The 135933-nt window shown below is 47.7% G+C and overlaps 2 protein-coding genes across 6 annotated transcripts; both read right to left on the bottom strand.

The window, feature by feature from the left end:
• Window positions 1–39843: 39843 nt before the first annotated feature.
• On the bottom strand, window positions 39844–81360 carry SPSB1 (splA/ryanodine receptor domain and SOCS box containing 1). 3 transcript variants are annotated; one of them, XM_062593313.1, is made up of 4 exons: window positions 81262–81350; window positions 68040–68167; window positions 46625–47453; window positions 39844–42009 (listed from the first exon to the last, which is right to left on the bottom strand). In XM_062593313.1, the coding sequence occupies exons 3-4, from the start codon at window positions 47316–47318 to the stop codon at window positions 41882–41884; spliced, it is 822 nt and encodes a 273-aa protein (XP_062449297.1). In that variant the 5' UTR covers window positions 47319–47453; window positions 68040–68167; window positions 81262–81350; the 3' UTR covers window positions 39844–41881. The 3 variants fall into 3 exon arrangements, with proteins under 3 accessions (XP_062449297.1, XP_062449296.1, XP_062449295.1); XM_062593312.1 differs by lacking the exon at window positions 68040–68167 and having other exon boundaries at window positions 81262–81360; XM_062593311.1 differs by lacking the exons at window positions 68040–68167; window positions 81262–81350 and adding an exon at window positions 48966–49461.
• Window positions 81361–84897: 3537 nt separating this feature from the next.
• H6PD (hexose-6-phosphate dehydrogenase/glucose 1-dehydrogenase) lies at window positions 84898–103658 on the bottom strand. Of its 3 annotated transcripts, none has more exons than XR_009960548.1 (7): window positions 103573–103658; window positions 102147–102296; window positions 99718–100374; window positions 98023–98140; window positions 95693–95962; window positions 90476–95021; window positions 84898–84980 (listed from the first exon to the last, which is right to left on the bottom strand). XR_009960548.1 is itself a non-coding variant. In XM_062593339.1 (6 exons), exons 3-6 carry the CDS (start codon window positions 100342–100344, stop codon window positions 93664–93666), a joined length of 2373 nt encoding a protein of 790 aa, XP_062449323.1. In that variant the 5' UTR covers window positions 100345–100374; window positions 102147–102296; window positions 103573–103658; the 3' UTR covers window positions 90263–93663. The 3 variants fall into 3 exon arrangements, 1 of the variants encoding a protein (XP_062449323.1); XR_009960549.1 differs by having other exon boundaries at window positions 84953–85008; XM_062593339.1 differs by lacking the exon at window positions 84898–84980 and having other exon boundaries at window positions 90263–95021.
• Between the last annotated feature and the right edge of the window lie 32275 nt (window positions 103659–135933).

The raw sequence follows: 135933 nt of genomic DNA on the forward strand, positions 1-135933 counted from the left end.
GCAGGACAAATTATGGCAATGATCCCTGCAGTAGCTGACGCCTCCTTTGCATCTGATCAACTGGGCGAGAATTGTCCCCAGATTACTACATGGCCAGGGGAGGACAGGGAGGGTAGAGCTGCAAAACCTCTCAGCCCCTCTTATGCAGGAGCACGGGCACGGAAGATAAGGAAGAAGGGCTGCTACTTTCTCCACAGGCTGACTTCCGTTTGGAAGGGTGTCAAAAAGTCTGGAAGTAGTCTTCTGCTTTCTCTTCCAGACAAATCTGTGCTACAGAAAAGCAAGACGCAAGTCATGGCTGAGCCATACTTGTAGTACCTGGACTACTTCAATGCAGGACAGGATCGTAATCTGTGTGCTGTTGCTAGCACACCTACCCATACATCAAACCACAGTCACATTCTCTCTTATATGGCATCGGTGCAGCAGAGTTGCAGCCTACCCTAGTGCTTTCCATTTCTTTTGCTGATAATTTCAAGGAGGAATCCAAAAAGTAACTTGTCATTGACTCAAGTCTAGTAAAGCTCTTGGGTGCAAGTGACCCAGATTGCTGCTCAGATAGTGGAAGCAGGAGGCTGCGCTGCTTCCACAATGCTGCGGAAACAGCCTGTGCATAAAACTTTCCCCTGGAATGTGCTTCCTGGGGCCATGCGGAGTCTGGTGAGAGCCACAGACACCACAAAGAGGGGGCAGGTAGTAGCAGGTGGCCGACGTGACGATCCAGGAGGCCCCTTTCTGAAAGCGTCAGGGCAATGTGGTGCCTCTGCCTTGGTGCAGCGTGTCGGGAGTTCTGAGTGCAGCTTGAGCTTCAGCCAATTTGGCTTGCACAAGTAGCTTTTCACGGAGGATTTTATGGGGCTCCCTGGGACAATGGGCAGTGGCAGCCCCCTCTCCCCCGCCTCATCGCCCTGATGCTAAGCTATTTTACAATTATTATTTGAAGTCAATGTTTAGCTGTTGCCCAGGCAACAGCTCAAACATGCCTCACCTCATGGCCTCCCTGCAGCTTCGCATGGCTGCTGGAGAGCCGGGAAGCAGACTCAGTGCCAGGCACTGAGGAAATGAGCTCTGCAGCCTCCCCAGGACATCCCAGAATACTGGAGAGCTTGGAGGAGAAACATCCCCAGCCAGATTCCTGGGCAGGCACCTCATTCAGCACATAGGGCCTAGCGCAAAATTCACAGTGTGCACACTGCGACTGTGTGTGCACAGCCCCTCACACCCTTCAGGTCCTCCAAACGCACGCAAATCCATTAGGCGAGTTGTCCAACTCACAGCAGTCGCATTGGCAGCTGCAAGGCAGGCCCCACGACATATTCCCTAGAAAGTACATGTCCTCTGGCACGTGCTAGGAGTACTTACAGCCACATATAGATCCTGCAATATGTACTCTGTCCTCCTGAGCCACAGCCTGAACCGAGCTACGTGAACACAACACAGATGAGCTTTCAGGCCATACAGAAGGTTAAGGGGCTGGAACGAAGGCTGTGACAGGCACTCAGCAATCCTGCACTGCTAACGTAGGCAGCTCGCTCACTGAAGTCACCAGGAGCCACGTTTGCGTAAAGTGGATGGTATCAAATCTGGCGTCCCTGCTACAGCCTTCATATCAAATGTGCTCAGCTCCCAAGTCAAAACATAGCTCTTGCAGCGTCACGTGCTCAACCTGCTATCAAGAAATAAAATGAGCCCATCGGCATGTTGCTTGGTACATCCTGACTGAAATGGGGGACCTGCCCAAGGGGCAGAATGGGGCTTGTAGTGGTAGGGACTCACGTGCCTTTCTGGCTAGTGCACAGGGAAGCAAACAGCAAGTCAGGTTACGGGAGCAGCAAGCAGGAGGCTCTGAGTGATGTGCTTTTGGTGCTGCTGGTCGTTGCTGGGATGGGGGTCGGAGGTCAGGCCAAACAGGGAAATTATGGCCATTTTAGCAGTTTCAGTTGCTCTGTGCCCATAAATCTGTAGAGGGATCATTTTTTTGTTATCTCTGTGCCAGCTCTTTAGGTAGTGTCTGCAGACAGACATGCTTCCTGCCTGAGTACGTGGTTCCAGTTCAGTTAAATGTTGGCTGTGCACCCTCAGCATCTCAAAAAACTTGTTCTTTTTCCCTTTTCTCCTGCTTCTGCTTTCCCTAACCCCAAGTCAGTAAGTGAGGGAGGGATCAGTCTCTGAGCAACCCAGAACGTCCCTCTTCACCCTGCACACTCTCTGTGAGGTTAGCCCTATCACATCAGCCAGCTGATAGTCCGGATAGGCTGTGGATTTGCCACCTAGCCACACTGAGACCTGCATCTTTAAGTATGATAGCACTTTTGTAATACACAATGCCTGATGTGGGCCAGGTCTTACACCTTCTGACCACGAAAAGCTCCCATTAGCTATTTTGGAGTCTAAGTACACAGGAATCCAAGGTGAGGCCTTTTGTACTGAACGGATGTAAATCTCCCCCCACCAGATGTATTCACTGCTTGCACGCTCACTCCCAGTCAGGCACTGGCAAAGCAAACCTTGGGAACTCTTCAATAGTTTTAAATGCTGTGAGATGATGGTGGGGTTCCAAAATATATCTTTTTTTGAACTGTTATCCAATTCCTTTTACTATCCCTCTGCTGGAAGCCTTGTTATGAGGGAATGCTTAGCACCATGAATGGGAGCAGTTTTCAGATGTACTGAAGAGCTGAGTGATTTTTCCCAGTACATTTGCAACCAAGTTTGGATCAGATTTTTTCTTTGCTTTTTAAGGCTAACCTCAGAGTGGTCACCCAAGTTGCATGGTGCCCACCATGCCTACTGTGCATGGTGGGCACAATGCATGGAGCAAACTACCAATATCTGCTGCAATTTTCCATGCAAGGGGAGATTCCTTATGCATGTCTTGGTCTTTTCTTCCTGCTTAAAAGCAAGAGAAGCACTGAATCAGTATCTCTGGAATCCTTGCAGCTCAATACCACAAAATAAACCTGAGTTGTCAGAAAACTCAACTATGGAGCCAAAAATGATTGAAACTGCACAGTCTCCATGCATCGTAGGGACAGAATCTGCCCTTATTTTCTTTTGATGATGGCCAAATGACCATTCCTCATGCCTAAAGCAACATTGTCACCGCTCTGAGAGACAGGCAGTAGCAGCAGCACTGAGAATCAATCCTCTAGCATGGAAAGGTGCAATTTATTAGCATTGGTTGGATATTTCCTCATAAGCATCGCAGAAAGCAAAGCTGCGCCTGAGGTGGGAGACATTCAGCACGGCGCGTTCAAGGTCCGAGCGATGATTTGCAGCCGGCATCACCCCAACACATTCAGTGCCAGGGGACCGAGGGGAAGAGGAGCAGCCGGTACAGCTCGGCACGGTGCTGCCTGGCTGTGTGCACTAGAGGGCGATGCCCCCCTCCATTAGCAGGCTGAGGCCACGGGGAGCCGGCACGGGTCCCCCTGCCCAGGGCAGGATGCGGAGCCTGCTCGGGGGTGGGGGTCCTGGCCCTGCTCATCCCGAACTTGCCCGTTTAGTGTGCCTAGCTTGCAGCGGGACATTTGTATTTCAGCAGAGTCACCACTGGCTCTTCTTAATTCCTTTCTTTTTTTCTGTGTTTGGCCCTTTTCCCATTCAGCTTTGCCTTCTTGGGCTTCCTTAGTCAGAGCGGCCCGACCCACTTGGGGAAGGTTTCCTTCAGATCCATGCAGGAGCCCAGCTGGATGCGAATGGCAAGAAAGAAAAGGAGTGGCAGTGCTCCCCGTGGTGGGTACATGATTGCCCTGCCGTGCTAAGACTTGTGAAAGGTTACCTGCTTCCAAGCATGTTGGCTGAGATCTCTCAGGAACTGTCTGGCAGTTCTGCTCTTTTCTGCTGTTGGGAGCTCTGTCTGCCTACATGGCACACAGACGAGGTGCAGTGTGGGGCACCCGGGAGATGTTTGCCCCATGTGCTCCATTGCAGCCTGAGAGTGCTAGCCTTTTTTCAACAGCATGAAGAGTCGTTGGTGCCGTGCAGCTGGGAGAGCGCAATGAGCAAGCTGCCAGGAAGGATGCTGATGTAGTAGTTCAGCCCCGGTGCAGCAGAATGAACTGTGTGACCTCTCAAAGGCTTGTTCTGGGATGAAGTGATTCAGCATCCTCAGGCTGACACTTCCCCCTCACAGCTGCGTTTATGGGTGTCAGATGAGGGCTTTGGTCTAGTGAGATGTGCAGTGGCTCACTGCACTGCCTGCTTCTTTCCCTGTCTAAATCCTGTTCAAGTCCTGACACCATTTCTTGTTGATCAGATGGGCAGGAGTAAGGGGAGAGGCCATTCTGACAAACTGTAACACTGATTACAGATGATCAGGCCTCCCATCAGAAAGCTTCCAAGATGTGCAAGTATCTCTGGAGTGTCATCTGCCCCTCTCCCTCCCAACACTAGATACTGCGGAAAACAGTCTCTGCTGACACCTGCCCCTTCACGCTCCAGAAATGGCAGAAGACAAGATCCCTGGGCAGCAGTGCTCCCTGAGGCCATGCCAGCATGAAATGGGACTCACTGTGGGGAAATGGCATGTTCTTGCAGCATCGGAGAAACTTCTTATGCTGACACTCCTCCCATTGTGCCTAATGGAAGATGCTCCCTTGCTTTCAAACCCTTGCAAAGCCTACCTAAAAAGCTATGGCTCTCCATGGGAGGTGTCTGCTCCACACTTTTTCTAGGTGCTGTACAGTAGAAAATCAAAGGCCTATGTTCATAGCTAGAGAGAGACTGAGTAAGGCTAATCTCGTGGAACAGGAGAACAGTCTCCTTAAAAGCCAGCTAGGGAGAAAGGACATTTTCCTAGTGAAAATATTGAGGGATTCAGTTCTCTGACCTTTCTCTGACTTCCAGGATGAGCTAACATTTGGACAGTGTACTTTGTGCTTGGATAATCCATCTCTACCTAGAGGTGTCAGTGACATAGTGACATTTCTGTACGCAGGGCAGAGGACTGTAGGACTCAACAAATGTTTGCCCAATGCATGAGATTCTCAGGAGAGAGTGCTCTGTTTGTGCAAGCTATTATTAAAACCAATTATTCCTGCAAAAGTTTCTTTCCAGGATGGAAGGTTGAGGTGTCTCATGACATGCAAGACATAAAGGACACAGGCATATTTATTGCCACATAAGTCAAATCTTACTCTTCTCCTTCTGCTCCCCCAACATCACCTGCAAAACCGGTTCTCCCCACCTAAAGGTAGTAACTTAAAACCCTTTGTAGCAAGAGGAAGAAAGGACAGGAAAGAACAGTCATGTCCAGTTCTTGCTGTGACACTCCTTCCCCTGAAGGGCTAAACCTGAGGAGGACTTGAGGATATGGAGACTTCCTTCACCCTGTTAGCTTTGACTGATCCTGTCACTCTGCCTGGCTCTCTCAGCCACCCTATCTCACAGGGTCTCCGTGTTCCTAGAAATTTGGGAAATAAACAGCAACCAGACATGATGGATCCAAGCTGTAATAACATAGCAGAGAGCAGCTGTCCAGTGAGATGTATAAGGAGTTAAAAACACTAGCAGATTCCTGCATTAAGGCCAGTCTAGAATCAAAATCATGTTGTAAGACTGCTCTAAGGGTGCAGTTTCCATAAGGAAGCCAGAGAACTTGAAAGTTCAGACCCCTAGGCAAATAATAATGCACTGCACTTCCATCTCGTTTCAGTCCAAGAGCTAAGAGGTTCACAGATATTAACCCTCCGCTGAATCAATCTTAGCTGTAATTCACAGATGGGGGAAAAGGCTATAGAGAGACCGTGACCTGTTGTGACCTGTCTATGGGTAAACCTCTAGACCGAGCTTTCTCCCTTTTCAGAAATATGTTAGCTCTGGTTTGTTGGCACTGTGACTCTTCCCTCTGCCAATCTTAATGAGGAAGTATGGACTCATGGCTGAGGCTTGGGACCTGGAGATCTAAGTTCTGCTAGTTATTGGACAGTATCATCATCCCCCTGTATAAAAGAGGAGGGTTCAAATCTTTCCTCCAGCCAAAGGATTGACAAAGCAAATGGAGATCTTCAAAGGAAACAAAAAGACTCTCACATTGTCCAGAGCTAAAATCTCACCTATTTAAAATGGTAACAAACTGTTGTGGATCAATGGCAGAGAATGGAGCCAGCATCTAGAACAAATCTTTTGTCCTTCTTCTGTCTCCTTTCGATGGCATTGTCAGTTCAGGACAAAGGCACTCAAACCTTGCTTGAGAGTGTATTGTGTCTATGTGGCATAAAATTGAATTAATTGCAAGGAGCTGATGAGATGGTATCTTTGGTCATGCCTTACTCCCTTACAGCCTGAGCAGCCTGCAGGCTCCCTGTGTTCATGTTCTCCTGCATGCAAGACTTGATATAAATGCTGGCTTCTGTTACTAGCATGAATTTGTCAGTTCTTAGCCTTGTGAGAGCTGTTCCACTCCACCCACTGGACAGTGTCAAGCTGACAGTGGCGTGTCTGTGTGGATATTGTCTGCTGAGTGTGGGCATTTTTGCTGTTGTGACTGAATGGAGATTTGCCTAAATCTCAGGCAACAGCAGAACCAGCTAAATGCTTCTCACTCTTTTCATCTCTTATAGCAACAAATCAAATCAAATTTATCCTTGAAGTAAAATCTACTGCAGTTCAAAGTCACCGAGATAGTAACCACAGTTTGTGAGATGTGGTCAGTTTGTTGTCTTGCTAGAGCTCAGGTATGGGATTAGGCAAGTATATTAACTCCCATTTGTCTCCTTTTCTCACAGCTCTCACTCCCACTGATTGGGTGGCTCCTTCTTTTCTCCAGTAAGTTATGGTGTCAGCCCTTGGGGCTGTGGGACCCTACATTGAGCACCCTGACATATAAATAACTTTGCGTCTCACTGTGTTTGAATGCTGTTTATACCCCACTGCCTGCCACGTCATGTGCCAGGGTTATAAATACACTGCTGCGTCTAGACTGTATCTAAACTTGGCATTGGGTACCCAAGTTCATGAAAGGAGCAGTTTCACCAATTAGCACAAACAAAGGGGGGTGCCCCAATGTGTTTGATCAGGGGTCCAGAGGCAGCTTGGCAGGAGATTCCTCCCCTCCTGCCATGCCAGAGGAGTACTGGCCCTGCTTTCTGAAGGGGCCTTGGAAACTCTCTTCCTCCCCCGCTCCAAAGCTACTGGGCACTCAGCCCAAAGGAAATACCTGACCTTATCCTTTCCTGATGTGCTTCAATGCAGCATTGAGTGCAAGAAGCCCAAAACATCACAGACTCACCTTCTCAAGCCTGGACAGATCTAAGCTGAGGCTAGGCTTGGGCTGGCAAGGCAGACTCTGAGGTCCGGGGGGAATGCTGCAAGGCTGAGCTGGAAAGAAAGAACAAACAGGCATTAGCTGCTTGTTAAAGCCATGCTGATATAACTGCAGTGGGAAACTCTTCTAGTAAAGACAGGGTCACAAGCAAAGCCAATGTACTTCCCCATACAACACATGAGCGATAACATATATTTTGGCTAAGGGCAGTGAACCACTTAAGGCCGGATTGCCTGTACCTATGTAAGGGAAGCTGCACGAACTCCTTCCCATTTCGGGGTTTTGTTTGGAGGCTAAGAGCACTCTTGGCGTATTGCTGGGCCGTTATATGACTGATGAATGACAGAACAGAGGATCACATCCCATAGCAGGGCACTGGCTGTAAATATGTTCTGTGCCAACATTGGCCAGACCCATGTGAAAACTCACTGGACCGTTAGGAAGTAGCATGCTAAAGGGTGGTTGGCTTCATAGCCTGTCTCACTGCTATGCAACGTAGCTCCTCTCTAACTCACACAGGCCAAAGTTTTCCCTGATGGAACAGCAGAACTGAATCAGAACAGACTTGCTTGCTGGATTGTGGAGCTGGAATATCTCGGCATGGTTAAATCTTTTGTGATAGGACATACAGACTACCAGAGAAATTTCTCTTAGATTATATTCAAATACAGAAAAGGATGCAGAGAAAAGAAGGGAAGGGAAGGGAAGGGAAGGGAAGGGAAGGGAAGGGAAGGGAAGGGAAATGAAAGGGAAAGGGAAAGGGAAAGGGAAAGGGAAAGGGAAAGGGAAAGGGAAGAAAGAACGGGAGGCAAGGAGGAAGGGAGGAAGGAAGATTTTTTCATTTGCTTATTATAGAGCAGATGTTTAAAATGAATACATCCATAAATGCACAGCAGACCTGTGGTTTCAACTATTTTTGATTTATGGATGTCCAAAAATTTTTCCAGGGGAGGTTCTGTTGCCTGACAGGTGAATGTAATTCTCCTGTTTTTTTTTTTTTTTTTTTTCTTAGCTAACTTTGGCAGATGCCTCACTAGTAGTCAATGGGTTTATGGATTTCAGGCTAAAAATATTAGTGTAGGCCTACAAATTCATGAGTTTTGATGACACTTGAAGTACTGTCTACTTAAGTAAATTAAAACCCCAACTACAGCTCCTTACCTCATCTGTGTCTATGAAACCAGTGAATCAGTCTGTGAGGTATATTTGAGGTATATCTGTCACCTAGATGTTTAATGGGTCTGTGTTTGTATAATACTGCTGTCACCAGGTGGGAGGGAGAATGAACCTGTTGTGTTCAATGTGTCGAGCTTCCAGCACTGTGAACTTCTGAGCAGATGCAAACTCTGAGATAGCCTCAGACAAGCTGCAGCCCACCTATGCTTACACAGATTCATATAAGTGAAGGCCAGAAAGTACTGTTGCCTTTATCTAATTGGACTGTCTGCACAGCACAGACCATTGCCTTTCTGACTTCCAGCACATCAGCCAAGGTGCTGAGACTTTGCAAAACAGAAGAGAGAAACGTGAGGGAAGGAGGCGGGGGAGAGGGGAATGATAAAGGAGACCAACCTTTCTCATGCCCTCACCTTCCTGCCCTTCCCTTTTTGTGTCCTTCTCAAGCAGCTGCAGGGCATTACTTGGTTTGTGCTGGGCTGAGAGGATGCTGCCAGGTCAGCAGGATATATTGTCCATTTAGACACAGGAGTATTATTTAGTCTAGAGACTCTCAAAGGAAATATCCATTTGCACGTGAAAAATCTCTGGAATTTCGTTTGCTCTCTCCAGTGTCCCGGTATCTCTGCAACCTCTAAAATGCTGTTGCTGCTTTATCCATCCTCTGCTGATTCTAGACTTCACCAGCAGCCCTATGTTCAGCTCAGCCCACATGGGTGTTTTGCCTGCATCAGGCAGGATGGTAAACAGCAGGTTGAAAGCCTTTCCCATGTCCCAGATGCATCGTCCCCAGGCGTGCACAGAGAGCAAAGATGTTTGCCTAAGGTCACATACTACATTTGTGAAGGAGCAAGGGACTGAATCCAGGTTTCCCAAGTTGTAGAAAAAAGGTAAGAAGGGGCAGATAGGGGAAAGATTCCAGCAAGAAAGACACACTTACTCATTGAAATGTCTCTAAATGTCAGTTTGCTAATATAGCTAGCCCATGTTTTTCCTTCTTTTTTTTAAGAGAACCAAAAAAAGTCCAGATATTTTGTTCAGAATATCTGATTTTCAAATTGTCACCCTCAAAAATTCCATGTTACAATCTCACTCCTCACCCCTGCCCCTCACTCAGGTTTTCACTGACAGGGTGGAGTTTATCGGCATCCAGAAATACAAGGCTGTAGGGCTACATGGATCAGGGCAAATGAAAAATCATGGTAGGTTTTTTTTTTTTTTTTTTTTTTTTTTTTTTTCCCCTGTTTCATGGTTTTCCTTCCTCACAGCAGTGGGGAGGGCTAGTAAGTTATGTGCATGTTGTACTCGACCGATAGAGGCTCTGGGGGGAGCAGGCAGTCTCGCTAGCAAAGTGACTTCCCTCTGGACCAGCCTGCAGCTTTGACTTCTCTCTTGACAGGGCAAGGAAGTCAGGCAGCAGAGGGTTAAAGAACAGTGGCATAAAGGATGTGATGGCAAAGCTGCAGCAGCCTCCCTCCAGGTGTCCATTACACACACTTTCCAGCCAGACAGTTGGCTCAGGTCTTTCCCTTTCCCCATGACTTGGGCATCCATCGTCCCCAGTTTTCCCTGGAAACCCCGAGTAATGGACATCTGCTTCTACGTTGCTTCCACTTTGCCATCAATACCAGATGAACAGCTCAGTGTAAGGGCAACCTGAGACGTCTGACAGCACTGAAGTGCTTTCTGACCAGTAAACTGGGTGTGCTTATAAGCAGGGAAAGCTGAGAATACCTGTGCTCTTTAATAAATGCTAGCCACAGCTGTGTGAACACTTTTCAGGCCTCCTGAACACCTTCAGGCTTGGACAGAGTGGGAGGCATAATACAGGAATCAAGGGAAGAGAGAGACTCCATGATGCTCCTGAACACTAAGTCAGCCTTCAAAGACTTCTTCCCCTCCCAAGCAGGAAGCCAAGTGGAAAGACACCTTAAAAGACACCTTAATATAACCTGGAAAGCAGGATATGTGGCACAATTTGATTTTGGGGTGATGCAGAATTCAGGAGCAATTAACTGAGGGAGCAAGTTTCACTCCCACTTGAAAGTGAGTGATTGTAGGGGGACTCTTCCTGGAAGGAGCAGCAGCATCCAGTTTATCCCTGTGCATGAGCAGCTGGTAAGGAGAGCTTTGCAGGTGAAGCTGTTTGAAATACACAAGTGATCCTACTGGATCTGCATCTGCCTGCTGGCCCCTCTGCAGAATCAGTGCAGCCACCTGAAGATACGCAGCACTCGTGTCAGTGAGACAGAAAGGAGGACAGAAGAAGCCGAACTAACTGATGGGATCCAGTGGAGATGACAGTTTAAGAGCTAATGATCTAGTAGCAACAATTGTTTATAGCAAGAATGGGCAAAACGAAGACTCGCAGTTTGACGCGCAGTTACGGTACAGTATCAGTGTTCCCTGCCTGGGTAACAGAGGCTGCCCTGTGCAGCCAGCTGCAGCACATCTGATACCCGAGCCTTGTTTCTCACTCTGTAGGTCACTCACTCCTTGATTTCTGAAGAGGGAACTGGATGGAGTGCACCAGGTCACTAAACTCCGGCTCCTTCCCGCACAGCCCTTTCCTGTGCAGGAGCAAGAGACCTGGGGAACTTAAGCATTACATGTGGGAATGAGAAGAAGAAATGACAGGCACCCAGGACAAGCCAGGGACACCAGCATCCACCAAGGCCATGGCTTGTGCTTGCTGCTCCCAATTGCCAGCACTCCTTCTTGGTGAGCAGATCAGGCACCAATCAAAACCTGAAACTGTGAGGACTGAGGAGATTCCTCCCCACTGCTTCTTCCCACTCCCGTAGCAGCAGGACAGCAACTGGCTTCAAAGCTTTAAAGAGGATAGGACTGACAAAAGCACCCAGCTCCTTTGTCTGGGGGATGGCTGGGGGACAGTCCTAGCAGCTGCGGCAAGACTTCAGTGCCAAGGTCAGCTAGATTTCACAGAGCTCTGTGGTAACCTATATAGCCTCCATTCAGCTGTCTCTGCAGCTGTGCTTAGGTTTCCCTCATCCCTGTCCAGGAAAATCAATGACACATCCAGCTCCCTGCGGGCTGTGTTAAGTCCTTTCACCACATGCTGTGATGCCCCTACCTGGGAACAGTCATGAGCAGCCCTCCCTGCAGGACCAAGCCCCACTGGCACCGATCCCTCAGCTCAGGTGACAGGCCCTGTCTGCCTTAAGAAAGCCAGAAGAGGTGGCCAAGGCTTGCCTGAGAGCATCACAGCCAGAACCTGGTTGCATCCACTCGTGCTTTCCCTTCTTGCCTTCCCGAACGCTCTGCCACTTCCCCAGCCTTGCTGCTGGAGATCCACAGCATTGTAGTCCCTGTCTTGTTATTAAGATTTATCTTTTAATGAGCCTACTGAGATCATTGTAGTGACGCACTTGTCCAGTGATGTCATCACCCTCACCACAGCTTCCAAGGCATTTTTGAGTCATTCTCTTGCCACACAAGCAGAGCTATTTGGCTTAATAATAAAAATACCTTCCCTTCCCAGAACAGCAGAGACTCAAGGGCTGGGAGGGAACCAGCTCACATGCACTCCACTGGTCCTGGCAGTGAGAGCCTGGTGGGTTTGCAGCCATCTCTTACCCACTCTGGCTTAGCAAAGTTAGGCTAGGATCTTTCCTTTGATTTCCTTCCTGTAGTTTTAACCTGCTCTTCCCCACCCTTAGCCTGCTGATTAGGCCGAGTGCTATTCCCATCTGAAAAGAAGTCTGTGCTATGCTTTGGAGAGAGAAGACACCTCCCCATACTTATCCCTTCCAGTTTCTTTGGTACCTGAGCCTCACCGATGCTGCCTTCTTCCCTTTGGCCTCTAAACTGCTATCATCTGTCACCTCACTGGGGGATCCCAGCCTGTCTCCTTGTCCTTACATCCCTGCTGCCTTCTCCTCACCTATTAATCACTGCCAGCTTTGGTCGAGTTGGAATGGAGCCCAAATTAATAAGCGCAGCAGCACTTAGTAGTTTGAATCCTGCTTTGTGCCCCATGTTGGCTGTGCCTGCCACACTTTGCCAGGAGGGAGCAACTGACTTGGAGACTAGAGAGATTTCTCCTTTCCCTCCTGTTCCTTCTAGCCCATTTCTTGTATTTTTTTCTCCATCTGACAGCTGCTCTATTTTTCTCTCTCCAAGACTGCTTCATTTCTCCCATTCTCTCTCTGCTTGTTTTTCCAGCTCCACTCCCTCTCTGCTTCACTTTCATGTTCGAATTGCAGGGGATTTCATCCCATCTTCTCTCCCTCTGCTGTGGTCTCATTCCATTGCCCGCAGTGGGGCCCGTCTCCAGCCCTTTTTCTTTCTTCCTCCAAAACTAAGCCTGGTAAATCACAATCCAACTTTCCAAACAGTGTGTCAGAGAAAGAGACTTGAAGCCAGTGAAGTCCATTCATCCCTAGCTTCGCCTGCCACCCTCAGTCGTGAGCAAGAGGAGCCTCCGGTACCCTGCGATGATTCAGAACACCCGCCGGCCCGAGCAGCTCCCCAAAGCAAGGCACAGATGGTTAAAGCAGCTGCGGGATGCTGCAGCACCGGATGGCACTGTGGCTGCTCCGTGTGCTATGCGCTCTGTGATCAGCTCCTCCGCCACGACTCCAGCTGAGCTGATAGAATCACATCATTCATGAAGTAAATAGCGAAGGACCAAACCCAGCCTCTAGTTATTCCTTGCTTGCTGGAAATAAGCAATGTTGCAAGCTGCCAACTGGATTTTGGCTGACTCAGCGCCTTTGCATCTGCTCAGAACCAACCAACCAGAGCACACATTTAGCTTTTTCCATGCAATCTAACCAGTCACTTAATTTAAGGAGATTAGTTTCTTAACATGCCCATTTAATTAATAGTGGAGTACAGAAATAAAAGTGACAAAAGCCACAGTTCAGGCTTCAAACTTTTCCTGACTCAAAATGTAACAAATTCGAAGCTATACTGAGTGCTGTGATTCTCATTGCATTTCACACCACACGGCCTTTGAGCCAACAGCGTGATTATGAGATACTCTTCACCTCTGCATGCTGCAGTCCTTGACAGCCAGGTCAGGCAAGACTCTTCATTCACTGTTGCCATCAGTGTATTTATCACATACACACACAGATCAACAGCTCCAAATCTCTGTAAGTCAAGAAACAGCTAGTCCTTTTCAGAGGACCATTGGGAACATCAGTGTGTTAAATTGCAATCCTTGTCCTGGTCATTATTGAGAAGATTGCTCTTAATCACTACCTCTGAAGCTACACTGTAACCTCCACTGGCTCTCAAAACCTCTGTAGCCACAACCTTTTTCTATGCTCTCTCATAAAACCTCACTAATGCAAGGGATTCTTGACCTCTATTCATTTAAAGAGTTAATAGCAAAATAGCCCCTATACAGATACAGAGCAGCCTTCAGGTTCTGTATTACACTTGTTTCTCAACCAGGGGCTTCCAGCACATTGTATTATCTACACAGATCTCAAGGCACCTCAGAAGGGTAACTCGTGAGTAAGGTGTAGCTCAGAAATAAGGAGGAAACATGATGTTTGCAGTATGCAAGACTGTCATGTAATGCACCATAATCATAGCAGTGTGAAAGATAGCTAGGTAATTCGTAGGATTGGAAGGAAAGAAATCATCCAAATGAAGTAGGTCCAACAGACCTTCTACTGTTAAGGATTCCTGAGAAATTCATGTATGCATACAAAAAAGACCTAAAATTTTCCTAGGAACTTTACATCAATGCTAGATATATTTCAAATTTTCAGTGCTAAAGGTTATCTGATGCCACAGATAAGCAAATGGTAAAGTAGACTATAAAGCCTGGATATCTTTCTACACTGTGGGCAATCCATCTATTTAGCCAGCTTTTGGGAACTGCACCCCATATATGGTCACGACACACAACAGAGCAGAAACATCCCAGTGAGACATTTGCTGGCTACCTTTTCCTCTCATATTCTGCTTCCAGCTTAAGTAGGGAGCACCTCTCAAAAGGGGTGGTGTCATGGACCTCTGTCCTTTGGTAAAGATCCATGACAAATCGTATTTAACTCCTTTGATCTGCACAGTACGTGGGAAGCACAAGGGTCTTTTTGATTCTGAATATGCGTATTCCGCTGGACCATGGCCTTACACAGAGGGGAAAGGAAAGTTGAGTTCTTGGCAATTCACTTACTCCTTTTGCAAAAACATCACTTCTGACTTGGTTTCTCCCTTTGCGTGGTGTGTAGACACTGACTGTGGCCTTGTGATAAGGGAATTGTTGAGAATTATAAATAGTTATCAGACTGGGGTCACTAAGTCTGTGTGTTACTCACTGCAAATGTGTCAGCCAAAGTTCTTCCATCAGGAAACTGCATTTCCTACCCCTGGTCTGTCTCAGTCTCTCCTCTCTTCCTAGACGTGTATGCACCACAGGGTATTAACACCTCTCTCTCTCCAAGTTCTTTTCCTCTCCATTTCCCATTCCCTTTCTTTTCTCCAGCTTTGCAGGGAAAGAGATGCACAGACACTCACAGTGGTGACACCTCTCATCAGGACCCTCTCCTGTCCTTCCGCGGTGGTTGGGAAGGTGCATTCTGGCTGAAAATAGGGAGGTTACAGCTTGCTGCCCTGATGACGATAAGTAGGTTAATAAGGCGCAGTTGTTAGCAAAGAAGCTACAGTCGGGTCATACTAGTGAGTTACACCGGAGAGAAATGAACACGGGATGGAAAGGCAAAACACTGAGCTGCTCTGGACAAACTCTGCAAGTCTGACAAACAGACATACCAGAGATTTTAGTGAGCAAAGGGCGATATTGCATGTGTGTCAAGTAGCCCCTTTGTCACAGCCTATGAGAACCTCAGATGGAAAACCAAAGATGAGATAAGGCCACTTTTAGGTAACAGAGAGAAAGCTGGAAGGGTAACAGTGCTGCTCCCAAGGACATAGCTGAGATTACAGAGAAACTAGCGTTACGCAATTGTACTTCAGGGAGACCCAGGGGCAGGTGAAAGGGATGTCAGGGCTCTTTTTTCCCTCTGAAGTATCTGTCCTAGCCATTCCCAGAAGTTACTAAACAGAAGATTAGAAGAGTTCCTAATATAGCAAATTATGTGATCTTGAGGCTATTTTTTTTAATTTTGACTCACTCATTTGTACACTTCTAATGGTAAAGGTCTTTTCTCTGTGGAAACTCTTCTACCAGAACTTAAGCTGACTCAAGAGAACATTTATTTTGGGAGACTGCTTTTTAAAAAGAAAACAGAAAAATCAAACTCTTAGCACTTTTCACGTTTATTCATGTCTTGAGTAAACTGCTTCCTGTGCAGACAGGGTAACATAAAAACTAGGCAACACCCAAACCCAGAAGTGCTGTGTCCCTGTGAAGAGAACTCTGGGCTGCAATTCAAGAGACTGTGGCTCTATTCCTAACTCTACACTGGCCTTTTGACTGCCTTTCAATGAGTCAATTCATTGACCTGTGCCTCAGTCTCCCTACTATTGAATAAGCAATGATCCTGACACCCGTGGGGGTCTGCCTGCTCCTGAACACTGCTAAGGAAGTGGTAAATATCGCTGCTAGTGAGCCAGCCTAAATCAGCTTTAATATGATCTCTATTCCTAATGTGTTTACGAGACTTTGTTCTTTCTAAAAGAGCCCGTACTTCAAACACTTCTTAGAATAAAAGGCAAAAATATATACAAATAAGTAAACAAACCACAACTCCACCAGCCTGGAAGCAGGAAAAAAAAAAAAAAAGAAAAAGAAAAAAAAAAAACGAGAGAGAGAAATCTGACAAAGACACTTATTTGGCTAGATGACATCCTGCCTGCGCAAATTCCTAATTGCCCAAGAAGTATCTTGTGAAGGGAGCTGTTACTATGTCAGGGTGTGTTTGATTTAGGGAGCAGGGGAATGGAAACTGTACACATTAACTCCACCAGCCTGAGGGGAAGGTGATGGGCTTTGTAAAGATGGTGCCAACAAGGTCATGTCGTGAGTCAGCCCCCCTTTTCGTGGTGACGGTTTTACGAAGGCAGAGCAGCCGCTGGGCTGACCCTCGTGTCTGTCTCCTCTGGCACCTTGAGGTGTGTGGTTTCAAATCCTGTCTGCCTCCCTGTCCTACTGAACAGCAATGATTGCCAAGAGACAGAGGAAAGAAAGAAAACAAGCTAAACCCAAATCACTTTAAGGAAGTCAAAGGCCAGCTGTTCCTTGCGTCCTGGCCGCTGCTGCCACAGTTGCCATAGCCTGTGGTTGTGGTTATTCTGTCTAGAGCTCATATGTGAGAGACTGAAACTGTTTACTGGAAACTCCCCCAGCTCTGCGGCTGATCATCTGCAGCAACACCTGACAGCTGATGGCCTGGCCAAACCCAGGTCTGTCTCAAAATGGGAGGTTTTGCTTCTGCTGAGCTCAGGTTTTTGAGGATGCTAAATTTGGGGAAAGTGTTGCCTGGCCGTTCTTGGACCTGTACAGGTAGAAAAACATTTCCCTCATCCATTTACTTCCTTTGTGTCCATCCCTAAGTGCTGTCCTCCATTTCCCTTTCTGTGAGCCAGGAGCTCTTTGGATCTTCTGTGGATATTAAAGCCACTTGGTGCTGATAGTTTTGCTGAAACCACTGGCCGGTTCCTGACCGGCACAGCACCGGTGGGTGAGCTCCTCTGCCGAGCATCAGCCCTCGCAGGAGATGCACGGCTCCACGCTGCCAGCTGTACTGTGAAGAAGGGGGCAACACAATCCCGGTGTGAATACAGTTCCACTGAGCAGCCCGCTATCACGTGTAGGAACAAACACTGCATTAATAAAGCCCTACAAGACAGGCCGCAGTCAGTTTTGATGCCAAATTTGCTCTAAAAGTTCATGAAAACAGACAACCCTCCCCCTTCTAAATCTAAGACACCTAAGCACTATAAAAAATAAGCTGTTCTTTGGACCTGTTTTATTTAAAATATGGAGGAAAACAATTTCTGCCTTTCTACATGAAGAAAGTAAAGCAGTTGCTGTATCAAATCTGAGGTTGTGACACTGCAACTTATTCTGTATGTGCTGTGTCGTGAGCTGTGCTAGCATGAGAGCTTTCTCTAACAGCGGGGACAAGAGGGCACGTGCAGATTATCACTGAAAACACGTAAGACTGGATATAAACTCTCTTGCAGGGATGAAAACAGGGTAGCTTCGTAATGGACTGTAACACTGTCCTAAGCTTTATGCAGGAGTAAAGGTTGACCCTGTAATCAAAACCATCCATTTCCTGTAGGAAAACACTGAGAGAAATATCTGCTATGGTTACAGTTAATTCAGTCAGCCATTTTCTGCTTGTGAATTACGGCTCCTAAGTTAACAGCCAGTCTCAAAGAGGAATATCAAGTATTTTTGTTGTCATTCCTTTCCACTTTCTCAATACTGATTTGGGCTTGATATTGCTTAACTAAGGTAAAACTCTTCCTTGACATCAATGGGAGTTTGGCCTGGAAACTCTGTTGGATGGAGTCATTTCAAAGCTGCTATTTAAGGACAGCAGGGAGAAGAATCAAATCCAGTATTTTTCCAGCAAGTAAAGGTGATGGAAGAAGGGAAGAAAAATTCCACTTGTTAAGCACCATTTACCGCTCTTACTAATCCTGCTAAGGAAGCATGGACTAAGCAACGTCAATAAAGAGGCTTTAAGTAGAAAGACCCACACAACACTTTCATTCCTGCTATCGTGTTTAGAAAATTAAGACCAGTTTGAACAGTAGCAAATGATGAGCCAATGCCAGGCAATGATATGTCTGGTGAGATCAGGAGGAAACATTTCTCACTGGCAAGCAGAGAGAGAACACCACTGATTACAGGATTTTTATAATGGCTGCACAGAGGCTCAGCAGGCTTAGGGAAGCTGTCCGGGTCCTGGGCTACGGGGTGAAATCAAAGCCTAACAGCCCAGAGAGCCGCTCTTCTGATCTGAGCGCTCCCTCCCTAGCTCGTTCAGAGCAGAGGGAAGATTTATGTGCCTGACCTGCAGGATGCCATGAAATCAGAAAAAGGCAGTGCAAGTCTCTATCTGCATCTGTGGCCATTAACGAGCACATTCTTCCCTGACAGTAAGTTACGGAAAACTCTCCCACACAGTCCAGGAGGTGCCAGGAACGGACAGCAGTGCTATTTGCTAGTATGCGTTCTGGATGCCAACACTGCGTAATAGCTGCGGATATAATGTGTCTGGCAGCTCTGCCACCTGGCCAGCCCTGCACTGTTTGCTAGAGAATACGAGCACAGGAGATGGTAACAGCAAGCCTCACATTGCTCCCTTTGGCTCTTTACTCTGAGGAACTGGATGGACTTAAATACATTATATAACAGAAAGAAAGGTGCCTCTGCCTTTGTGGGTGGCCAGTGGATTTCACACAGGAGCGACGCCCTTGCTCCCTCCAAAATGAAATATTCCTGGCAGGAGAGAAATTGAAATCACTCCCTGCTCCCTCCCCAGTGCTATCTGTACTGTCTTGTTTTAGTACACACAAAAGCTCCAACTCCCTTTTGCGATTAAGGTGAAAGAAGGAACTATGTTTCAGTGAAAGATAATACAAGTGCTTACACTTTGCTATAGCATGCACAGAGAAAGAAGTATCTCCTTAAACAGCTGGGAAACTTTCTGCTGGTGCTATGTCCAGTGCCAGGGAGTACTTCAGAAACTAGGAGGATGTACAGAGTCAGGAGTAACATGTTAGTGCATGTTTAGTGTTATACGAGATCAGATTTCTTCACGCTGCTTCTCTGTAACTGGCTGCATACGAACACAAAAAATAAATGCAATTGCGTCTATTATGGAAAAGAAATTGTAAGCAGGCAGAGCACAGAAAGCAAAACAGACCAGCTGCATGGGATATTTCGGCCATGACAGAATAAGTGGAGAGTACAAGATGGGCCAGCGTCTACACACAATGCTAACCGCTGCTCACAGTCTCTCCGAGGCTGGAGCACAGCAAGCAACCCAGAACAGCCTGGAGAGGCCAGGCAGGTCTGCAGTGAAGGGGAACTGGAGACGGGTGCTAGCAATTCCCCTAAAATACTAACATAGCTCTGATACAGCAGTTCTGGACCAATATGTAGAAAAGTGCATTTTTTTTCTTCTTGATATATATAGAGGGCAGCAATAATGGTCTTAGTGACAATTTATACAATGCGTGCAGAGTATCAAAGCAGTATTTCTCTGCGTAGATCAGGGCCTCAGGGAGCTCATGACCACTCTTACCCTTCCTTACCCAGGGCATGGTCTCTCTGTCTTTTATTTAATTGCGGTGTAATTACGATTAGTTACAGCCCATTTCTTGCCTCGCCACAAAGCCATGTGGGCAGCACCAGTCGCGCAACGCTGTCTGCCTCGGCTCTCTGAAGCAGAGCCAGGACAGGACGGACGAACCGCTGAACCGTCTGGCCCCTCTCCGACAGGAAGCCGCTCTGCTTGCAGCGCAGACGGAGGCCTTCGAGGTGGCTGGAGGAGGATGTCATCCTCTTCACATGTGGGTGGAAAAAGGAGGGGGGCAGAGGAGGATTGCAGTGGGGGGGACCTGCGCAGGGAGGAAGAGTGTAAAGCAGGAAAGAGAGGCAAGGAAGAACAAAAACAAGGGGGCAGGGTAGGAAGAAAAGTGAATCCAGCCGTTAGTATAAATCACTTCAGAAATGCTAAAACCAACCAGCCTGAGGGACTGGATCAACTCCACCTGTGGTATCAATCCATTGCTGTCAGCAGACGGACATACCATGCAGCTGGATTTGCTCACTTTAATGGGGCAAACTCTGTTCCCTTCTGAGAAATGCCTCCATCTGGGACGCTACAGGCTTCTTGCAGACCGTCGACTTGGGCCAGGCGGCTTGGACACTTTTGTGTCATTCTCTCCAGTGTGCGTGGCTAAGCTTGTTGCTTATGTTCAGTGTGTGCTCAAGTCCCCACCAAATACGATTTGCTCTTGCACTGCAACTTATGCCCTTCTCTTGCACCCGAGGATGGGTGAACATAAGAGATTACTGAAATCTGTGGCATCCATTACACTAATTCCCTTCAGTGCTTCAAAGGGGACCAATGGTAAGAAATAAGTAGCTGTAATAAGTAGCATCTTCTGCTCTCTCTTTTTGCTGATTGTCAGTAGCCATGCACAGCAAATGGCAACAGAGAGCCTCTCTCATGAAACAAGGTGCTTTTCCCCCAGAAAAATAAAGAAACACAGGAGCGTTATGGCTAGTTGCAGTTACACACAGTACTTGTGGCACTTAATTGAAGGGGGAACAAACCAGCCTGAGCCATGGCTGCTGTCCCTCTGCTAGTCTGCTCCACAGCAACACACACGTCCAACGGCAGAGACAGAACCCCACCTAAAGGAGCAAGGATCTCGGCTACCTGCCCAAACACAGAAAACCTTAACAAAGCTGGCCTAGAAGAACAAGTTCATGGTTCCTAGAATAACTTCTAGTACAAACCCTAGCTTATCTCCAGTGGCACACTGCTTCCAGGGCGGAGGAAGGAAGAAAAGGCTGATGGATCTCTGCTCACTATGAACTTAGCCAGCTGGGCTTCTACAAGAGCCCAGAGCTGGATGAGTTTCCTTAGATGGACCAGTTGTGTTCTGACATTTCCAGTATCACCTCTGCTCTTGCAAGATTCTTTTGCATGAATCTTGAAACCAGCTGTTATAGGACTCCCAGGACAACGTATCTCCACCGAGGCTACCACACATTCTGCTTGCTTCCAACAGCCTTGACACATACCTCTTGCTGTGGCCATATGTGATATCTCACACCCGCCTGTCTCTGCAACACTAAGGAAATGATTTGCTAATTAAACATGACATTTTCAACCTATGAAGTCTGCTTAACCAGCATGAACTATTCTACTTTCAAGTGATTTTGGCTGCAATTTTGCAATAATTAGGGGGATTTTCCATACCAGCCCCTCTCTTTTTAAGCAAAGGTGATTTATCTGCCTCTGATGTTTTATTTAGATGGCATTTGGCCACCAGCTATGTACAGGTCTCATATATATGTCTAGTGGGCTTCCACTGGCAGATAGCAGGGAGCAAGCGTAGGGATTTGAACTCTGCTGATTCTCCCCATCACTCAGCTAATTTCCGTGGTGGTGTATGCATACCAAAAAGAGACAGTTGTAGTTATGCGATCACGAGGAAGGAGCCAGCCACTTGGGCTGAGCGACTTGTGATCTGACTTGTTTCCCACAGAGCGAACTGTCTGTGCAGGGAGAAGATCTCCTATTAGACCTTTCCTCTTGAAGGGACAAGCAAATCCTGGCTGAATTCCATGCCACTAGCCAGCAAAGTGTAATCCAGAAGCTAAGGAACCCCTGAATGCAAATCCAAGGTACAAGCATCATTACTTGTCACTGCTGTGTAGAAATCAGCTTGGAGTAGAGTTGAAAACCTTCACATTTATGACATGCATCGATTAAAATGTTTTTACTTGTTCAAAACCATCTAAGGAGCTGAGGCTACAGACAGGTCTCCTCACCTTCACACCTGGGAAAATTTTGTATTCAGGACTGAAACAGGCATCAATTTATGTACAGAGAAAGATTTATATGTTGTAGCTTGGCCTTGAGTTTACTGATGCAGGAGCATAGCTGGCAATTAGTCATCACCACGATCACTCGAATAAATCCTCCTCACCCCTGCCTGAATGTGCATATTATGAACAGTAACCCCGCTATGAATAAAAGCTTGGTGCTGGCATTGGCAGGACAGAAACAAGCTCTCAGAGGATTCTGATAAGAACTTGTGCAAATCCCAGTCTGGGCCGGATTAGACTGAACTGAGCCAGATGGTTTCATCTCAGAACAAACTTTCTTTCCATGAGCAGCCTGTTTCCACTTAAAGCCAGGCAGGACAACGCAGAGTTTCCCCATCTGAAGGGCAGGAAGGAGAGAAGTTGATTTGCCTTTTCTTCCTGCTCCAGGATTTATAAAAACATAAAGAATGCCACACTGAGTCAGACCTATGTTTTTCTAGCAATTATCTTTCTTTGACAGTGGTCTGTAACAGATGTTTAAGGAAATAATCTAAGGAAGACAATAAGCACTCTGCGGTCCTACTCCTGATTTACTTTCTTACTTCCCATCAACAGATGGGTTAGAGACTGCCAGATGTCAGACTTGTGATAGAGTACCCACCACCTTTCCACTGTTCTGATTCTCTACTGTGTGAATTAGCCTAAAAGCCAACTCCATACTCTATCCAAATTAAGCAACAAAAATTTCCTTGTGTTCACAGAGACCCAGAGTGACAGATAGGCATACCTGTACTAGCAGGGGAGCTAACTGAAGCCCTGTTTCTTGTAGATGCATGCCTTGCGGTTGGATTCTCTCATACGTAATAAGGTGCATCTTTTCTTATGTTGGAAAATCTGAATTCTTCAGTCTCTGATGAGAACTGAACTCACAAGACGGCCTTTTCCAATAGAAACTATCACAAAGAGCATCTCTGTCCTTGACCTACTGCCCATTTCCATGAAATCTTGCAGGAACTTAATGACTTGGGAACCTCTTGCTCTCTGTTAGACTCATTTGCAGTGGGCCAATAGTTGTCCGGGCAGATACAGTCAAAGAATCTGAATTTAGAATAAAAAAATAACGTGGTGAATACTATGAAAATGGCCCTCTCTGCAGCCAACACAATTCATCACTACTCTTCCAGGTCATACATGGTCTTTTGAGGGACGCTTACATTTCGTACCTGATTCTATCAGTTCTTCATTCATAGCCATGATTTGTGTTCTGCATCTCTGTCTGGAGCAAGTACCGTATCTCAACATCTCATCTTTAATCATTACTTTAATTCCTGGCCCATGCCTTAGGCTTTCTGCTCCCTTTTGCCATGACTTATGATTTCAGTCTTGCACAGGACTGTGGGTCACAGCTGATAAAACAGTCTGAAAGCATTGCATGAAAACACTGCAATGGCGTTTTTTCAGCTAGGATTTTTCCTCCTCTGTCTTATAGAACAGAGAAGAAATTGGGAATAATCTGTGTTGTGAAGCGCTATGAATTCAGGGGAATGGCAGGGAAGCTTCTTCTCACAAGTCTCTCGAATCTTTCAATATGTATTTTGGATTATGACCCGGAGGGCTCCGAAGCTCATGGAAATGCTCACAATTCTTCCATTAGACTTTGGATTGAACTTCAGGTGAGCCAAAAACATCTGAGAAGACTGAGCTTGTGGCATTTCCACAGTCAGGGAGGACAATTCAGAACTGCCCGTACACAGAACATCCTTAACAGTCCTGATGCTAAATGCAAGATCAACTGTCCATGTTTAGTTCTGCTGCACAGATCTAACATGCATAGAGTAAGAGAGAAAAGACAGTTTAGGGAGAGTGATGTGAAACATGATTCTAACAGAGGGTTCTTGTGATGATCTGATGCAGATTTTAGCTTGTCTCTCTGTCTGTGGAAGCAACAGTTACAAACTCATTTCCAACAAAAAGAAACAGCCTTCTTGTTCAATGAACACCTCTGGGAGTGCGGTATCGCAGAGGGCATTGAAGGGTGGTATTTCTACAGTGACAACTTTCAAAGTCCCCAGACTGAGTGACAGGAAGAATTGCAGTCACAGTGTAAAAATGGAGGGCAGGGGGGCAGGAACAGAATAAATCTGAGCATGTTAAAGCACCAGGCAGGGAGTCAACCCTGGTCCGGCGGAACTGAGACACGGCGTGTGCCCAGGCCAGCCTTTCAGCTTCTCCATGCCTCGGTTTGCCCAGCTGTCAAACGGAGATGACAGCCTTTCCCTCCTACGCAGGGGCATGGCAAGGCTGAACTTGTTAATGTTTGCCAAGCTGCTTAGAAAACCTCTTACGGAAGTTGCTGCACAGCATGAACACAAAGACTTTTTTTTTTTTTTGGAGACACTGAAAAGATGAGCAAATGAAAGAGTAACCAACATAGTTCCCTGCCTCTTTAGAAATGCCTGGTGAAATCCTCGCCAGCAAAGGGGAAGAGTTTGCAGCGGAGATGAGAAGCAGACTGGTGCCAAGTCCAGTGCATGAGTTCTGGCGGAAGGAGGACGAAAGCATCCATCCTCTCTCAGGCTTGCCTGAGAGCAAAAAAACAGAAAAAAAAAGGGGGAAAAAAGGATGGAGGGAAAGAGAGAGAGAAGAAGAGAGCGGGAGAGAAAGAGAGAGGGAGGGAGAAGCAATCCAGCGTGGTTGGAATAACTGCTCACTGTAGCCTGTCCAACAACAGCCCTGGCGGATCATAAAACAACCTCTCACATCCATGTGGTTTTTGCTGCTAGGAGACAAGGTACAAAACACACAACCTCACGCCGGGCTCTGTAAAACCTTATATCCCCCCTCAGACCTGGAGTTCAGCTGAAGAATTTGCATCACCTAATTAGAACCAAACTGAGTTTTGCAAAAAAAATAGAGTAAAATAATAAAAAAAAAGAGAATACCCCCTTTCCCTTCTTTGTCCCCTTTTTGTGATTGCAGTTACCATAAGGTTTTGGAAACTACCTTCCCAGGAGAGCGTCCGGGCAGAAGCTTTGCGGGCGGCTTAGCGGGGCCGAAGGCGACAGCGGCTTCCTCTCGCGGGCGCCCGGAGACCGGAGCGCCCCGTTCTCCGGCCCCGGGGGACGCGGGCTCCCGGGCGGCTCCCGGGGAGCGCGGCGAGCCCCGCTCCCCTCCCTTCCCACCTCTGCTGGCCACGGCGGGCCCCGGGCGAGGGGGCGCCGGTGCCCTCGCAAGCGACCTTGCTGCGCCGCGCAGCATCCTCGCCCGGGGCTCTTCTTACCCGCCGTGGTCCGCGGGCCCCGTCCCGCCCGCCCCGTCCGTCCCAGCCCGCCGCCAAAGGCGCTCGGCCGCGGGCTCTGGGCCCGGCAGGCCCAGGCGGGCCGAGAGCCAGCCCGTGGCTGGGCCCTGGGGGCGGTGGGGCCGGCGCTGTGGGGCAGGCCGCTGCGGGACGGCGGGGCTGGTGCTGTGGGGCTGGTGCTGTGTGGCAGGCTGTGTGGGCCAGGCCACTCTGGGGCAGGCCGCTGTGGGGCAGCTCCCTGTGAGGCAGGCCGTGTGGGCCAGGCCGCTGTGAGGCGGGGCGCTGTGGGGCAGGCTGTGTGGGGCAGGCCATGTGGGGCAGGCTGTGTGGGGAAGGTTGTGTGGGGCAGGCCGTGTGGGGCAGGCCACTGTGGGGCAGCTCCCTGTGAGGCAGACCGTGTGGGCCAGGCCGCTGTGAGGCGGGGCACTGTGGGGCAGGCTGTGTGGGGCAGGCCATGTGGGGCAGGCTGTGTGGGGAAGGTTGTGTGGGGCAGGCCGTGTGGGGCAGGCCGCTGTGGGGCAGCTCCCTGTGAGGCAGACCGTGTGGGCCAGGCTGCTGTGAGGCGGGGCGCTGTGGGGCAGGCTGTGTGGGGCAGGCCATGTGGGGCAGGCCGTGTGGGGAAGGTTGTGTGGGGCAGGCCGTGTGGGCCAGGCCGCTGTGGGGCAGCTCCCTGTGAGGCAGGCCGTGTGGGCCAGGCTGCTGTGGGGCAGGCTGCTGTGGGGCAGGCCGTGTGGGGCAGGCCGTGTGGGGCAGCTCCCTGTGAGGCAGACCGTGTGGGCCAGGCCGCTGTGAGGCGGGGCGCTGTGGGGCAGGCCGCTGTGGGGCAGGCTGTGTGGGGCAGGCCGTGTGGGGCAGGCTGCTGTGGGGCAGGCCGCTGTGAGGCAGACCGTGTGGGCCAGGCTGCTGTGGGGCAGGCCGTGTGGGGCAGGCTGTGTGGGCCAGGCCGTGTGGGCCAGGCTGCTGTGAGGCAGACCGTGTGGGCCAGGCTGCTGTGGGGCAGGCCGTGTGGGGCAGGCCGCTGTGAGGCAGACCGTGTGGGCCAGGCTGCTGTGGGGCAGGCCGTGTGGGGCAGGCCGTGTGGGGCCAGCGGGTGCCTCCCCGCAGCCGCCCCCGGCTCCGTGCCCGGCGCGGGGCTGGCAGCGCGCGGGCCCCAGGGCAGCGGGCTCGTGGGGCTCCGCCGCTCGTGGGGCTCCGCCGCTCGTGGGGCTCCGCCGCTCGTGGGGCTCCGCCGCCGCCGCCGCCCGCTCCGAGGCGTCGCGCTGAGGCGGGAGGGCGCCGCGGGCGCGGCGGAGGAGGAGTCGCGGCGGCGCGGTCCTGGAGGCAGGCCTCTGGCGCTCCGCGGCGTGGACCGGCGTCACGTCGATGCGGCAGCGGCTGCTCTGCCCGTAGGACTCATGCGACGGAGCGCTGTTCCTGGGCTGGCAGCCAGCACAGTGAGGCTTGTGTGATACCCACGTAAAGCGTTGAAATCCCGCAGTAGTGACAGCCCAGCCTTGCTTGCTCTTGGGACCCAGAATGGCACGCTGGAACAGCGTGTCCGCAAGCTGGCTTACGGTGGACACCACGATAGTGAGCGCAGTGTCAGACCCTCCTCAGATCTTGCGCGGCCAGTCTGTGTGACCAGCAGAGCCTGAAGCCAGCTGTTGGCTTGCATCCCCCCGCCACGCTTTATTCCTTCTGCAGAGCAGTCTGGGTATGGGACATGCTGTGACTGTGGGTTCGAGTTATATTTTGATGACAGATGCTGTGAGCAACATTCATTCCTAGTGGGTGTATCATGGCTAAAGCTTCCGGAGAAAGCAGCCAGTGGAACAGCAACAGGTCCCTGACAGGGAGGGCCGTATCCGCTGCAGCCTGTACGCTCAAGAGGATGCAGCTGTATCCTCCCCACCAAGCTTGTACTTGCATTTTTCTTCATCAGATCTTAAGCAAGCGCTGCACCTCCTTGCCTTGCGACACCAGCGATAACTGACCGCCTAAGCATGCCTGCCTGCAGAAAGTGCTCAGGTTGGGGAGGAAAGGGAATTAAATGCATCCACCCTCACGCAGCCACTGTACCTGCCAAAAGCCTTCGGTTGCCTGCAAGAGGAGGCTGGTGGAGCACAGCTTTTAAGAGGGGAGTTAATATAACCTGGCCTCTGCAATTCCACCCTGACAGTCTTTCAACACCCAAAGAGACATCAGCTAGGACCTAGCCTCGAGGCGTTGACGTCAGGGGGACCTGGTGGACACTGTGTGCGTCACTGCGCCGAATGAGAGGAAAGAGTCATCTCAGGGAGGGAGGGCAGGCAGAAAACAAGGACCCTAAGGATCACTTGCTCAGAGGATGAGAGGGAAAAGAGGTCAGTTCCTGACAAGCAGCTCAAAAACAAACCCATTGTTCTTAGCGAGACTCCGTCGTCCCTCTTTCACCAGCTGTTACCTGGAAAATCCATCTGCCCTTTCCCCCTGCCTCCCCCATTCCTCTGCCCTGGCTGCTAGGGGAATGGGGAAATTCCTGAGACAGTTGTAATGGCACCAGCTTCCTGGCCAGTCTCGCCTCACCTTCCTAGAGGAAAACCAGCAGAGCTCATCTGATGCCTGGAGAGGGATGCATACCCTCGACACAACAGGAGAACTCAGTGGGAGAAGTGTGCACCAGGCAGCCCTGAGACAGACTCTCTTTTCGGCAGAAGCATCGCATCCCATGGTAGGACACTTATATTTCATTACTCCTGCACCTAGAGAAATTTGCCTTGTGGGGTCACCAGTTGGCCACTACCCTGGTCACACCAGCACACCACCTCCTAGAAACCGTAACAGCCCCTTCCTAACCTCCATACTTTTTCTACTCCCTGCCAGCACCTTCTGGAAAGGTAAGAGGGGCAGACAATTTCCTATCAGGACAGAAGCAAACACCCTCCTCAGCTTCCAGGCTTTTCTTTCTAAGTGGGAAGAGAAGTTAAAATCTTTTTCCTGGCCCCAACACCAGCAACTCTAGTGAAAAAAAAATGCATTCTAAGTCCTAGATTTTGTATCCTAATAAAGACCACAGCAAAACAGTGCTAAGAGCTGTGCTCTATCATGTGCACCACTGCCCTCACATCACAGCACCACTTCCCTATGTGGTGCCAGAGCAGGCTCAATGAGTACACATGAAATATATAAGGCTTTTCCTTAGAATGGTTGTTTAAAAAACTCCTTGAGACTGTAGCCCTGAAGAAAGGACTCTAAACAGGCCAATGGTGAATGCCATACAGAATGCAAACTTTATGCTCCTCAAAATGCTGTCTTGGGAAAATAGCACAGAGAAGGGAACTTCTTGTCATGGCTGATTTATGGTTGCTTTGGCTCACAGCAAGCCTGGAACACCCCAGGCCTTGGAGAACCTGTGGAAATGAAATGGTGGGAAAGATGTAGGTTCTCTTGAAAAGTCAACTAAAAACAGAGAGCAGGCTTTGTATACATGGTGTGCACACGGTGTGAAAAGACACTGTTTCTGCTGAGTTTTGGCATTGTGTCTACTACTGCTGGCCAGAAAGGCTGGTGGGGAGCAGGAATTTGGGGATTTCTTAAAAATGACAGTATTGGAAAAGAATGTTGAAATGTTGAATATTTCCCACAAAATGAGAGTTCTAAATTTCTTTTTGGTCAGGAAACATCAAACTGCATCATTTTGCTTCTTTTGAAAAGATATTAATGTTTAACACAATTATATGAGCACAACTCTTCAAATATAAACAAAAGAGAACATAAAAATTTTAACCTTTTTTCCTCTATAGTACATAATTGTCCATTTATTCATCAGGAGAAGAGCAATTCACTGAAATTTTGTTAACCTTTGTGATTTTCCTTCTTTTTGTTCCTGGCCTTTAGTCTCCCTTCAGGGAAATTAGCTTTGAACTAGTGGTAAGGAAAGACAGACTTAACTCAGGTGTTCTTCAAGGAGGTTACCTATGTGAATGCTTAAATCAGAGCAGGTACTGAAACCGGAGCACATAAGCACACGCTTAAGCATGTCTCTGAATTGAAGCCAAAGGAAGCCAAACACTGAGATCATTGAATCGATGCAAGCTTTGCCACTGACATCAATGGGATTTAGCATAAGCCCATTCCTAATTACAATTGTCCTTAAAATTGTAAGGCAAGACCTCATCTTACTGATATTTAGGCACATGTCATATGCCTTTGTTTGTGTGAGTAGTCAGGCCCTTTACTATAGCCTTGCTCATCTGTTTTTTATGAAATACAGCTACTATCTCAGATCTGAAGAGAATGTGTTCTATGCACAAGTATCTTGTCTGCTTCAGAGCGCTGCAGTTTCCAAGCGGATGCCACTCTGGCTCCTGGCCTGGTCTCCCTTCAGCCCTGTCTTCCAGAGGCAAGCAATAAATTCCATTCCTTCCACACAGAGTAGCAAAGGCCGTATGAGTCATCACTGGGTGTGAGGACAGAGAGAGATGTTCCTTTAAAATGGTTTCTGCCTGACTATTCCTTCTTTAAGAGGCCTTCTGGGAAAATCTATTCAGGTCTTGGAACAAAAAGTGGTGTCCTAAGGCCCTGACACTCTGCATAATGCTCTCGGCTGTGAAAGTCTAAAAAGACCCCTCTTCAGGTGATTTAAGCTATCGTACTCCTCCCCAGGGATATCTTCTCCAGCACACCCATTTTCTACACTGCAAAAACTATAGTTAGGCTGTTCATTCCATGGGCTCAGTTGTCTGGCAGTCACTGTGTGGATCCGGTTGGAGATTTGGCTGCTCCTGCCTCAGTCAATAAGACTTTGGTGCAAATAGCAAGATCATTCTCAGTGGACACAACTATTACTGTCTCAAAAAGGAATATTCTTACAGATAATGCAAGATATTCCCAGGAAATTTTGGGGCAGAAGCAGTTGTTACTGACAGGCAAGAAGTGATTGCTGTGTGTTCATATTAGAATAGAAAATTCAAAGATTTTGGAGAAGCAAAAAATATCAAGCAGTTATTTTCATTGTGTATATAATACCTACTTGCAAAGTGCATTTATCTGAGAGGTGAAAAGTTATTTTAAACACCCATTACCCACAAGCCTGTTGACAATGATAAGAAGGGTATAGAAATATGTAGAATTCACAACTAATTGTACTTTTTAATGGTAATTTCATTTTCCTTCTCTTCCATCTCTACCCCCTTCACACAAAATAAAGGTAGTTTCTTAGTGCACAGAGTCTAGCACAAGGAGGTGCCACAGAAGATACTGAATCATGGAAAAGAAAGTTGCAGCTTCAGTTGTGTTTTTCATTGTCTTACTCATACAAACACAAGCAAAGCTTTCCTGTTTGGGCAAATGGAAAGGGAATCAGTAGTGTGCACTTCTCTACTGCAACCTCAGGACTTGGCAGGTGTTAGATGCTTCTGCAGCTGGGCTGGTACGTGTGTATCAAGACTGCTGCAAGGAGATCTTTCTGCAGCATAAGCAGTGTCCAAGATTGTTGATGAGAAATAGGTGGCAGAATCAGGTGGGCAGCTATAAGAGAGGGGTTCTGTGTGGCACTCAAACTGAGATCTGTGAGGTATCTTGGGTGGTCTCTACTGAGCCAGGCATATAATTTCTAGAAAGCAGAGCCAAATAAAAAGAAGACAGGACCTTAATGCACTGACATAGACATCACTTCTCACTCATAGGCTCATGCATATCTCCCTAACTTGAAATGAAGAACATAAATCAACTCTGCTGCCAAACAGCTAGAGAATATCATTTTTATTGGTGAACAGCTGAGAGTACATGTACATATGTTTGTAAGCGATTTAAGTCATACACATATGCGTCTCCTTGCAAGAAATCTGTTTGCTATATGAAACCTGAAGAATTGCACCTTGACTGTCCAATAATCAGGACTTGTATACTCCTAGTTTCTTATTACTTTTTCTTCTTAAGTGCTGTGGTTCTTAATGTGCAGGCAGCCCTCGAGTGGGAGCTGTTACTGTAGAGGATTGCTCTGTGATAATATTTATGTAACGTTCTTCTAGGGGCTCAGCTCTCGCCAGCTCTATATCTTTGTTCTAGGCAGCCCTCCTGTTGACTGTTAGCACTGAACTCTCACATCAGATGTCTTGAGAACATGTTTTTTGGGAAGTTGGCTATGATCCCTTCTTAGAAGCACAAGAGCCATGGCTGTACCAAAACCCTGCCTGATCCCACTGGAAAACGTTTACCAAGGCTTCATAGCAGGCTCAAAAAAGTGGGACTCATGGGGACAGCTTCAAATGTCTGTCTTTAACTAAAAGTAGAAAACATACAATTAAAGGGTAAAAAAAAGAATTTACTTTGCAACAAGATACTGACAACAGTGGCCTGTGGCAGCATGTGCAGTATAGGCCAACAGGTTATCAGACAAACCTACAAGTGTTTCTCAATCCTTTACAGTCTTCTCCTTTCACTCCTGCCTTTTTTGCTTATGCAATGCAGCATTAAAAAAGTAGGTGGAACACTTAAAAGTCAGCTGGAAATGTGCATGTCTACATCACTCTGTGACAGGCTAAGTGCGGCCTGCAGAAAAGCCATGGACAGGCATCCTAGGAGCATGTGAAAGAATGTTATTAACAGGTGCAGCAACACGGCAGGAATAAGTGATCTGTTTCTTCAGTCTACAGTGCACTTTGGCATCAGTTCAGCTATTAGGAAAATAGCAGTGCATGCTTAAGCAAGTGAGTATCACTTCCTCAAGTCACATAAGAAAAGTAAATTTAACAAGACAGCCCTGGATGTCAGAGAGATCATGTCTACAAAGGGAGAACAGTCCAGAATTCCTTGGTCCTGTTTCCTTTCTGTGTCACAGACTGTTGAGAGTCTAATTTAGTCTTTTGATTTGTTCTCTTTCATAGTTTTCCTGCTCCAAAACAGACAAATCTTATTAACAATTTATGAGGCTGGACAGTAGATCTAGAGAATAATTCTTTACTGATTGCAACCTGCTTGAAAAACTCAGTGAAAGATGCTGCTGATAATATTGCTCAATAGTGTGAATAAGGGGAGCAAGATGCAAGCCAGGTGCATGGAAAAGGTTGACAAAAGGGGAGAAATGCAGCATTTCCCTTGGCATTCTGAACTACGTGTCCACATTTTATAAAGGCTGTTAATCCCCACAATTAATCAATGCAGGTCTTAACATGTCGCTGGCTAAGGCCCCATGTTCTCCCTTGGGTCCACCCAAAGCTCAGGAGTTACGGGCTGTGGAGAACGCTGCACAGTGACTCTGCACAACCATAATGAAGAACAGAAGCTGCTTTCCTCTTACTACGGGAAGAGCCATTTGAAAGACCTGTAGAAGCATGAGAGGCTTACAAACATTTCCATCACGCCTCTGTAAAACCTAGGAGCTGTGCTATGTAATCTGGTTCATTATCTGGAAACTATTAATATCAAGAGATACAAAGCACTTTTAAGACATGCAACACCCCTGGGCATGGCCCCAGACAGCTCCAGTCCTCTCCAAGAGATGGCAAAGGAGGTGAGAACCGTGCTGCGTCTGCCTTCACACAGCAAGCCTCTCTTGCCACTTGACAAGGGAAGGAAGAAAAAAAATCCAAAGTCTCAAGACTATCTTTATTTATGGTCATGTCCGTGGGCCGCTCTTTGTCTAGACAGCTGGTATTAGTATCTGAAGCTGTCCTGGAATTTGAAATATCATTTATTTACAGGGGAAATAAAAGCCCTGAGATTAAACAGTTCATAAAAATAATTTGGAAACTGACACAGGGTCCAAAGAGACCAAAGGTAACAAGGTCTAGAGCAGGCATCTTTGTTTGTCTTGGCTATGGAGAAGTTTTCTCAGAAAACAAAACAAAACAACTGCCATCTCCCAGGAACCTCCCCCAGCCCCCTCTGAAAAACAACTTGGCTTCAGGAAAGCGTCTCCTTTTGCTTCCTTTTCTCCCCACCTTTACTTGGCTGTCTAAAAATGCACCCACAAGGTAGCTGCTGAAAAAACTAGTCACTCAACTGAAAAGGAGGATTAGGCAGGGACAGCTTTTACCCTTCCAAGAAAAGGCCAGGATTTGGGAGCTGCTTTGTTTTCATGCAAGAGACTTGGGATGTCACACCTGCAGCAAAATGTCATGTTGTTATCTCTAACAATCATTTTGCTTCTGCTTACAGCAGAAAATAAAAGCAGAGAAAATGGATAGCAGGAGCCCTTGATCTGTCCTTTTGCTACCATTGAGGCTCTGCCAGGCAATGATGTTCAGTGCCTGCCACACTTAGAATATTTCTGTTGCAGGACCACCTCATCTGTCCGACCTTCACACTGCACTCATTTTTTTTGCTGCCAGTTCACAAAATTTAGGAGGTTTCCAGATATGGAGCTAAGCTGGGAAAGAGCAAACAAACTTTTGGGCTCTGTCTGCTCCCTGCCTTGAACAAGCAGTGCATCATTACCCAGGGGAGTGTATAAACAGAGTCTGATGGAGTCACCTTGTGATTTTGTACAGCAGCTGCCTGGCAATACCAGGCAGGCCATGAATTGACTTGAGTTGGCAGGGGCAAGAGTTGGTCTAAGGATGATTGGCAGAAGTTCTGAGCAGTTCAAAAGTGTATTGGCCCAGAGATCTATGAGGGGAGAAACAGCCCTTGTTGCTGTGGTCCTGAAGCTGAGAACAAATGGTAAGACTTTTTATTTTGCTTCACTAGTGTCTGCTGTGGATTTTTCTCATACAGCCATTTTGACAGCCCCTAAATGTGGATGTAGAACATGGGGCATATTTAATAAAACTACCAATTGCTAACTGTAGCCTTGTTTTAAGACATAGTCCAAGGGAATCTGCCATTTTAATCTAATACAGGCAGTAAAGAAAGAAACACAAGGTCAGTGTGGAATAGGACCAGGGCATAAATCAAAGTACAACAAAAATGTCACTCTATTCAGCTGCCAGGTTCTTGGAAAACCAACCTCTCCAAATATATTTGACAGTCTGGAAGGAAAGATGGGTTTGGGGAGTGCATCTGAAGCAAACTCTGTTTGATTTCCAGATGAACAGCCTTGTGCAAGTCATCTCAGCTCCCTGAGTTAAAGGAGGAGTAGTCTAATTTTATGCCTGAGGTGTAATTTCATAAATCAGGGAGCTGAGATGACTTGCACAAGTCCTACTTTGTTTAGAAGCAGAGACTATCTTCTGTAGTGGAAAGAACAACTAGCACACAACTAACACCAGACTAGATATTACACAGTAATGATCTGCTTGCTTTGCTTTGCAAACTTTCTGCAATCTTCGAAGAATTTGCCGTATTACCAGAGGGGCTGTGAACTGCATCCTTTGCAACCACTTTCTGTGGAGAACTGTTGACTGTTGGCTACCGTTGGAAGACTCAATTTGCTGGACTATGGTTCTGACCCAAGACGGCCAAACTTGTCATAGTATGGAAACACTGCTAATGAGATCAGGGTCCGAAGAGATAAATTCCAAAGCACAAAGAGAAAAGGATGTTTTCTTTTCCGCTGGACAAAACACAACTTTTCTGGCAGGCACAAGTAGGACAGTCTGTCCACTTTGGCAATACCCTGCGTGCCTGGATGTACACAAGTGTGTTTTTACATGCAACCCGGTTTGATTACACAATATTCCTCCAAGAGAACTTGGCAAAAAAGGTATCTGAGAGGCTTTACAAACTGAGAGCAGTCTGCAGCGCGCTACATCTCTCACTCTGCATCTTACACCATTTGGAGCTGCTGACCATCAGGAAAACAACCAAACAAACCCACTGTAACTGTCGCTCAGTTACCCCATGAGCAGTTTCAGGTGCCCCAAGGTTGCAGGTTTAGCTTCAGTTGTCAGCTTGTATCCACCAACCTTCATAAAAAAGCAGAGGCTATGATCAAAGCACTGAACCAGCCGCTAGGCCAAATCCTTTCCTCTTCAATTTCCCACGGTTGATCCTGAAACTTGCCAAATGCGTCTGGTAATAGATTAATATGTCAAAAGCCTTTTCCTAATTTATTTTATTATATTCCTACTTTATTGCATTTGCTGTTCCTCAAGAAACATATGCATCTTGTGCTTGTGAAAATGTACTTGGGATCAGTTCTAATACTAGGCAACCCTAAAGAGGAAAATAAGTTTATTCTAGTGAAGGCCAGATATGGTCTTGATTACAAAGTTTGAAACACAGTTAACAAATACAGACGTAAAACCTAGAAAATATAAATCTAAAGTGTATGTGACACAAGTTTCTTGCTCTAAAGTTAGGCATCCTCTGAGGCATTTCTTGCCTGTGGACTTGCAGGTCCATCTCAAGAGTGCCCTAACTCCAGAATGCTGCCACTTAGCATGGGTTCTTACCCAGGAATGCCCGTCTCCCATTCAGACCTTGGGATTATTTCTGTTTTTCTGACTATTTTTAATGCAAACAAAAATTTCAAATTATGTATCAAAATCCACCTTCTTTCCCTTCTAATAAGAAAGATTTTATTGCACAGCATTGCACTTTGGAATAGATGGTTGGCATCTGTGAGAACATTAAAAACTTCTATGTTTGTCTGAGAAGGATGCATCACAAGGACTCACAGTACTCATTCTTCTACCTTTTCCATTACCAAATCAATTAATAACTTAATTTCCAGCATTCTGCAAACCTCATTTTCACCGCTGTAATTTCCTATTGTGCAGTCATTCAAATAGTCTTTTCATTAATTAGCATTTCACAGAGACCAAATATGATACGTTAATACATCTTGCTGTTTTAAGAGATTACTGTGTCAGAGTGTTGTTATCAAAGCATAGCCAATAACTTCTCAAATCCTGAAATTTATGCACTATCTAGATCAGTTGAAAATGAAGAATGTCAAATCTCAGCCTTAGGGATCAAATTTCCCCACTTGTCTGTTTGAGTTCATGTCTTCCCTTGGGTTTCCATATAGCTCATTAAACAAAAGAAAACAAAAAAGGCCTCTATAGAAAGAAAAAGTTTGACATGATTAACTAGCTCTGCTGGAAATGTGTGCAACCCACCCAGGTGTCTAGACAGTTTGAAAAATACAGATTATATTCAGGAGTAACAGCTGTTACTCCTCAACTCTCCCTTTCTTGAACCTCAAATTAAGTAGGAACAGACCATATCAATATTAGGTGGTCCTCTTCCAAAGGAAGCATCCAGCCTGTTACAGGAAATTAAGTTACTGATTCAGTAGGTGGCACTTTACCTTCCAGATCAATGAACCACTTGCCTAGCACATGAAAAAGTCTTGTACTCTCAAAGGTGCTTGCTCTGGAAAAAGCTGGAGAACAAAGAGTTCAGCAGGTCAGCTGTGGGGAGCCCTCTGCGTTTTTTTGTAAAGGAAAAGGAAAAAAAGGGCAACACCTGTGTCCTGGCCAGATGCCAGTTTAGGCAGGTGTTTCGTGCCTGCCTGTGTGCCCTTTGTAATAATAAATTGGAGAGTGTGTTTGCTTATGCAGGTTTCAGACAGTAAAATTCTGCTAGGTCCTGCTAAATAATAGTTAATGGCTTAGCAAAAGGTTCCGAGAGGGAACATGGAAAGATTCCTGTAGGCATTTTGGAGTCCCTCCGGACAGACAAGGTATTCTCTTGACGGCTATCCAGAAGCAGTATCTATTTCTGGGCCATTGCACAGCGAGGCTTCCCCGGGGCACGAGCTGTTGGCCTCATCTAATCTGCAGCTAATCAGAGAGGCTACGGAAGCCATGAGCGATGGCCATTTACTGTAAAGTTTTTAAATGAGGGCTCAATCCACACAATGCTGTTTGTGCAAGCCCCAGCTGCTTTTACATGAGACTGTAAACCACCTTAACTTCTCTAGACTACAGCAACATGTGAGCAGAGGAATGCGGCTGGTCTGTGCTAGTCCCAGAAAAGGTCCCAGATGAGGCCAGCAGACTGCACAGCAGACATGCAATACCAAACCTTTGCATAAAGTGTTTGGGCTTGTATCTCCCCCATGCTACATGTGTATGCAACCGGGGGGAAGCGGCAGGAAACGAGTGTGGAGATGCCGTAGGAACAGAATGCACAAGGGCAGCTTGAACGGCTGATGGGAAGAGCATTACTAAGCAGTAAGCAAGTTGTAAAACATAAGTCAGACAAAACATCTGGCAGCTGCTTCAAATAGTTTTCTGTCTGAAGGGCAGACAAGCCTGCAATGGTCTCAAATCAAAACATGCGCAAGGACAGGATCAGTGCTCCAGTGTGTTTTGTACAAGCATAAGATGAGTTTTGCTCCCTTCAATATTGTTTTTTGTGCCAAGGAAAGTTAGGTTTGGGTTAGGCTTTTAATTTTAATAAGCTTAACTAAATAAATCACTAAGTATATCCCTTTCCAGTCAAATGCAGCTTCATCTTTGGCATAAGATCAACATTAGCTCTGCATAGGAAGTATATAGGAGAGAAGAGAGAGGACATAATAGGAAATGTTTTTCATGATTGTCTTAAGAACAGATTCACTTACTCAGTAGAAAAAACACAACTGCCAAAATAGGTTCTTAGAAGCATGATGTAAATCCTAGTTTGCACATCTCAGGCAGTAGGAAAGGGTAGATTGTCTTATGCTGGTACCAAGTCCAAACTTGAGAGATCTGGACTGATATCTAGGTGCTGTTAGGCAAGTTACTTGCCTCAGACAAATCATTTTATTAGCAAATTGCCTCAGTTCTGCAGCTAAAGGAGAGGGTTGGGAACAGTGCCTTTTGCCCCCAGGTTTTTCTGCCTTACTGACATTGCCATTGCTTTGGCCAAAATCCACAGTAGGAACATTCATTGGCCCAAGTATGCTGCACAGAAATATAACTTGCACACAAAACAGTCTTTTCTTTCAAAAGGAATTGTGGCAAGACTACTAAGTATTATGACTTATTTTCTTATCACCTATCAAAGGCCTTCAGTGAAAACTTCCCTCTTACAAATTTTTTTAGACTCAAATTACCAAATTGTCAACTATCAGGAAGGAACAAAAGCCACCCCCACTGCCTGTCCAGAGCATCAGGGTACCTGAATCTCTGCAGAATTGCCACCTCACTTTTGTATCCCTAGCAAGGCAAAGCAGCCAAACTATCAAGGCCAGAAACCTCCTATAAAATGTAGAGGAGTAGTTCCACATGCACTAACATTAGTTGGCAACAGCAGGGAGAGATGCTGGCCAGCGTAAGAGGGTTGGATTTCAAGGAGACCCTGATACAAGTAGGACTTGTGATTTTTAAAGCTACTCAGAGAAGGGAGCAGGTCTGCCTGCTACATGCCAGTGCCTGAACACAGGCAATAGCAGGGGAAGCACAGAGCCACTGATTCATTAGGACTTGCTAATCTGTGATATCATTTGTTGATTCCACCAGGTCCAGTCCTCATCTCATGACTTCCTCCGTCGTCACCATGGCACTGTACATAAACACTGCAAACTCCCAGACCCAAGCAGGTCATTAATTTCAAATATTCCATGCAGCTGGAACACAAGCCTGTTTGGGTGTCTGGAGCTGAGCATGAACTAACTTCTCAGTCTTTTGCTCCCGCCCCACCTTGTGGGCCCTCCCCAGGCCCAGCCTGCTGCTCTCCCAGCACCCCTGGCTCCAGCTACACTCCCAGCTCAGAGGTAACCTTTCTCTGGCAGTTAAGGGGAAGCTAAATCTGCCTACATACAGGCAGGAAAAAAAGTTTTCTCTACCTGCAGCAAAACAAAACACTGCTGTTAAACATGCTGGCTGTTTAGCTTAGCATTCACAAACAGCTGTCCTCAAAGGAGGTAAAGTCCTTTAAAATTTGAAAATCCTTGCCCTGATGGAGATAAAGGCAAGAAACCACTCAAACAGGAACAAAATCCAACCCCCACAGCCAACTGTCCTCACCCAGCACATAGGCAGCTTATAATCATACTTCTGAGCTTGAGTTGAGCCTCACATTGTAGTGTTTGAACTGATGAAATCATTTGCTTTTCACACCCAAGTTGGGAGCTGCAGGGAAGGCAGAAAAACAAGCAAGGAGAGGAAGAGTTAGAGACTTCACCGTAACTGGAGAGTACAAACCCATCTCACCTTTAGTCAGTTTGGAGAGGCTTAACCTAGCTGCTGCTACAGTTTGATAGCATCTCTGTATTACAGAGGTTGGAGGTGGAAGAGACAAAAGGCACTATCATCAAGCACAAAGCAATTTTTACTCTGCAACTAGTATCCCCCATAGCACCTGATAGCTCAAGGATGAATCTTCTTGTGGAAAATAGGTCTCAAAGCCTATGTTTAGTGGCTTGTGTTATGCAGTAAGTTCAGCTAGCTAATCAAGGCCCTGACCACAGCTTAAAAGTGCCATAGCAAACCTGAATATTTTAAGAAATAGGAGTTTGCATAGCAATAAGGTGCTTGTAAGTGACATTGAAGAAAGAAAGCCAAACCTGCCATATCATCCCAGGTTTCATTTGGTTATGTCCAGAGGTGCCATTTCTAGCCACCAGTGGCAGATGTGCAAGACCTCAGGTTCCCACACCCCACCGCTTGTAGTGAAAGCTACTGCTCACCCTCCTCCTGTATCTAGCTCTTAAAGGTCAGCTTTGAATTGTTACTCTTAACTCAGGACAAAGTTAACCCTCTTTGCTTAACCTGTTTGGGATGGGTTCTCTGGAGTAAGCCTAGCACACAGGTAGTAAGGAGGTCTGATCATGTCATGCATATAAAAAACAGCACCAAGTAATATTTATTAAAGTTTATTAGGTTACTGAATGTTATCTACAGCCATAAAATAGAAAGTGAGAATTTAAAACTGTACAAAGCAACACACTAGGGAAGTGAGAGGAGATGGAGACAAGAAAGCGCAAAGAGCATTAGAAGTGGGAAGAACACAGATACTTCCCTGGAGTTAACGGAAGACACTGGTTCAAGTTGAAGGCAACCAAGTAGGGTTCCATATACACTGAATTTTCTTGTGCAACTTGTGTCCCACCCTGTAACAGAAACTAGTACAAACCTCTATGTTAAAAAAAATTATACAAGATTAAAAAAGGGGGCACAACAGACCCCACCCAGTCTTGGCACCAATTCTGTGCTTTAAAAAATATACTATGCAAGTAGTTTATTTTTTAAAAAAGGTACCCTACAGCAGCTGTTTAAAACATGGTTCTTATACATACACCACAGATATATATATATATTAACATTTTCAACAACTAAACTCATTTGTACCTACACAAAACTGAAGGAATAACTCAAGAGCAAAAAAAAAAAAAAAAAAAAAAAAAAAAAAAGAAAAAAAGAAAAAAAAAAGAAAAACCACACAAACATTTTTCAAGACAAAGAAATGTGCAAAATAACCCCAGAAAGGCAGCATAGTAGCCTGTGGAGACATCAAGAGAGCTCTGAGCCTCTCTACTTGGCTGTTGAGGCAAGAATCTTTATTTGGGATGTGCTGATTTTGCCAGAATTGCTTGTCCTGTCTTTTATTGCAGTTCCTCCCTCCCAGCCCTGGAGGGGCTCCCTTTCTTTCTTCCTGTGCCTGAAGGTCATCCCACAGGGCTCTGTTAAAACCTCACAAGTTACATTATTCTGCAGCAATCACCAGCTCTTCTGGATTTCCAGTTTGCTGATGGCAATTCTGCAGTCGCAATGCTACCTTCCTTTGTCTGGGACATCTTCCCACCTCCAAGCAAGGAACAGGGAGAACTATTCCTGCTGCATAGCTACGAGGAGATTAGGCTGATGGTCTATGACAGGACAAAGCCTGGCTCTGAGGACTTTAAGCAGCTTATTGAAGAGAAAACTCTGGCAGGGACATTAGAGGAACACCTCAGTATGTGTTTCTAAAGCCCTAACAAGGACAGGCTATACAGAAAGCAGACTTAAGAAGGCAGGGCGCCTATAGCTGGTGCAGCGTGTCTCAGAACTCAACCACTCTGGCTTATATTGCAGGAGAAGTTTGTCCTTTCCCTGTCCTCACACTGACAAGGAACCCCCTGACTCCAGACTAAAACCAGCAGTTTAGCAGGAAGAGGGCAGGTGAAGATATGGGGTGCCTGCTCAGAGTCACACCCAGTAAGACAAGGCAGGACAAACAGCAGGAGAACTGGGAAAGTGATAGTGGCAGAAACAATAAAGCAAGATTCACTGTCTATTAAATAACCTCAAAACACAGTGAGAAGTCCTAGCAAAGACAGACAGACAGACATCAGCTACACAACCACCTTCTCTAAGTTAAGTGTCCTGGTGGAAAGATTCTCAGTTTTGGTGTTTCAGGTTTTTGTTGGTTTTACTTTATTTTTTGGTTTTAACATCCCACTGATAATTCCTCTTGGTATTCCAGGCTCTTCCCAACTCTGCTGGCCACCCTGTGCCTTTCCGTTCTTAGCACCTGGTCTTAAGACAGACCTCCACTCCTACTGCTTTCCCATCCCCTAAGCTATGCTCTCCTTTTTGGCTGGCGCAGAAGAATAATTCACTTATAGGCTCTACAGCCCAAAGGATCCAGTACAGCCTTTATCTGGAGAAGCAGGGAAGCACAGAAGTTCTGTAAAGGTTCCTTTCGTAGGCGTGCTTGAGAAGCAACTTCCAAAGAACAAAATACTCATTTTAGTTGTGAAACAAGGATTACTTGAGAATTTGCTTTAGCACAGACAGGGGTACTTTGGCCAAGGAGTTCCAACAGTAGCCACGACATGAGGGTAGCAAACCCGTTGCCCAGTGGGTCAGCTCCAGATTGCTTGTCTTGGTTCCAGCTCTGTCCTTGAACATGAAGGTCATTGGTAGAGCAGATAACTCTTGAGGGAAGCTGGCAGTGGCAATGTAGAGATCTCATTTAGTCTTTCCTTGCCCAGTGCAAGCCTCACAGCTCGCCGACACAAGTCCATCAGAGGCAGTGGTTCAGCTGGAAGAAAAACATCCAAAACATTAGCATCCCAACCCATGAGCTATACATTCACTTGCTAGCTCTAAAAATCCCCAGAAAAAATATAAGCAAGAAAAGTGAATGCTGGGCCTGTTTGCAAGACCCAAGCCATTCAGCACTCACTCAATCAGCAACATTAGCATGTCAAATACACAGCCCAAGAATGACTTTCTGTAGAAGGTATTTAGAGCTACATGTGTGTGAAGGGAAATGTAACACAATTACTTAAGGAAGTTCTCTCTGCAGTACCATCCAAGTTTGGGAACATATGTAGCTTGTGCCTCTCATGGCAGTATCTAAACACTTTAAGAGGCCCACTAAAAATAAAAGACTACAGTAAAGTTAGATAGCACTGTGTGATCTAGGTACACAGGAAGGACCATAATTTGTGTTTCTTCCCTAGTACTGTAACAGCTGTCAGCTCCTTCATTCCTACTACATGATTCCCATGAGATGAGTAAAGCCATCTGTTAAACTTCATGTCACTACACTTGAACATAGTGTGACAGCTTCCATCAGAGGATTTCCCTCTGCATCACACACACAGCCTCCCCCCCCACCCCCCCGGAAAAATACAAGCTTTGGGCATTTCTGCATCTTGTACTTTAAACAGTAAACAGGATAACACTAATTTTTAAGCATGGCATATTGATGCTAAGGAGTCATTCACAACATAAAGGGGACTCTAAGGCCAAAGCTAGAGTGAACACAGAACTGCACAGAAGGAGGATTATTTTCTTGCAGCTTCTGTTACTAAGGCTGCCCAAGCTCACCCACGCACAGCACGCTGCTCAAGGCTGAAGGGTCCTGCTCACCAACGACACAGCTAAAGCAAAGGCATCTCAAATCAAGGACAAACTTCTAAAAGCCTGAGTGCTCACCACGCACCATTAAAGTTTCCTTTAGAAACATCTCAGGCCAGAGACACCTAAAAACGTCCACAGGAATGGAAAAGCTTGGCTAGGAAGCTGCAGTTTCAGGAACTTTGATAGATGCCAACTGCTCTAACTTCCACTACTCCAAGCCATATTAATTTACTTTGTACAGCTGTTTAAAACAGCTGAGACAGTAAAAAGCTTAATTCTCCTGAAAATGACCGTGTTACTGAATTTCTTACCAGTATTCATTCCATCAATAAGATGGATAAAAATCCGTTCCTTCCAGGTTCATATAGTACAGTTAACACTGAAAAGCTAGACAGAAGTGTTCTCTGTAGCCTCTGATCAGGCCACATCCTGATTCTACTTTGGAAAATAAAAGTATCCAGATTGCTTCATGTAGAGAAATTTCCAGTGAAAAGCAGAGACCTAGTTTTTATCCAATTTTTGAAAAAAAAAAGTGAGAAGGAGAATCTGCTAACTGCAGAGGGACTTGGTAGTGAAGTCCAGAATCACACTCTCGAATTGGTCCCCTCAAGTTAGCAGCCGAAGAGCTAAACTGATGCCCTGTTCCCCCCCCCCCCCGTCCCGTTACAGATCACAAACTATTAGCTGCTGCAGAGGAAGCTGCAGTACAGTGCCTTTCCAGCAGTTCTCCCAGTTGTTCAACTATTAATTATTCAAGATGTTACACCTCTTTCTGCACATCCCTTCAGCAGTGATAGCTGGGTGGATGAAACTCAGCAACTGCTGCATCCCCAGCGCCGCTCCCATTAGTCACATCTGCTGTGTCATGAAGTGAAAACAGCCTCACAGCTGCTCAGGGCCTTCATGCAGAACATAGCTGCATCCAGCCCAACGCACTGCAGGTCTTGCCTGCTAATGACCTACTCCAAGATCCACGCTGCCTCTTCTGCACGGACAGGTCTCTGTACAGCAGCATTGCACGTCTCAGCTCTAGCTGCAGTACTGCCAGAGGAACCTTTCTTTGGCAGCACTCCTTTGGGACTTTCCAGCGTAGCTTATTCTCAAGCTGCTGGGGCACAAATATGCTAGACTCTAGGTCTGTCCTACCTCCTCCTGCTCCACAGAGAGATTGTTTGGACACGAATATTTTCCTGAAGCACACAGTCCTTGCCTAGCCAACACCCAGGACAAGAGGCCCTGACCCTCAGGGCCTACAGGCGTTAGCATAACAAACACATACCAGTTTAATGGTCTTAAAACAGAAAGGATCTTCTTCCTAAAGAGCTTAAGAAGAACTTCATCCTTATCTAGTTTGCATTGATAACCCAGTCTGACAAAAGATAGACCAAGAAAGCAAGCATGTGTCTGACCTCCTTTCATTCACCAGCACTACACAATCACTGGACACAGTGCTGCTATTGAACGCTCAGAAGTGCTTAGAGCCAGACACCTTCTTTCCCTCTGTGCCAAAATAGCATCCTGTCATTCCTGGCCTTGTGCCCAAGATTTGCTCCTATGCTGAGAACACATTACAACCAAGTCCAATACAGGAGGTGGCTGTTTCCTTGCTAAGTGCAGTTCTGTACTGACAAATCCACAGACTTGCTGGCTCTGAGGGGAGCTGCAGATTTTGGCTTTGATGCCTGCAAAGCCTGGTTACTGCAGCTCCTGTCATTCCTTAAACTACTGCGTGGTAGAATGAACAGGGCTTCTTCCTGCTGGTATGCGAAAGCGTTTTGCCAAGGGCTCTCAATTCAAGACTCCTATTCTCCAGGGTTGTTCTGCTATTCCTGCTCTGAGCTCATCTGCTAAAAACTGACAGGAACAGGGCTGGCTGCAGGAAAAAAAAAGAATAAAGTAATTCGTGGGAGGCAGACACCTATGCTGAGCACTAAGACATGGTGTCTTAACTTGATATCCACTTAAGTGCTTAACCACTGTAGACACTGGAAGGACCTTTTCACCTAATCACTCTGGTCTTGCAAACAGAAAATAGTAGCAAAAACCAACTGAACACCACACCTACTTGAGACAGTACTAAACTCAAAAATCCCTCTAGAGCCAAATCTTCCTTGGAAGAGATCGGTTATGCTGTGGTTCATGATGGAAACAGCAGTCATGATAGAACATCTCAGTAGATAAACATAAGGACTTAAGTCAGTTGCTTCATATAGAATTTACAGCCATTAGATACTCCATGGCAGAGCATATCTAAGACTTGTGTCCCATCACCCTAGTTTTTAAACCAGTTTAGATACTGAGTTTCTTGGCTCTTCAGTTTGAGTATTTTCAAACAAAAACAGCAAAATAGCTCATATATTATTCTTCATGTCTGAGAGGTCAAACTACAAAAGATTAAACAGCGTGGACTTCCACTTGGATCCAGCTTGGTCCAAGCTTTACCAATGCCCTGCGAATGCCCTATTACAAGGGGATGTTTACTCTTACTTCAGTAAAACCAAACAGGACTTATCTAACTTAAAATAACTTCCTTCTGAAGTGTCATCAGAAGAGTATGCCTATAACTCCTAGGTAAGGGGAACTAGGAGTTTAACAAAGGTGTTTAAGCAGCATGAGATTTTTTTTTTTTTTTTTCCTTTCTTCCCTTCATTTTCCTTTGGTTTGTGGATTTACCTCTTTTCCCCTTAATAAGGCTTCTGGGGTTATTCTATGAGAGTTTTTAAAAAGAAAAGTTTGTCACAGCTGAAGTTTGGTGCCTAGTGCCAGCTTTTTCATACCTCATGTCACCAGTGCCAGGAGTTTGCCATTGCTGGCCCAGCATTAGAATAAAACCATTCCGCTCACAAATAAAGGAATCCTTTGGGCAGACACTGCTCTAGAGTGCAGGGGAAATACACTACCCTTCTCATATCAACCTTGCCAAATTTATTTCAGTAACATAAATCCCAGTTTTAAGCCACTTCCTTCACCTCCTCTTCCACCCCACCCATACAACTGAGTCAATCTGGCCCAGTGGGAATCTCTGGCTATGAGAGATAACACTTCTCTATGCATTTGGAGAGCCAAACCTATTACTAGGCTTAGCAAGGAACTGACATCCCTCTTAGAAGACCTGGCACAAACTGTGCTGGCTACAATATTCAACCCCCCCCCCCTTTTTTTTTTTTTTTTTAAAAAAAAAGAAAAACACAACACCACCACGCAGCATCTCCGGCCCTGAAAGAAGCAAGAGTGAGGTACTTTCCCATTTGATCAGACAGGGACAGAGATCTTCCTATTCCTGCCTGCAGAGGATTTTAGAAGTTCCTTCCTGAGGCATCTAAGGAAGGCGACTGTGCTTCAGAGACTGTTCCCTGTAGAGAGGCACTGGGATTACACTGCAAACAATGCAACTGTCCAAGGGATACCCCTGCTGAGAGTTTCGTAGCAATACAGAAACAAAAGCTTGTCAGGTCTCCAGACAGAGAGCCAGCAAACAGCCAATAACACCTTCCCCTGTCATACTATCTTCCCATGCTCTGCTTGCTCCCTGCAGTGCCATGGTAACAGCACATGTGTTCCCAGACAGACAGGCTCCTTTTGAATTGCCCATTAAGGATTCAGAGATGCAGCAAACCACCACAAGTCTGACAGGAAAACCTCACCCTCTAAAAGTCCTCCACGGGGGGGTGGTAAGCCTGCACATAAGAAGCCCACAGAACTGTGCTGTTTGAAAAAGAAATATATATATATATATACACACACATATATACACACACACACACACATATATAGGGAGTTATACTCACGGTCAAGTCCATTCAAGTAGCGCATCCGTATTTCACAGTGTCCCCACACTGCGCTTACCACTGGATATAGCTTTTTCCCTTTAAGTCCCCGAAACGCAACACCCATGTATTGCCCATCTACAATGAAGCTCAGTGTTCCATCGTCCATGTCCAGAACGACCAGGAAGGAGTCTGGCACAATGAAAGTCTCATCTGGTTCTAGGAAGGCAGGGTAGGTTTTACTTGGCTGGTTCTTCCCATCGTGGTACAGTCGGTTGCGCCCAAGATCCCACCCCCAAGATTCATGATTATTTCCTACAAGTGTGGTGTAACCTACAGAATGCAGAGGGGCATCTGCTGTTGCCACCCCTACCACGGCATGGGTGCCTCGCTGTCTCATTGCCCATGTGATCTGCCACACATGCAATCCTCGTGTGTATCCCACTTTGCCTCTGATGGCGTCTGTGCTCTGAGCCACCGGATGCCGGTGAAATATGAGTTTGTCATCCTCTTTCACGAAGACATTCAGCGAGCGGTCATCGTTGTTCCATGAATGCAATAGCTGGACTTCATACGATACTGGAGGCATGTCCAGCAGTAAGTCCAAACGTGTGGGTTTGCTGTAGTCAAGTCCCTGGAGCTCCTGTTTCAGTGGCCTGTATACAGGGTCCCTCATATCCACAGTCTTTATCCCACCTGTGACCTTCTGACCCATTGTGTGTTTGGGTTTTGCCTATTTAAAGGCTCCCCAGGCAAGCTCATCAATTTGCCCTGCTGCTCCTGCTGTCATTCAGCTCTGCAGAAAAGGTTGCTAGGAGACCTTGTCAAGATGTGCACTGGTCAGTATTGCCTAAGTGACAGAAAGAAAAACAAGAGAGAGAGAGAGTTAAACATTAGCACGAACAGCCTTGTAAGCAACATTTACACCACACTTACTGTTTAGCCTGCCAACTCACCCCTCCTGTCCATGAAGAAGAGTAATGCATGCCACCTATGTAGTATACCCCACACAGAAGAGATAGTACTATAGTACTTAAAATACCATCTATTTGACCCACATGCTACATTTCTGATGTCCTCTTCAGAAGAGCACTTGAATTTCTGCTCCTTTGCTTAAGGAGGGTGTGGACTCAGAGCCATCAGAGCTTGTCTTCCCTTTGCAGTGAATGCACTGCTCCTTGTTACGGCATCAGTAAGCCTTAGGAGAGTGCATCTTTAATCAGGCTGCCTCCAGCCACCCTTAGTCACCTACGTGTTGTCGAGGCTGGAGGAAACCCTTCCCTTAAGTTCTCTGCTTAGAAGATTTGGAGCCTGATACACAGTAATGCTAAAGCCTTGCATTCTTCCTGACAGTCTTCGGTACATAGGAACACTGAAAACAATGTCTTTTATAATCTTGCCTGGTCTCCCAGCTCTAGTTCATCTCCACAAGGTCAGGCTGAGCAAGACATCCCAGTGAAGCCCCTGGCTGCTTGTTGGTATGCGCTGTTCCAGCTCCTTCCACCCATATTGGAGCCCTTTCCAGCTGGATATACCAGAGCCATCTCTGCAGCTACCCACAAAGGAGTGAAAACACACAAGGTATATAACACTTAAAGAAAAGAAATCCTGGAACAACTTCAATCAATTTTCTTCTGCTGTAGAGATGTTTAAATTATCCTTTTGAAGGATGCAATACAGTTGTAAGAGCAGCTTTCCCTATAGGGAATGGAAAACAGGCTTCATTTCAGGAGGGAAACATTTGTGTTCCAGCTCAAGAGGAGGATCACAGGCTGACAGCTAGAACAGGCACTACAAAAGCCTAGTACCAACATTTTCCCAGAGGCCAAAACAGCTTATTCAACCAAACAGTAACACACAAGTTCACCACCTGATATTCTCCTAGCTGGTGCTCCAGCAAGTGCTTCCTTTGCAGTGCTCAGAGATCTCTCGTGCAGAGACTAGATGAAGATGGCCAAATTCCAGGCTTGCTTTTTATCTGATAGACTCATGGAACGGTAAGGTTAGAAGGGACCTCTGGAGATCTAGTTCAACCCTCAGCGTAGCCCATATGGGGACTGAACCCACGACCTTGGCATTAGCGGCACCACGCTCTAACCAACTGAGCTAAACCTGCCCCCCTAAAATAGCTGCAAATACAAGCTTCTAGAATGCAAGCATCCCCTAGAGTAAACATTACATATTGCAAATACACACAGAGGGATTGCCTGGTGTTGTCATCCATTCATAAAATAGTTTTTTAATCCCTCAACATTTAAACAGCTCAAAAAAAGCATTCAAAACAATCACCCAATAGGAGTGATCAAACAAAGTAGGAGCCAGAAAACAAAAGGAATATTTCTCCATCTGGAGAGTTACAAACCTTCCATGGATCAGGTGGCAAAGCAGCTAGCAGTCACTGATACAGGTCTGTGGAAATAATTCCCTTCAACCCCACTCCAGCTTTGCAAAGTACTTCAGAGACTTGACTGCAAATTGAAAGCAGTAGACAAAAATCGACTGTGCCCAGTCTTAAGGGGCCTTCTTTGCAGCAGCCCTCAGCAGTGCTGGTCCCATTACTCACTAGTTTAGAGAGCAGTTAAAAAGCCTCCTGCACAGCTCACCTCGAGTGAGCGGCATCAGTTGGGGCAGCTCCTCTTCTCTAAGAGAGGAAAAAAATCCCAGCTTGAGATGCAGAGCTGAGGGGGAGGAGCAAGGTTCTTCTCAGTTTAGCAGTTTTCCTTCCAAATCTCAGAGAAATCTTTTAAAAAAAGTTTAAGCCAGTTTGCCTAAAGAGACTGGCTCACTTTGCGTACCTTTCCCCCCAGGACAGCATCCACCCAAACAGCTCTGCTCTCACTCAGCAACACAAACAACCCTCTGTGCGACAGCCGCCAAACTGGGGGCAGCTATTAGGAGAATTAAAAGTGGGAGGGGAGGGAACTAGCTTTCTAAGAAAAAAAGTGTTATTTTAACATTTCCTGGAGTGAGGCAATCACTCAGGGCTCCTGCCAGCTACAGTCACAACACTTACTCACAACCAGGACCTCATCTGGCATGGAAAATAGAGCATGAATCAGATCTGGTTTAAAAATAAGGTTACCGGACATAAGCAGCAAAGCTTCAGCTAGGAGGTGAGAGGGAAAGATCATGTATGTTCTGGGTTAGGGATCAACTCACCAGCTTCCTTGCAGCTTTTGACTAGTAGTCCAGGGACCCTGTTGAAACAGGGAGCTCAAATCAAGAAACCCCCCCACAAAACTACTTTTTTCCTTTCTTTCCCTGCTTTTTTGTCAAGTGTGAGGAGGAAAATAATCCTTGAGGTTCTTTTAAAAGGCACATCACTAAGCTGCAATATAGCTATTTCAAATAGCAGCAGTATAGCTATTCAGTGATATCAGATAAATGGCACTGAGGGACAGAAAGTGGTTCATTAAATGACTCACACTTAGGTCAGGTCCAATCATATTAACAGTTGATAAGATGAAATAACGGAGAAACCCTGCAGGACCCTCCAATAAGGGCCATCCACAACATCAAAATAAGTCCTCAATAATGCAGCCAGCTGAGAGCTCAGAATGAGCAAGTAATTGCAAAACAAATGTTTTTCTGGTGACAACACAGTCAGACACCAGCACCTCTTCAGGATGTCCTCATTCATCCCCTAGGGTTGTTCTTTCCAGTTCACTCCAGAGATGATACTAATACTTCTGTAAACTTCTAAGCATGAAAATTGCAGGGGTCTGTTTTGCCTTCCAACACTGGAACTGGACATTAAGGGAGAACATCACCACCCACAGCATAAGTGGGGGTTATTTAGCTGTTCTGCCCCACAGCTCAGAGGGCAGAAAACACCTAGTACAGGTGCTTGGGCCCAAGCATTTCCATGACACATTCGCACTCTCAGGACAGTTTCCCTTGCTCTCTGAGAGACTAAGTAACAGCAGCATCTCAAATCAAAGAGCCAGAAGAAAAAGCAAGCTGACACTGACATGAACTGAGCTGCTGGTGCACAGGTTCACACACACTGTTGAAGTTGTCTCCTACAGACACTATCACAGCATAGCAACAAGTTTTATAAACCCAAATAGGAAGTTGCTTGATCACCTTTTTCAGCTCTGCACGTACACTACATGCAACTATTCACAGGTTTAACAGCAGTTCCTCGCCATCCTTCCCACTGTCTCGTCTTTAAGCCTTTGTGCTTGTGTCTACTCAGGTGCTCAGTTTTGACACCTTAAGGCTGATACCAACTTGGTTTCAGTGCAAGTCTCCCAGCTCAGGCTGGGAGAAAGACCATCAGGCTACTGACATCAGAACATCTGAATCACACATCCTTCTGCAGAGAGCACCAGATGAACTGCCTGGCATCCCCAAGGCCAGTGGCACATGGACAGAGGCTGTCAACAAGGCACTGGCTACAGTGCACTTGGAAGTCTATAAGCAAGTTCAGCTGTTGGAACATCAATTAGGATAAAGGAACAAAACATTGGCAGAAAGAGGAGAGGCAGAGATTTCCTGAGAGCAGTACAGTACATGTGAGAACACTGCATAGGAAGCAATAACCAAAACAAAGCAGGCTGCCAGACTGCAGGAGTATTGGTGCAGATTGTTTTGAAGCACAGAATGCTTGAGAAGAGTGCGCAGTTCTGTACTCTAGTTAGAAAAAACATTCCTTTTTCATTATGACTTTGCCTCCTGTCAACATAAGCTTCATCGTATTTCTCAAGGCTGTTGCACCAAAGAATCAAATCAGCAAAAAACAAGAGGTGCTTCTAAAGCACATTTGTCAGGATGCTGTCTGCCTCCTCTGAAAAGGAAAGAACCTTTCCTGAAGACAAAGATTACTCATCCCATGCCTCAATTAACGACTTTTCCCAGGCAGACTATTAACTCTAGATGAAGCGTTACAGTGAAGATAAGAAGTGAAAGAGAGGGGGAAGGCAAGAAGAATGGAGCAAATGAGCTGATTCGACAGAGAGCAGGTTAGGTACTGTGCACTATCCACCAAGACTAAAGTGCAGCTTGGCTCCTTATTAGGGCAAGGCAGTGATTCCTGCTCAGAGCAGGCTCCAGTGTTCTTGGCACTAGCCTGGTCTAGAAGTGCAGAGTGGCACCTTGCCAAACAGTCTGGGGGCACAGTTAATGCCCCCAGATTTGGAAAAGTTTCTTCATGCACAGGACTATACAAGTGCTTTCCTTCAGCAGGACAGATGCAGAGAGGCTTAGCTCTAAAGTTAAAGGATTAATGCTCTGGGAAGTTTGATATGAGATGCAGACAGCCATAAAAAGAAATACACTAGGGAATCAGCTACTCAAAGCTTTTGAATGGTTAGAGGTTTAAGTACATTTACCAACAGTTCAGGCTTGCTGGAATGCTGCTCTCCTTTTTAAACATAAGGCCATCTCCATTATGCTCTGTTTTGCTCCCATGCTATTTGCAGTTTTATTGTTAACGTTCCAGACTTAAGAACTTTGGAACAAAATTAGGATAGTCTGTCTTAGAGCAAAATGCTTACTGCTTTTTCAGTGAGAATTAGATTTCCCCCCTTCAGTTCAGCTGTTCAGAGCAAGCAGGCAATTTGCCATGCTAGAAAGACAAGCCAGGTTTCAAAACAACTGCCTGCTAGAAATAGATCAAGGCAGGAGATAACAAAGACATTTCAATGGAAGGTGTCAAAGTCCCTGCTGCTGAATGGGGAGAACACAGCTTTTACAAAGCTTTGCAAAGAAAGGAATGTATACGGAAGTCAGAGCAGAGTTGAGGTGTCCAACCCCTCTTCTATTTAAGCATTGACATGAACCAGGCAAGCTAAGTGCCTACCACAGAACTCCTGAAACTGAGGTAGCCATCCTGATTTAAGTCCTCTAGTTCTTGTCCCACATTTTCCAAAGGTTGGTTGCTTTTCTCCTCTCCAAACTACAGTTCCTCCTCTCATTCCACTCCAGACCTACAGTCTCTTCCTTAAGAGCTTTAATAGCTTTGCCTGTAGTTTTAGTCGTGTCAAAGTGCTGGGTGACAGAGAGCAGAGCCATACTGAGTGCTCAGGGCCACCTGTACCCCTTCTGTCTTCAGGGACTGCTAGAACACAACCAACAACCCAGCTAGGCTGATGCCACACAGATGGCAGTCTGGACTACCCACACCAGGATATTTTGTGTCTCAATATGAATGAAAAACAGTTAGAACTTGATTTCAGTTATTTCATTAGGGTCCCCTATACCTGGGGGGCAACACCTTGCACAAAGCCTGTCAACATTAATCTAAACAATACGCCTTAGAGACTCCTCATAGCTAGATTCAGAGAAAATCATCCACGTACAGGACAAGGCTGCTCTTTTGCTCCAAGCCTGTTCACCTCATTCCTGCACACATCAGCATTCAAATCCATTCAGCTCATCTGAATACACACTAAAAATGCTACTATCAGTACAGTGAACTTAAGCCAAAGAACTCACCCGAGGTGCCCTCCTTGTTCTGTCTGAAGCCAAAGGCTTCTCCTGTATCAGCCTTATCACACTGTGGGAGGTTATTTCAGGTAGCTACATCTTAAAGTGACACAGGAATTTTAAAAGGCTGCAGTGTAGATTTTCAGCTCCATTTGGGAACTACTTCTGTTGACACTTCCACAGAAACAGCAGTCCTTGAAGTCCCAGACCAACATCTCCCCACAAGGCAAAGTCCTGGCACTAGCTGCTTGGAGGGACTTTGCATCTCTGCTGGTTCCATTAACCCTACCCCTCCCGCCCCAAAGCAAAAACCCCAAATCCTGTGCTGCCATAAAGCTGCCGAAGGCTCAGTTTAGACTGGATGGTGCAAAGTCCCAGAACCCATAGGGCAACTATCCAGCTGCGGCATTCGGCGTTCTAGGAACAGCCTCTCCAAAGCGAGGGGAAGTAAAAAGGTTTTACAGGAACATGCCTGCAGTTATTTAAGCACCTGTGAGTCACTCGCTCAGCCACTCAAAACATCTGTTTTCATGAGGTGAGGTATGGCAAACCATTCTTCAGTTACAAACTTTGCCAGAAGGAGAGAGCAGAAGCACATCTAGACAGTTAGGAAAAGTTTTGTTAACTTTTAAGTTTGAAAAACTCCACATCTTCTCATAGGTCTTTCCCTTGCACTGCAGCTCAATGCCTATAGGACATCTTATCTGGAACATCAATGCACGATGGCCCCAAACACAAGAAAATCCTAGAATTCCTTGATTCCTGATTCAATTTTACTTTAAGTCTATTTGTTCTAGTAAGTTTACTCTGGCTCCTTTTCTCCCCATAATATTTATGAAGAATACTTCTACAGGGAAGAGGCTAGACCTTTAGAGCACCTACCAAACTCTGGGTGCTCTACAGACAATGAATCAGAGCCCTACCCTGAAGATCTCCAGCCTAGAAAATACCTCCTGAGAAGGAGAGAAAATGTTCTGCACACGGTCATTTACTTGCTTCCTGCTTTGGAAAGCAGGAATACAAGCTACCAAACAGCTCCTGTAGAGGAGGCGGAAAAAATTCTGCAGATTTGCCCAAGTTTCCACTCGGCATTATTTTAGTAGAAAAACATTAAGTAAACTTGGCCTATTTTCTTGCACTGCACATTCATCACATAAGCCAGTAAAGAAACTCAACTGTCAGGAGCTGCATTAGTGCTGATTTGCTGACTAACCTGCTGGCAGCAGCTCACCTGAGGTCACCTTTCCATCCCCTCACAAGATTTTTACATGCTAGTTGTGCACAAACTGTCCACAAAGACCCTTCACACAGAACTATCCCCCTTTAACAGGGGACTAGAAGTTACTTCAACATCTAAGCTTTTCTTGGTGGTGTTGATTAAGACCAAATCCCTTGACCATATGCCCCAAATGACCAGCACTACATGTTTTCCTTAGCATTAATCCTTAATATAAAAAAATTCATTCCCTCACTTCTGCTGTGTGCTTCTACCTACTGCACAAGCTGATCACAGGAAATCTAGGACACCTCAACCAGTCCTGAAGCAACCACTCCACTGGCATTCAGGCTTCTGTTCCACAACTAAAGATTTAATAAAACTTTGTGGGAAAAAAGTAAAGCTCACCTATGCAACTGAAGAAATCTTCCAGAGCTGTGTTAGCACAGACTACTGAGCAGCTACAGACCAGACAACAGGAACAACTGCACTGACAACATGGTTAGAGGTAGTTTCAGAGTGTTGCAATTTTGCTAGATCAGGGCTGGGCAAGCAACTCTCATTGCACAGCACTGGTTTTCGCAGCACTGGCAGCCTCTTACTTATTTTGCTCTTTAAAAAAAGATAAGGTTGCCACAGGGGCAACTTCCCCAGCCCCACCTACCCAAGAGCAGCAGCAGTTTGGCTCAGCCGGTTTAGCTGTTGGTGACAGGGCTGCAAGGCCTTTGCAAAAAGTGAAACTGCAGAAAGTCACTGCCGGATCATGAGAGGGGAAGGGCATGAAAGAAGCATTAAGAAAGATGGCACATGTCCTGCAAACACATCAAAAAAGAAAATCCTCCACCAGAATAAAAGGCTACTGAAATAACTCTGTTCAAGATATGCCTTGGATGGGGAAAAATTAGACCCTTAACATTTGGCAGTGGTTATCTTAACTGTACTGCTGTGGCTAACAAGCCACCATGCAAAGCCTCATTCATCCACCGAGCTGCAGGTTCGCTGTCTCTGACACCAAGAGCTCTGCTCTCTTCTACATTAGGGAGCTAGCATAGGAATGCCCACCCCGAGACATGCCAGAAGAGACTCCCATCCAAGGAAGCCAACAGCACGTCATTGTACAACACTGCTAGGACCTGTGGCCATAAAGGACCTGCCTGTACCAATACAGCAATCCAGTGTTCCCCTCCTTGGGAGGATTCGGATAGTTTCTGCAGAAAAGTTTAAGTTTTTTTTTTTCCTGTTTTTTTTTCCTCCTCCTTCTCCAGTGTTGTGATGTAGCATAAGGTCAGTGTGTACTCTTACACTCAGAATGGCTGGTCCTCCAGTAAAGCACTGAAATTATCCTGAGCAGCACATCTAAATAAGTTAACACCTGGAACTGCAAGAACCACCCGTTATCCTCTGCTAAGCAGCCACCCACAAGCAACTAACTTAAGCAAGTTTCCACTGTTCACCTACCTAGGCAGTTCCTGATAACTGCAATGCTGTGTAACCTAGCAGAAAAGGCTACAGAGCAACAGAGGAGACGCTCACTTTGCAAAGCAGTTGTACTGAAGGAAGGAAGCCAGACAGGAGTTCCCCAGTTCCTGCCAGATATGTTCTCTGCTGTTAAAGGCTAGATACAAATTGCAATTTGGGTCACAGAGAAGCTTGAGATACTTCTTTAAACAAAAAGAAGTGAACTTGAGCTGTTCTTTCTCACAGAAGGAGTTTAGTGGATGCTTCAGAAAGGTCATTAGACCCTTCCCAGCTCTGTTTAAGGTAGCTCCTAGGACATAGAGCTCCTACCACATAATGCCAGGTGCAAGTTAAGGACCACGTACAGGCACAGTGTTTCATCAAGGCTCTTTAAAAGAGCTTCTCAGAGGCAGATTCCAGCCATTTGCCTGCTCCATCAATGCCATCTTTGTGTGCATCAAGTCTTAACAACTTTAACAACTGTTTTGTCCATTTAAGTTCTCCTTTCTACTCAAACCCTGTACTTAAAGCTACAGACTCTTGCCTAATATGCCTTCAGAATCACAACAAGCTCTGTAGTCTTTCACAGCCTCTCCCACTTGTGACTAACACGTACTTGCAGGTACAGCAGCAGCACGCCATACTGACATAATGGCTCTGTGCCCTGGCACAGTCCGTGACCTGATCCATCCCACATGTCCGAGCACACTCTGCAGTGCACGTTTCACTGCCATGCCTGCTTCATAACTAAGATGTTCGTCATCTTCCCTTCCATAGAGGATAAATAGTAGTGAAGTATCTCATCAGGCCCTCTGTTCCCCTGCCTCCCCCTGAAGAAGCAGGGAAGAACCTGAGTGCTGGTTATCTCCAAGCACGAAGAGGCTAGGATTAGCTCTGAGGCTCGCTCAGCCACTGCAAGCCGTTACGTTCTTGGCACGACCACACTGTTAGACCAACTTTCTATGGTTAGTCTACTCTGAACAGCATTCTAGAGCGATTCCTTTGTATCTTTTCTGAAGTTACTTGAAGGATGCTTTCTTTTCAGTATTGCAGCAGCAGTATGAGGCAACATAAGTTAAACAAACTTAAGTTCTGCTGCTGGCTTTAGGTCTACTGCATTGTCAGCAACATATAGTTTCTCCTTTGCTCCTACTCTCATGTTGTGTCCATATCCCCTCTGCTCTTATTCATAGCCTGGGCCCTTTACAGAGCAAACACTGCTTAAATCAGGATAATGAGACTCTGTCCAGAAGTAGTTCATTTATTGATAGTGTAATATATAGATGGTAAAAGGAGTCAATTTGTTCTGATCCCACAGCATACTGCTTATACAACAGAGCAGAACTTAACTCCCAACCTACTTCCTTAAGATTGCAGGACACTACCATGAGGGCATGTAAGTGCCTACACTGCAGGGTAAGCAGCATTATATAGCATAAGAGTAACTAAGTTGACTGTGGCTTCTCTTAGGCCTCCTGACCAAGCATGCACAGTGAGTAGTAGCAGAGTGAACGTGCCAGAAAACCAGCTACGAAAGCTCTTCCTTCATAAAGCAGGATGGAGTCCTGAGAATTTACCAACCCACACTGAACTGACAATGCTGCATCTTAGCCAAGTGCTGAGAAATTTAACCAGAGTCCCTTCCCATGTCCCCCATCTGCAGCTGCAGCAGTGACCTTTCTTACACCTCTCCCCTTTGCTCTACTCTAACATCCTGCTGGTCCAGAATACTTGTTTGTAGCCAACTGGTGAAGTGCTATTTTCCAAAAGCAGCTTCAAACTATGGTTTCTAGCAACTATTTACAGGCAACACAAACCTAGAGAGCTGATTTTGATGAGCTCAGGTTTCAGCATCTGAATCATGCTTGGTGCCACAAGCCAGCCTGCCACACACTGAGGACAGTCAGCTTAGCTAGCAGTTCAGCCATCTGCCTGTGGCTCTCAAGCTAGAACGCATACAGATGGTTTGCAGACGTTCCAGGTTTTTAATGCAGAGGTTATGGGCAGGCTATCATGGGGACATGCTGCTGACGATGTTCAGATGTGGCAAGCTGAGCTATAGCTCCACACTCCAGATAGACTCTTTTGGAGGAAACAGCAAAAAACTGTGGTTTGGCAGTTATGTCTGAGCTGAGACAGCACCTGTACATAGTGTTATATGAGCAGGAAGATCCACACAGCTTCCCCCTTTCCTGAGGAAAGCATGGGGAGACAAAGCAGCAAGGGCACAAAGCAATGCAGCCACTGCAGAGGGAGAGCCTGGAGGAAAAATAATGGGTCAGTACAATAATTAAGCTCTTATATATAGCCCTATTCCTGCTCCAATTGCTTTGCACACAGTTATCAGCATAGCCATCCTGCAGCGCAAGCTGTTTACAGCTGATTCACTAGTTTGAGCAGCTTGTTTGAGGCTGTAGTGGAGCATGTTATAGCTAGAGAACTGGCACAGCAGGTTCTTTGCACACTGAAGCACGCGGATACCCATTTAGAGAAGGCAGAAGTGCTAGATCAAATGTCTTCCAGGTCAGAAGAGACAGGCTTCTTGCACATCAGGGTCTTATGTCATTAGTAACATTTAGCAAAGCTGTTTTTAGCTCGTGGCACCACTTTCAGGCTAGGCCCAGAAAAGTGATTTTATTCTCATTATGCCTGGTCAAAAACCCATTTTTTTCTCTGGGGATGGAGTTTCCTTTTACTGAAATTAAGGTAGATTGGCAGAACTACATGCAAAAATTCTCCCAGGTTGCTTCAGCGCAGTCTTTACTTTAAGAACCCACCAGTGTCAGTCTTGGGAGAGTTTATTCCAAGGAGAACAGCTAGGCTAATGTAGAGATAAACAGCAACAGTCACTAGCTTTTACAATTCGTTTTTTTGCATGCTCTTAGGAGATGGCTCAGAGATCTGCTTGCAGAGTAAAGTGCTACGGGAAATAAATCACAGGCAGCAGGAAGAAAGGTTACACATGACCCTTTCTTTAAACCCTATCCAGAAGATCACCCTTCTTATACCCTTGTACCTGCCTACAGGCTTTCAGATGTCTTTTTCCTTATGCTATTGAGACTTTGCATGTAAACAACCACTACTTCCAGAAGAATCCTCGTATCTCAGTAAGGCTGAACTCTCTGCTTGACATATTGCAAGAAATCTCCAGTTCCATAAACAAGCTGTATCTGAAAGACTAGTTTGGGGGACTAAACTACCAGGCACGCTGTGTTTAACATCTTAAAACTTTCCTGTTCTTTAGCAGCTGCTCTGTGCCCCTCTATTGACAATTATTTAGACAGCCCATCTTCTTCTGTGCCTTAGAATTTAAAGAGCAAAAGCTATTATGGAGGATAAGTAAAGGATGGCCTGAGCAGTGTCAAGGAAGTTAGCAGGAATGAGACAAGGGACTGAAAAGGCACCTGCTGGTACAAGTTTAAGCCACAACATAATTCTGCTTTAGCATCCTGTTCAAAGCATTTCAAATGCACTCTAACTAGAGCTGGAGCTTCTACTGAAAGTTTTTCTGGAACTGGAAAGAAGAGGAGGAACAGGAACATATGTCCCTTTTCTAGTTACTGGCTAGGCTAGAGGATCATCATCAAGCTGGGCCTCATACCAGTCCAACACTGCAGTAGAGCTGCTCCATTGGTTATTCTCTCCTCCAGCCCTTGCCATCCTACTCCCTTGCCCTGCTGTACCAGCACAAACAGCAATGCACTCATACTGAAGACTGAATGGGGAAAGTAATCCAGAAAGATTCTGTTCAGCCAGATCCATTCCCCAAACTGATTCACTGCCCAGTCCTGCAGACTGTTGACCCAGCTCACTAAACAGACAGAAGCAAGCAGCAGTTATTTTGGCTGGCAATACCCTCAAGAAGTGATTTAACAGAGTGGTGGTAGTTCAGCATGGGTGCTTGAATGCCCTATAAAGTCTGGCTAATTTGCTGTGTTTCCCTCATGTTTTTCTCTCCTTTCCCCAAGCACTGGAGCTGTAACATCTCAAGACAGGCTGCATTTAGAAAGGCATTTCCTCCACTTCTGAGCAACCATATGTTTTAAATAGCAGATGTTTACATTCACAGCTATTTGCATTAAAGAAATCCACATAAACCCTAATAAGCCACCCTGCACATGCAAAAGTGCTCCTTGCTTTTTGCAATTTCCCCACTTAGAGTCTACACAGCCCTCTGTCCTGCCTTCATGTCCTTCTATCTGAGAATCACCTGCACTTGTAACCTTAGTCTGATAACCAATAGATGGAGAAGGGAGCAGTAAGCAGATAAAATGAAATTTAACTGTTCCTACCTCTATCCAGAGTTTCCATTTCTGTATCAAAAGCTCTTTTCTGGCAAGACTTTGAGATTAGTGAACAGAACAAGCCATCAGGACAAAGGTTTCAGTACCAATATGCACCTTTTTCCCTTTGAGACAAGGAACCATTGGCTTAATGCTAGCAGCAGCTATGTTAGGAGAAGGAATCCTTGACAGAGTTCTCGGTCACCTTACCAAAACTTCCCAACTGCCTCTTCTCCAGGTGAAAGCATGGTTAAAGCAAAGATGCTTTCTAATACCTATATTAGTACTGCTTTACACAGTTGCATCGTCTGCTATCATCTCCTAGTTCAGGGGAGGTCAGCTTCCCATGTAGCTATCCTTTGCCCAGAAGATTATTAAAAGGCCCATCTCACACACTGTGTTTGAAGGTATGGGGGAAGCAATATGGTTCCTAGGTTGCCTGGGCTTGTCAGTTATAGGCTTAAGAGTAAAGCCATGGTCTCTCCCAACTACTGGAAGTGCTGATAAAGAAATCTTTCTGCCAAGATAGCTGCCTTGCTGCTTTCAGTGGGCAGAACAAGGCATTGCACAACACCTCCATAAAGAGCCAGTCAAGAGTTGAAGGAAGTTGCACAAGTACTTAATACCTGTGAAAGAACAGGACCTGAGCCCTTGTGGTAGGCGAGTCACACGGGTTCCAGTCCTGAAAAGCAGCATTTTCTCAGATAGACATCTTAAAAATGTAAGATACATAGCAGGCTATGAGAACTTCAGTCCCTGCTCCTAGAAACAATAAAGTTTACTCCATCAGAATCCATGCAGAATCCAGCAGGATTCCTTTCCCTTGGAAAAGCCATTTCCAGGTTGAGCTATTTCATTATTGTTCCACAGCTACAGCCTCCTCCTTCCTCTTTTCTTCTCAAGATGTCACAAGCGTTGCTAATAGAAAAGTAAAAATCCCCACAACAGAGCAGCTGCCAAGCACTAGATTACTCAGCCTGTTGCCCTCAAATAGGTTTATTGTGTCTGAAGCTTCAGTACATGCATCTACATCAAATACATCCATGTCAGAGGGGAAGTTGTGCAAATGTCTGGTAGTGCTTATCAGGACTGTGGAAACAGCACAGCTGAAACCTGGGCCATACATTAGAGACTAATTCTCAGTCTACAACAATAGTGTCTCTCAATTCCCTGAGGAGGGTGTTGGATTCCTGCTGCAGCACAACCTATTGGAGAGGAAGATCTTCTGTGTAAGAGGCGAGAGCAGCACATGCAGCTACAGCAAGATCAGGACCTTCTGAGCAGGCACTAAGTTTGTTCCATTCCCACTTCATTGTCACACAGCCTGGGGAGCTTTAGTCTGCCACTTCCTCAGATTTGAGCTTCCTCCATTTGAGAGAGGGGTGAAGTGCTATTAGCCTACTATATAGATAGAAGAAAATGCTCTAACATGAGTAGAAAAGCTAACATGCATTGTGAATTTCTCATACTGTGGCATCACAAGGAGAAATTAGGGAGAGGTAAAGACAAATGACAGCACCACAGAGGCAGCCTCAAGACTGCCTGCCACTGAAGGTTATCAAACTCCAAGGCCAAGCACACTTGATACCCAGCAGAACAGTATTCAGTTTCTGTTCACAGAAAGCTGCTTTGGCCCTAAAAGTAAGGGAAGCAAAAGCTACCTTTTCCTTCTCCAGTTTTACAGTTCCTTTACCTAGCTCCCTCAGCAGTTCAGCTGGCATTCTCCTCCTTGCATTCAGTCCTACTCTATGCCACCCACCTTCATCACCTCCATCCTCCCTTTTTCAGCCTGCACTCAGTCACTGGAGTGAATGCTACCGCATTCCCACTAAATTCAGGAAGATAGGATGTGGACAAACTCCCATTCCAGCCTACACATGCATGCCACTAACTTTCAGGGAAGAAATAACCAAGACTAAGGAGCTAATGGGTTTCCTGACTGAGGATTTTAGAAGTCTTTGCCATCTATCAAATCCAATAAACAGAAACCATGACAATGAAAACATGAGACATAGGGAAATTCATTCTGACCTCCCCAAATACCTTTTAAAGGACTCAATTCCGTACCTTTGAATTTGGAAAACAGAGGGAAGCTGGACATTCATTGCCTAAAACTTATCACAGTGAACAGCAAAAAACTTTCTGCTGCTCCCAGAGAAAGGATCCCTCAATTTAATGCATCTTACCAAATTCTTTCAGCATCCCAGGGTGAACAAACAGCTGGTGAAAGGTCCTGTATTGCCCAGCCCACAGCACTGCATTAAGTTTTCAGAGGAGTTAAAGACAGGATTGTGCCAAACACTGCTACTTGCTATGAAGAAATAAACCCTTGCATGGTAACTACAAAACACCTCCTGATATTATAGAGGGATGGGCTCAGAGGGAAAAGATAAAGCAAGCTTGTGTGGCTGCTTTGAGAGCCTAGAAACACTGGCATCCTTTCAAGGTCAGCCTGCTCTGAAGGGAAGGATGTCACTGTCAAAGCAAAAAGACTTGCCACTAAGTGTTCAGTAACATGGCAGGATCGGGAACAAAGCTCTTTTTCAGCTCACCTTTAAAAGAGACTGGACAAATCTCCTTTTAATACAAATTTTTATCCAAGTAGTAGAAGTTTTGATGTAGTGATGTCACATGATGCTTTGACTTAAGTAGTTCATCTGCTCAGTGTTTCAGGTTATATTTATAGGACAGAAATTTGTTATGAGAGGTTCTTAGACAAACTTCCTCCTGTGAAATAAGCACTCAAAAATCCCAGACTACCGTCCACCTATGCAGGAGGTTGTCTGTCTCTTGTCTAACAGTGTACCCACTTCCAGAAGTTACCTCTAATCTGATAATGGAACAGGAAGATGCCTACACACAAATTTATTTCATAAAACAGAATAATTTAGGCTGGAAGGGACCTCAGGTCTCTAGTTCAATCTCCTCCTCACAGCAGGGTCAGACCAGGTTACTCAGGACGTTATCCAGTTTGCTCTTGAAAAATCTTCAAGGATAGAGACTGTTCAACGTCTGGACAATTTGTCCCAAAGCTTCACTGTTCTCATAGTAAGAAAGCTTTTCCATATATTTAGGGTTACATGTACTACTCCCTGATCAAATCCTTCTAGTTTCCTATCAGCCAGTATCAAGTTGATCTTAGCGTTATCCCTCAAGTCAAATAAAGCTCAAAGAAGTGAACACAGTTCAATCTCTTGTACTCGCTGTTAGTGCCTTTTTAACTGAAGACTAAGTTACTTAAAGCAATTTAAGCAGAAATTAAAAAGAAAACTCACAGGTCTTCGTCTTACCTTGCTACATGGAAAAAAAAAAGAAAAGAAAAGAAAATCTGCAGTGTTTGCCAAGATCTCTTCACCCTGACCTTAAGCGTTGACAAACAAAAATGAAGTTACCTCCTGATGCATATAGGCCTGATGGGTCTTTCAAAGCTTCTTAAGCTATAAATTCAAGTCTTTCCTGTCCTGAGGTCTGTGGAGACTGAGACTGTCACTACTGAAGACAAAAGCCTCACAAGGAGACAGTTGAGTCACTGAGGAAGTGATTTTTTTCCTATAGACTGTTTAGAAAACTGCTGTGCTCACTTGGCAGAGGGATGTTTTCAGAAGTCACTCCTGCACATCTACAGCAAGAGTTCACCACACAATTATCACAGGTTCTTTAATCAAGTTTAGACTGTTCAACTTGAAATCATACTCTTCGGTTCCTCCAGCACCTACCTATATGCAAAAAGGCTTCCAGGCCTCCTTTAGTGATGGACAGTTTCAGTAGGACCGGGCAGAGTTGAAGCAACATTGTTATTTTCAAATAATACCTTTTGCAATTCACCTCCAAAAGCGTCTGGCATCCGTCCCTTTGCTTTCACAAGAAAGGATTTCCCCCAGCCCCTCCTCTCGAGTCACATCTCAAACCCGTAACCTCTGCAACAGATGTACCTGCACTGCATTAGATAACACATTCGTGTGGTCTTGTAACAACGATGGCAGCAACACCTTTCTCCTCCTGTCCCCTGACCTCTGGCCAGACTGGCAGTGGCGTAGGTCTAGGAATTCCCCTTCACTCTCCAAAAATCACTCGCTACATGAGTGGTGCTGTGGCTCAGACTTAGGCACCAGTGGCCTTCCCTGTGAGAGCAGGCATACTTCAGCATCGCCCCTGGAAACAATCCTCTCAGGGCATGCAGCTTAGCCACATCACCCTTTAGGAAGGGCTCCACCTTACAGGAACAGAGCACATCTTTTTAAGTGGAAAAGATGAAAGCCAGAGGCTGGGTGTTCATACAGACTTCATGCTCAGTGCGAGTCTTTGAAGGCAGGAAGGCCAGGGAGGGGAGGGCGGACAGGGAAGGAGAACACTGTCTGGCTAGAGGCTCTGAATTGCATCACTACCACAATGAAGTGTCTGATGGCTTGTGTTCTTCTTGGCTCCTTCCCCTGCTGTGCTCCACCTTGAGTTACGTGGTTGACACTCATGATAGCACGAGCCATGCGCTGTAGTCTATAATCAGCTGGGAGAGAAACAAGTTGCAGGAACACTTTGCATCATGTCAGCTTCTGCCTCCTCTTCCCTACCCACAGGTCATCTCGAGGAGCCCAGCTTCAACTGTGCCCGCCACCCAGACAGAACAGTCATTCATGTTCCCAAGCAAGGAGGTGCTGCATATTAATTCAGAACAAACAGGGGTCAAGATCTTCCAAGCTTGCAGATTTATTTCAAAGAATGAATGCAGAATTACCTTCAAAACAGCAGTTTTTATTATTGAAGTTAATTAGGTACTTTGCTTTGAAATACAATTTCTCCTCTTGCATCAAAGGGCTGTTAATTTTAGTCTTGTAATAAAAAAAGCAGAAGAAATGAAAGCAGCATCTGCTTAGAAGAGATGAATGTAAGATAAAAGGTGTCTGTGACAGAAAGCTGGCAGAAGCCTTATGTTTTCTATTCAAGTTTGATCTGGGAACAACAACTCTTAAAACATAATAAAAGCTGTGGAAAAACCCTTCCCAAGTCCAACAACACAGCCAGAAGATGGAATTATTCCTCTCCAACCACTGCAACAGCCAGTCAAGGAGATGAGTCCAGACAGATCCAAACTTGCTATCTCCCTGTAATCAAGCACTTTGGCTTGCTCAAGTTCAGATATCCCCCCTTGCAGCTTTTGGTCCCCTCTTGCCTTTCAAGCCTCCAGAGGGAAAGCAGTTCCCTAGGAATCTCCCTCAGTAAAAAGGAAGCAGAGTCACACCATGGCAGAAAGCCTCCAAAATGTTTTGGCATAGATGGCTTGCAACCCAGCCAGAGAGGAAAAAAGCACTGGCATTTCTTGTCTGCCTAGAACGATCTGTTCTTTGCAGAGAGTCAAGTCAGGATCATCATGCATTTGTTATATAATACAGACTTTTAGACACTGTGCTCAAGTCCAATTCTGTAAGAGTAACACAGAGGCACTGAAATTTGTCATAAGAGTGCATCCAGAGGAGGTCATCTCTATTCTGCATCTTCATAAGCTTTAACTAGATTTATTACCCACTTCCTACAGCAGGCCAAAGAATGGCAGCTTCTTTACAGGAAGCAAAACATTATCAAGAGCAACCATGCTGTGGTGTACAATGAGCTTCCACTGAAAACAAACCAAGCACTTGTGCTCTGCAGTGCAACTCCTATGATCCAAACGGGGAGAGAGATATATAAGCATCTGGCATGTCTTCTCCTCAGTATTTCTGAGGATAGTCCCTCCAGGTGTTTTCATTATGCAGACTCAGACACTCTAGTTTTAGTCTGGGCCACCTTAATCTGCCATATGAGGTTTTGAGTGGAAGAGAAAGTTCGTTTCCTGTCCCTTCCCCCTCCTCCCCTTTTTAGTAGCAAAAAGCTTCATCTAGCAAAGCTTGGGGGCAAGCATCTAGAGGGGCCCAGATAGCTAGTATTCAAGTGAGCTGCTTATTCTTGTATATCTGTCCTAGCTATGAAGCATGACCACAAAACAGGACTTGCCTGAATGGAAATACTATGTGCATACATTCGCTACCTGAGTAGATTGACTCACCATGCACATACAAAAATCCTGAGTTGAAGTAAAAATGTATTGGAAGAATGGATTCCCGTCTTCCACTGATTAGCTTGACAGCTAACATGGAAAGCTATTTATAATCTTTAAGCTGTTTGAAACTATCAAGCAAAGGAAAACCAACATTATGCACTCAGCTTGAGCCAACTTATTGCCAGTCTCTAGAAACTGGATGTTCACCTCCTATTTCTGAAACAGCTGCCAAAAGCTATGCAACTCCTAAACAGCGGTTATGTGAGCAACAGCTCAAGAAAGCCAGATACACAACAAGTGCTGAGCCATTTGTCAGTATTTAGCAAACCATACCATCAGCATGCTTAGCAAGGTAACCCCTCTACATCCAGGATTATATGTAAGCAACAAGCCATCGCACAGCAGTTTACAATGAAGTGCTGAATTAAGAGGATATTCCTGGCAGACAGATTACACAAGAGACAGCTCACGCTGCCAGCTTTACTGGAACATACACAGCAGCTCCCTAACGCCCAGAGCATTCTGGGATGATGCCTCACAAGACTTCTGCCTTTTCATTAGCTAAGTTTAATGACATGGTTGGACTCTATATTTAAATGTAATTGACCTGGGACATACCATAATTAGGAAAAGACGGTACACAACTCAATGAAAGTTACAGCTGGGCACACAGTCTCAAAATTACATAGTATTTTGCTTTCAGCACTACCTGAAAGGTTCCTAAGAAATTGCCCAGACTGTTTCAGAGATAGGACAACCAAAAGCTTCAAGTAGGTTCTTTCATCACTCTGCACTGCAAAAGGCTCGACTTTGAGTCAAGAGGAGGATTAGAATAGCCTGCCACAACAACCCAGGTAAAACAGGTGTTCAAAGGTATTTAAGGAAGTACAGAAGAACTTTAGAAAGCCCTTCTAGTCTGGCTGCCTTGAGTTTTATCCCTATAAAAATGCAGCTAGACAAATCCAATCTGAGAAAGGACAGCAGAGCCAAAGTGAAATGAGCTAAAGCACGTTACACAAACTACAGCTGCACAAATACATGCATTGTCTTCAGAGGACATCTGTATTGTAGGGTGGCCAGATATTTCCAGTAAAATTGTTCTGGAGTAACTGAGTTGTGGTAATACAAGACTATAATACTTTTCACCCCAAACCATGACTAAGATGTACACCTACAAAAGCATTCAGTTCCATTGCTAGTGGTTAGTATCCAGAGTGGCTGCTTCCGGAGGCTGGGAGCAGACTTTGCCCTTTTGTTTTCATAGAATCATAGAATCAGTATGGTTGGCAGGGACCTCTGGAGATCATCTAGTCCAACCTCCCCGCTCAGCAGGGTCACCTAGAGCATGTTAGATGGGGTTGCATCCAGGCAGGCCTTGAAGATCTCCAGAGAAGGAGACTCCACAACCTCTCCGGGCAACCTGTGCCAGTGCTCCGTCACTCTCACAGGGAAGAAATTCCCCCTCACGTTCAGGCAGAATTTCCTGTGCTTCAGTTTCTGCCCATTGCCTCTTGTCCTGTCACACGGGACAACTGAAAAGAGTTTGTCCCCATCCCCTTGACACCCTCCCTTCTGGGCTACACTCAGAAGGGCATTCCTATGCAACAACTTCACTAGATCAAGCTCTGTACATCAACCAATATTTTAAGTGGTTTCCTCATCACCTCCTGTATGCCAATATTAAACTGCACCTAGATCATTTAGAGTGATGAACCAAACTTGTGTGATCTGTTCCAACATTACTAGCTTACATAATGGTAGTACCACTCCATGGCAAAAAAGGGGAGTATGAGGTAATACAGTTCACATCAGTTGCCTCACCATGCACAACTGGAGCAACTGGTTAGAACATAGTCGTGCTCTGAACCACGGAGTATATATAATGCTGAAGAAACAATATTTGCACAGGCTTTTTGACAACAAACAGCATTAATTGTCCCCTTTCTAGATAGCATCTGAAAGCACATACAGAAGTTTTTACTCTGAGCCATTTTAGACAGTGTAAACATCCAGACTCACTAGGTTTTTCTTGTATGAAGTAGTCCATCTTTGGCCCCACGTGCAATAAGTTTCTCTCAAAACATCCACTTCCAGATGGATCCACCTCATCTCAGTATCAACAGCAGCTACATCCAACAGGGGCGATGCTGGAACATGGAAAGGCTGCAGTTAGAAGTAGCCATGACAACTTCTACATCATTTTGGGAACGATACTAGAAGGTATCCTTCTAGCATAAAGGGAATGGAATCTTCTTCCTAGCAGGAGGCTACTACCCTTTATTTTAAAAGGCAGAGCAACATCCCAAAGATACCTCAGCTGAAGGTCAGTTTAATGTAGGGACACTTAGCTTTATGGAAAGTTTAGCCTGACAACAGTCCAATATTATAACTTTTAGAAAGAGAGCTCTACGAAAATGATTTAAATATGTTCTTTGCCTGAGAAGATTCTGCCCACCAGTAAGCTTAGTTTTAGTTATCAAAGCCATACCTACATCCCTGCTCTTCCTGCAATTTAGGTTCAAGCATCACTTTGGAGAGGACAAAATATCTCTGAAAACTTGAAGTAACTGAACATAATTTGGGGCTCTAACTCCGAAGTGCAGCAGAACTTGCTCACTCATTTTACAGGAGGTGCATACAGCCACAGGTGACAATGAAATCCAGCACAAAACTGACTGATCTGCCAAGAGTCTACTGCAAAGAAGGTAGCTACTAGCACATGATGTTCATAAGGAAAAGTTCCTTTAAACTCCAAGTAGCTTTTCCTTTATTTAAAGCAGCAGCAAAATCTCTCCCAGGGAAGGAAAGAGATGGCCACTCCTCAAAATCCAAAAGCCTTTCAGACTGTTTTGGGAGGATGCGAACAAGGTATTTATTCCTTCTGCTTCCACCTTTTAAGACCTTACCTTCCTGACCACTAGAGGCCTGAGTAAGCAGAGTTTGAAGAACACATGTTCACCTTCTCCTCCTTCCCCCTCCCTTCCCTTGGGCTTTTCAGCAGACTAAACTGTGGGTTTCCTCTCTGAAAGAGAGAAATTCCAGTACCTGTAGTTAAGCTGGCTGCTTTCTGCTTTGACTACTCCAGACATTACTGTCTGAGTCCCTTCCATTAAGGTTACCCATTCAAAAATGTCTCCAATGCGAGAGATAAGAAACAGAGCAAGAGTCAGCAATGGGGCAAGTTCATTAGATGTAAGCAAGCTTGAGTTGTCTTATCTGGGCATTAAACAGCTGCCAGAACTTTTAGAGTTCAAAGGCAAGACAAAAGCCCGTACAGTCAACCTATCCTCCCAACATACCATAGTCATCATGGGTCCTCATAAATCAACATGCCTTCTAAATAAGTGTTTAATATAAACATTTGTACAGTCACTTAATCCCTGGTGAACCAAGCTATTTGATGTGGGCCACAGAAAGCTCCCATGACATCAATGGAAAGTTTCCAATTAGGAAACCAAGTTTGAAGCAGGTTGAAAGAACTTAAAATATATAGAGAAAGGAGGAAACCTTATGGAAGCAATCAGAAGAGATCTGTTAAGATGCACTCCTTAACATGCTTAGGAATAAGCAGAAAACACAAGCTGTCTTGCATTTTCAGAATTTAGTAATTAAGAATTCTAAACACATAACCACAGTTATGTTAGCTGCTACATCATTTCAAGAGCTAAGATTCTGTCTTCTCTAATGCTGGTCAGCCTCAGCCACTTACAGCACATTCATTTGTCTTTTTTTGTTTTTTTTTTTAAAGCAGCCCTTGAAGTCTTCCTTCTCCTTTTGAAGAGGCTTGATGGCTCACACAGCTTTGCTGAGTTTTGTTATGTACAAGCAGCAACCTGCAAAGAATGGAGAATGCGTCTGCCACCCACCCACCCACCCCAACATCCCAAACATAGTATAGACTTATGCTGTCTAGGATATCTTGTGCTTAGAATACTAAATAAAACCACTATATCCAACAGGATTTTCCTCACTTAAAAACCTTACAGCAGACAAAATCTACCTTATTTCTACAGTCAATTCATTATACAATGAGTATATATAGGAATATATATATATATTCCTATACTCAATGAGATACTACAACCACTTAATACTGCTAATGTAACCAGTTGTAGATTAACTGTAAGCCACAGTATCAGGCCTGTTCAATCACGGGACTGCAAATTAAAGCCAGGACACCTGGAACGGCAGTTTTGCTTTCAGTGTAAATACTGATACGGACTTCTGCAAATTGTCAAATTTGTCAATTGCTAGTCTGTAGGCTGAGGTACTCTCACAAGGTCAGTCAGGTTGTCTAACATTAGATGGATTCCACTACTAATGACATAACATTCCAGTAGATAAAGACTTTTCCAGCACAACTATAGCTGGTGCTCAGGACTTAAGTTGGCCTAAACCAATCATTTCTCCGAAACCCAAAAGTCAAGGTTACACCTAGAGCTCTCCTTGTCAGAGCCAAGAAGATTAGAATAACCTGCCACAACCCAAACCCAACACTACATAATTCAGGCATTTAAATACACTTAAGGAAAGGCAAGGATGAGATGTGTCTCATCAGTACAATAATATACTGCCAAGTGAAGTACTAGAAAAACTTGGATCACTCAAGACATTTGAGGGGTGACCATTAACAGTAAAGAAGCAGTCACTTCTCCTAGATCCATGGCTGACGTACTGTTTTCATTTTGGCAATAATTTCATAATTATCCCACATGTACAATTTTTCAGCTCACTATCAAAAGACAATGCCCTACTGCATTGTCTTCTGCACCATCCACTGCATCTGCCATGTCCAGAAGTACAGCTCTAAACTGAAGCCACCCTACCACTGTTCCCTGCAGACAGAACCAAAGCATTGGTCCTACTGCACTAGGATATGAAGGAGCTGGCTACAAAGATGTTCATCCTGGTTAAGCACATCTAGGCACGTATTAATTGGATTGCCCAGTTTTTCTATCAGACTTGTAGGCAAAAAGGGTTACATTCAACAATCTGCAAAACCATTTTTCCCTGCTGCCAGCCTGCCACCTGCTGGGCCATTTGCTTTGTCCACTCAAAGCTAAGGAGAAGACTTTCATTTGATGTCCATTCAGCACCACAGCCCTGAGTTGGGCAGGATTTCAAGCACAAGCTTGTTCTGTGCATGGTATAAACATCTCCAAATAAGATTTAATATATGGAACACTGCATTAGCTCAAAACTTATCCCAGCAGTAAAAGTCAGATTTCTGCTGTATCTGTTTTGCATCTTGAAATGGAGATCCCAGGAAGCCAAGTGTTCTCTCAAGACCAGTCTTGAGTACTACTGTAGCCACTGAGAAGCAGTGTGTGCAGAAGTCTTGCATCAGAAAGTCTCTTCCCACATAAGACTTTAAGAGCCATTCAGTTCTTGTTTCTTCCCAGAAACAGTGAAACCATTAATTCATCTTCTCCATTTTACAGGAGCACTTATCCAGTAGAATACAGACCAGCTGAAGATAAGCCATATATCCTGCTCTTGAATGCTCCTTGATGCATACCAGAAGCCACACCATCCTTCAGGCACAAAGCCAAAACCTGTTTCTGCCTACTAAGTTTAGTCAAGGGACACTGCACATGTTCCAGCAATGTGCAGTCAATGGAAATTCCATTTACTCTCACCAGTAAAATGCTGCCACAAAAAGGCACATTCACAGCAGCAAGCTGAGCAGTTCCACCTAGAGCAATCTGGCCAGGAAGGGAATGCCAGGCACACTTGCATCCCTGCATCCAGGGACAAAGACTGAAGACACCCCATGCTGTTCATGTTTTCCCCAAAAAGTTCTTAGGAAAATCCCCCATCAAGTGGGTATGCAAGTATACCTAGCAGCAAAAACTATTCTTCTGGAGAGACTGAACTCACAGAAGAGGTACATTCACCAGAATTCCTTGCAGGTAAACATCTGGACATGTCTGCCATCCAGGAGTGACACAGCATAGTTGGCAAGTTTCCCCTACCAAAACAATACACTACTTCTCTGCTTCTCTGGCTATGGAGCAAGAAAGAATGTAGTTGCACAATCACAGCCTCCCTGCAGATGTGGGTTTTTGCTTGTTCCAAGCCAGCTCTGGTCAGGTGTCCCCCTCCCACTTAATGTTGACACACTAAATGTCTCTAGCAAATCCAGCTTAGGCTCCACACACTGGGCCAGTCCTGATTACTCAGCTATCAGGCCGCAGACTAGAGTATAATCCATGCCAAAAATTGAAGATTTGGGCCTGTGTGCAAATATGGCCTGCTCCTGCAACAACCTCACTGGAAGGCAACTTACTAAGGCTGCTCAGCATGCATCACAGCCAGAAGATGAGCAGTGCATCAGGAACACTGCTGTCTCACTGAGATACCAGAGTTAGCTAGATTGAGCATAGCGTGCAAGTCTTCCAGGACAGCTCAAACAGTTCCTTCAATATTTGTTTCTTGCAAACACTGTTAAGAAAGTTAGATCATTTAGTAGCTTGTCAGTTCCTGAATGCATCATCTCCAAGTCTGTAAGCTTTAAGGCAGGTAAAGAATCACAATATCCAAATTCCAGGATCAACCTCAATCACTGAAGTGGGCCCATATTAATAAAAAGACACACATTTCAATCTTTTTCTTCCCCATCCCAACATACAGCAAGTCAAATCCACAATTTGGAACATGTCGCCAAGCTAATTTGTTTCCACGCCTTAGATGTTCACCATCACCAGGTGCCCAAGCTAACAGCCACTTCACAACAGTGGAATTGCCCCTTTTTAACTTCTCTAAATGCAAGCAGCAACTAAACACTAGCAAGAGTGTGCCACATACCAAATCCTGCAACAATATCCTGCCAGAATCAGTCCCATGTGTGCAGCCCTCCTGCCCACTTCCTCTTAGGCTGCAACTAAGCTATGCAGGAAGATGTGGGAGATGCACATGCATGAATCAATACCAGAGCCAGGGCTACAAGGCTGAAACCACTTAACTGCTTGTCTGCTCCTTGTTGCAAGAGACACACAGCACTCAGAAAGCTGTGAGAGGAGAAAAGTAGTGTCCCATCTCACAAAAGATGAAACACAGATTAGGTTGATTAACCCCATTCCCCAGCTCCATTTTGTCCCAGCTGGAAGTACACAGCACACCATATGGTAAATCCCAGAACATCAGCCATGGGACATCAGCCAAAGAAACCACACACTCAAACCTTTAGCACAGAGCAGTGTTAGCAAACTACAGAACAACAACACAGCACATGTACAGTCTGCCACAGCTCTTGTCTATCCCAGAACAGAAATCTCAAGCAGCTAAAACCCCTGCCCACAGAAGTGAGCCATACCTTGACAAGCCAGATACCTTCTGGCATACATGCCTCAAGCCTCCTCTTACCCAAAGTGGTGTCAACAGGTTTCTCCCAAAACTGTTCAGAGGTTCCTAGGAACTAATGTCAATACTAATTCTTCCAGTTCAGCTTACCCCTTGACTGCTTCACAAGGGGTTATGTCTTATTTTACTTCACAAGTCATGACAAGTCATTTTTGAAGTTATTCACCTCTTCTGTATTAGAGTAAACCACAGCTCATCAGCATTAAGAAACATTTGGAAAAGATGATCAAATAATGGATTCTGAGTATGAGAGGAGCAGAGAAGCAACAATGGCTTCCTGTGTGCATTACCCATTTGGCCTTATTCAGGTCTAAGTATTGAGCATTTTGATCTTTATATGATTAAGTCACAGGCTTATCCAGGAACAGAGTAAGCACATAAATCCTAACATCTGCAGCCTCCTATAGAAGGTAACAATCTCATCAGAATCCTCACTTTTGAGTACTGGGACATCCACAGCTCCTTTCCCAGCCTCCCTTCTAGCTACCCTCAAACCCACTAAGCCCATCTCTAATCTCAGCCCTACAATTCCAGATGCCAGCCTCCTCAACACACTCCACACCTCATCTAAGAGGTCACCTAGATTCAAAATCAGAGCAAGTCACGCCATGATCAATTCTGAAATTCTCTCCTATTTCTTAAGCAGGGCTGATTTGTCTGATCCACAGACTCTACACTCTTACAACTTCAGCCAAACAAAAAAAGCCAATTCCTCTAACGAAGACATGCGTCTGCTTGCAGCCCTGCTCACGAGGCTATGCCACCACAGGACCATGGGATCCTGAAGGACCATATGGCACTGAATTAGGGTATCTAGGTAACAATTGCACTTTTGCAAACACTATGACCTCTTTCTGCAACTATAGACTTACAACTACTAGCTTTCTACAGCTACAACTATAATTGGAATCCAGGTATTTTTCACATCTCAACTTCTTGTTTGAACGGCCTTTTGGAAGTTGAGTTCTACATTAAGTAATCTACAGCAAATCTCCCAAAAGTTTAAACTAAGATTTTCTAAACATCTGAAACCAATGCAGCCTTCTCATGTAGGGAATGGTTTGCCCTTAGCCCTTGCTTTGCTTTTCTTGGCTGTTTACCATCTGTGGCTCACGTTCTTTAGAACTAAGTTGTTTCTGCAGTTTTTGTGCAACTGAGCGCCTTTGTACATTTATGGTGTCAAGGCCCCATCCGGGATCTCCTCAGGACAGATTCCTGACGTGATAACATACCAGCTATCCAAAGAAAGCAGTTTGAGACTAACATCTACACAGCTGCTCCAACTTAGAAGCTTCATCAAATTCCCCTCCCAGGCTAGAAGCAAAAGCCCATGTTTGGTAACTCCATATTCAGACAGTACCACCTTCTGCCCTAAAGCCTTCAGTCAGAAGTTGCTGCTCTCACTTTGAAATTAGGCAGATGTTTGTATGTTGTTTTAACAAAAAAAGTTTCTCCTCTCAGGGGAAGCTTTGCAGGTAAGAGCCTTACTGTTACACAGTAGCAGGGCTGCTGCAGTTTGTCTTCACATTTTCTAGCAGAGCAAAAACTAGTTGAGCCCTAAGGATACAAGAAAAGCAATGTTGGTGAACAAGACCCTAGGGTTAAGTGAAAAAGGTAAGGCAAGGGTAGGTGATTGCTCCTGCATTAAGCTCAGAGAGATATTCATCCAGTCATCTCTGCAGCTGGAGTTAAATCTTACTTAAGCACATCTCAGAAAGTCTTCTTGTTCTCAATTTGCAGTGAGCCAGAAATGAAGATGGCAAAGCCTGTCATACATGGCTTGAACTCCAGGAATCCTATAGCATGCTGAGTCCCAGCTCCCAGCTGCAGCACTTTCATAGTGTAGACAGGAAAGATATTTTCCCCAGACTGTCAGAAATCTGTACAAGTCTCTCCTACTCCAATCCAAACAGTGTTACTGTTTGCATCAGACACAGTGTAGAGTCAATTAAATAAAACCTAGTATTAGCATCTGCCCCTGCCAAAGGTGATCAGATAAGGGAGGAAAGTAAAGCTAATATTTCTCTTAAAAAAAAAAATGAAGTAAAGCATAAAATGATTGAAGCAAGGCCACACATCAAGTCAAGGATTAGCCTGCAGCTGTCGCTGGCTTGCAGTCCTGCACTCATCCCTCTAAACTACACTCCCTGGGGCACATACAACACAGCCAGATCTCTACAAGCACCAGCTGGCATAGAAAGCTCTGGATGTTAAAGCCTCCTCCTAGGCATAGCAGCATGTGACAAACAGAGCTGTCTCCAGCAGCCACGGGACAGCGCAAGCACACATCCCACTAGCCAGCACTTGCATTTCATCACCCCACTGATCAACTCCATTTCTAGAGCTCAAGTAGATCAGTTAACCTGCAAAGAAACTGTTCTTCAGTCCCTCTGTAGTCTTTTCAAATCCAAGGCACCTGCAAGGGAGCAAGCAGTACCCAGGCAGTTCAGTCGCTAGGATAGCTACTTTTGCTCAGTTTTGGCTCAGCAGCAGCAGGAAGTGATTCACAGCTCCTCTGCCTGTTCTGTTGGTACCCTTACTCTCCCTCTACCACGTGTGGGTGAGAGTAGACCTCAGTATAGCATCTAGCTCACACCAGATCCATCTTACTAGGAAAGTCTGCTGTATTTCCTTCCCTTAAGCACTGAGAAGGATGGTAGCTTATGCCAGCCCACAGCTACAGGAAAGAAAAAAAAAATCTGTTTCCTATGCTATCAACATCCAGAATTAATATTTAAATCACAGTCTCTGTATGAAAACACTCTTCAGTCACACACTGTTTCCATATGGGAAACTCTGAAGTATCAGCTACCCTTGAGCCTCTTCAGGCTCAATATCATACTCGCTCAGCCTGCTTCCTGAGTTCAGGCTCATAAGCAGGTTTGTTTCAAGATCACACTGTGGCCCTGTCTCAGGGATGGGGCAGAATTTTTTACTGACTAGCTAAGAAATCACTAGTCAGAAAGTTGATGGCTTTTAAACCCATCATAATTTTGTTTTGAAGCAAAGATGCATTTTGGTTGAAGTGAAGGAGCCTTCACATTTCAAGAAGGAAAAAAAAAGCATCAAGTTGGAGTGACTGCAAGGGAAGTGAAGCCTTGCTTAGGAAGGCATATAGGGAATCGTTAGCACTTCTACACTCGGTCATTTACTCCAGTCACTGAAAAGGAGCAAAATTTCACTGCCACCAAGAATATCAATTCCTCTAACCCATCCAGAGAAGAATTGCCAAAAAAAAAAAGTGTAACCAACACGGGTAGCACATGTATCAGCATTTCTGCAAAGCTGCAAGTTTATCATGGAATAGAACGGAACAGAACAGCTTTACTACCACTACAGACTAATGAAAGCAAACTGCAGACAGAGTAAGTTGTAGTATTCCAACAATTGACCAGAGTTCATGTTGTCTAACACCTCTGCAATATCCTCCTCCAGTAATTGTAGTGACCCAAGCCCAATAAACCCAGTGTGTAGTGCCAATACCTTGGAGACACCCAATGACTTGGCAAATGATGCCAATAAAACAATCTTGAAAACATTCTCTGATCTTAGACTTTAATAGGTCTTTGTTTTGTACCTTAGAAAGTAAAAATATTTAATAAAATAAAGTCCATGCTCAGTCCCATAACCCCTTGCTAGTAGGGCCTGAGGAAATGCTGCAGTATTTTATATGAAGAACAAGACCATGACCCTTGAGTAGCCTGCCCTCCAAACTCCTGGCCTTGCACAGAGTCAGTGAAAGAGGGAAGAGCTGACTGACATGTTCTTTCGCTCTCAAACTTTTTCCTCATGACATTTATACAAAGCTGTAGCAGAGATACATAAGCAGCAGCTAAGTGCTTCAACCTCTCCTTTGGTAGAAAGATCAGGGCAGATAAATTGTTCTTGACCTCTCAGCTATGAGGCAAGCAAAAACAGAAGCAAATGTACAAGAACGTCACATGAGTCCTCCCAGTGGTAATGCACCCAGCCAGACATCATTGTTTCCAGTTGCATGCTCACGTGCTTCAGACAACTTGGTTTGCATTTCTCCCTTCCACCTCTCCCCCCCAGATGCAAAACCATGTGCAAGACAAGATTGTCTCTCAGACACACTCATCGGTACAAGTTCTGCCTTCCTCTGCAGCTGGACTCAGGAGGAACATTTCCACCGTTTCCAGAAGCCTTGCTCAGTACATGCAGAGACCTGCAAGCAAGTGCAGATTCCAGACAACCATGTGGATTTTTCCTAGGCAGTAACACAGACATCTGCAGAAAGGAAACATTAGTCAGACTTTCATAAGAAAGTTTTATATTAACTCTGAACTAGCTCAACAGCCAGATCACCAACATCCTGTCTCTCTACAATTACTGTACTTACTGAACGAGGCAAAAAATATATTTAAAGTGGATAAACACAGCCAATGGATGGCTGATAATCCCCAATTAGCAAGAGGGAGTGCTACAATATTCATTTAAGTAAGCATGATCCAGGCCATACAAAGGCTGGAGTGCAGGAGGCTGTATTGCCATAGGGTACAGCCAAGATCACCCTCCAGTAAGGGGCTGCATCGAGCGCTCTGTTCTGTTCCCAACTCTCCACATGCTTCCCATGCATTTTAGGCTGTCGCTAAGTTTTGAATTTCAGCATCACAGGGGTAACAGGAATAACAGTTAAAAGGAAGAAACACCAAGCTCCAAGATAACACCTACTCTGAAACAGTATTTGCTGAAACCTATCTACACCCATCAGATAGATGAGCTGTATTAGTATTATAACTATTAGATGAGCTGTATCGAATACTAACAAGTTTCGCTCCTAACCTTCTGCAAGCAGAAATGTATGTTTGCAGTTCAATTCAGTAAGAAAATAGAATAAACCTTCACTGATGTCTTTCTCCTCAGCTATCCAATGTGAACCTGTTAACAATATTAGGAAGAAGTCACTTCTCAAATTCCACATCCCCTTTGTAAAGCAATAAGAGATTAAGAGAAGGGTAATGGAAAGGGGAAAAGCACTGCAGAGACTGGTAAGGCAAGCAGATGAAACGATAATCCAAGCTGATATATAAGGACAACCCTAATGTACCTTCCTACTCTTGGGTGCTGCCATAATACTAATCAGTGCTGTTGCCTCCCACCTGCTTTGACAGTTCTTCCCCAGAGCCACAGTGGACAGTCCACAAGACTTGAGAGGTTTGTGCATTTACTAAACAGAAGGTCAATACCTCCCAGCTCAAAAGTTACTAGAGCAAACCAGCAAACTCAGCTGCTAGAGTCCCCTTTTTACCTTTTTCCCCAGAAACAGGTTCTGCTTTCTTTGGCTGACCACAGCATTATGACAGGTTGAAGTTTTAAATCTCATTGCTGCAGGTCCCATCTAGCATTGGCAAAGCTTTATTCTGGAGTTGTTTTTTCTCCTCCCCAGGCAAACCTAAAGACTTCCTGTTCTGTTTTCAGCACTTGTATATTACATTTAACAACTGACTAATTCCACCTTGCCAGCATCCCTCCACGCACAAGATATATTTTGTTCAGTCTCCTGTAATACTCAGCTGAGTGGGCAGCCAACAGGACCCCTGGGTCTTCCCAGGACAGAACTGATAGATACCCTCTTCAGGCTTGACACCACTTCACTCAAAAATGGGATCTGCTGGACCAGAATTTCCTGGTCATTAATCCAGTGGGCCAAATTATTTTAGCCCAGTAGCTTCCAAAGCATTGCCCACAAGGAGTATTGGGGAGTTGAGTGTGAATCTACAGAAATTTTACTGCCCTCCCCTTTTGAGTTAAAAAAAAAAAAAAAAGTGACAGTGCTTTTGGAAATCAAAGTTAATACTAGCTTTTGTTTCTATATGTTTGCAGATGGGGGAACTTAGCTTTCAAGTACTAGTTCCCACTCTACCTCCTGTGGCACACATCCCGTCTTTGCCAAGGACGGCTGCATCCATCCTCCTCCAGCAGTTATTTATTGAAACAGTGGCAGATGTAGCAATCACTCACATGGAAGAGTGATTCAAGTAAAGATTTTTTTGTTGCTCAGAGTAGTGTAGTAACTGGAAGTGAGTCAACACCTTGAAATCAACCCCTTCTACACGACCACTAGCTAAGCACGCCAGTGACCACAGTTTGGTAACCTTGGTTCTCAGACACTTACTCACTTTTATCCTGTGGGCATTACACAGTTTTGCCTGGAAGCAGCTGGTACCTAACTTGACTTGTACCAGCAACTATCTGCTAAGTCATGTCACACACCACAGATGCAAGGAGCAGGGCTGCAAGTCTCACAATCAGCCACCTATTTCAACCTTTGAAAACACCAAGGTTAGGGAAACTTCTACCTGGCCCAAGCTTGTTAGTATAATCCATGCAGGTCTAGTAAGCTTCTTCTCCACTGCTATAACGCTACCATCACTCTACTAGTTGATACAAGTTCAAGCCTCCTTCTATGGGACATGAAGATAAGCTGTACTAATGGAGTATTCCTACACAGCCCAGCCGAGGTCATCTCATTGATGCTCCCTGCCAACAGCAGCTAATCCAGCCTCTCCTTGTGTTGACAAGCCCTCAGTGACTCGAGACTGAGTCAGTACATCTACGCTACAGCCCAAAACCATAAGCTCGGCTTGTGTTGGCATATCAGAGCTCGCCACTCTGAACTGTGTCCCAGTTGGCTCACTATCTACACGCTTTTAATTCAGGTGCCTTCATGAATTCTTAACTAGCCCTTCAGGGACAGATACTGCTTTCACTTTCACTAAGAAAGGAAACGTAAGGGGACAAGAGAGGAACAAGCAAAGCAGATCTACATCCAGGATCTAGCTGCTGTGACCTGACTCCACATAAACACAGCGCATCTCAGCTAGCTGGTTCCTGGAAGACCAAAACCGCATCTCAGAAGTATCCAACTTGAGTTTACAAACAAACCCCAGACACATTATAGCACACTTAAGTAACCTCTAGAGCAGGGAAGAGAGGCTGCAAACGCCTGTTCTGCAACAACGCAATGCCCCCCAGAGGAATATGCTGCTTCAGAAGTTCATCCCTTGTCCTCAGGAAAACTAAGAGGAGGAAGAAAAGGTCACAGGGAAAAGAATAAACTACAGCTTTGTACATCCGTCATCTCAAGTCTTTGGAGAGCCACGACAGGGCCAGAGGCAAGGCAAACTGGCAGGGCAAGGAGGAGGCAGGCACACCAGCAGCTGGTTGGAGGAGGAGGACTCCCCTCTGCAAGCCAGCGGGCACCTCAGAGCATGGCCACTCACTGTGTGCACAGCTGCGTGGCTCCATCACCTTCGCAGCAGCCTCCCACTCCCTCAACTGGGACAGCCACTCCAGTCCCATCCTATATCCACAACGCGTATACTGCCATCACTGGCAACTCTGCTGCCTGCTCCTGGAGATCTGGCATCCAGCCCACCCCCAGCAAGACAGAGCTGCACCCCGTGCTGAGCCTCCACAGCCCCCCCGCCGGGGCCTGGGGGTAAAGCCCGGCGTCGGCTGGGGATGAGGGAAGATCGGCTTCTGACGCGAACACGGTCACAAATTCATCCCGCATCGCTCTCAGGAGATAAGAGCCGGGCCGCTTCCTCCACGGGAGCAGCTGCCACCTTCCGGATCGCTTTACGAACTCCCCGCCGGCGCGCCGCGGGCGGCCGGGGCGGCTCGGCCTCCCCACGCGGGCACGGCCCGCGCCGCGGCGCTCGGGGCGGCAGCCGGACGGCTCTGCCCGCCGCCGCGGCCGCGCACGGCCCCTCCTGCGAGCAGCCTCCGCGCTCCCACGGCTCCCGCCGCACCCGCGCGGCCCTGCGGGGCGAGAACCGCGCCGGCCGCGCTCCCCCCCGCGCCGCCGCCGCCCGCCCCGGCCCGCCCCGGCCCGGCCCGGCCCGGCGGCTCTTACCGCTCCCAGGCTGCCGCCGCACCATGGCAGCGCCGCCCCGGCCCGGCCCGGCCCGGCCGACGCTGCTCCGGGGCCGCGCAGCGCAGCGAAGGCGGCGCCGGCCTCCGCCGCGGCGGGGAGGCTGGAGCGGCTCCTCCCGGCGGCTCCGCCCGGCGCCAGACGCGGCCAGCACGGCCCGGCTCGGCCCGTCACATGGCCCAAATAGCGCCCGGCCCGGCGCGGCCCGGCCCGGCGCGGCCCCGCCCCGGAGCCCGGCCCCGCCCCGCAGCCCGCCCCGCAGCCCGGCCCGGCCCGGCGCGGCCCGGCCCGGCCTCGGCCCCGCCCCGGAGCCCGGCCCCGCCCCGCAGCCCGCCCCGCCCCGCCCCGCAGCCCGGCCCGGCCCGGCCCGGCCCCGCCTCGGCCCCGCCCCCAGCCTGTCCCGGAGCCCCGCCCCCTCCCCAGCCCCGCCCCGCCCCGCCCGGCCCCGCCCCCAGCCTGTCCCGGAGCCCCGCCCCCTCCCCAGCCCGGTCCCGCCCAGCCCGGACCAGCCCCGCCCCCAGCCTGTCCCAGAGCCCCGCCCCGGGGCTCGGAGCCCCGCCCCCGCCCCGGAGCCCCGCCTCCTCCCCAGCCCGGCCCCGCCCAGCCCCCAGCCTGCCCCGGAGCCCCGCCCCGGGGCCCGGAGCCCCGCCCCCGCCCCGCCCCGGAGCCCCGCCTCCTCCGCAGCCCGGCCCCGCCCAGCCCGGCCCCGCCCCGCCCCCGCCCCGCCCCGGAGCCCCGCCCCTCTTGCGCCAAAAATCGCTGAAAATCGCGGCGGGTGCGCGCCGAGGCTCGCCGTGCCTGCGCGGCGGGGGCGGCGCGCGGTGTCGTCGCTTTCTGGTGGATCTGGCTTTCAGCGCCTTACGGGCTGGCCCGGCGGCGCAGTGTTGGCGACGCGGGCGCTCCGGGCAGCGCGTGTTTGCTTTTTCAGAACAGATTTAGTCTCACGAATAAATCGTGGCAGAAACAGTTGTGTCCGTTCCAGTCTTTCTCTTCAACAAGCAAGTTTAGGGACAAATGTGACCCGGCGATGTCTCTCTGAGATGAGTCACTCTCGGTATTCCCAGACAATAAGAACCTGCAGCCGTATTGCCTGCAGCTACGAACTGGTGGGTTGTCACAAGCTAAGCAAACCATTTTGCATGGGATACCTCCAAGGACCACCTCAGAGCTGCAGGAAGTGGTACGAATGATTCAGGAGGTGGCAGCCTGCCGTCCGAGTCAGTGCTGAAGCGATGCGCCTGCATGCCGCCAAACTTACTGTTTTGGGGGATTAAACGTTAACATTGGGCCTTTACGAGTTCTCATCATTAATGGTCCTGGGACATGTTTGAAAGAAGAGCTGAGCTCATTTGTGTTCCTTAATTTGTTCATCCCAAATTCCAGAGGACTTTGTTTCCATCTCCACTGCAGTCCCTTTTCACCACAAGGCTTTAACTCAAACAAGGTTCAACCATAAACACACAAGTGTATTCATTCTCCTTACCAACCTTTCAATCAGATAGCGTATTCAGCCATTTCCCTCCTCGCTATGCTCCTCTTAGGGGGAGATGGAGGTAAGCGGTGAGGAAAGCGATTGCTTGCATATGTGTGTGCAGGGCTCTGGGGATGCTGGTGGAAAGAGGTATGATTTTCCTCTGCTAAGAGCTGAACAGGCTTTTTCTTATGTTTTGTGAACCATTCATTAACACACAACGTAGTGATACCGTGTGCTTTCAAAGAAGAAGTCATGCATCTGCAGATGGGCTGGAGCCAGGCTGCAGGCTGTGTGCCGCCCCGGGGCCGTAGGTTCCCCACTGCTGGGTTACTTCTTGAGTGAGGTGGTCAGTCACAGCAGGACATCCAGTGATATGTCAGGGTCGGGCAGCGCACTGACCCCACTGAGCTGTCAGAACAAAGAAGCAGCTACATCTTCCCTAGGACTTCGTAATGCAAAGGCCAAGGTTTGGTGGCTTGACTGTTGTACACCCCACCCTTCCTCACCCATTTCTGGTCATACAACCAAAAAAGTCCTGCAAAAAGACTTCAGCCAAAGCAGGAGAATCCTACCATTGGACTCCATGGGACAGTGCATGCCTATAAAGTTGTTCCTATGTGCATTCATATCTTTCCAGAACTGACGAACAAATTCATTAAGTATCTTTGAAGTCCTTGGGAACAGATGCTCTGTGCCAGACATTGTGGTTCATTAAAAAAACACATTCACGTAACGTTAAAGTTATTGCTCTAGCCAACCAGAGACACCAAGGAGTTTACAGGCAAAGCACAAATGTCTTCTTTCACAGGCTGCATGACAGAAATGGGAGAGGTTTCATATTAAAAATAGATATATTTGGGAGGCTTTTTCAAAACTGCTGTGCTTTGACCTTGTCCTGCTCCAGTTTAAGTCAATAAGATTTTTCCCATTGATTTCAGCAGAAATCACTACAAAATACTCCCCCAGGTGTATTGTGAAAATCTCCCTCTTTAAGAGAGGGTCCATTGCTGTCCATTGCTTGGACAGTTGGCCAAAGCTGGTGGGTTCATGCTTACTTGGAGACCCTGTGAATAGTGCTCCGAGGGAGATGAGGAAGGATGCTGGCACTGCAAACTGGCTCCAGTGTTTTCTATCAGCACGCTTGCAGCCCGCCTGCAAATCCATCCTTGCCCATGGAGAATTTTCCTGTTTGATCCCCACTGTTAATGAGTCACTCGTGTCTTATGCCCATGCCAAAGATCTTGGAGGAAGGAACCACACAAGCGTTAACCAGAGAGAAGGCACGCTGAAGTGTTGTATCGGGAAACTCCAGAGCTGCCCAGAATTGGAGCTCTGTGGGCCAGGTTCTCATTTACACTGTATCACTCTACTACGTGTGTTAAAGCGCACCTACTTTAGAGGCTTTATTTCATTACTGCCAAGGTGGAGGCTGCTGTAATGTGTGAACCTGACTGCTGGGAGTGGGGCAAAGGCTAACGTGGCTTTGTAATCTGGAGAGGCAGAGGGGCCGCAACCGTTAATTAGTGGGCTGACAGCAGCTCTTGGTGCCTAGAGATGCAGATGGGGAAATTTCCTCTGGCTTTGAGACCTTTCCCTGCACATCTGCTGTGCCCCAGGAGGGATAACAGAGCAATAGCCAGAGCCAAGATCCTGCAGCAATCCCAAGCTTTTGCTTGTGGGGATTTTGAAAGCAGGTCTTCCTTGGCCCACCTTGCCACAGCTCCCCAGGGCGTATTAAAGGGTCAGCACAGCATGAGCACCTTCTGCAGCAGCAGAGGCATGTCATCACCGAGCCCGGGAAAGATGTTAACGAGGTCTGAGAACTGTACAGGAAACTCAGCAGGCTCCAGTCTGCCTGTGAATTCAGCTGCTCTGCTGACTCCACTGCAGTGATATTAGCTGCCTCCCTGCACTGGAGATATCAATTTCTTGAGGCCTGGATGGTGAAAGCAAGGTACAAAAAGATTAGTCCCCTGCCAAGGCAGCAGGAAAAGTAGAGAGCAAGGAGAAAAGGCATTAGATATGACATGATTCCTTCTGCCTGGAGTGTTGGCTTACCTGACCTTACTGCATTCAGGGTGGAGAGAAAGCAGCCTGCAGGAGCTAAACTTTAGTCCAGCTTCTTGTAGCAAATGAGGTGGGGGCGTTCGTGTTCAGCTAAACCCATACCAGAGTACTCATCACAAAAAGGATCCAAGTGTCAAGAAAGCTCTACGATCCATTTGTCCTGAAGGAAGAGATTAGGATCGGATGAGCTGGAAAAGTCACAAAGCGATTTCACTGCACCTCTTCCTCTCAGATAATGAGTTCTGTGTTTGAAATATCAAAAAGCAGCTTCATTGTTGCATGAAAAGCAAGACCCTACAATGCTTAAGGGCGAGCTTAATAAAGCTGCTTATTAAAATGTAGGCTCTTCTCATCCGAGAGTGGGAAGGCATGGACAGGGCTGGACCGATTCTGCTTTGTCCACTGACTTCGAGTGACCTCTGACAACTGCTTTGGTTGCTGTGAGATCAGAGTGTGGCTCTGCGCTCTGTGTGGAGCTTATTTAAATACCTTCAAAAACAAAATGTGGTGCACTGTGCACTCGCTTATCTGGCCAAGAACACATTACATCCCTTGTAAGTAAAGAAGTATTATTGTTTTCAATCTGAGAGATTAAATGCCTTGTCCAAGGTCACGTGCAAGGGACCTCTGCCAGGCTTTCCTGGGTCCCGGGCTGGCTCTGTAACACCCACTCGCCCGTCCCGGTTTGAGTACCTGGCCTCCCGCAGACTCCACAGTCAGCACTACCCTGGAGTGGGAACGCTGCAGTAGTTCATGCCCTTTTCCCAAGGGGACTGTTAAACTTAGGGGGCACAAACTGGGTTGCCACTCCACGTGAGACTGCAATTCCTCTCCTGTGAAAAGTCACCACGTCGCTTCCAGCTTGGTGTGCACCTTTGCTTTACCCTCTTCTGTACGTGACCTCCAGTTGTGGACACAAGTGCATGAGAACATACCCAGGGCAGCAGTGTTTTCTTCCATGATTAGCGCTCCCTGAATTCCCTTCTTGTCCATACTGAGGCACTCACATTAAATTGCGGGAATATAGCAGGTTTACCAGTACCATATGGTTGCAATGGGGGATCCTTTATTGATCCCCCCCCTGTAAATTGAAGCTAGAAGCTTGCCCACAGCTGCTGCGTCCACGCTGCTGAATCAGTGCCGAAGTGCAGCCTGTTAGCGCAAACGTCACGCGAGTCCTGCCAGGCATTGCAAAGCAGAGGCCGGTGTTTGAAAGCCATCCGCTCGCAAAAAGGCGTGAGACGTGACAGCGCCAGGAAGCGAGGGTGCTGCCGGTCCCCTCAGCGCCAGCGGGAGGAAGATCAGATACAGCACCTTGGGCCCTCGGGCGGAGGCCCCCCCCATGGCACTTGATTTCCCCCGGGCTCCTGGCAGCACCTGGCCATTGCAAGCTGCGGGTTTCTTTGTCTGAGGGTTATCTCACAGTCTTGCGCTTTATTGCACCCTAGTTCCAGGCGTGAAAGGATTTCCTGCCCTAATAGAAATCGCTCTTCTTCGCAGGGAGAAGGGCGAAATGGCAGGGGACAGGCATGGGGGGTGATGGCAGCAGGGAAGCTGGAGGAAGCCAGCCGCGACAAGTGCTGAAGCAGAACTTTTCAGCTTTGTGGTGGCTTCTTGCCAGATGAGATCACAGCTCCTGCAGAATCTTGTCTCACTTTATTTCCTCAATATCTGACTCGCCTGCTTCCTTAAGAAGCAAGAATTACTAATCTTCACTTGCCTGCTTTGAATTCCCTCTGCATTTCAAGCAGCAGTGCGAAGGGCAGCAGAGGGGGGAGGCTGACAAATGGCAGTGTTTACGGCTTGCAGATGGACTCTCTCTCGGCCTGTTTGGAAAACTAACTGGGGATGGGGTCTGGACTAAGAGAGGCTTTTCCAATTTTCACCCCTGTAAATTCATGCTAAGAATATGAAAAGAGGGGAGGGAGACTTGGGATGCCTCATTTTTTGCGCTCAGCCCTCAGCATCTTAGATTGGTTGGGAAATGTCTGGAAGGAGTTGAGCACCCTCCTCCTGCAGAACGGGTCCTTTCTGAATGCCTGAAGTTAAGCGTCTAAATTCTTCTTAAAGGCACAGACTCGCAGGCTGGTGCACACTTTATAGATGTGCTTTCTGCTTGAATTGTATTGCTCTTTTTAGCAGCAGGCTGGCAAACCGTATCAAAAAAAGGGGATCCTACTGCTTTGCATTTTGGGGGTCAATATAAAGATGGGCAGGCGGCAAACACGCAGCTTTCTACGCGCCAGAGAGAGCGCGAGCGCGAGCTAGGCGCTCGGCCCCAAGCACGTACGTGCGCACGCCGGCTCGGCCCGCGGGAACGCGGGGAGACTGCGCCGGATCGGGAACAAAGAGGGTCTGTGCGGCACGGCCGCGAAGCCAGGGCAGCCCGGGGCTGCGGAGCAGAGAGAGGGGCTGTCCAGACAGCAACCCCACGAGGCAGAAATCCTGCCAAGCCTGCTTAGAGGACACCCGGCTGGCCCTCCTCCGCTGGAGAATGGCTCGGTGGGCTGGAAAAGGGAGAAAAAAAGAAAAAAGGAGAGTGGGATGGTAGAGGAAAAGGAGGTATCCCCAAGGGGCCCGTTGCAGAAAGAGCAGTCTTCCTTTTTGGTTTGTCTCTTCCCATGAGTTCAGATCTCAACACAATCAACGCAGCACTTTATCCACTACAATGCAAATAAATGAGACTGTTGAATGAAATGAAACCCTTTCCCAGAAACAGAGTGGGATCTGAGCATTTTGCACAAAGCCTCGAGAGCGTATCATATTCGTCTGAGGCGCACAAGCTTGCTGGGTGTCTCCTGTCACTGCTTCTGTGCCTGCCCGCTGCAGTGCAGCGCGCCAGCTATCGAGAGCCGGCCTTAAAGAGCAGGGTCAAACAGGTCCGGAGCGCTCGGACACAGAAGATGCTCTACAGATCTCCAGCACCGTTTGGAGCATCCCTTACAACAGCAGCTGGCTGCCCAGCTACCGCCGAGGTGCACGCACTACAGACACGACTCCTTAGCCCTTAACCAAGCACAAGGCAGCAGCACTCCCCAAAGCCACAGCGACCGTTCTGGCTGAGACAGGTCTCAACAGCACGCTCCTCGTGCTTTGCGCACCGCGCGTCGCGAGCCCGTGCGGGAGGCCGGGTGCACGGGCTTCGCCGGGGCGCCAGGAGCCCGTGGCGGTGGGGGAGCAGAAGAACCGATGCCTGGCCTTAGCGATGGAGGACAGGAAGGGAGCCACGAAAGGAAAGCAGCCAGGGCAACACGGGACCGTGCTACAGCAGCTGTGGAGCGGCTCCCGGGCGAGCGGGCCGGTCGGTTAGCTGGCCCCGTCCACGGGACGCCGGCTCTCGTTTCTTTGCCGCCTGTGACTCAAGGAAGAGCAGCGAAGGGCTGGTTGCTGGACGGGGCTGGGAGCAGCAGCTCCCGCAGCGCGGCGAGGCAGCACCCTCTGCTGCTGGCACGCCCGCTTCCGAAGCGGCTCCTTTCCTCCAGACGCCCAAGCACCTCCAGAGAGAAACTTAGGAAGAGCATCCACAGCAATGCCTCGCTGCACGTCAAAACACTGCCGCGTGTCGGCGGCTTGTTTGCCAGACAAGCTGGTCGTGTCAAAACACTGCTGTTGAGGAGCTCCAAAGCCCAAAGCTCCAGCACACGCGCTGCCACGTGAGCCCACGAAATACGCCCGGGTAAGACGGAAAAGCAAAGCACAAAAGCAAGCGCCTGGAGCCTGTCAAGAATAGGGTCTACCCAAAAGAACCTGCTTGTCTCTGTGCGCAGGGCTCCTTCCAGCAACAGTGACGCTGCTCGAGCCAAACGCCGTTCGCCCAGGACCCGACTCTTCTGTGCGCAAGGAGATGCCTGCAGAGAGGAGCCCTGTTCGAGGAAAGACGAGGCGGTGTCTGCTCGGCGCGCCACCGGCACGTAGTTTCTGCGGGCAACTCCTGCCCGCGGAGGAGCCTGTCGAAGGAGAGCGGGCGCGTGCCGCCGCAGGGCGCAGCGCGGGGGCACGGGCCCGCCGGAGCCCGCGGCGGCGCCGGCAGGAGCGGCGGTGCCGCGCTGCTCCGGGACCACGCGCCAGCTCTCTGCTGGGACGAGCTGCGTCGGCTCACGGTACCCGCCGCCGTTTCGCAAGGCCGCTCGCTTCGGGTTGCTGCGGTTCCTAAACGTGCTGCTTGTCACTCTACCCCCTCCTCCTTTCTTGCCCCTTTTTAGCTAACAGCCACGTTTTTTAATCACCTATTTTGTGGACGGAAGGCAAGAAACCAAATCCTTAGGAAGGCAGGCAATGGGTGCAGAGGCACGAACCCCGCTACGGGCTGCCCTTAGCTCTGCCCGAAGGAGAAGCCCAGTGCAGCAACAAGGGATTTCTTTCGGGAAGCATTAAGACGCCCTGAAAGTTTTGCTGCCTCTCCCACTACTGTCTCTGCCCGCTGTGCAGGTGCGGGGAGGATTCCCTGCGACCGCCCGGAGTATCTCCCCTCAGCGACGTGCACTCATCAATGCCTCTCTGAAGTGGAATTCACACATCCGCAATCCCGATGGGGAAACAGTGTCCCAGTGCTGTGACGTGGCTGCCCAGCCCTCTTCAGAGGCTTGGTCCCTTAGCTAATTCGGCGTCACGCTCTAACACGCTGAGGGCATCATACGCACGCCCCAGCCACGTGCCCGGAGCTCGGGAGGAGGTTTGGGCGCGGAGACCCCCCGCACCGTCCGGAGCTGCGGAAATCCTGTGCTACGCCACCGCCCGCGGCTGCGATCGAGGACCGGGGCTGCGCCGCGCGGCGTTCGGGGCAACGAGCTTCTGCGAACCAGCGAGGCTGCAGCGAAGGAACACCCGGGTTAAATCCTCCGATACCCCCCTGGCCAGGAGAGCGGAGCGAGGCTTTACCTACCGCCCGGGGGGCAACGGGACGCGCTGCCACGCTCCTCCGCGCCTTCCCGCGGCCGCTGCAGCTTTGCCCCCCTTCCCTTCCCGGAGGGGCCCGCGCCGGCACAGCTCCTTCCGAGCTCGGCTGCACCACCTCCGCTCGCAGACCCTGAGCGGGCTGCGGTCTCACGGAGCAACTGTGGTGACATAGCTACGGAAACGTAACTGCAGGAGTGAACGTGGCTCAGAGGAGCCTTTCCTAAGGCACCACCGAACCTGGTGTTTCCAGGACACTGCGCAGTACTGGGAGGTCCCAGCCTGTCGTCTTCAAAGGGCTTTGGCTGTTCGAAAAGTCCTGCTCTTGTTGGGTGACGCACACAGAAAGGAGAGACAGCCATCAGTCAGAGCGAACACTTAGGGCTACGGACTTTGCACTATGGCAAATTCAAGACTGTCTTCTTCGTACAACCCAGGACTTTAAATTTAAGACACCGACAGGGGAAAAAACCAGAACAACCAACATTCTTTGAAAAAAAATCAAGAGATTGTTAGAAAAATATTTATTATTTATAAATATACTTCTCAATTCATCACAAAACATGAAAGGAATCACAAAAGTTTACTTACGGGAAAATAAGATCTTACAGCTTGATTTATAAAAGTTAGTGAGAAATGAATGACTTCCAGTGTTCGACTTCTGTAAACCATATAAATAACCACACCACTGATTCATAGGAATGCAATGAAGAATCTATTTGTCCTTTAAAAGTATTAGAATTGATACCAGTAATTACTTACGGGAGAAACTGAGTGTATGACGTTATTCCATGGCCTCGCTTTTGCTAAGAAAGGTTAATAGACAAGCTCTCAGCAAGGTGCTTTCACCTTCTATTAATAGCTTTTACAATATAAAAATAGCACTGCTTCCTTGGCCTACAGCCCAGTGGATTTCTACCATCCTTCTTCATCAGCTTTGTTGTAGTTACACCCTTCTCCCCATCTGCAATCTATCTTTTGAAAGTCACAAATTTTATATATTTAAAAATATTTTTCATTTGGCAAATGCTAAATATTAAAGTGTTTAAAAGGAAGTCTGTGGAAAAAAAATACAGTTCTTAAAAAACCCCTACCCCATACAGGTATGTTCGTTGAAGAAAACACATGTAAAAGCTTTTGCTGGATTTTTATAAAAAGTAGAATGAATTTTGGGGGTAACCCACTAGAGATCTCCCAAATGAACCCTATTTTCAGCTGAAAAGAACAGCTGGAAGAAGAAAACAACCATGCTCGTTTAAAAGTATAACCAAACCTCTCTAAAATCACTGCTTATTTCCAACAGAGCCAGCCAAGTATTAAAATGTCTGTGTGCAGAAGCAAGAAAATGCCAGTGCCACAGTCATTTGTAAAGTGGAAATAAATTTTGTCAATCATTATAGTATGTTTATTCTCATGTAAGTCTACTTTTCATTAAAAATTGTTCCCTCACACCAAATACAAAAGAACTGGAAAGTAGTTAACATGATTATTTTTGTATAAAGAAGAAAAACGATGTCTGAATTTATGGACATACCAGACCTAAAACATCTTTCTCCGCACAGCTGTTTCAGCCACTGTGGCGTATTTTGGAACCGGTGTTTGCTAGCACGTGTCTACAAGCCGGAGAGCTATTCCACAGAGCTGGTCCCAGTTAACTCCTCAGACTCCACCGCCATCATACTCGCCCGACAGGCAAGTTCTGCACCACGGAACGTGCAGCACTCCCCTTCTTCCTCATATTTTATGATATTATTTTCCCCTGTGGTTTATTTTCACTCTGGTATTTGTGCTGGTAGTTAAGCCTGACTGCAACTATAAAATAGCAAACTCTAGTTCACGAACACCCGAAACACTGGACAACCAGCCACCCCAGTCATCGCACAAGACCAGCTGAAGCGTGCGTTTCTCCTGTGCATCCGAGCTTTTGAAAAAGCTACCCTGCAGTAACCGCCCTGCTTCCCCATGCGAAAGCAAAGCGATGCGCAATTCATCTCAGCCTAGTCAAAAGCAGGAGGCAAAATGCAGCTTTTCCTGACCCGCTGCGGTGGCAGTGGCTGGGGGGAACCTGCCAAAAATCACAGCCACTCCCGAGAATTTGGCCTTTTCCTGCTGCACGTAGCCTCAGCAGACCCCGAACAGGGAAGGACTTGAGGCCAACCCCTATCTCCCAGCTGTCCAAAGCAGCTCCTCATCCCACAGACTTTCAGGCCTCCGGGGAGACACCAGACCCCCGAGCCCGAGTCCTGAGGATCCCACTTTCCGCCGGAGCCCGCTGGGCTGTGCAGGGCGCCTTGGACCAGCGCTGCTGAGACCTGCGCACCGCTGGCTGCTGCTGCGTGCGGCCGGGGCGCCATCCCGCGGGCCGCCCGCCCCTGCGCCGCATCCACCCCGGGCACCCGCACAGGGCCCCGTCTCTGTGAAACACGGCCGGCACGCGCAGGAAGCGAGCAGAAATCCCTCTGGAAGTAGGCTCCTCTGCTACGCAGAACCCTCTTCACCGGGAGCCAACACCACGTCCACGCTCCAGCTTCCTGCCGCAGACCTGGCCCTTCCCGGCGCCTTCCCGGGGACAGTCACTGTCTCTAGCCCCCACTACAGCCTCTCCGCATCTGCGCCGTCCGGATCTCCCCGCCAAGGGCAGCGCCGTGGCATGCTGCGATAAATTACCCTCTGGAGGAGGTCACAGAGCATTTGAGAGCATCACCGAAGCTCAGCGACACCCGATGCGTGACAGCGTTCTGGGAAACGCAAAAACTGGCAGGGCGAGAGCGGGGTTTCTCGGTAGGACTGGATGTCTCCAACCCTCCTTCATTTCAAAACCTCTTACGTTGTCCTAGCTACACCAAGATGCAACGCATCAGTGATGTGTGCCCCAGGGACATGTAGGGGAGAGAAAGCGCCCTCCCCTTACAGTGTCCTTGAGCTCAAATTCCACCACCACCATCCCCAAACACTATAACTACCTTAATATGTGCTCTGATGAGGTATACATGGATACATTGCAAAGCTGCAGAAATTTTATAAGCCAGTAAATGACACTGCAAGATTCGGTTCTGAGGGCAAAGAAAAAATGGTTCAGAGAAGGAGACAGGATCACAGTTAAGGAAAACACCATTCCTCTGTCAGCTAAACCCAGCAACTCCAAACACCGAGCTCCTCCTCCGCAGTCGCTGTGCTGAGGCACACGACGGCTCTGTGAACTGCCGTCCTGCTCACCCTGCTGCCATTACTCTAAAAGCCTAGAAAGCAATGTGGTTTCCCTGTGCACCCCCCACGGACCAGCTATCCACTTAAGGAAAGCAGCAAACTACTGCTGATAAATCTGTTCTCTGCCTCTGGGCAATTTATAAAGACTCAGGACTGCAGCGAGCTCACAAATCAGCGTCAAAATTTAGGGGCCGCATGCCGCAAAAGCGGGCGGGTGTCTGTGCTTCCAGGAGAGCACGGCCGCGGTCAGTGGCCGGCACGCACCAAGGTGGGTTGCTCAGACAAGACTACGGACCCCGGTGCGCAGCACTCTGATAGCCAGCGATATTGCTGTCTTCTAACCTGAGAATCTGGGAAAAAAAAAAAAAAAAAAAAAAAAAAGGTTGGCACTTAATTTAGCAAGTCTCCCATTGCTCCTGCGAGGTAGCTCAACGTGAGAACCACAAAGCCCTGACAAGGAAACTGAGGCACTTCAAGGTGAGGTAATTTGTCCAAAGTCACAGTCAGAGTCACTAGCAGAGCCAGAAACGCCGCACTGCGCTCTTGGCTCCCGTTTGGCTCTGAACACTGATCTGAGCCCCTTTCTGGGCTCGAAGGTCGGCGGTACCGCAGGCCCACATTGCCCAGGTTAAAGAGTCTGTCAGAGGCAGAGCTGCAGCTGGCTGCAGCGGAACAGGGATGGGGCAGGGAAATCCAAGCTCGGAGAGCCACGCAGACAAGGGAGCAGGGACACCAGGGAGACTTCACCCAAGCAGAGCTTCGTAATCCACATACCACACCAGCCGGCCAGAGCTGGGGCGGACACCCGAGATAGGCCATTTCCTTGGCTGGTGGCCCACTCTGCTGATCAGGCTGACGATGTCGTGCTTGCCCTTCCCCAAAACCAGGACAAACACCTTCCTGGCCTTGTTGATGAGGGGCAGGCTGAGGCTCATTCTCTGGTGAGGTTTGACAGGGCTTTCTGTTAGCACCACAGTCTGGGCCCCTTCCAAGCCGTTTTCAGAGTCGGGGAAGAGTGAAGCAGTGTGCCCGTCAGCGCCCATCCCCAGCAGCACCAGGTCAAAGCTGGCGTTGGCAACCAAGGCTGTGATCTCCTTGGCATACAGCTCTGTGCCTCCGTCCTCTTCCACACAGAGCCGCTGGTTCAGGTGCACGGGCATGGGGTGGACGTTGAAGTAGGGCACCCTGACGCTCTGGAGGAGGTGGTTGTGCAAGCTGAAGAAGTTGGACTCAGGATTGGTGAGCGGGACGCAGCGTTCATCCACCAGCCAGACGTGGGTGTGCCTCCACGGGAAGGCGTAATGGTGCCTTGCCAGCCGCTGGAACAGCACCACTGGGCTTGAGCCTCCCGAGAGGGCCAGGTGGAACTGCCCAGAATGTGCCACAGCTCCGCCGGCTGCCCTCTCAATGTCAGAAGCCAGCTGGGAAATCAGCTCCTCGGACCACGTTGAGACCAGGGGGCTCTGCCGAAATTTGGACTGGATTGTTTTGTAACCGCTCGGCGCTGGCTTGTCAGGGTGCAGTAATTCTACCGGCTCTGCCAGTGCAAATGCCAGTTCCCCTCCAACCATTTCAAAGTCTAAGAGGTGCTGGTTCTCCACACCACCGGGGTAGAGACGCGGTGGCTGGCGGGATATGCTGTCCAGCAGTGGGGTCCAGAACTCCCAGGATGCCAGCAGGTTCTCCGTGGTGATGAAGAAGTCCTTTCTGCCATGGTAAATGTTGGAGATGAGGACAGAATATGCATCTCTCTCTTTCACAGGGTAGTACACATAGTAATCAGACAGCGGTTGTCCAAAAATGTGCAGCTTTGGCTGAACCGCTGCTTCTCTCCAGCCGCTTTCCGGCATGACAGGCTTGAAAAGGTTCCGGCTCACAAGCACCGCAGGAGCGTTGAGTGCGCCATGCCCAATGTAGAAGACGATCTGCTTGGCTTTACACTGGCTGTAGCCTGCATCCCTCAGAGTCTCGCTCTGAGTACAGTAGGCCCGGTTCTTGAAGAGAACACGGACGTAACCCACCCGCTCATCTAGAGCCTTCCCAGAAGTGAGGAGGAAAGGGACCCCTTCCCAACGCAGGCTGTCGCTGTGAATCAGCACACCTGAAACGACACAGTGATCGCAGCTACAGAATAAAACCTGGAGCCTGAACAACGTGCAAACTTGAGGGGATCTAGATCGGCTACTTATCACTCTCTTGCCTTAGATCCCAGAAATCTTGGCATCCACAGGGTCTCTTGCTCCGCATTTGGCATTTTCATGGCCAACTAGACTAGCTGCTCTGCTCCCTCTCAAGTACCCTGCTGGATTAATCTCCTTTACTTTTGCAAGAAACCAGCTTCTGAGCATGAGTATCATTCAGTCAAAACCTCTGATGTTCAGAAAACACAGCATGGCCAGAGGTGAGCGTGCGGTCTGTCAGCCACAGAGAGCTCCCAAAGCTTTACCCTTCAGATGCAGAGAGCAACCAGTCTTTGTGAAAAGGCAAGGGAGTTTGCAGGCTACTCCTAAAAATAACGCACAGATCTTAGCAAGAATAATGTGACCTAGCCCTTACGCAGTGCTTCCAGTTGGTGGGATCATTAGTTAACTAACATGACAACATTGTGTTGCTACAGCTCCCGGTTACCATGCTGGTGGATGCCTGGAGACAACCCTGTGTCAGCAGTGAGGTTCAGAGTCACGGAGCTGGTGTCAGAACCAGGGACTCCCATCTCCCGCACTCCTCAGCTCTAGACTACTCCACTCTCCGTGGCCTGGACCAAACTCTCACCTGCAAAGGTTGGTGTTGTGGTGATGTAATCCTGTGCTTTCTGCAGCTCCTCTCGCACTTGGCTGGCGTAGGCCTGATACTGACCCACTACCGCACTGGTTTTCTCCAGGCCCCGCAGGGACTGGAAGGCCTGCAGCTTGCGTTGCAAAACCTCTTCAGTGCTGCTCAGGTTGGCTGGGAGCTCCATGGTCAGGTACATCAGGGCCTCGGTGAGGTGGTTCTGCAGCACGTCACGGATGACACCATACTGCTCATAGAAGCTGGTGCGGCCTGAGGACAAAGAGGAGGTGAGATACTGGTGAAGGCAGCCCTTTTCTCGCACCCCTCTCCTCTGCGTGTGAGATGTCTGTGCCAAGGAGAGTAAAGACAAGAACAAAGCAGTTCACCTCTCCTCCCCTCCTGGCTCAACAGTTAATTTGAGCCCATCAAACCTTTTCACCCTCTGCAGAGAGGATCCCCAAATGTCTCTGCTACTACAATAAAGGTTCCCAAGGGACTGCCCGTCCTTCACAGAGCAGGGCGTAGTCCTCCTCCTGGGCAATAACAGGGCCTGAAACCAGCAGGAGTCATCTTCTTGCCTGATACTGATTTGGAGTTCACACACGAGATGACAGTTTTGCTTCCTTTGGCTGCTTGTGCCTTCAGAAGCTTCACTCGGCCACTGGCATCAATATACAGCTCAAACCTCCCCTAACCAGCGTGGTGCAGGATCCCCGCGTAACCCCCACCCTGTGCTCCTGTGCCACAGGTCACAGCCCAGGACTGCAGACCGCAGGTCCCAGGCAGCCCGGGACTCCACCCAGGGCGCAGCTCTGTGCAAAAGTTTGACAGAGCAGAAAGAGCAGGGCGAGAGCAAGGGCCCAGCAGCCCTGTAGCTGCAAACCAGGCCTGCAGAACAGCCGGGAGCTGGGCCGGTTAGCACTGCTCTTCTCCATGCACTGCCTCTTCCCTCTCTGGCTTCCCCGAGTTCAGAAGGCTCTGCCTGAGCCACATTCTTGAAAGACAAAATTTCGTGCATAAAACCCTGCTTCTCTCTCCCTGCCTGACTTCTCACTTGGATGGGAAGAAAGGGAGAAGGGCAGTGTACTTATAAAGAAAGTGACTCAGACGCCTTTCCTTAGTCCACCAGCAGCAGGCTGCACACTGCAGACTACATCAAGACCATAGGCTTCCCCTATCGATTGATACATTTATCTCCCTCGCTCTAATCCAAAGGCACATTCATTAATGTAATCAATGCTGCAGACTTGCTGGGAGCCAAGCTGCCAGCTGAAGCTGCAAAGGAGAAAAAAGACATCAAATGAAAAATTACAGTTTTTCTGAGAGGGGAGGGTATAGGGCATAGCTGGGGCTACCCACGGAGAGTACTGCTCCCTAAGCTCCTTGCAGTGCTTTCTTCCCCTAGGAATGGGCCTGGCTGAGGTCTGGGCTGCCAAGCCAAGGATCGTGCAAAGCTTAATAAAGCTGCATTAATTAATATTGCGTTTGTGGTGGTTGGGGGGTGGGAGGGAAGAGGAAGGTAGAAGAGGAGGTAAAAGGAGTGCAATCCTTATGTTGCAGAACTGAGGGCGCCCGACAACCCAAGAACTGCTGTGGGTGGCAGTCCAGCTTTATGCTGAGCACTGCAGAGCAGCTGCTGCAGCATTGCAGGGAGGGATTGCAGCCGTGTCCTTCAGCAGGAGACCCACGCTAGCAGCTCGGGGTTTGGTTCTTTCTCTCTGCAAGGCTCTTACTACTGAGAGAGAGAAAGAGAGGGAAAGAGAGAGAAACACAAAGACAGACACACAGACTGACCTGGATACCTGGACTGAGACTCTAACCAGCCAATGTAAGCAGCATTCAGGTAAAAGATGAAAGAACATCTTCCAAAGAATAACACAAGTGTACACTCAGTGGAAGCTTTGCAGCTAACAAGACAGGAATACAAAAGCAACGGAATTGTAACGACAGCCAGACTAGTGCATCACTGAACTCAGGTGGGTTTAGATTGCATCAAGTCCAAATGCAATGGTCCTTACCAAGACTTGGGCTCTGTCCAAGGAAGCTAGGTGGAATGTCCTAGAGCTCTGCAGCAGAAAAAGGTGGGGCAACCTGCCCCCACTCCCAGCGGAATTGGGATGGGAATTTTTTCCTGTAAGCAGCAACACTACCTGAAAGCTGAGTCAGTTGCTAGCAGGAAGCATTAGACACTCCCTCCCTATTTCATCACTCACTGGGTCCTTTGTGTTTCTGCACCAGCACTGCCTCAAGGACCACTTTCATATAGTTAAGGTACCACCAGTTCTCCTTCTCACCTACTCAGCCTACCTCTGAAAACTTTCTTCACTAACCTTTAGCATCCACAGTCTCTTTCAAAACAATCTCCACTCTTTCCACATGATGCTGGTTCCAAATTGGATCCAGAAACTGCCGGTTCTGGTCTCGAAAGGGCAGGATATGGGCTATAGCCTGTGAAGGGAAAAATCAAAGATTCAACAAAAAGTCACCAGATTTCTACAGCATCTCCACCTCACTGCCCCCATCCAGCACTGGGATGTGTCCATCTCTGGAGTGCCAGCAGACATGCTGCACAGTGGAGAGCAGAGCAAGTGACAGGAGAGAAAACTAGCAAGAGAGCCTATGGTGAAGCCCAATAGGGTCTCCAACGCTCATGGAGAACAAACATTAAAGGTCTTGCTGAAGCATTTTGAGATTTCTTGTGCAAAAGGCTGAAATGCAAACCGCAAGGCACTCAGTTTATGTCCATCAGAAGACAAAGGGCTGAGTCAGACTGTGCTGGGACAAGCGTACAGTTCCAAAGCACAGAGAAATATCAAAACAGATGCTTACACCACTAAAGACATCCGCTGTTGCTGGGGGGAGAAAGAAAGAAGAAGAAGAAATCCCCCCCTTTTAGCAGAGATGCTCTCCTTGTAGCTGGACGTGCACCTTTCTGAGCAAAACTTGGACGTGGTGTCACGGCTGGAACAGGCTGCTTTCAAAATGTGATGTCACATTTGTCCAAAACAAGGGTGCCATGTCCTTGAATGTGTTCCCTCTGGGACACTGCAGATACACGTCCTAGGCTCTCTCTGCAGCAGCCAGTCCTCCATGCCCCGAGTGGAGAACATGGCAGGAGGAAACCCTCTCCTAAGCATCCTACAAAACTCAGCTCCATATCATACCAAAATTACCTCCCGTCAGCTCCACATCACACCAAAATTAAAAGCTGCTTCTAGAAGACATTGCTAACAGAGAGGTCTGTGTGGAATGAGATGGCAGGACTGTAAGGGAGAAAGGGGGTTGCTTATTCAGTGAAATCAAAGCCCTGACCTTGGCTAAAAGATCAGATGAATTCTGCATCTGTCCCTCATGCATGCGCACAGCTCTCCCCTACACCCTGGCTTCCCTCAGAGAGGGGACCTTCGTCACGCCAACGGGAGAAGGTCCTGCCTTGGTCTACACATTTCTTCCCCTCTGTAAGAGGACGGAGAGCAGCACACTGCAGGGCAGGAACGACAGCTTCACTGCAAGGTCATGCAGCCTCAGCTGGGACTAATGGTCCGGATACACACGACAGAAAAAGGAGGCTTGGAAGCACACTTGGAGCAGCTCTGCCTGGATTAAGGATGGGATGCAGACACTCTCAGAGACCAGAGGAGGCTGAAGGCTACAAACAGCCTGAGCAAATGATAAGGGAGTACAGAGTACTTCTTAAAGAGGAATTCACTTAGCCTTCAAACCCTGCAGCCAGGCAGGAACCATGCTTGTCTGCAGGCTGGGAAAACATGGGCAGGGAGCACCTTCACTCCCAAACCAGGGTTATTTAACCTGATTCCCATCTCTGGGCCAAGCTTATTCACTGTTTTAAGAAAATTCTCTCTTGGCTGCCAACACTTTCACATAGGAGAAAAGCCAACTGATTGGCTGCAGCTAACATATCTGGAGGTCCAACTCTCTCATTAGATGCAAAGCTGATGTCCAGCACTCTTCCAGCCACTAAGTCCTTCAGCCTGGCAGGGGACTGCACATTGCAAGGTGCTTACCTGCTTGCCAAGGTAGTGGTCTACCCGGTACATCTCTTCTTCCTTGAAGAAGCTCGTCAGCTCTGCAGCCAGCTGCTGGGCTGACTCCAGATTGTGACCAAAAGGTTTCTCCAGCACTATACGCAGCCATGCTCCCGGAGGTGGCCGGCAGCTGCTGTTGATGTGGCGGGCAATCTCTGTGTAGGCAAATGGTGGTACTGAGAAGTAGAAAATTCTTCCAGCCTCCTTCAGCCCCTCCTGGTGAAGAAGCATCTCAATCTCTCTGTTGAGCACAGTGTAGTTTTCAGCAGTCTTCAGCTGGTGGTATTGGCTCAGCTTCAGAAACTGGTCCTTGAGCACAGCACACCTGTTGGGAGACTCATCTTGGGGGCAGGACAGCTTCTTCAGCACATCGAACATCAGCCTCTGCCCTGGCTCCAGAGCTGTCAGGGCAGCCCCATGAAAAGTGAAGCTGTGGCCACTGCTCACTTGGTCCAGGTAAAGCTGGAACAGACCCTGCCACAAGTACTTCTTGGCCAAATCCCCTGTGGCTCCCAGCAAGACCACAGAGATGTGGCCCTGGGACACCTCAGCCGGTGATGGCAAGGCTCCCAGGAACAACACTGTACGCAGGACTGTTCCCAGCATCTTTGGACGGAGGAAATGGACCCAGGAACACTAGCAGAGAGAATTAAAAAGGAAAATCTATCAGTCCATGTTATAACACCACAAAATACAAAATAAGCTACCTGCTCTCCTATGGCAGCAGAGCCAAGAATTTCTGCTTGGATCCTCCCTCCTCCCTGCTATGATCTGAACAGTGGTAGCAATTGGAGCTCTTGAAAAGACTGCAGCCTCCTTGTGCAAACCAGAGTGTAAGACAGCATGTGTTTCTAAGGTCTTTCAGTAGCAGGAGCATTATTCCTGTGGCTAGGTTAATGAGGGGGCATCAACGCCTTTAGACTGTGAAACTGAAATCTGTTTTAATGCAAATTGCAGAGCTGCCTACAAACGAACATATGTACCTCTAAATTCAGGCTGCTGCTTTCAATAACCTCCTGCTTGGGACTTCGCTCCATGCTCTCTTGGCGTTGTTTCATGTCAATATTGTCACAACAGCTCAAAGATAAGCATTAGTAGTTCCGGTTTGCAGGATCTTCTTTAATGACTTAATTAATGACTTGCGTGCACCTCCAGTCCCATGAACGGAGCTGAACTGGACTCTGACAAGCTACTGGGAGCCAAATGGTCTGATAAAACAACACAGGGGAAGAGGACTTTTAGTCCTCAAAATCAAGCCTAGACATGAGCCGGCCTCAGTGCTGTCTCGCGAGGGTGGTGCATGCGGCTAGGAGACGATGTGGGTTTGTGCTCTACCCACCGCAACTTCCCATCACTACAGCGGGGATGGCAGCACCCGTTCCGGCCTTCGCCACTCCGCGGCCGTCCAGATCACTGCAGCCACTAACAGCCGGTCTCCCTCACCAAACCCCCCCCGCTTATTCCTTTTTATTCTTGTTTCTTAATCCAAAAGGAAGTTGTTTTTAAGAAAAATGACATACCTAGTTCTTAGTACTCAGAAACACAGCAATGATTTCAGACCTCAAATGAGAAAATCCAAAACAAGAAGTTAATAATTCCCTGTTACTGTTCTCAGTACAACAAGTATTACTTCAGAAGCTCTTACATCAGATATCTCATTCTCTTCGTTTTGTCTTCTGGAATTGCATTTAGTTGGAGCATAGCTATCACAGTACATTTAAGATAATTAACATCTTTAAAACCGCTTGGATCTATGATAGATTTAGACCTTTATCTGTATAGGAAAATATTCCCATAGACCATGGATGCAGGTCAATCATTTTTGGACAGCAAGAGGAAAAGGCTATATCGGGATATGGCTCCTTTATAGCGGGGCAACTGCAGCCGCCCGAGGCTTTGCACTGGCGTGATTACAGCACTGTAAAGTGGCAGTTTTCACCACACTTCAACTGAGAAATGGATCCTGGGTAACAGAAAGGTTGTAAGCATCCAAGTGTCCCTCTGCGGGCACAGGGAAGACAAAACGGTGTCTCCTCAGACTCACACATTCACTGTCAGGTAGAAAATGCATCATTGGCTCCATTGCTCCACAGTTACAGCTGCACATATGAGCCAGGAACAGAAGCAATCAGCTTCCTCCTGCCTGGACCTACTTAGGAGTCACTTTTCTAGCCTGGAACAAAAGACCTGGTCCTTGCTCCCCTTGAATGAGAGGGAGATGAACCAGAGATGCTGTCCTCGTTCTCATGGTTCTTCCCTTGGAAAGCTCCTAGAAAAATCACCACTCCATCACTAAACCAACACAGGATACAGATAACTAAACCAACAGAAGGAACTGAAAATCTCTCCCTACCCTCAGCTTGAGCTGATCCAATTAAATCTTGTGTTTCTCTCTCCAGCAGACTCACCTGAGTAATACAGGAGCTTTGCAGAGCCTGCAGTGGCAAAAGTAACTGGAAACTTGTCTTCTTCACAGCCTCTCCTGAGCGCAGAGCTCTCTTCTGTGACAAACGGACTGACCAGCAACCTCTCCAGTCAACAGTCAGGCAAACAAGAGGCTGAAAACAAGATAAGGCAGCTTGTCCCCTTTCTGGTAAACAGGAGGAAACACCAAAGCTGAACCTCCCATTTCCAGCAGAGAAAAAATGAGCATTCCTGTGCCAGCCACAGCCCAGCACGCCTCAGCTCTCGGCCCACTCGTGCTCCCAGTGCAAAGTCTTCTGGCTGCCGTTTGTGAGCAAGCTGGGTGAGAGCAGGGAACAGCAGTCATTTTTTCACTCGTGAAAAGAAGGAGAGAGGCATTAAAATCTTTGCTTCTAGGAAATGCAAAAACATAGGCATGTGCAGCAACTCCCTCTCCCAAAGCACCTTCCTGACAAACTCCTCTGCTTTGCTCAAGCACCCCAGGTCCATGCTGAAGGTCTGCAATAGAGACCACAGTTTGGTTTGGTTTTCCTTTCCCCACTATGGGAATATAATGCAGATAACAAAGTTACATAGTGAGGTAAAATAATATTTACATTTCCTTAAGCAATCTTTCTTCCAGGAACCCAAGGGTTTCAATGCACTGCCATCAGCACCTCGGGAGGCTGCAGCCACTGCCACGCTGTACAGAGATCTCCGCTGAGGAGCAGGTAGGGAAAGGGAAGCATATGGGTGGGTCTTTTTTTTTACATTTACCCAAGGAAGGGAATGAATTAGCCAAGTAATTTCCTGGCAGATTCAGCTACACAGTCATATGCATTTACAAGCCAATGGAAATCCAGTTTCACAACACTCACAAATTGCAAAATACCGTGCTACACTGCCCAAATTAAGCACACGAAGGACAGTGTTTACTGCTTTCAGATTATCAGCTGATTATTTCACTAATTATCAGATAATCAGCAGTATTCTCATAAAAAATAATAACATTTTAAAATCCTGCAACCAGACAGAGTAAAATTGCTCAGTCAGGCTTCAGGGAAAAGACTCCTGAGGCAGATCTGTACAAAACGTGAGAGCTTAACCCGGCAGCAAGCGTGCGCCAGGGCAATGCCCTGCGCAGCCGCGGGAGCTGCGCTTCGACCAGCGCTCGCTGCTCACCCCGCGAGTCCCCCCGCTACACGCAAAGCGGCGAGTGATGGGGCAGAGGGTTTTGTTAGCTTTGCATCCCTGCTGAACAGCAGCTAACGGACACACAGCCGAACGCAGCGCGGCCTGGGGCTCCTACACGGCCGTGCAGCTGAAGGGTTATCAGGAGACTCTGAGAATCAGGAAAAAACCATACGTAAGCTGCGTCTTCCCATCACAGGCACCAGAGCTGTGGCAATGGCATCTCTGCAGTGTTTGTACCTTGCTATTACAGCCAGCCTGCGCCAGCGGAGACCCAGATCACTCAGCATCCACCTTCCCCAGCCTCACTCTCCTCTGGCGGCTTCCTTGTGAATCCCTGAGCGTGGAAGAGGCAGACGGGATGTGACAAACGTCCCAGACTGTGCACAGAGGTAAAGAGCATCAGTGTAAGGTGAGCAAACGTGAGAAAAGTTTACCTGTGTAGATGTGTAAGAGGTAGCAGAAGATCGGGCTACAAATACAGAGAATGTTGGGAACACATGTTTGATCACCGTGGGAATCTCAGGAAAACATGTTTTGCACGAGAGGAAGACAGGTCTGGGTTTGGTTTGCAACGGACGCGCGCGGAGCTGTAGCTAAATGACCGTTCCCTTTGCATCTCAAGGCATCGCCAAGTCAAGCACCCCCAAAAACGCCACAGCCCCCTCCGTGCGAGCCCGCTGCCGACCAAGCTCCCTGCCGCTGGCGACGTTTGGGGCCGCAAAGCGCCCGCCGGCTTGCGCGCAGCCCGGGGCCGGAGGAGCCCGGCCTGGCACCGCCGGGCTCCTGCCGCCCTGGGGACACTGGGGCCCCCGGAGCAGGGCGCCGAGGCCAGCGCCTCGCGCAGGCCCTCCAGCTGCCCGGCCCCTTCCCCGGCCCGCGGCAGGGAGCCTGCTGCCAGCCAGGGCACGGCGCTGCCGGGCGATGCAAAGCGAGGCACTGCCAGGCAGCACAGGGCACGGCACGGCACGGCACGGCACGGCACGGCACTGCAAAGCAAGGCTCTGCAATGCAAGGCACGGCAAGCGAAGGCACTGCAATGCAATGCAAAGCAAGGCTCTGTAAGGCACTGCCAAGCAATGCAAGGCAGGACAGGAAAGGCACTGCAAAGACAGGCAGGCCAGGCAAGACAGGTAAGACAAGGCGAGGCAAGGTGCTGGAAAGCAATGCAAGGCAAACCAAGGCGCTGCAATGCTAGGCAGGCCAGGGCAGTGCAATGCAAGGCAAGAGAAGGCAGTGCAACGCAAGGCAGGCCAGGGCAGTGCAATGCAAGGCAAGAGAAGGCAGTGCAATGCAAGGCAGGCCAGGGCAGTGCAATGCAAGGCAAGAGAAGGCAGTGCAATGCAAGGCAGGCCAGGGCAGTGCAATGCAAGACAAGAGAAGGCAGTGCAATGCAAGGCAAGAGAAGGCAGTGCAATGCAAGGCAAGAGAAGGCAGTGCAATGCAAGGCAGGCCAGGGCAGTGCAATGCAAGGCAAGAGAAGGCAGTGCAATGCAAGGCAGGCCAGGGCAGTGCAATGCAAGGCAAGAGAAGGCAGTGCAATGCAAGGCAGGCCAGGGCAGTGCAATGCAAGGCAAGAGAAGGCAGTGCAATGCAAGGCAGGCCAGGGCAGTGCAATGCAAGGCAAGAGAAGGCAGTGCAATGCAAGGCAGGCCAGGGCAGTGCAATGCAAGGCAAGAGAAGGCAGTGCAATGCAAGGCACGCCAAGGCAGTGCAATGCAAGGCACGCCAAGGCAGCGCAATGCAAGGCAGGCCAGGGCAGTGCAATGCAAGGCACGCCAAGGCAGTGCAATGCAAGGCACGCCAAGGCAGTGCAATGCAAGGCAGGCCAAGGCAGCGCAATGCAAGGCAGGCCAGGGCAGTGCAATGCAAGGCACGCCAAGGCAGTGCAATGCAAGGCAGGCCAGGGCAGTGCAATGCAAGGCAGGCCAGGGCAGTGCAATGCAAGGCAGGCCAGGGCAGTGCAATGCAAGGCACGCCAAGGCAGTGCAATGCAAGGCACGCCAAGGCAGCGCAATGCAAGGCAGGCCAGGGCAGTGCAATGCAAGGCACGCCAAGGCAGTGCAATGCAAGGCACACCAAGGCAGTGCAATGCAAGGCAGGCCAAGGCAGCGCAATGCAAGGCAGGCCAGGGCAGTGCAATGCAAGGCACGCCAAGGCAGTGCAATGCAAGGCACGCCAAGGCAGCGCAATGCAAGGCAGGCCAGGGCAGTGCAATGCAAGGCACTGCAAGGCAAAGCACTGGCGCAGGCCGCCTTTTCCGGGCTGCGACACGCAGCGCGGCGGAGGTGGCGACCGAAGAGCCGCCGCCCGCTGCGGCGGGGCCGGGCCGGGCCGGGCCGGGCCGAGCCGGGCCCCGCCGCCCCCACTCACCTCCCTCCCACCGGCACCGCGAGCGGGCGGCGGCGGCGGCGGCGGCGGCAGCCGCGGCGGTGCGGGCGGGCCCGGCACGGCGCGGCGCGGCGCGGCCCCGCCCCGCGCAGCGCCCCGCCCACCACCGAGGACTCTGCGGTTGGCGTCGGCGCGCGCCAGGCAGCGGCGCGCGGGCGGGCGGGCGGCGGGGGGCGCTCGGCCGCAGGCGCCGCCTCGGGCGGTGCCCCCGCGCCTGGGGCTCAGCGCTGCCCCCGGGCAGCGGTCGCGGCTGCCGCCCGCGCCTCATCGAGCAGCCTGTAAGATTGACAGGAATGTTTTAACACTCCTTTGTTAAAAGCTGGAGTTCACAGACACCGCTGTCGGCCTCAGAAATGCTGCAGTTTTGCAAAGTGACTTGTATGGCGACAGCAAAGACCTGTAAAGCAAAGCTGCTCATGCAGCATCATGGTGCTACGGACACACGGTTAAACAGCTCTAGCTGTACCTCATCCACAGCATTACATTATATGGTGAGAACAAACCCTTAGCATTCCTATTGCCTTTTTCACTCAGAAGTCTCCGGTGACTTTACACAAGCAGACGGGTATCACCGTAACCACCTTACAGAGGGGGAAGCTGAGTCAGGGCGGCAGAGCTGGGGACAGACCCCACGTATCACGCTGCTCAGGCCAACAATCTAACAGTTACATGCAATACAAGACAAGCCTTTCATTATATTTATGATACAGCTTTGAACTGTATTTTCTGCGTGATTTCTTGCTGCTGTCACCCTCGGTACCAGTCTGTTCTGGAGGCTTTTCCATGAGCATACGTGCCCCATCTCATAAAGACCCTATATGATACTGCGACCGTGGCAGTGACACAGAGTCTTCGTGCCTGGGTTTGTCTGCAAGATACAGGTCCAAATCAGATACGGGGAGACTGCAGTGTACCCTGCTTCGCGTTACACATTGCCTTGTGATTCCTGCCATGCTACCGATGCAGCTTTGGGCTGGGTAGAGCCTGAACGCCGCTGACAGTGGCCCCTTTCTGAAAGCCAGCGGAGGGTGGATCACGAGCATAGCTCAAGTGATGAAATTTAACAAACTAAACTTGGTGAGGGGGTAAATAACTCATTTGAAAGAGCCAGCTGGACAAAATAATCCAGCTCCAGAGATCTCCCCCTACCACTGAGTGTGCTATTACTACACAGCGTGTTTAGCAAGCAGCTTCAGGGGAATCGGTGCTGTATCCCACACTACGCGTTTAACTCTTCAGGGACCCGATGACAAGCTCTGCTTAGTTCTCGGAAGTGTGTTCGCCTGGGTACAGGAGACTGCGAGAGGAGGTAAAGGGGAGCACGCTTTTACCGCCTTTTTGCCTGCTCTGCGGGAGAAGGGGTTTTGCTGCCCGCTTGAGCAGAAATCATTACAGCACATCTCTCGCGCCGCAGCGTTGCTGGCGCGCTGTACGAGAGGAGCAGCTGAGGCCCGGGTCGTACGAGCCTGCTGTTACCATAGGGAGAGCTGGAAGTCGGGAGCAGTGACAGTTGTTTAACATCTTCATTTGAGAGACCCTGTTTTCAGACAGTTACATGATGCCAAACTTTAAATATTGAGGCTGAAATTGTATGTGGGATGTCTGCTTTATGCAGTTATTTTTTAGAAGTCTTTGAAAAAAAATGGTGCAGCTATTTCTGAGCTGAAGGTCAACATAAAATAGGTTTTTTGACCACGTTAAAAATATCTCAACTGTTTCATTAAGGAGCTCTAACATCTGCATAATTTGGGGCAAGGCAGATTTTATCAGGATGACGCTTGGACCAGAATGTGCTTTGTTACTGCCTTTTTCAGGCTGTTACTCTGTGGCTTGCTCCTTTAAGGGAAATAGAGCCAGTGTGACAGATGAGACATGTGATGCCAATAAAGAAATAAAAGGTAGTTAGCAAGGGAAGGGCCATTAGCAAGGCAGATGTTCTACAAGCAAATAAAAGCTCTGTGGGAAGGAGAGCTGTTCTGGTCAATGTTTAAAAATGGTATGTTAGAGAAAGAAGCGTTAAGCTGAAGGTAGTGGCTTATTGCTTACAAGCCCCGAGCGAGGGCAGAGGTTTGGTACAGCAGGTGGAAGCGGCTCCGTGATGAGCGGCCGTCCCTTAGGAGTGGGGCAAGCGAGGGGCTCACCGGGTGAGCGTGGGGCGGGGGTGCCTGCTGGCACCATCGCAGCAGGACCTGTGGTGTGCAGAGGTGGAGCAGGTCTGAACTGGGGCTTTCTGCACTTCGTACGGGTAAAGTACGCAGCCGCCCTGTCGTGGTCAAGGTAGATGGTGTTCCCAAGGCCCAGGCTGCTCTGGTCTTCTGGCTGGACAGTTTGGCTCCTCAAGAGCTTAACGTCAAAGTTAAGCTGAGACGCCCCAAGGTGAGAGGGTGTTAGGGTAGTATTGCCTCCCCAAAGCGCCTCTCTGTTGCTTGCCTGTTTCCTTTTTTTAACTCCTTCCACAGCTTAAAAGCTGTGGAAATGGTGTCTAGTGAGTGCTTTACAGGTATGTGCCTCGAATGGGGCAGGAAAGTGTCTTAACAGCTGACTTGCTACGTAAGTTTAAGTAAATGGCATTATTGGCTAATTTCAGTTACCTGTCTGCTGCTATTGCTAAGCAGCAGTGGGAATAAAACATGACTTAAAGCCCTGCTGTGAAGTTCTGCCACAAGGACTAGAGAAGTGTTTGAAGCGCTTTGGCAGCAATGCAGCTCTGCTGCAGTAATGATGCAGCCCGTGTCCCTCCGCAGCCAGGATGCTCCGTGGGAGCACGGTGATGCGGGGAAAGGAATTGGGGGAGCGAGGGAGGAGAGAGAGTCTTCACCACATGCTTTAACTGAACCAAAAGAGAAGTAATCCATCAAATAAGCTGTGCCTTTCTGCCTTTTGCTCAAAGTGATGCTCTCATCAGCTTGGTCAGCAGATGAAAGATAAAGTACTGGCATCCTCCCCAGAAATTCCTGCACTGGAGCAAGCTGCATTCAGTCACTTCTTCCCTCCTGGGCTAAATGAGGACAGAAATGGAAGTCTTAAGTTATAGGCTAAACGTAATACGTTTCTTTGTTGTAGTGTAGGGAAATACCCTCCTCTTGTGCGTGAGGAAGAAAGGAAGCCGGGCAGCTTCACTAGGTGCCTTCAGTAGACGATTTTACCTGTAGCTGTGGAGGACCTGCTTGTGCCTTAGCTAACAGAGTAACTTGCATTTGTCTTATCTGAGTGAAAAACTCATAAAGCAACTGCTGATTCCAGCTGCTGTAGGAATCATATGTGAAGATGGGCCAAAATCTGTCTGCTAAAAATGGGCAAAAGAATTAGAGATGAAGCAGTTTCCTTGTTTCTGCCCTCAGGGTTACAGCAGATCACCTTTCCTTGTGCCTGCTTTAGTGTGGAGTCCTCCTGATGTGATCCAAAGTGATTCAGAGCCTCAGTGCTCCTGAGTCTGTATCATAACGTGTTAATACCCTGCAGAAGGAAGCAGAGGGAGGGCACTTGTGCTGCACACCGACTGGTTCTGGTCATTTGTGGAGTGCTTCAGAGTTCAAACCGGTTTGTGAGCCCTTCAAGGCTTAGCTGGTGTGCGGCAGTGCCTTGTCCGCTGAGCGATGCTGGCTTTCTCCAAATTCTCCGTGGCGGAGTGGGTGAGACCTGACTTCCAGGCTTGTGATGTAAAAGCTGGACAGGTGACAGGCTATTACAGAATACTCCAATCATCTAGGTACCCGGGTTCCCTTAAATGTATTTGACTGAGATTTAATAAAAAAGTTACTGTGTCATAGGTCAATAGTGATGTGGAATGGCACACTGAACTTCTGAGACCAATAATGGATAATATTGTGCTGGTAATCAGGCTCCTGATCAATTGGTATTTTCACCATAATTTTTTCAGATGCAAAAGCAAAGTGAAGAGCATATAAATAGCGTACTTGTTATGAGAAGGAACCTTCAAATACATTAAACCTTCCTAGTCTAGGTACATCTTAGCTCTTGCTTGGAGTTTAACATCTTCAGTCCCAGGTGTTAATCACTCTGGATGGTGCAGCACTGAATGTCTGTGTCCATTTTTAATATTGATTTATCATTGAGCGATGCAGGTTTAACTATTGCAGTAGAGTTTTTCATTCTGTCCGAGAAGTTTTGATAACTGTTCAGTCACAAGAAAACCGACTATCCACAACGCATTTCATGCTAATAGCAGAAGGCAGCATTGTCTGGCGGCATAACACTGCAGGGGAGCTGTGCTGCACCGCGCGCCAGGGCGCTGATCTGCCCAGGACTGCTGCGCGCCGGGGAGCTGAGCTGCATGAATACAGCTGAGGAAAGTCAATAGTTTTCTGAGCATGTGACAACTGGATGCAAAAGCAAAGTCTAAAAGATATCCCTCTGCCTTTAATTCCACATTAAGATCAAATGAAGATTGATAAAGGTTTTTAAATTTTTCTTGATCATGGAATGCTTTTCTTCCTACAACGAAATGTGCCAAAATGCAGAGCCCGTTAATAGTAATGATCTCTATTGCAGCAGCAAATTGGTGCAGAGTTTGGGATGACGCATGTTACTCGGCGCATTCCTTGGCATATTGCATAGGGGTTGTGTGCACTGGAGCTTTTTTCGTTGAAGTGGTGCTTTTTCTTGTCTTATCCACTACAGATTAACCATGTGTTTCTGGTTTGTACAGTGAGTGGCCTGCAAGTGCTGTAAATTATTTTTGTAACTCCATGTTTTCAGAGCCTTAGAAAAGATTGCTAAAGCTTCAGTAGAACATTTGACACCCTGGGCTCTCCCTTTTCCCTGCTGCTGCTCTCTGCCCTCTTTGAGACGTGACTGAAGGCCTGCAGAGGAAGCGGGGCTCCTCTACGTCGAGAGCGTCCTGCCTGTTAACGTCGGCTCTGCCGTGCAGTGGTAGCAGCAGTGCAATGCTGGTAGCAAGCTGCAGGTAACTAGGGATGCAAAACTGAACGCGTGGCCTTGTCTCTTCCCATGTTCACGTGTGATGTGGTGCTTGGAGGATTTGAGCACGTTAGCTCCTGCAGCAGATAAAACGGGTGGGACTGGAGCCTGTCCCCTGAATCCTAGGCTAGGCGTTTGCTGAGCGCGTGGCAGCGTCTCCTGGAGTGCCGGATCTCTCCATCCGCACGCAGTACATCTCGCCTAGCAAAGCACAGGTGTCCTGCGCATTCGGGCTGTGCAGCCAGGCGGCAGGTGCAAGTGCCCAAGTCAAAACCAATAACCAAATGGGAGAGCTGGGGAGATGCAGAGGGAGGGAACGGCGAACTGCTTTCCCAGCACTGCCAGGACCCTGTCGATGCAGATAATAAGCATATCTGAAAACTTAATGTAAAAGCTTTCAAGGGCGGTACCAAAAGACAATAATAAATTTAGTTTGACCCTGACATGCACTTGGCATTTTGCTATGGTGCATTGAAGTATGTGGATACAAAATTAGCATGTTTCAAAACTATCGCTCTGCAGCTGGTAGTTCCGAAGCTGGCTCGCCGTAGAGCTCTTGCGCGCGTACTGTGATGCTGCCTGGTTTGGTCGTGTTTCTGTTAGCCCCTGACGATATCCTGCAATATCCTCGAGCTTAAACTCTTTCCCCTTCTTCCATTTCACTTGGTGTGGGGGACTGGAATAACAGCACCAGAGATTGCAGCCTGGAGTTACTGGTCACTAACAAAGTGGCTCTTCTGGAGCCACGGCGCTGATTTGCACTTCCAAAAAACAAAAGGAAAATGGACTAGTCCATTTTCCATTTGACTTATTGACTCTCTCCCCCATGAAAGCAGTGGGCTTAACACACCCTGAAATGCAGGGGTCTGCTGCATGACTTCATTAGCTCTACCCTTCTAATGGCTTCATCTATAGAATATTTGAGGGAGAAGCTGTGTTCTCTCAAACCAGTAAGAGGCAGGAATGAATGTATGTTGGTCAAATGCTTTACTGGGCCTGAGCTGTTGTAAACAGCATAGCTTTGGTGGAGCTAGTGCTAGGTCTTGGGATCAGATGTTACACTGTCCTGCGTATTAGGAAGAAAAGTAGACCCATTAGATGTTTGTGCAATGTGGGTGCATTTTTTTGATTTAATATTTATACTTGCAACTTCTGCCTGAATTCTGATTTTTGGTTGAGATTGATGTCACCTATACCATGGAGATTTCTCTTGTGTGCCATCTCCTGTCTGTACCAGCTGAAGTGCATTCTCCCTGCATCTTTCCAGCTTTTGTTTGCCTGGGCAGGCAATGCTGACTTGTTAACAAGTTCTAGCCTGTCCCTCCACCCCCCCCCCCCAAATTTAGATCAGGTTTGGTGGGAGCAGAGTATGTTTGAGAGCCTTATGTAGATGTCTGATTTGCTTTGATTTTTCTTTTTTTTTTTTTTTTTCCTTTGCAAGAGCAGCATCAGCAGGTGAGGAAAACCCAGCAAGCAATCAAATGGCTCAGTCTTTACCTTGACAGGGAATAAGGATGCACAGAGTGAGCTCTTGCTTTTTAGACACACTCCTATAGGATCAGGGTTCTTGCAGTGTCAGGGATTTAAGACTTTTTAACTCCCCCCTCCCTTTTTTTCGTGCTTGTCTGAACAGCTCTGGGCTCCCCCGGCATCGCTTCAGTGCGAGGACCCGTCTGACACTACTTATGCCAGGTCCTGCCTCCCTCACAGGAGAAGCAGTCTGCAACTTTTGCTGCTCTAGACAACACTTCATCTCCGAGAAGGCAGCGCTCTGTGGAGTGGATCTGGGGTAAGAGGTAACTTTTGGGGGAGGGAGGATTTCCTAACCTGGTTTAATGGAAGCTCTCTTGCCTTTGCATGCTTTCAGGGAAGAGGCATTTTAAACAGAGGCTGTGGTCATTTCTCGTACAGGAATATGGGTTCTCTAGTATAATAAAAAGATTAAAAGAAGACAAACTTCTGGCGGGGGCTTGCTAATAGAACTTCATCCAGTTCATTTTCTTTCTGTCTTTTTAATCCTTCCTGGGACCAATATAAGGGAGGCTGAGTCAGAACTGCTCGAGTCTTTTTATAATCTGTTTAAAAACAACAACAACAACAAAAAAAAAGAACCAAAACCCTGAAATTACTTGTCCGGAGCTCAGATTTTTGTATTATCTCTGCTGATAGATCTTTCCAAGCAGGTGGTGGGTTTGTAATGCTTTTAGGCTGGTGCAGTTGTGCTGCAGTCCGAGCCCTGTGCTAAGCTGCAGAGCCTTTGCAGGAGCGCATCAGGATGCGCTGACTTGCTGCTGATGCAGTACTTCAGGAAAGGGAACTTCTTGCATCTCCCCTCCTCCCCCCCCCCACCCCTTGACACCTCTCAGGTGGTCTCCCCACTCTCACTCCCTGTCACCCCTCAAAGAAATTGGGGGTATGTAGCAGGATGCAGGAGGATGGAGGAGGAATTGGACACTGCAGCTTTAAGAGTGCAGTAGTGCCCGAGCTTTTCTCCTTCAAGTGATCTGCAAAGCAGCAGCGAGAGCCAGGGATTCCCCTTTCCCGCTGGTCCTGAGCCTGCCGGAGCTGACAGCTGGAATCAGGGCTTCTGCAACCCCGGCTGACCTGGCTGTTTTTAACTAAATGCTTAAAAATCGAATGTAAAGGCAGCTTCTGCAATGCCTGGGCTCAGACTGCAGCTTCAGCACCCTTCTCCCCGAAGAACGTGTCCTTGTGTGTTCATAGTTGCTGAACTGAGCTTAAAAGAAGTTTTTTCCATAAATCCAAGAAAAGTGGTCTCACGACCTCCAGGCATTGGTGCCTTCCTACAGCCTCCAAAAGTTGAATTTGTCTTGAGCAAATGTTAGCACAGCCTTTTCCTGCAGAAGTATAGCTCGTATTTTCTAGAGGAAACATGCAATCTGAACACAATTTGTTAATGGCGTGAGGACTGAATTTATATCCAAGTGACTTTTTTAACTCAAATTTTTGCTAGCAGCTTGCATTTTCCTAGTATAAAAAACTCTATATTAATTCAAATGCAGCTTCATTCCAGTTCCACAGATTTAGTAGCTCTATGAATGGGGCAAGGGGAAAAATGCAGTTTGAGCAATTACCGATTCTGTTGAAATAACAGTGAAGTCAGTTGTGCTGAAATCCTTGTGGATATGGATTTCACATTGTGTGTTCGTGTGGGGGAGGAAAGTACCCGGCAGTCAGTTGTTACAGCATGCACCAAGTTAGAGCCTCGCTGCTGCTGCGGAGTTGCTGCTGGATGACATTAGCAGTGTCTGAAATGACCAAATATTTGTCTTCCCTCTTTTTAGAGATGTCTCTTGACAGCAGTGAGGGTGTTCTTGTCCCCACTGAGGCCAGGGCAATTACTTGTGCCTGCGATTTTATTTGAGAGTAGTAGTGCATGTTTATCCTGATTGGATCTGTAATAATTACTATGCGTTTTATCTCATGCTTGCACAAAGACTAGGAAAAGTCAATCAGATCTGTAGGAAAGGTGCTAGTCTCCTCACAGCAGAGGGAAGTTGGGACTAAAGCTTGATCTCTCAAGGTCACTCAATGCAAGGTGATGGTGTAGGCAAGCCCCTTGGCACTCCCAAACGCAAAATCCTCCTTTAAAATTCAGTAAAACTTTGCAAGTCTTTTATCACAAAGAATTCTGTGGCTCCAAGCCTTGAAGACTCAAGGGGAGTCGTAGAGGACATGTAAGAACCAAACCTGAAACTTTGTGATGTAAATCAAAGGCTAAGGTAACTGAAAACCTCGAAGGGTTGTGATACAGAGACTTTTTGCAGCCAATTAAGTTACTTCTGTGTTCCTCGCATTATTGCATTAATGAGCAATGAGGCTTAATTTAATTTGTAAAGTACTTTAGTGCACAGATATGTAAGTACTTTCTGTGGCATTTGTGAGGAACCACTCTACTGGCAGAATGGGAACAAAATAGAGGTAACTGAGCTAACATCAGGCTCGATGTAAATCACTGTGAGATAACGAACATGACAGTGTATCAAAGTACGGACATTATGGAGGGCAACCAGCATAAGAGCACAGCAGTCTCTAACTTAAAACAAGCAAAAACCCCACCAAAACTGGACAGAAAAATGAGCTTCAGCAAAGGCAGCGCAAGTGGTGAAAGCATGGGAACTGCAGGGAATGCCCAGCTAAGAAGCAGCTAAATTCTCAGTAGTGCAGGTTTCTAGAAATAAGCACTAGGGCCTCTTGAAAGGGTTCCCTTGCTTCCTGGGAGCCCTGACGAGATGACTGCATGTCAGACACAGAAAAACAGGGATGATAATAGAGGACAGAAAAGGGCCACGTCCAACATCTGTGCATTTAAATAGGAATCCCTGACCTGAGCGTCACGCACTGGTCACCTCGTTCAGGTGGAGCACCGTGCGTTACATGGCAGTATACGCAAGTTAAGGGCAGTACTAAAAGCAGAGCTGAGCAACGTGAAGAAAAGTACGACGGACGAACGGCCGCCAGAGTCCGAGTCCTCGTGGAGGAGGGAAGGAGCACTTGATGCTGTACTAGCCTGACAGCTCTTGCTTTGCTCACCTGGGGAGGCATCTTCAGTATGCATCAAATCTTCGTCAGCTGGACTGCACCGCAGCCCTAGCACCACCTTCAACTTCTGAGCTATGCCCACAGCAGTCCAATGCAATAGATATCCAGTTAGCATGCGTTCAACATAGGCCGAGGTGCTGGAAAGTCTGGTGCCACCTGGAAATCTAGACTTTGTACCCAGTCGAAGTCTGTGTTTCAGCTGACTGCCTCCTTCAATGCCAGTCTGTCCTCTGGAGGGGAATGACTTTTTTCCTGGCTGCCGTATTGCAGAATGAGTTTTAGCTCTTTGGGCTGCCTGGGGTATTTGTCCCTGCTATAGTCTCTCTGTGAAAGAGTAAGGATTTTTCAGAAAGTACTAACTTCATGGATTATAAGGAGGATGTATTCCTAGTGCTGCCTCTTGGAGCTCGTGAGTTTGTGTAAAGATATATGCTAGACCAACTGCTGTTGGTTGTAGCCAGCACTGCTGCTAGATCCTCACGTGGCTCCGATTCAGCACTGCGTGTTTAGTGAGTGGTGTTTACAGTGGTTTGCTGTGGCTGCTGGCTTTCCGTTGTCTGTCTCCAGTGGCTGGTACAGAAGTGGTTAAGAAAGATTGGGTCAAATGACAGAAGCCTGTTTTATTTTTGGAGGAGAAGGTCATGGATTTTGTTCCTGGTGCCCCACTGCAAAAAGCCCCTCCCTTAAATATTTGGATATGTCTACAGTGTGGTCTTGTTTGCATATGTTTGTTTTGTTTGTTTATTTATTTATTTTTTACTCTTGCCCTTGATGCTGCTGCTGAGGCGACCTGGGGAGGTAGCTTGCTTCCAAGTTAATGTGCTGCTTCCCCACCCTCCCTAATTAAGGAGTGACATACACCTGGGCACCCTCTAGCACTGCAACGAACTTGCCTGTTGCAAATGGCTTTCTTGGAGAGGGGTGGCTTTCCAGTGCAGAAATAAACAGGCGATGTGAGGAAGGGCCTCTTGCCTTGTGCCAAAGGGGGGGACTTAAAAATTGCTGCTGCACCTCAAATTGGAGGGCTGTTGGTAATGCCAGCTCCTGTGAAGACTCGAAGTTTTGCTTGCCCTTCCTGAATGATGTGTCTAGCATTTAACGCTTTGGCCCGTTCTCCAACAGACCTGAAAGATCTGGGGTGGGACAAGGGAAGGAGGCAGTCTCACAAAATCGCTGCAGATTCCTCTGTTTGGCTCTTTCACTGCAGAATCCGGAGCGATCGGGAATGAGGGGAAACTGCTGGCTCTCACTTGTGCTGTTTCAGTTGTGCAATGTGATGCACCAATGTATTCAAAAAAAAAAATCTTTACCAGCTGCTGTAAATTGTTTTGGCCTACCCCCATCTGACATGTGAATGCAAGAATTCCCATGTGCCAAGAATCTTAATGGTTTTTCCTCTACTTCTATGCCTGGGCATAAATGTCCTTAAGATGTAATTTTTCTGGCTCAGCCCTTAGAATTTGTAACTGTGCTGGGAGAGCTGAGCTGCAGCGTTTGGCTGGGCTTGCCGTTCAGCTACCCATCTTGGGCTTTTCAGGCAGCCGGTCTTTTGAGAGGGGGAGTCCCCACTGCTGAGTGAGCAAGGACTGAGATTTGGCCGACCTAAATGGGTTCTAATTTGCATCAATATTCTGCAGAAAATAACTGCATAAATGTGTACAAACTGGGGGCAAAATTTACCTCATTTAAAAGCTTACTTGTGATGAATAAGTCCTCTGCTCTTGTGCTAAAGAACAAAATTAAGAGGATGTACTTAGCAAAGATGCTCTTCATTTGGTTTGGTAACTGGAGTTGTGTTGAATCCTCTTAAACCAAAATAAAGTCCCTGTCCCAGAAATCTCACAGACAAGAGCAAATCATCTCTAAGAAAACTGCGGAACTGGCCTTGGAGTGGATGTTGGTGAAAAGTTTTAGGTTTAAAATGTCAGTGAATTGTAGCTTAACATCCTTTGCCTTCTCACTCAGGAAAAGGGGGAGAGTCAGTTGATTAAATATGCCTTGATTAGAGGGGGGGGAAAAAAAAGGGGGGAGGGATTAAATAGAGAGCCATTCTCAACCTTGAAGGTCACTGTCGGACTGGAGAGAAGGGGGAGAAGTTGCTGGTTGTGTTCGCCCCTCGTGTGCTCTTTTGGCTCCTGCGGCGCTCCCAGGCTCAGAAGCGCCTCCCTGCACATGCCTTCTCCCGGGGGATACCCAAGTATACCTGCATGTAGTGAAGAACATGCTTTTCAATTTTTTAAAGATTAAAAAACCGCTGCTAAGCTAACACAGCAGCACTGTCAGTGGCAGAACATGCAATGTTAGCCTCTGTCTCTCTTGAGCAATTTGTGGAAGTGCTTGAGAGTACCTGCTTCACAGAGGAATATTTGAAGTGCCCCAGGCAAAGAGCAGCCTGAAACAAACCTCCTTGAACTGGAGGACAGGAGGAAACTGGTCACTGAGGCCTATCTCTGAATTAACCTGGGTTGTGAGCATGCATGCGAGTTAGAGCCCTGGGCTACAGTCCTGAGGAAGCAGAGCCTGGGCTGAATACAAGGGAAATATTTCTATCGCTGAGCTCTTGTCTGTAGAGCTAATGAAACTGCCTTGTCCTCAGCACAGAGGCAGAAACGCTCTGTGGAGAGGCTGTGGGAGTGAGGTTATGGCACACAAAACTCTGCAGGATCCTCATGTGAGCCTGGAGGAGAGCGAAGAAGCAGCAGCACAAATAAAACTTGCTGCTCGTTGGAGGCTCAGCTCTGCAGACAGGCTGGGCAGTCATTCAGTCTCCAGTTTCTAAGCATCAGCTAGTGTACCCTGGGTAGACAGAGAAAAGGTGAGCTGAAGAGGAGGAAATACTGTGTGGTTTGCTGGCAAGTCACCCTCTCTTTGATGCACTGCAGCAAAAGCCCTATCTGAAAATTCTTCAGCAAAGAAGGACATTGCGGGCGAGGGGGGGACGGGGCTGAAAGATGCTGCTGCCAGCGCTGTGACAGCCAACCCCTGTCTTCTGCTTCCTCCCCCCCGCCACCCCTCCCTCCAAATCATTTTGTGATTGAGTTGGCCAAGTCCATTGCCTAGTATCTGAGCAGAGCGCAGTGTCTTTCTCCTGGATGTCCTTCAACTGCAGCGAGGGCCGGTGCTGCCTGTCAGCATGTCCCTGGGGGCTTCACTGTAGCACTCCAGGTAATGAGTGTGGTGAGGAAGTGGCAAGGCTCCAGCAGGTGAACTGCACTGGGGTGACAAGCCACCGCTGCAGCATCTGTTCTACGATTGCCTAGCTGAGATGTTATAACGTTCTGGGGACTAAAGTGACTGATGTAGCACGATACGTAGCGGCGGTGTTGATGGAAAGGGACCGTAGACCAAAGGAACAGGCAACGGCTGATGCAGTGCAGGTGATCCTCGGATTCACGTTGCTGCAGCATGCACAAGGAACCTGGGCTGTGCCCTGAGAGGAGCACTAAGATAAAAGGCAACGCACGCATCCATTAGGGATTAGAGTTCTTCAACTGGTAATGACCTCTTCTGCCCCCAGCCATGCTGCTGTTGCAGAGAAAGGCAGAAACCTGCAGGCCGCACTGTCAGCTGTTCTGTACTGCCCGTCCTAGGAGACGTCACCCAAAGCAGCAGCTCAGCAGTGGGGGGGGCACTGACCTGTGGGGCTGCTGGCCACAGTCTGCCAAGGACTCGGGGGAAGCGTCTTTAAAGGGATGCGTTGCTGCTGCTGGACCCCTTGGCATCATAACCTGCTGCAGCGGAGCCGAACTTGTCATCCTTCCTCTGGAATGACTTGCAAGAGGGTGTGCAAAGGCCTCTCTCCTGTGACTGCGTCTCTAAATTAACCCACTGCCCTAGCTCCTTACACAGGAGTCATAATACTGAGGTAAAGAAGAGAGGACTTTTTAAGTTGCCTTAAATGCAATTTCCTGCAGTGCTAGTGAGCTGAAAATTCATGGGAGAAGTACAGTTTGCAGAAGACTTCAGGTCTGGAAAAAAATATGCCTGTAGTGGTAAATTGTTCCTGTTTTGACTATTCCTGTGCAACACACAAGTTGAACACAGCATGTGATGAATGTATTTCTATTGGAAGGTATCGTTCATGATACTAGTATTTAGCTGATGTTTATTTTCAAGCACTCTATTTTAAGAAACTGACTGATTTACATGCGATAAGAGTTTCATTCCCAGAAACATTCAACTTAGAGCCTGGTTACTGGCGGTGTCAGTGTATTTTGTCATATAAACAACTTGCATGGCATAATACCTGTAAACAACTCCTTGAACTGTGAACACTGAACTAGCATTTGTGTGCCGGTGCAGCTTGATTTGAAGCTGGGCACTTCCCCCCCCCAGGTTGCCCTACTACATCCTGAAGGGCTGCAGTAGCAGCCAGGAGGGATACGGAGACCGGTGCATGTGCAAGCTGCTTCCAGCACTTTGAATCGCTGAGTTCTGTTCGTAGCGACTGCTTTGTGCCCTGCCAGCTTGGTGGGTTGAAAGCTGCTTTTCACTAGGCAGGAGCGGGCAGGGGTTTGGCAAAGGATTGAGGAGGAAAAGCATTTCTTCCCATGGTGATCGTTTTAAGAGGAATCACGAGGTTGCAGAGGTGATAGAGGAAGCGCGGCTGGTTGAACCAAGCTGACGGTTTTCGCTGCTGTTAGCTGGTCCTGCTGATGCTGATCCCTGGCCGCAGGGGCAGGTGCTTGCTGCTGCTCTCTAACCAGCTGCGCGTGCAGGGCAACTGAACGTCGTCCCCTTTTTTTGCTGAAAACTCCATTGCTCCCACAGATGCGAAACGTACAACAGACCTGAAATACCTGCAGTCCCTTGAGTGCTTAAAAAAGGAAAGACGATGGCAGCAAAAGCTCTGCTGTTCCTAAAGTGAGCTGCGAAAGGCACCCGCTATTTCCACCTGTGAACCAGGAGGAGAAAATGCCGTGACCCTCTCCCTGCCGCCCCTGAAGGAGGCTAGTGCCTCTAGCTGTCCCTCCCGCCGGAGCCGCGGGACGTCTCCCCAGCGGTGCTCTGGGTGGTGGAGGGCAGGGTGCCCGGTTCCCGGGCCGGGGGTCCCCCCGCTCGGGCGGCTGGCTGCGTGTCTCCCGGCAGAGGGAGGCAGCAGCACGCCAAGTCGCGGTGATGCAGCCTTCAGCCGCTCTGTGCTCTTCCAGCCTCGGACTGTTTATTTAAAAAACAAAACAAAACGCACACCTCACCAAGGAAAGAAGCGTTTCTCTGGCTGCTTAACGATAAAGCCTTTGAACAGCAGGGATTTGCTACCTGTAATTGCTTCAGCTAATCCAAGCAGCAAGCTCTGTCCTTCACCTCAGGTACTATTCTTAGTTCAGTCCCCACTAAATGCTTGACAGAGCAAATGCTAAGGCTGGATCTGTGCCCTTGGAGAGATTAGTTGAACAAGTCTGAATTTGGAAGCATCTTCCCGCTCTTTAAAAGGCAAAATCATGCAAGGGATTGATGGACACCCTGCTTTTTCCCGTCTGCTGAGGGAGGTAAGTCAAGTATTGGTGCACATGGTGCTGGAAGTGCTGATGGATGAAGCTGGTGACCTGCAGTTAGCACTAATCCTAGGCAAGGGAGTGGACTGAATGACTTAGGTTTCTTGTGATTCTTTGCTGTTATAATCTTAGTACAAAAGTCTCTTTTGTCTTTTTGACTGTCGCTTTCACCTGGAGCTGGGTCTCCAGCTTGCTGGTGTGTTTGATCAATTGATGCACAGAATCCACGCGCTGTCCAAGGCTGGCTCCTGCGAGGGGTGCGACATTCGGGAGGAGCAATGGAGTCCTGGAAGAGATTAGAGACCGAAGAGCTCCTTCTCGGAGGGTTAACGCGACTGCCTTGGCCTCCTTTCCCTGACGCTATGGGGCAGGTCTTTGCACCACAGAACAAAGTAGAACGTGTCAAAGTGCCTCAGTTCCAGGCCTTTTTCTGGCTGCGAGCTTCAGTCAATCAACGGTACTGCAAATCCTTTCTAAAATGGGAGCTGCAAACCATGTCAGTGTGTCAAGGTGTACCTGCACCTGGCAGTTGTGACTGGATGCCGTCTGTGCAGCGTAGGGATCTGGTGTGCTTCCTTCATTCAGTGTCCAGCAGACTAGCAGGGACAGAAAGGATCTTAGTAAGAGACGAATCCTGAACCTGCAACTGGTACTTGCCTGAGCAAGTCCAGGGAGACTATCGAAGTGAGTAAGACACTTCAGCTTGAGCAGCTGGATGTTTCATCAGTTGCTGGAAACACACTCAAGTGCTTGGAACTTTGTCCCTTGCTCTGTGCCTGAATTAATATGGTTCCCTGAGCTAATCGCTCTGCTTCTGTTTCCATTTTCTGTAAAAAGGGAAAGGCTTGCAGGGTGCTGTAAGGCCTAATTACCTAGAAAACGATTTGGGAGAAAATATGCCAGGAGCCTTAGAGACCAGAAGCTTCTGGGACGTAACTCTCCTGGTGATGTTTAAGCAGGTTTTTGGCTATGAAATGAGGCAGCAAAGGAAACAAAAGGGACCTGAGTTGCTGCACACCGATGGGGGAGGCTAATTAGCACGTGGCATGCAGAAATGGTTTGTGTATCAGATGTATCTGTGAAATGGCCTTTTCTTAAAGTATTCCTCTCCTCATGATTCTCCCCTCATGAGCAAAACATGGTTTCACAAATCCACAGGAATGATTATTCCTGCCCCGGCCCCATCTTCTCTGGTTACTTGTTTCTTCACGTACAGCATCTCTGTTCAGCAATTGCAGTATCATAAACACAGCCAGACTGCTACCAGCAGCTTGGATCTCAGACACCCCCCTAACCACGGAGGGATTTGGGAAGACCTTCAGAATTTGGAAGGGATTCCTGTCTCGTATAATAACAAATACAACAACGAACGTCCTCAGTGTTGTATGTACAGTGTTTATGCCCACAGCTAACTGGCCACTGTGCTGTGCTTATAACAACTGCATCGTCTGCTCTGCACAAGTGGATAGCTGTTGTGGTCCTGTTCCGTTCATCTGTGCTTGCAGAGGAGACCTAAAAACAGGTTATCTGGGGAAAGCCTGAGCTCTGTTAGGAAACAGTTTTGCTCTTGAAGGATTTTGCCATCTAGTGTTCGAGCAGGTGTTCTCTGAGGAGAGAGAGGTCCCATATTAGTGACCTCTGACGACAGTTCTTCGCCTAACAGGGTTCCTGAATCTTTCTCCATACTGGTATTGTTCGGAGTGGGACTGGAATGGATGAGGGGTGACAGGGGCCTTAATGGAGGAACTGAGGGGTTTCTTTTCATGTAATCTGTTGATCCTCTTTCACCCCTGATAGGTGAAGTGGTACCTTGGCGTGTCATCATGTCTTGGCTCTAGGATGGAGGAGATCAAGGTGACACTCAGTGAAGACGGTAGGTAATTTCCCTGTACATATATACATTGTTTCACTCTCCTCTGGCATTAAAACCTGCAAATGCCTGGTATGCAACAGAAGTTGTTAACTCGTGCGTGTTGCTGGGATTAAGCCTAACTGTGAAGGTAAAATGTGAGTTAAAGCATATCCATATTCAATTTATAGTTCCCTAGAGTTTGAGGACAGGAGGAGTCTGAAGTATTTTGACCACTAAGCTGTGATAATAAATTCAGTTAATGTCATAACTTGCTGGTCTGAACCAGAATGCCAGAATGCCTCACCTTGATTTGAAAATGAAATAATCCACAATAGGTACTGAATTTCAGTCCATAATGCTTTGCTACCGTTAAAGTTTCTTTGCTTAGTCTAAGCTTAGATCTCTGGAGTCAACTTTCAGCCACGGGCTCTTCTCCTGTTTCCCTTTGCTGCTGTGAAGAGCAGAGCAGCAGTATCCAGCATTTCTCACTGGGAAGAACTTCCTGCCCAATGATTAGGTTATGTCTGAAGGCAGCTTAGTTTAGCATGTAGGGCATGGTCAGTGAGACCAGTTCATGTGCTTCCCTGACTGTCAGCAGAGCCCTAAACTCTCAGCAACGGATTAGGCTGAGCCGAAACTGCTGCACGAGCAGCTCTGCTGCTAGTTGCTGTTAGCGCTCCTGAGACCTTTCTTCAGGAGGCCCATCCTTAATCACCGTTGTGGGGACTGGGTTCACAACTCTGAATTTGTGACCGTTCTTGCAGGCTAAGGGCAGCAGTTACCCCTTGTGTGGCATGATGCCAGTCTTCCTTCAAAAAACTGTTCAGTGATGGTGCCGGCACACCTACAGGGAATCTGGGATTGCAAGCTTTCGAATATGTGCGTTTCAGCAAGGTCATTCAACACAATCTTCTCTCTCAACTGTGAAGTGTCTCAGTAATTGTCTGGGCAGTAACCAGAATTCCCTTGAACTGTGGTGGTAAGTACTCAACAGTGAGTAGGGTGAACAGTGAATAGGTCCAACCATTAAATCTGCTTTGGCTGTGTCAGACTGATGCTCGACTGTACTTGCCAAATCTCAAGCGTTTAGCTTCAAACCTTGGTTTTAAAGGGAGCTTCCAGGCTTGCCCTGACCTGTGGTGATACCATAAAACCAACCTGAAGGAATCCACGTGCAGACTAAATGTAAGCGGGGGGACTAGCACAGCCACGGATGCACACCTGGGGAGCTTCTGATCATGCTGCAGCCTGTGTGCTGGAAAGTGTCCTTAGGCAGGCAAGCAGCAGCACCGTGTGCTGCAAGACTGTTCATCTGCTCTGTGCTGAAGAAGGCTGGGGGTCCTAAACCACAAGGGGAATGAGGAAAAAAAAGTGGTTTGATATCAAATGACACCTGCATACAGGAGTATGAATTTATCCAAGCTGTCCCTGTGTAACCTGGTTCCTTCAGGCCGCCCCTCATCTTTGTAGATATTGTTCCCTTTTATGCCATGTTGGAGGACACCTTCATTTTTCTGTATCTTTTTCTTCTCTTCAGAGGCAGAACATGATCTAAGAAGAGGCCTGCAGCACTGAGGGAGAAAAGGGCAGTTATGGGAAGCAGTGGACATGGGAACAAATTCGTCTTCAGTGGAAACAGGTAGCAGATGTAGTTTAAAGGATTCTGTCTCACGTGGGTCTGTGTGGGTAGTGTACGGCTGAGTCACTGACTCTATTTCTCCTTCTCTGTAACAGGCTTTCTCAATTCTATGCCTAAGGACCACCTTGGTACACATCTTCATTTTGTTATTCCAAATGCTGGATGTCAAAATGCCTGTAGTAATTTTTGCCTGTGCCTTGTCCATTGTTGGCACGTGTTGACATGAATGTGTTTATAACTGTACAAGTCTAACCATTAAAATAGCAAAGATATCTCTGGAAAGAGGCTGTAGACTCATTTGATCTCTTAAGCAACATTAGAGATACTGCAGAGCCCGATGTGACCAATGCGCATGCACATTTCATGTATTGATGCTTTGAAAGGTGATCAGAACTCTTGACCATTGCTTTCTGTGTTTGGATGGAAAATAAATCAAAACCAGCCCTTATGAGACACCGACACTTACTGAGTGGGGGTGCTTGACATTTTCTGCAAGCTTAGTCATTTGTAGCGTTTTCCAAGTTGGGGATACAATCAGCTGCCGTTGCTGAATACCTCAGCAAGCTATCACTTGTTATTTCTCACATACACCAAGGAGGCTGTTAGCTTAGAGGCAGAGATGATAGATTTTTATCATGCCCTGGTCAACCACTGGAGAGTGAGGAAAGGAACAGTTAGAGTAATTAACTACTCGCCCTAGTCATGAGTTCCTCTTAACTTCAGATGTTTTTTCTCTACAGTCTTTCAGTCCAAGTCTTAGTCCTCATCTGAAGAGATGATAAATCCCCTTGGACTCTGCATGTATTTTGTGACTAATCTAGGGTGAGCAGACCCAAATGCAATGCACAGGGGTTTGTGAGAGACTTCTGTGTCTTAGGCTGCTTAAGGAAGATGCAAAAGCAATTGGACCTGCCGAATGTGAAAACGGAAGAGCCTTTTTGGCAAGGCTTGGCTGGGAAGAGGAAAGTGTACGGTGTTGAAGTTGTCAACGCATTTTTAAACAGAGTGGGATTGCTTTTATTTGCTTTTTCTCCTGTCCTCCCCTTCCCACCCCCTCGGCGTGTTGTGTGCTCGGCACAGCTGGCGGCCAGGAGGTCTGAGGACCCTGCTGTGCCTTGGTGAAAGGGAGGCAATAGCTGCCCCGCACCAGTCGGGCAGAAACCTCCTCTTCCTCATGCATTTTTCTCCTGTCTTTACTTTTACCAAGAGGCCTGTGCTGAATCTAAGGTGAAGTCATAAATATCCAAGTTGGAACCTATTTGCTAATCTTATTTCATAGAATCATAGAATTATTTCTCTCTCCCATTCCTTCTTTTCTTTTCTCTTCGGAAGGTGAACAATTCCCTCCCTTAACTTATTATCTTGATGGTATTTGTAGGCTCACAAAGAACCTGTCTTTGTCTTATCCATTTTTTTTTCCTGTATGGAATGTATATTCGTGGGTGTAGGTAAATTTCCTGGACACTGTAATTGCAGCTTCCACTCCCTTCTTGTACCTATTCTTGAATGGTGTATTTCATACTATAAGCTGAACCTTTAGTCCAGCTCTGTTTCTGATTTGATTTCTTCTCAGTTCTTTTTGATCAAGAAGAGATGGTTTGAGAGTAGTTTGAGTTCTTTGTGAAGTAGAAGAGCCCTGATGAATTGTGTGGGCAAATGCAGGATGGGTCGGTTCTGTTTCCTGTCACTGCTGGCCCTGCTCAACACCTCGCAGCCCCTTCCAAGCCCTTCCCAGCTTCACTTTGAAGTGGAAGATGCTTGGAGAAGGTGGTGAAAGGCTCGTGCCCTTGCACTGCAAGCTTAGGGAAAGCTGTGTACTGGGCTATTTTATATATATATATATATATATATATACACGTACATATATATATAAATATATATATATATATGTATATAATGTAGTATGCTGTAGTATTGGGTGGTCTGTATAGATCTCTTGCATTAAAAAGGAAAAAATCCTGCAAGTTTGGTGTTGTTTCTTGCAGGCTTTTTGTTGTATTATCACTGATGTACGCAGTGGGTCTATTGCCCAAGCAAGTAATAGCAAAGCTGCCCAGTAAGGCAGCAGGGCTGCTCTGGGCTTGTGCTGCGCTGAAAGCAGGATCTGGCCCTGCAGCTTTGTGAATAATGAGAAAAGTAAATGTGAACTCTCTGAGATGAAGGAGAGGGAGAATACCCGCGTTGCGTGTGAACGGGGAGGAGGCTGCCGTCCGTCTCTGACGGGCTCACCGGTAACTAGCTGGGTGCGCTGCGAGGGCTTCGCCGGAGAGCGGGTGAGGTGCCTCAGCCTCCCTCCGCATCCCCGGCGCTCGCAGGGCTGGCGGGGCCGAGCCCCCAGCACCGGGCGCGCAGGGGTTCGCGCGGAGGGCCTGCACCCGCGGGCTGCCGCGCTCCGTCTCGGGGCCAGCCGGCCTTTCCTAACGCCGGAGCCTCCGCCGGGACGGCGAAGCGGTGGGCTACGCTCCTCCGCCGGGCAGGAGCCCGCAGGCGCCCTGCCCTCCTCCCGCTGCTGAGCAGCCCCGGGCGAACGAGGCGTCGTTCAGCTGCGGTGCGAGTGTGCTGCGGCCCGAGTGCTCCCGCCGGGTGTCTTTTTTTCCGGCAGTTAGTGGTGCGGCGCGGGAGGAGAGGAGGCTCCGCGGTGCGGCGCGGCGCGGTGCGGTGCGGTGCGGTGCGCGGGGCCGCCGCGGACCCCCCGGCCGGGCCGCGCTGCCGCGCGTCGCGGGCCGCCCCGGGAGCGGGCGGTCTGGGGCTTGTCCGGGCTTGTTCAGGCCTGCGCCTGCCCTCGCCGCCGTGGGCGCGGAGCGGCGCGGAGCGGCGCGGAGCGGCGCGGCGCCCCGGCCCGCCCGAGCCCCCCGCCGCCGCCGCCGCCGGTAAGCGGGGCGGGTGCGTGCGCGCCCGCGGCTGTGCTGCCGGCGTCCCGGGGGCGGGCACGGCCGGGGGCGAAGCCCCGGGGCGGGGGGGGAGAGGGGGGCGCGGGGGAGCGTGTTACGGGACTGCCCCGCAGCCCGGCACGGCACGGCACGGCACGGCACGGCGGGGGGGGGGGGGGTCCGTGTGCGCGACCCCCCCCCGTGCCGTCCTTCCCCCCCGTGTCCAGCGCCGCGCCTACACGGGGCGCTCCGGGGGGCTCGGCGGGGGGAGCGGGGAGAGCCGCCCCGGGGGAGCGGGGGGAGCCGCGGCCGCGTCGCGGGGAGCCGGCGGCGCCCGGCGGGTGCCCGCGGCCCGGGCGTGCTGCGCTGCCGCCGCCGCCCCCGCCCCGCGCGCCCCACCTGGCAGTGCCTTGTTTATTTATTTATTTTTCTTTATTTTTTTGGAGGGGGGAGGAGGAGCTCCCTTTGCTGTTGCTCACCCGGACAGGAACGGAGGAGGACCGCAGGAGTCGTTCGCGGTGGGAGGTACACGAGCGCCGGCCCGCTAGAGCTAGCGGGAGGCGCAGTGTGCGCAGCAGCGCGGCGCGGGGCGCCGGGCGCCGGCCCCGGTCCTGCCCCGGGGCAGCCGGCACGGCGGGGGCGCCGGGTGATGCCCGGGTCTCCACCCTATCTGAAGACAGCCCCCTGCTTACCTTCTGCAGCAGCTTGTTTAAGCATTTTGCCGAACCGTGCTCCGCCCATCTTTTAGAAGAGCTACGAGAATGTTTCCTCACATTTTCTTTTTCTCTTGCTCACTTTGTTTGCCATCTCTGATACAAAATTTATTCATTTGTAAGGACCCCACACCTCTCACCATCTGTGCAGTCTGTTTTGATGTTTTATCTGCTGTATATGCCAGTGAGTTCGGGGGTTTCTGCTGCTGAGGGTGATTTTGGTTATTTATTATGGGCTTCATAATTTTTTTAGCAGTGGTGTGAGGTGCTCTTTTTTTTTTTTTTTTTTTTTTTTTTTTTTACTAAGACTAGAGAAAAGGGTTATTTTGTGAGAACTCTAAGTAAACACATAATACTTGATTATGTATACCTCTTTCTTCTAGCAACTGCTTTGCTTCTGCCATTGATGATACTGGTAAGCAGTAGCATTAGAATTAGAAATGAACCATGCCAGCAAGGAGCAGTTGTAGTTACACAGACTTTCACATTTGCAAACAGGCAGCTGCAGAGCTTGAGCCTTATAACCCTTTAACACTGACAGAGCCAGTGAGTATGTTGGTCAAAGATACTACAGCTCTCCTGTTCCTTGCAGAACTTGTAGTCTAGCAGTATAACGCGTACGTGTGTGGGTGGTGCTGGATCTAGGGCTTTGCTTCAGGCCCAACAAATCCAACAAAGCCGGGTGCACTGAAAACTATGTTGGTGTTGTACTCTGTGAAACAATTTACTCCATCCAAATTCCAAACGGGGACAGAGATGCAAAGGACTCTTAAGCAATATGAGGCACTTTCTTACTTCTCACTTATTGCGCTCTGTACCTGACCCAAGGTGCTTAGTACAGGCATCTCCAGCGGCCACCACGTATGTCATGTCATCTCACACTGTGCTTTGTCCCCAAGAAAGTCAATTGATCTATTTTAAGTGGCCTCTGAAAGATGAGGCACAAAAAAAGAGGAGTGAGTTACATTACTGAACAGGAACATGAGGCCAACTGAGTTTGGTGGTGTTATACTAGGGATGCTTGTTGCTTTGTCCTTTTGACTGCAGGTTTAAATTCTCTAAAACTAGTTTTGTGGGTTTGTGGGGCTTTTTAACATTCTTCTCACTTGGTCTCTGACGAAAACAGCTATGTAGACAGACAGAACTACGGATAAGCTTTAGGGAAGTTGTTTGATCAGGGTAAGAAAGGAGGAACTCATCTGAAAACAGTGAGTGTTTATTTGTGCTAGCTGACCAGTTACATTCTCTAATACTTTGCTCTGTTTCCAAGAGTTCTGTATTACTGAGTATGGATAAGCTCATAACATAGGTGAATTAACAGCAATTTTCATTATCAGTAGTGAGGGAAAAGAATGTTTCTCTGTCCTGACCTGTTGGCGTCTCAGTGACATACACAACTGTAGGACTCTAATCTGAGCATTTAGTGCTGTGTATTTATTGTTTGCATTTGAATGTGTTCTAGGAGCAGTGACCAGGCATCAAAACTATGTCCAGCCTGTCTGAAGCAGCCTTTCCCAGAAACAAGGTTCCTTAACACTGATGACAAGAGAAGGCTTTGGTAAGAAGAATTAGTTTAAACAAATCATATGTTACTGAAGACAGAATTTGATCTCCCTGCCCTGGGCCTTTCTTTAGGTACTCTCCCCTAGTCAGGAGAGTCTGCTGTGGTACCTCTTCACTAGGGAAACAACTAAGATGCACGGTACACGGTGAGCATCTCGGCGCAGAGGATGGCGATGACTTCAGCTGATAGAAGAGGCTCTCCTGAAGTTCTCTGGGCATAGTGGCGAGTGGCTGACTGAGCAGTTGTGCGTCTCTAAGGTAAACTTCCCTAATGCAGCTCAGACAAGGGGGAGAGCAGTGCGGGCAACAGATCTTGTTTTGACACTTTGCCTCTTGCTCAAAGGCAAGGATGTGCAAATAGGGGACTCTGCAAAGATCCCTCTTAAGTCCTGGTAAAGGAGGAGCCTGAGCTTAGCCAGCAAGGAAGGACAGAAGTGCTCTGGCAGTAAGATCTCTGCTGCGACTCAGGCTAGTGGTGTTCCCTCTGTCCCAGCAGGCAGAACTTGAGAGAGGGTGGTGTTGGGGGGGGGAATGTTCATGAACTTCCAGGGTTGGATAAATCTGCCTTTCCCAGGTCCACCTACTCTGTAAAACTAAATTTCTGGGACGGATGTGCTAGAGCAGACAAGCGGCTGCTCACTGATACTGACTTCAGGTTTGTGATCTATGGCTAATGCTTGCAGGCTGCTTGGTTAATGAGTCATGGGTGCTCAGGTGTGGCTTACAGTCCTCTGAAAACTGCAGTGCACCGGACTCTGCCCAGGCCTCTCCCTAAGTACTGAGTCAGCAGGACCCCGGATAGCCTGCTGTACTTAGCTTACACCAACTGCTGCACGATGGTGCCAATTAGGAGAAGGGCTAACCTTGCTTCCAGGAGATATGGCAGCGCTACAGCCTTAAATGGGACCATCTCCTTTGCAGTACTGTTTTGCACTGGTCACCACTGAAAAGTACCTTGTCCAGGGCATGTCTACACTACCGTAAATGACACTCATGTAGACATAGCTAGCTCAGCTGCTACTAGAGCTGTGAACTATTTGTGTAAGTGCCAAAATAGCAACTTAAAAATAAAAAAGAATTGTACGATGTGATACCTAGAGAAGAACTAGTGTGTGTGATATTTGGCAAATTAACCACATAGCAAATCTAATAGAGCATTTGGAACATTTCTGCTTATGTTATCTTTGGCTAATGAGATTCAGTCTGAGTGTGTTTTGTTGAAGTTAGGTAAGGTTTGGGGAGGGCACCGTGTAAAAGGAAGAGAAGAGAGAACAAGCAGTAAATTCAGTGTGTCTGATGCAAAGGTGCGTTCACTCTCTTGGTAACACAAGTACTAGGTGCTCTTCAGATCAGTATTTGAAGAGCTTGCAATCAAAGTTAAGATGTGGCTGTTGGACAACTCTAATCTCTGTTGTTTCTGAGAGTTTCTGTCCTTCTCAAAGTGCAGGAAGGTTTATGGAAAGAAGCTAAGAGTAGGTCTGGCTTCAGCCTGCAACATGGTCCTGGTGCTACAAAATTGCTGCTGCTTTTTCATTTCTGTCACCTCTACTGAACCTAAGATAACCTGTTACCCAAAGGGCTGTGTCCCCCTGAGCTGAGCGGCTAGCTGAGAATCCCCAGGGTCAGGAATGCAGCTCTCCGACAGGTAGAAATGCAGACCAATCTTGGACTGGGACTCTTATCTTTTTCACAGTTGGTCACTCTGTTTATCCACCTTGTGCAATTTTTGCCCGTCTTACTGTGTCTTACAGAAAAGAATCACCAGTATTGTCTCTTTTTCATTAGTTCTGCTTTTCATTTTAGGCAGCCTGTGACTCAAAGCAAAGGTATTGTCCTGTTTCCTTATTAGCTGTGAGATTGGCCTGCAGGAGTGGTAGCAGCACGTGAGGTGGAGCTGCAGCTATATCGGGGAAGCCGGAACTGTCTGAGTTTGCAGAGTCTGAGCTATGAGACAGGTGTCTGCACCTCCCTGGCGTTTGTACTCAGCCTGCTTGCAGTATATCAGTCCTAGCAGCAGAAAACTGAAGTCACTAGGGAGCTCAGATGGACTTGGGGTACCAATACCAGCTGGATCATCTTCTACCATGGGACCATAAAACTGGTAAATATCTTTCTTACCTGGGCTCCTGTCAATACATGTCTCATAAGTAAAATTTCTGTTATGTGATTAACTGAAAAAAGAAAAGCAAACAGGAGCTGTTGAGCAGTTTGTCTTGTACTTAGGGAATTAAGATGCCATAGGGAATTTGGAGATAAGATGAAGAAAGTGAAGGGAAAAATATGATACTCATACTGCTTAATAAGCTCTGCGAAGAGTCATAGCCCAGTACTGTTTCCTGGTTGACCTGATGGCAGATCCCAGGAGCTCAAGTAGAGGATGAGATGATTCAACACTGGTTTGTAAACTCTCAAAGAGACTAACCCAAAACTCAGGATCTGCATATTCTAGGACTCAAGTCAAAGTCAGAATTTACTTTATCAAATGCATTCTTATCTTAGAAAGGTAAACCTGGCTTCTTGTAAGTTAGGAAAGCTGACTATTTGGGGAACAAGATACTTCCTCTCCTACCTAAAGGTTCGTACAGGAAAGTAAACAGCTTCTTTGGGAGAGAAAGAGTCTCTGTTCTTACTCTGCAACCTCCACTTAGTGTTATAGCTTTAAAATGATTCTTCTATGAGATGCCAGCTCATCCTGTTAAGGATAATAGGCTCAATTTGACATTACTTCTGAGTCTGTGGGGTAGAAATGGATTAAGGTGGGTCAGAACACCCTGTATAAAAGAAATTGAGCATCTTGCTAGTTTTGAAGTTAGCCTTGCTTTGAGCAGGAGGTTGGACTAGCTGACACCCAGAAGTTTCTTCTGACTTAAATCTTTCTAAGTCTGAAAACCGTCATTTGATCTTTTTTATTTGGTAAGTTTTCTCCTACACATTTCCAAGATGAAACTAGACTCTTCAGCTTTTATTTTGCCTTAAAACAGGAAGTACATGAAGCCTACAGAGACAGAGGGTCTGTTTGCATCAAGTTTCCAGCAGTTGTTTAAATCTTTTCTTTTTTTTAATTAAATAAAGCAAACAAACAAAAAAACCCTTTGTCTAATTCTTCAGGCGCTACCGCAAGGCTAGTGCCTGGGGCGGTCACAGCTTGGAATTCCCTTGCTGGCTGCAGAAGGATGACACGACACGGGGAGTGAACTTGAAGCAAGCACGCTCCATTACATGAAGCTATGACAAAATGATTGCTGCCAATCTTACCTGACAGGACTTTTTACCTTTTTCAGAATGCAGCCTTTCCCTAGCAGGAGCATATTTCTGCCCTCCGCACCCACCAGCTTTTTGCCTTATAAAAGCGACTGCTTTACAGGCTAATTCCTTGTAGTGCTACATGATCTGCCAAGCAGCTTCTTTCTGTTGATCTGTCACCCATGTGGTAACATCAAGGCTAAGCACAAGCTTGTATCCAGCCACTTACCATGGTACAGAACTGGAGAGAATTAGTGTGATTTGTGCAGACTGGGTCGCCTCTCTCCAGGAAAAGCACCCACAAAGCCAACATGAAACAAAAAGGGTCTTCTACATCTATGGTTCATTCTACATCTATTCTGCTATCTTCTCTCCCTGAAGAGAAAACTGTCTTTTGGGGATGAACTCTGAGCCCTTAAGTGGCAAACTCAAATGTTTGTGACCCTATAAACTTTCACTGGCACCTCTAGCTTTTGAGTTGTGCTTGGGGATGCTGATATGCAACGTGCTCTCATTACTGTAGCTTTCAGCCACAGTTCCCTAAGGTAGAATGCTTTCCACAAACACACGGTCACAGTAAATTTGCCAGGTACTCGGACTAAAGAGAGGAGAAAAAGGTTGTCTGCTAGCCAAGCTGCTGAACCAGAAAAGTTGCTCAGTTGATTACAGCCAGCACCTTTGTACAGGTCTCTTCCAACTCCAGCTAAACTAGTCAGATTGCTTGGTTTTCCCCTTTAGACTTCCAAGTTTTTCCTGAGTCAGCCTGCTGTAGATACACAGCCTCTGATTGCCTGGAAACAAAAGAGCAAACTTGAGCTGGACAGTTTTCTTGGGTATTGCAATGCTTTTCCTGCAGGCACAGCAGGGAATAATCGCTTATATGGTCCCAAGTCTCTGCAGAAAAGGTGCTTTTTCTTCAATCCCTTAGCTTCTGTTGCATAGCTTTCAAAACTGATTTTCTAAAGCTTAAAGGATCCATGATTTACTGCTAGCTTGTTTGGGCTCCACATGGTGGAAGATTTCATCCACATCTGTGGAGGAGACATATGGATTTCCCATTTGTGGAAAAAAAATCAGCCATCCCAGATTCATGTCCCTAAAAACCTTGAGCTACATCTTACGTGTTCTTTCCAGGCGCATCTAGAGGAAGAGGTGGAGAAGGATGCTGCTACATAATTTCCTGTGATGTAGTTTCTTTTATACTTAATACCACAAAGGTCTTCAGTCCATATTAAGGAAAGATGATGTTTTTCTAAGATGACTCTGCAGTGATTTGGGAGAAAGAATTTATCTCCTCTGCTGCAGCCCAGTTATTAGTGTTAATGGAGAATAAACTCTTGCAGGTAGGGATGCTTTCTTCTGCTGTATCATTCTACTATGCCTAGCACAGCAGTACTCATTCAGTAGATACCTTGGACTGTATCTACTACAAAACAACTGCTTTGTCTGCACTAACTTAAATTGCCTGGATTTATAGAACATTAGTCTGAAAGGATGTTTTTCTTACCAACAGTCTCCTTTCTTTTCTCTTCCCCATGCTTCAGTCTTATGTGTATGTGGTGATGTGCACATGGGTTGGTGCTGTTCTACAGATTGTTATTGATCTGCCCTTACGGACCCAGTACCTAGAAGATGAAATATTTTCACTTTCAGACATGATTTCACTGGGGACAAGGAAAAGTGCATGAGGGTGTTGCCCATGCATTACTGCTCTTTCTTTCTGCATTGTCAAAAACTTATTACCCATTGGTGACAGCAAGACAAAACCCTAAGCTAAGATCTCTGGCTGCCAGCAGCAGGACTACAGCTGGTTAGAGCAGACTGAGACATTTAAGTGTCTAGGATGGGGCCTTTGCAACTCAGTGCTTGAGTAGATTAGGGTGGACCAGCTGAGTGATACTGAGTCTGCACTCCCTCCTTTTGGCTTTGGGTGGTGGACATGTTTTTGTTGGCTGCCCATCCTGTGAGGCTTGAATAAAAGGGTGATTTTGCTGCTCTGCGTTCTCCCAGAGCACTGGACAGTCTCATATGGATGATTTGTGTTCAGTTTCCCTAAAGCACTAGGAGTTCTTACAGGTAACAAGCAGCAGTAGAGGGCAGCTAAATATGATCTGGAAAATTAAAAGCAGGATCATTGTTCTGCTGCACAGATACAAGGTGGTTCCCAAAGCATCTTCTCTCTGGCTTTGTCATGCTTAATTTTCAGTGGCTTAAAAGAGAGTTTTAGTTCCCTGAACAGGTGATTCTGCAGTCTCATAGGTCTCTTGAGGATGAAATGAAGAAGTATCTTCCTCTTCTGTACCTGATTGCTTTGCTCTTCTGCAGCTCTGCTTGTCCCTGACCTGTTAATTGCCTTTGAGATAGTCTGGTTTGTACTGATCCTGAAGGGAAATATTGGAGAGATGATTAGGTCATTGTTTAAACAAGTCAGCTAATTCCAGAGTGGGACACATTTTCAGGGCATGGAGGTAGGGACTGTTTTCAAGTCTTGATTTTTTGATGTTTTTGGATTGTTTGCTTTTTTCCTCAGGGTGAAAAGGGTGCAGTTAAGGGATTTGTTAATTAACCATGGCTGTCTCAGGGGTTACAGGGAATGGAGCCTTCTTTCTGTTGTTGCAATGCCTGGTGGGTTCTCTGCGCTGGTTTGGTTGGCATGTAGTTGCATTTATTTTACCTTGTCAGTCTCCTCTGATCTTATACAGAGAGCACGAGCACTCCCTGTCACCTGCACTGCCATCCTGTGCAACGGAAACAAGAGGGCTTCATCTCATGACTCGAAATAAACCCAACGATATCTTGGGTTGCTTTGTTAGGAAAAGGTGCTCCCAAACACTGGCAGTCCATCTCACATCTCAGTGATCCATTCTGAAGACTCAGGGTTATTCAGGAGTTTGGGGCTTCTAAGGTCTGTTTTTCTGTTCAAGGTTTTCTGATTCTTGCCTTTCAGTTGGTGCTTACATCTCTCTCTGCAAGATGGCACGCTTCTGTGATACTTCTTAGAAGATGAGACATGGTTTCACTGTAAGCAAAACAGAGTCTAAATTCTTTCTTGTTCTCATTCTTTCTCAGCTCACTCCATCTTGTTATCCAAACACACGCTCATCTCATGTGCATTTAACCTGTATTAGGAATGGGAATAGAAAACTTAAATGTCTCAGCATATACTTAGTCAAAAAGTATACTTAGTGTTGCCAGTGGATTACTGAAAGAAATCAGAAGCAGCTGAAAGCTTTAGAAAAGCCAGAATGAGCTCCTAGCTGTGTAGTGATTTACCTTTTTACTTCTGTGTTGCACCAGAGGCCTTAGGAGTAACAACCTGCTTTCGAAGCTG

The sequence above is a fragment of the Rhea pennata genome, chromosome 22 (assembly GCF_028389875.1).
Source record: "Rhea pennata isolate bPtePen1 chromosome 22, bPtePen1.pri, whole genome shotgun sequence".
Lineage (NCBI taxonomy): Eukaryota > Metazoa > Chordata > Aves > Rheiformes > Rheidae > Rhea > Rhea pennata.

Coding starts and splice junctions, on each gene's coding strand:
- SPSB1 (XM_062593312.1), bottom strand. CDS start 47,318: ATGGGTCAGAAGGTCACAGGTGGGATAAAGACTGTGGATATGAGGGAC. Junction 42,010..46,624: donor CTACTTGAATGGACTTGACC/GTGAGTATAACT, acceptor TTTTTCTTCCAG/CTGAACCACTGCCTCTGATG.
- H6PD (XM_062593339.1), bottom strand. CDS start 100,344: ATGCTGGGAACAGTCCTGCGTACAGTGTTGTTCCTGGGAGCCTTGCCA. Junction 98,141..99,717: donor ACCACTACCTTGGCAAGCAG/GTAAGCACCTTG, acceptor TTCCCTTCACAG/GCTATAGCCCATATCCTGCC. Junction 95,963..98,022: donor AGAGACTGTGGATGCTAAAG/GTTAGTGAAGAA, acceptor CTTTGTCCTCAG/GCCGCACCAGCTTCTATGAG.